Raw genomic sequence first — 124,342 nt, 5'->3', positions numbered from 1 at the left:
TGTATGTAAAGTTCTGCTGTGTCTATGGGAACGCTTAAACAACACTTATGTCACCCAACTTTTTCATTTTTGAGGATCATCTAGAGAGGAAGTCTGTCTGAAACCACATGTCGTTTCTTTTACTACATTTGACAGTTGACCTCATACGCTGACAAGTTCAGAGCAACTTCCTTGTCTCATTAATCACTCATGTGTTAACAGGCACACACTCCTCAATTCCTGCAGTGTTTCCATCCATGCGCTATGTTCTGCTCTCCCTCTTTAACGACCTCTGACCCCCTCATCCCGGTCAAAACGATTCGAACAATAAAAGTTAAAATGTACATTTCTGCTGTAACTTAAGTTTATTTTTCGTCAGGAAGAATGGTTTCCTGATCATTTGTTTCCCACATCCCAGAGTGTTTGCTGGTTTTATCTGCTTCTTGAAAAAGAACAGAAGAGAAAAGCTTCAACAGCCCGCAGCTGTTGGAGGACGGGTAATGTTCTACTGTAACCTGACATAAACTCCCAACGTTTCTTAATTGGAGACTTTGGATCTTCTAAGCTGAACTTCAGCCATCACAGATGTTCGGTTCCAACAAAATCAATTCAGTCATCTCAGTTACTCTTTTTTTTGAGATATGAATGTCGCCATGTTGGAACCAGAAATAGTCAGCAAGCAGTGATTTGTCCGAGTCAGCATTTGGCACATGGCAACCACTCTGGCCAACGAGGAGTGAGCTTGTTGGAAGTCCACACTCTTACCATTTCAAAGCGGACTCGGGTGAATCTGTCAATCAAACGCTTTGAACAATCGATGCAAGACCACATTCTTTTATTGAGGTATCTGATTGGTCAGTTCATAACTTGAACTACAGAATGAATATCATGAAAAAATTGAAGAACATGTTAAAAACAGACATCAGATAAGAAAAAAGGGTATTCTGACAAATAGAATGACGGAGTAATAGCTGTGTATTTCTCATTAGAAGTCTATGGGATTTTGGCTTTGTGGGATCAGTGGGTACTTCCTGTTTGGAACCCCAGGGAGGAGGGGGTCACTCAGTCCAGTTCTCATAGTCAATTATTCTATTCTGCAGATATATAGTTCACAAAATCAAAGAAACAGATGATTACAAGGAAAAAAGTCAGCCCTGAAATCTCTGAATGGAAGTTAGTAGTCAGTACTTTGAGGTGATGACAACGCGCAGTATGTCAACTTTTACGATACAGTAAAAACATGGAGGGGTGAGGAGGGGGGGAGGGGGGCCTCCATGGTGGTTTATTTTCTGCCTCTACCAGTTGGAGCCAACAGCAGTCAAAAGCCAGGTTTTGTGTGGGATGAGCTCTGATCTGTAACTGCATGTAAATCAGCCTACACAAACATAAACTTACAGACTTCTTTGTTTAAATACAGTTAGTCATTTCCAGCATGTCAAACACTCCAGTCCACTGAAACAACAAGCAACTTGCCGGGGCAGTTCGCATGCGTCAGACGATGAACGCGAGAACAATCGCTTGGTCATTACCTCCAACTTTGGGCATTTTGGTACAATACTGGTTGCCAACCATGCATGTGTGACCTGACTGTCCTATGTTGAAATAGGAGAGGGGGTTAAAATATCAACTGACTTGTAGGAATTGTTGCTGTCTGTTGCTCACAATCTGATGGCTTGTCTGCGTGTGTAGGCGTCAGACAATAAGTGGTTAGTTCACCGAGGTAAGCCAAGGTGTGCCCAAACTGGGTGTGTCTACATTTCCTCTCCCCCCACTGTTGAGAGGGGTGCTCCTGGGGGAGCTCCCACACTCTTGGCTTCAGCTTCTGTAGTTTTCCTTCATTTAGGTCCACTCACCCCCCCCTGTCCCAACACTATTTATGCCCACTTCCTTCTACATGTTCTAACCTGGACTTTCGTCTGCGTTTGAGTAAATTTTAGACTGCATCCCTCCTCGGTTGTGTGTTTTTCTGTGCCCCTGCTCTGAAGTTGTCCTTATTTGGCTTCTCTTTGAATGGGGGGCAGACTTAGAGTATAAATGTGACTGTGTGATTGCGTTTCCTCCTGACTGTGACTCACTGCTAGTCTGACTCACGAGTGCTAACAAAAACACAGTTGCCATGGGAACTTCTACCCCTCCTCCCCTCACCCAAACTACTCCATCTCCCTCCAATTTCCCTCCGCCCCCTCCACCCTTTGCCAGTCTCTGGTTTCCCTCTTTCTCCTTGCAGGCATCCCAGGCAGCCCTGGCACTGTTAAATTTGTGTCACTCCTGAAAGGAATAATGACAGTGAGGTTATCATAGGGCTGAAGATCTGGAAACACAAAAAAACAAAATAAAGCACCAAAATAAACCTACAAAAGCTGGTTAAGAATTAAAAAAAAAGTCTAAAACACCGCAAGAATAGAAAATGTAGCGTGCGAAGCAATCATCTATCATCAGTAAAAAGTAGAGGTTTGTGCATTGACTGAGTCAGGCTAAACAGAAAATGCCCACCTGTGGTTCTATTCTCTGTTTCTGTACTTTTGCTTTTACTGCTCTGAAATTGTAAACTCCTTTGAACTGCTTCTGTCTTTTGATGTGCTGGCGTCACAACTTGGCCCTCTCATAACCTCAGAGGAGCTTTGTAACACGGCAGCCACGTGTGGTGTTGCAGTATGACAAAAGCCCAGGTAGGGGAACTGAATGTATCCACTACTCTACTACACAAAAGGCTTGTCCCACTTCCTGTATGGCAAATGTTGCTCGTCCCCCTAGTGGACGAACAAAGGATCACCGTGCATTCACTTAAACATTAAAGTCTATTAATAAAGTTTTCCATTGTTACTTTAAATAACATTTTGAACATTATCACACTTATTCTCTCAATAAAAGAGGAATATGTTGACTGACGAATTTTGTGACGAAACAAAAGTTTATTATTGTCGTTCAGAAAATCACTAAAGTACAATTACGTATTTGTGTCCTTTTAGAAAAAAAACAAAACAAAAATCAAAGTAATACAAAAATGCCTTGAATTTTGTCCTATTTTCGTCACATTTTGTTTGAGCGGCCTCTGTGGTTTGATTACTGTCAAGATTCCTAACCACCGATAAATGTTCTGCACAGACTGAGAGTAAATTACGTTAAACAAGTGATCAGGAAGAAACAATATGAATGTAACTGATAAATCTATGTTTATTACTGCAAAAAAACAAGTAATTAAAACAAGTAATTGAAGACTACTCTTTAGTAATTAAAGACTACTTCTGAATTTGTATTTTTATCAACCTGTATTTTAAAAATATAAAAAAATATTAAAAAGTTTCATTACAAAATGATCTTACTTCAGAACTGTTCTGCAACATTTATGAAAAAGAAGCAGTGATTAGGTTTATGATAAAACATGCAGGAAATAGGCTGAGATAGACTAAATACTGTGGCCTTTGTTTGGACATTGAAGACCAACTTGAAATAAAAGGCCAAATCATGCACTCCTACATGCACACAACCCCACTTTTGACCCATGTTTAACCTTTGTGTGTCCAAAAAGCTCCCAGCAGCTGGCTGATGGGGAACGCTGAGAACAGGATGAAACTAAACGCCAACATAATCCTCGGCCAGAGGGGGACAGAGAGGGCACTGACAGGGAAAGAGGGGAAACAAGAGCAAAAAAGGGATACTGTAACAAAAAGTGGGCCCAGAGAAGTCCCAATAAAAAGTGCTGCATGTGTGAGGAAAAAAATGAGTGTGAGAACAGAGGAAGCATAAAAATGGTGCAAAAAAAAATTGCTATTGTCACACTTTATTGAAAAATTCAACTTGACATATACAGTTTCCTGTCAGCTTTAATGTACATCAAGCCATGTCAACAGAAGTAGCAGTGAGCCTGCTGCTAGCAGTCTGGGGTTCACATATAAATCAAGAGGCTGAATGGAAAACACAGGGTGTAAATGAGTACAAAAGAGAGCAGACTTCATTCCACTCTAATACGCTACATTAACATCGATGGGAATGTGACATGTATACCTTCTCTGCGCACAAACATGCGTAAGCATGTGTATGACAGCTGTTCTATATGTGAAATAATCCTCGGTAATCTCCATGGCTCCCACAGTCTCTTTCACAATATCCTCTCGAGCATCTTTGACCTCGCTGAGAGTGTCTCCAACCTGCCACACACGCTGCCCTCGCCGTAGATCATCCCATACCTTCACATCTGTGGTTTATCTTCACTTCCCTTACATCCGTTGATTGAAATGAATGGTTTCTTAAAGGACTCAGTCTGCATCTAACGCCAGAGCAGTTTCAGTTCCCTTTTTTTTTTTAAACATTCCACTAAAAGAGACCACACACTAACTGAACATGCGTCCTCTGAAAAATTCCCTTTAAATTCCTTCCAGTTATTTTGCAATGAGCAGCCAACTGCTGCTTTTACAATCTCTGATCTCATAAATCTGACACAAAAGAAAGACCAAACTTAATACTGACTTCTGAAAAGTACACTACAATTCAGTTTTCCTTCCTCTGTGGCTGCTGAAATTATAACATACCATCATATTTAATGAGTAGCTGTAAAATTGAAATCAAACTCCGACCACATAAATATGATTCAGCCTACTTTCAAATCAATGCCTCTTCGTTTTGTCTAAGTAACAGATGGGTGCACAGCATTTTCACTTGGGGGGGAAAATACAATACAGTAGGTTAAGCTAAACTGCTTCTACATTTGTGGGTCAAGCCTGCCACCTGCTGCTCACATCAATAATATTCTTATTTTTTTCTCATCTAGAAATGCTTAAAAATTCTTCTTTCTATGGTGGCCCTGAAGTGCACATCCCACAGACAAATCACTCAAGGCAAAAACATATTAACGATCACAACAAAAATTAAAAAAGATAAAACAAATGATAAAACATAACATTACATTTAAGAAATCAAAACTAGAAACTAGAAAAGGTATGTCTATGGGTCACCCCTAATTAAATGCTGACGTTTAATTGTTTTTTTTAAATGTGTCTTCAATGCCTGAATAAATACTAATAAAAGCTTTATGATTATATCCAGGATCGCTTAATACCAAATAACTTTTGGCTGAAATGATGGACACACTTCATCATCCAATCAGTGATGTCCCATAGTACCTGCATTTTCTGGTTTCTTTTTTTCCCCTGGAATTTAGTTTTACTTTCTATGTTAAGTTTTTATTATTTGTTTTGGCTTTTTGAAAAGTCTTTGGGATGCTTAATACATTTTTGCACCGAGTGATTTCTTGGTGGGATTTGCCCTTCAGGGCCACTGTATCTTTCACTATGCTGGTGTCTATTATTTCCTTTACAATTTCCTGTTTTTTATGCCATTTAGCAGTAAAGCTCCTTCCGTTTTTGGCTTAGTGATTTACTAATGAGTGTTAGTGAATAGCTAAATGAGTATAAAATTCTTTCTGATAAAGGCGTTAAAGTGTACACAGATGATATCTTTATGAGTCAATGCAAAATCAGATGTAGGACACAAAGTACACAAGGATACTTCTCCAAACAGGGGTGGATTGTCCTTGACTCTTTCACAGTGGACTGTCTGTCAGCTTCTGACTGGAGGAAAAAACTTTTTTGTAATCCAAAATCACTGATGTCACAGTGTCCAGGGAATTGATTGAAGGCAGTCCTCTGTTGTTTTTTTTTAAATTGTTTATACATTTTAAATATACAAAAAGCTGCTGAATAAGTCTTTTGGAAAAATGGCATCGATAGGAGCAGAGGAAAAGGCTTCAGTTCACCTTCGTTGGAAATCCTTTCTCCAAGCTCAAAACGTCTGAAGCAAGTTTTATAAAAGAGTTTCTGCAGTCGTTAAGCTTTTAAATTCATGGCGAGGGAAGAGTAGATGTTGAATTTTTTTTAAAGTTGCTTCAATTAAAGCCATTTGGTCACCTTCATCCTCTTAATACCATAAACTGGTGATCGTCTGTTTTAGGAATAAGTGGCAAACCCCCTTAGGAGCAGAGGTCGGTCTTTTGGTCTCTCAGCTTAAGTTGTGGATTCCATTGTTCTAGAAATTACTAAAGAGCTCATATTTCTTCATCCAGTCCATCTGTGGAGCCTTCCTCTTTTCCTTGGCATGAACCTTCATCTTTTCCTCCGCTGCTGTTGCGCTCAGGCTCAAGCCCATCTCAGCGAAAGGGTCCATGTGGAGGCTGCCATCATCATCTGCCAGCTGGATGCGTGACAAGAAAGTCGTGGGAAAAATGACATAACAGATTGCATTTTTATGTCAAAGACTTCAGAGACGATCACATCATTTCATGCTCACCTGTGTGCTGTTGCCCTGGCTGCTAAGGTCAGAGCGCGTGGACCTTATGGACTGTGTGGTGGAGCTGCCGTTAATTTGAGCGTTAGATGGTCCGTTGGGTATGGATGGACCATCGTAATCTGTAGAAGCAAAAGGTTCGGAGTGAAGCTCACATCAAGACGTATCGTCTCAACTTGATGTTGCAGTCTTTGGAACCAAATGATGGAATCAAGAACTAAAGGTCAGCAGGGGTGGTTGTCTCTGTAGCCAAAAAAACATAGCTTACTTTAATTTATAGCACACGTCCATGTTTAAATGTGTCCCACCTTTGACGTGACTTAGTGTTGGAACCACTCCCATCCTCTTAAAGTGTTCATCTGTGTCTGGATCCACCACCAACAACCAGGTTTGATCTCCTCCTTTCTTTATGAAAGCCACGACCTCCGCGTGACGCATGCCCTCGATGTTAACACCATTAACCTGATGAAGAAAAAACAACATTTTTTAAAATCTAAGTCAAAAAACAACCTCTCCAAAACACTGGATAGTTCTTTGTCAATGTTCCTCAAGTGAGTTATGTGGCTATAAAACTCATAAAAACAATCAGTTGGTCTTACGGCATAACAGGGGCATAAGAGTTGGAGAAATTTTGCTCATAAAATTGAACTCAATACTAATATTAATCAACAATTCTGATTCTCATTTGAAATAAATTTTGCGGTTGTTCCTGCATCCATCCTGCAGAGGGAGCCACAACACACAAATAATTTTGCAGTCGCCCACGTGTTTTTAGGTCATGTCATCACCTTAAGGGCTTTTCTCAAACTTGTTAAAATCCCTAAATTAAATTAATGGGAAACTTATAAAACCATAACAGAGAAAAAGCAAAACTTTAAAGTTTTTTTTTTAATATTAACAGATAAGAAAAACATTCTGCAGCAGCTACATTTGAGTTTTTTTTGGATATTTTCTGCCGCATTTATTGGAATCCTGCCGTAGTTTTAGTCTTGATCTGTGCTCAGACAAGGTTACACCTTTTGAATTCTTTTAGATGTTATTTTTCCACCAAGTCTAGACCTTGCTTGGTAGGACACAACACGCCAAGCCGGTGTTGAAACACATTTAATTATTGATAGCGCTCCTGGGCTCCAGCTATAGTACAGGTCTCAGGTGTCAATGTGCAGAGAGGGAATTTGTTTGAAAATTGTCTGTGTTGTATGTACAAATAGAAAAAGTGTATTTGGATAGTAAAATGAGACAAGCGGACTGAATGTATCTGGTATGAGACAGATTATGAGGGAAAGGAGAAATGAAGGGAAACGACAAAGAGAGAATGAAAGACAACATTGTGGCAAAAGCAATGGAATAATGAGAACTCCTACAGAACAGATGGAAAATGGGAAGTGCTTGAGTGCATCTGCTTTATCTCAGAAATCAAGACAGAACAGGGCAGAGGCTCAGACAGATTAATCCAGGCAGAGGAAACATCTTTTCATTGTACCAAGCAGCAGGTGTTGTGTCATATTTCACAGACTTCCTTAACAATTCAACCCAAACAAGCCAATACTGTTCTCTGTCTAATTAATACACGCTGTAGGAACTGTGCAGAAGCTCATTTCTCACGGGAGGGGTCCCCAGGGAACCTCTTTGTGTTGTGTGTGGAGTGCACGTCATGTAGATTTAAAGCATTTGAAGTTACTGTGTGATGTTTGATGCATGGATCAATCTTTTTCAACTTATTTCAACTCCATCTGTGAATATGACGCAGGAAACTTATCAGTATTTGGTGACAACCAGGCGTGAAAGTAGATTTTTGTATCTGCTAGTACTATAACAAATTACGTAAATCTTTTAAATAACAGTAAATGTATATTAGGGGTGTAAAGGTCAATTGATGAATTGATTTATCCAACCAGATTGATCTGTCTGATGCAAGTTGTTAATTAAGTCAAATCAAACTATACCATAATAAAATCACTTCAAAATTAAATAAGTGATTATAATTGATATTGGAAATACAGTTTGGATTGAGGCACTTTAGGTTTATTTTACTGTAACGTGAAAATGACCAAGTGCATCACAGCGGACAACACACATGTGATGACAGGAAAAAGGATCCAGTCCAATGTGTGGAAACACACAGTGTAGAAGAATGTTCTAATAATGTTCCATACCAAATTATTTTGATGTGAGAAAACAACAGTGGGCTGAACTTTATGGAACTAAAATGTGAATGGATTTGCTATTAATTCTTGTTTCTCTCACGTTGTTTAGGGAAGTGAGAGAATTAGTGGATAAAGTGAAAGTAAAGAGAGGGACATAAATTACAATTTGTAGCGATGATAAGATACTAAAAACCACAGAGATGCTAAAATGATGAGATAAAGTGCTGCCTGGTTCACCGTTTTGGCGGCATCAGCCTGCAGCTGCCTTTGTATGAGTGTTAAAGCAGCAAAGAGCGGCCACACAGATGATCTTCCAGCCGGTACGGCGCACCTCCACCTGATCTTATACCAACTGACATTCAGACCTGGTCACAACTTCCACCTGTGTTTTGGCAGGTTTGAGACTGTTTGGATGAAGTGGATCTCTATTTGAGGCAGTCACGAAGGTTTTCCTGACATTTCTCCTGCTCAGCAGGTCAGATTAGTGCATGTTTGTGTTCGTCGTGAAAGTTTAAATGGTTGCTCTGTTGAATGCAGCGACTGATGAAGCGTTCACTGCTGTCAGGGATTCTGCCAACCATCAGCAGAAAGCTGAGCTCTCATTATGGCCTTAACAACTCTTGCTGCTGATACACCTCAGGTGCAATAGGGCGTAGGAAGGGGAAAAGATGGTGGGACATAGAGCCATGTCATGGGTGTTTACCCTTTTCAAACAAGCTGCTGACAGAAACACAAGCGATGTCATGATGGATGCTTGATACATGCATGATGCATGATAGATGCAACTGTAATCATTGTTAAAAACATAAGAAAACAGCATGGTTTTGCCCATTGAGACAAAGCATCTTAACAATTTGGTGCAGAGCATGTATTGACCAAAACTAATGCTACGTTCACACCGTGCATGTGATGTGCATTCAAGAACACGCTAAGCAATAAACTTGAAAACATTCTGGTTTCTGAGGCTTTATGGAGTTTATTGCCTTATTCATTATTAATGACAATTATGGGTTATTTTTGTTAAAACACATTTTCTTATATTTAAGGACATGTATTTTTAGGGGTGTGTGTGTATGTGTGTGTGTGTGTGTGTGTGTGTGGGGGGGGGGGGGGGGGGGGTTACCAATAGGTGAGCCCAACCAAGTGACCTAGCTTTCAGAACACTGTTATTGCGAATAAGTCAAAATTAACGTTCCCACTCCAGGTATAAATAATGAACCACTGCAAAAGTATAGTTAGACTATTGGTTAAAAAATGTACATTAGTGCACACACTTATTAGCCAAAAAGCTCAAACATAGAAGATACAAAAGTACAGAGAGATTTCAGGCAGAATTCAGTGCTAGACATGCACGTTAAAAATTCTATTCTCTAAATAAAAACATTTATCCAAGGAGGCCCATATAAAACCCCAATAGACTGCATTTTACAGTAAAACTTGAGCTGAATGTATGTACAAGGAAGTTGTAACATTTTAGTGAAAGCACTGCAGCGATCTGTGTGCAACTATCATATACGTATTCATAAACTTTTCCAACTTTGCGAAGCTCCGACTCATGGTATGAATTACGGTATTTTGTGCCGTTTTGTGCTCTGGTGTAATTTTTCTGGAATGTTTAAGGCTGTGGTTCCAACCATGCTGACTAGAGCTGGATTGTAGGGCTACCAAACTCTAGGCCACTGATTGGCCAGAAAGTGAAATGTGTTAGAAATGTGTCTGCTGTTTATTGTCTGTGGAATGACAACCAAGGAAAAAAAAAAATCGAGACCCCTGGACTCTTCTTACATATAATGACTTTAAAATAGATTTTTTTAATTCACCGCTTTACTGCAAAGCTGAAAAAATGAGACCTGCTTATCTACCTCAGTTTCTTCTATTGTTGTGATGAGACGCATTGAAAAAATTAAAAGAAAAGTGTCATCATAATTTTCTGATACTTTTAAGATATTTTGACAGTAATCAACATTCATCTAAAACCAAACGTTGCTGTGGCTCTTAGAGTGAAACCATGTAATGGACAAGTGGCTCAACAGGTCTATTATTTAAAGCCAACTTTAGTTGTTGGCCAACACTAAAACAAGAAGATTGAGGGAATGACTGTCAAGTCCAGTTATAGCCATACTGAATACACACAGCATAAATCAAACCCAAATTGGGCTGGGCACATTGACTTGAGTTTACTCCACCCATCTCATTATGGTTCCATTAACGGCTGATTAGAAGACACACAATAAACTTAAAGTTTTGTTGAGTCAACTCGCCTGCCATCAATAAAGATATCTCCGCATGCATAAATCTGAGCTCTCAAATGATTTAACCTGCTTATTTAGTCCCTCCAAGAAGAAGGGTCTAGTTTAGTTTAAGAATCAGCCATTGTATTTTATGACTGATTTTGCGTTTTGAACAATTACCGGTGAGAAGCTCCTTATGACTACTGTGGTGTAATATTGGGCTATGTGAATAAAACTGAATTGAATTATATTTAACCACTGGCGGCCGTGGTGCAACGGTAGGGCGGTCGACCCATGATCATAATATTGCAAGTTCGATTCCCGCCTTGCACGCCCATGAGTCAAAGTGTCCTTGGGCAAGACACTGAACCCCACCTTGCCTATGGTGGGAGGCTGGCGCCAGTGTTCGGCAGCAGAGCCGCCATCAGTGTGTGAATGTGTGTGTGCATGGGTGAATGGGACTGTGACTGTAAAGCGCTTTGGGCCTTCAAAAGAGGGTAGAAAGCGCTATATAAGTATACGCCATTTACCACAACCATTTAATCTTCCCTCCTCTTTCAAAGTTGTCAAAAATAGAAGATAGAGTTCTAAATATTGATACAGTTCTATCACAGTACTGTACATTATTAAAGTTTGGTATGAAGTTGAACAGTTTAACCTGGGAGTCAATGGGAAATGAGTCTCATCTGAAACCAGCATTCAGTAGTCATTTGAGGAACTGCACCAGTCATTATTTTCAGGGGTTTATAGGTTTGGGTTCCTAAATCAAGCCTATAGTTTCTGTATCAGACATATTTAAAAATGCATAAAACTGGGTCTAGGTTAGTTCACTACAGATAGCCTTGTTTCCACTGAGTGGTCCGGTCCAGTTCGGAATGGTCCAAGCAATTCAGGTCAGCGATTCCACTCAAAGTTGGACCGTCACGTCGTATGCAGGGGGAAACTAACAACAACAACAACAATGAAGGTCATCTAGCAGCTCTTTTTTTTTGGCTTGGCTTTTGGTACTTCGCATATAAAAAGCATTTAATGTTGTTAGAGAGCAGATTGTGGGCGGCAAAGAGAAATACAACCACTTTCTTAACGCTTTCTTTTGTTTTAATGACCTTCAGAGAATCATTGGGTTTTAAAGGTAGCTTCTTCTTAACCATTCCGTTTCATTCTTCTATGGACCTACAACCAACAAGGGCCCAAAAATGGTACGGTTCAGTCTAGCTTAATGGGTGCATTTTACCATGCAAACGCTCCAAATACCATACTGGACTGGACTGGACCGTACTGCTCAGTGGAAACACGACATTAGTATCCACTATCCACTATATCCACCATCGACTATAACTTTAACCCAAAACAATTCTGAAAACCAGATTCAAGCCTTTTACCCAGGTATACCTGTTTTATCATTCCGCTTCAGTGTTTTTGCTTGTTCTAATGTTTCAGTAAAATCTCAAAGAACAACCATCAGTAACTCAGTCCTGTTCTAAAAATGGATTCAGTAGAGAGTACATTATTCTCTCTGGTCATTTTAATGTCATATGTCTCTGATAACATTTTGCTCATCAGTCTCCAGTTTTCTCAGCCCTGCTGAGTGGCCGGGACCCGGGTGCACAGCCGGCAATGTCAAAGGTCTTGGGAATGAAGGGTGACAAATGCGTGCATTTCCTCAAATGAAAACTGCTAGTAATAATTGTGAACGTAGGGTTTTATGTATTTGTTTATCAAGTGAAAAAGGTCACTGAACACTCAAGCTCAAATTTTCCACTTGAAGAAACATCAATTAGTATTTATAAAAGGCAGTTCAATCCAGTATAACTCATCGCGGATACAGTAGAGCTGAAACCACAGCAAAAACTTTTTAACATTTTCTAAACTTCCCAATCCTACTCAATCAAAAAGCTGTCAATGTCCAGTCTACTGACTTGTTGTAGAGTTAGGAATTGTTTTCATGTGTCAATAACTGAAGAAGAGTGTTTACCTCCACTTTTTTTGGGAGTAAAACCTATTTTTTTCAACTTACTTTTATTTGGATTTCAGAAAGAAAACCATAATGAGAAAAAAACTTCCTGAAAGCTGAATAAGTGAGTTAATTTTTTTTTGCATTTCACACAAAAATCTAACTTATGAATCTAAAACAGGTTAATTACTAGCAGTGTCGGGTCACATTAAACCAGATTAGATTCAAGAGACCACATTAGTCTTGGGGGTTAAAATCAAATAACTGTCTTACTGATCATTTAGGTTCCACATTCCTACCTCAATAAGCCTGTCTTGTGGTCGAAGCCCGGCACGATCGGCAGGCGATCCAGGATCCAAGGAGCGGATGTATTGGCCGGGCCGGGAGCGATCACTGTGGAGGTTGAAGCCATAACCGGTTTCAGATCGGACGAGGTGGCACAGACGCGGATTGAGCTTGGATGGGTCAGTGTGGGGAAGAGACTGGACCTGGGCCTCGGAGTGAGTGTCTGCCTCCTGCGTCAGGACCAGAAAGTGTTCTTGTTTAGTTTTTCCATAAAAATGACAAATAAACAAACAAATAATCTTTTCTACAAACTGTATTACCCAACTTGATTTTTTTTGCTTGTGCTTCATTTACATTTTTTGTTTTCTGGCAATAAAATATAAATTTAAGACTTTTATTTGTAATTGTATTAAGTTAAGTCACACTTTACTGAATAATTAACACTTTCGGCAAGAGCAATAACTCAAAATTAAATGTGAATGCAAAAAATAATGTTTTATTAAAACAAATGTACACTGCATCTATACAAACATTTATAACACAGAAATATTAAATTACAGGGTTTACACTGGGGCAAAATAGTATTTAGTCAGCCTCCAATTGTGCAAGTTCTCTCACTTAAAGAAGTGAGGGATAAAAAGACAAAAAAAATCCATAAAATTACATGCCGAAAGTCTGATTTTTAAAGAATCTATTTGTAGAAAGATTGTAGAAAATAAGTATTTGATCACCAACAAACAAGTAGATTTCTGGCTCTCACAGACCTGTAACTTCTTCTGTAAGAGGATCCTCCATATCTGTATTAATGGCACATGTTTGAACTCATTATCTATATAAAAGACACCTGTTCACAGCTTTAAACAGTCACACTCCAAACTCCACTATGGCCAAGAACAAAGAGCTGTCTAAGGACTCCAGAAACCAAATTGTTGACCTGCACCAGGCTGGGAGGACTGAATCTGCAATAGGTAAGCAGCTTGGTGTGAAGAAATCAACTGTGAGAGTAATTTTTAGGAAATGGAAGACACACAAGACCACTGATAATCTCCCTCCATCTAGGGGTTCCCACAAGATCTCACCCTGTGGGGTCAAAATGATCACAAAAATGGTGAACTTAAATCCCAGAACCTCACAGGGGGACTTAGTGAATGACCTGCAGAGAGCTGGGACCAAAGTAACAAAAAGACTACCATCAGTAACACTCTACAGACTCAAATCCTGCAGTGCCAGACGTGTCCCCTTGCTAAAGCCAGTACATGTGCAGGCCCGTCTAAAGTTTGCTAGAGAGCATTTGGATGATTAGGAGAATGTCCTGTGGTCAGATTAAGCCAAAATGGAACAAATTACTCATCGTGTTTGGAGCAGAAAGAATACAGAGTTGTATCCAAAGAATACCATACCTACTCTAAAGCACGGGGGTGGAAGCATCATGCTTTGAGGCTGATTTTCAGCAAAGGGAACAGGACGACTGATCCATGTAAAGGAAAGAATGAATGGGGCCGTGTATCGTACGATTTAGAGTGAAAAACCATTGAATACTTACAGAAAACATTTGAATGCTGTCATTGCCAACTAAAGGATATAACAGTATCGACTACAGCTGTGACGGTGTCGAATTTTTCATCACCGCGGTGATGAACCACCAGGGGGCGCGGTGTCGCGGTTAACCGCACCCCCCCCCCCCCCCCCCCCAAAAAAAAAAAAAAACACAAAATCCCCCGGCGGCCGCATCGGAAATAAATACAGTTACAACGTACTATTCTTTGTTAAAAATGACAACAACTAACAACTACATATCTAACTTGTGAACTAACTATAGGTGTTGTAGATTGACTGTGTGTGTGAGCGCGGAGCGTGACATAGGAGGAAGGTGCGCACACGTGTGTTAGGGGTGCGTGTTGATTCTTCTGCAGCGGACCGCTCTGGAGCTGCACGCAAGTTTCACCTGTGCTCTCTGGTACAGACATTTTCTCAGAATATTATTTATTGCCCAGTAATAAACAGACTGCAGACACTGTCACCTTTCCGGTAGCAGTGAAGCCTGACACCCATGAAGAACACGGGGCAGGAGGCTCCGCCTTTGTTTATACAGACACGTAACGTAACGTTACGCTGCAAAAAATAGTTCCCAAACAAAACATGTAGTGATTTTCATGGAAATCTAACAGCGCGCGTTCATGTTTGGTGTTACGGATTGAAGGAGGACAGTAAGACCCCCCCCCCCCCCTCCAACACAAAATCCTCCGGTGGGCGGCCGTGTCGCGCACTTAGGAACGCACGCAGCTTGTAATGGAAATGAATACAATGGAAATTAATAATTAGAAAGCAGTAAATTTGTCGTATTTTCTCACGAGACGGAAACTTCTGTTGTAGAATAAGGATGTGTGCTTCTGAAAGCGCGCGCCTGTTTGTGTAAAGGGAGCCGCGTGCCACGTGCAGCGCGAAGGCAGACACTGAGAGCATGCGCGGTGGGAGAAAAGGAGACAACAGTCTGAAAGAAAGTCCGAACACAGGACTAGCAGAAAAAGGAAATTATCAGCAAAGATGAATGTGTTTATTATAGTTCCAAACACGCACCATATGCAAAACGTAAAAAAAAAAAAAGTGCGTAAAAAAAGTGCGGTGATGCGGTGATGAGGTCATCACCGCGGTGATGCGGTTATCGTCACAGCCCTAGTATCGACTATTGAGTTAAACTTTTGTTATTGACCAAAAACTTATTTTCCACCATAATTTAAAAATAAATACTTTTAAAATCAGACAACGTGGTGTTCTGGATTTTTTTTTTCTCATTTTGTCTCTCATAGTCTAAGTATACCTATGATGAAAATTACAGGTCTCTCTCATCTTCTTTAGTAAGTGAACTTGCACATTGCTGGCTAACTAAATACTTTTTTTTACCCCACTCTATATAGTCGTAGAGTTAAAAAATCATTGAATACATGTCAAGATTAAAGCCAATAAGAAATATTTCACTCTAAACTTTAAGGTTGGAGATAGTTTCACAGCATTCATTCATCTTCTGTTTATTCCCTTTCGGGGTCACGGGGCTGCCGGAGCCCATCCCGGCCACTTGTGGGCGAAGTTGCAGGGTAGAGTGTCCACAATCACACACCCACGCACTCTCACATTCACAGCTAGGGACAATTTAGAGTAACCAATTAACCTATGAAGCATGTTTTTGGACGTTGGGATGAAGCCAGAGTCCCCAGAGAAAACCCACGCATGCATGGGGAGAACATGCAAACTCCACACAGAAAGGTCCCCCATTGATGTTCTAGTTCAGGTCCCCCAGCCGGGACTTGAAACGGGGGCCTTCTTGCTGTGAGGCAAGAGCGCTAACCACTGCCCCACCGTGCAGCTCACACATTTTCAGCATTTTTAACCCAATCTGGCAGCTGGATCTACAGGAGAGGAATAGGAGATTTATGTGGACCTCTTGTTTAAATGACAAAGGAAACAGACATCTGGAAGAAAAAAATGCTAGAATCTATGTTTCAACATCCCTTTTGGGTTGAAATGTTTCTAATATTTAAAAAACAAACAAAACTAAAGTCTGTTCTTGTGACATGTTCAATACACAAGATAAAAGGTTCTGAATGAATTTGACCCGACAGCTCATCGCAGTGGTGCTGTTGGCCAGTACAATGTGTTCCAGTATAATGAGGGTAAGTGAATCTCTGAGGTTTTATGACTTTAGATCAGCTTAAATCAAAAAGCATAAAAAAAGAAGTATGACTGTAACACATGTAGGAATATATTTAACAAGGAAATACTGTTATCTCTGATGTCAGATGTTACCCTAGCTAATTTTTTTCAAATTGTTGTGATGCGCCATGACTTTAGCTGTCTATAAACCGCAAAACTGAAACAACTCATTTAAAAAAAAAGAAGAAGAAAAAAAAAGATCTCAAAACAAGATTTGGTCCACAGCCGGTACTTCTTTTATCAGTGGTATTTTCATTAAATTGCTATTTCAATAGATTTTCCAGCCTGACAGACATTTATAAAACCTGCATAATTGAGCCTTGTGTGATAACAGTGACTCACCACCCACACAGCCCCAAAGAACTGTGCAGCAGCCTTGTCTGATATCATCACAGACAGGTAGAGAATGCATTAAGTGACATGCAACATGCCAAGCAAATAGGACGATGCGCCAATATCCAGTCATGTTATGTAAGAATAATTTCTGCAGCATATGTTGTGCTTAAAGCAGGGTCTGGCTTGTGCCTGCTGAAAATCCCACTGTCAAGGAGAGACAAAAAAGTAAAGACAAAGGCAATGTGATGGTTGATGACTATCATCAATTTGAACTTTTATCACAGCTCTTGCAATTGCACAGCCGAGTTTCAGTCCTGTGAATCCTCTTCTAACAATTCTTCATTTCAAAGAGGTTAAAAAGAAAGCACATTTTATTCAAGGTCCAACTCCAATCCTCTCCTGATGTATTGTAAAGATGTTTGTTTATTATTTTTTAGGACATAGTTTATGCAGAGCAGCAGGAGTTCATTACAAATTTGCCTCCAAGTTGTGGGCGGGACGTCTGGCGCAGAGTAAGCCCGTCATCCATCTGTTTACACGCTCTCCTGTTAGCTTCCAGCCCCTCAAAATCCCCACCTAACATTACCGGTGCAACAAAATGGCGAGCAATATTGCAGCTATCCAGCTGTACAGTTATGTTCCAGATGCCAGCTCAGACGTGGAAAATGAAGACGTACACTAATCTATTTGTCAGCAAGTGGATGGATCAGAATGGAGCAGAGGAGGGAGGTTGTGGCCCACCCACTTTAGCGTCTACATCACAAACCCAACCTTTTTCAAACAGCATTAATTGTCTGGTCCCGATTCACAAGAAATTGAATTAAAAAATGCTTAGAAATGTTATTTTAAGCTTAATCTTTTTTATATGTGTCCTCCATCACAAAAATGACACAAGAACATGTTACAAACACAAAAAACACATCTTTCATTAGAGTGGGTCTTAAAGGAATCAAACTTGTTCATTAAACAGTGATTTGAGCATATTCTTAACACATTGGAGACAAACAGCAAATAATCAGACTAATCATCCTCAAAACACTGCAGATCAGCCTTTCAATGCTGGAGAGAAGAAACTCCTGGTTTTGGCAGCAATGGTAGATCTTCCAGGGGGGCAGAAGAGATTTAAAATCTGTATTTTTGGCTCTGTGTCACTGTGGGAATAAGCAAAGGAGCGCAGAAACTGACAGGCAAGAACTGGGAGGGTGTGTGGAGGTGGATTAGAAAATTGGATCTGAAGAAAAAGATTTGGGTTTAAAAAAAAAGACCTTGTAACTGGTTGATCAATTGATAAATAAAGTTAGAGTACAAAGACAAATTGAGGTGACAAGCTTCCAGTAAGTGATGCTTGTGCAGAAAAGTCTGCAGTAGAAAAGCTTTAACATAAACACAGAGAGCAACACAGCTGGCAGTCATTATGCAGGGGAGACGCAAGTGTCTGCCAGCCTAACCTCCGAATGCCTTTCAATGCCTGTCTACTCTCTACTAATCACCCCCCAGGGCATAAACTCTGCCTGCTTGACTGAGAATGCGTTTAGTGCACATTTACTCTATTATGTTTTTGTTTTTTGTTTTTTTGGCACTAAAGCATCTGCTGTCGGTGACCATACAGACTCCACATCTGAAACTATGGTAGTGTCAATCAAACAGACTCTGAGGTCCTGAAGTTACCACACAAATGCTCAAAAACAGTATGGGCTGGAATGAAACCCAACCGCCTTGTTTGTTTGAACCATGTGTTGAAAACTCCATGGGGCTCCAGGGGAGAGTTTTGACAAGTGGGGGGACAAAAAAAAAAAAAATCAAGGGGGTTGCAATGTTTTCCCCTTCTGTCAGCAAAATGACTTGTCACCAGGAACATTTTCAGTTATCAGCAGAGGATGCTTTGTTTTTTGCTTTTTTTTATTTTTACAAAAACTGAGAGCCACATGTGGGGAGAAGTAGCAGGAACAGCTGGAAACCAATGAAAACAAAAACTTCATTTTTTGCTTGCTCATGTGGAAAATTCACCCACAAATCAGACTTAGAGGAGAAGAAACAAAACAAAACATATGGAATGTTTCTCCACCACAACAAAACATTTTATTTTCAGCTGTAAATCTATGCATGTTCTGACCACAGTGACCTTATTCCATAAGAAAGTGTTGCTTCTATTTTGTTCACTGTTAGTGTACATATGATGAAGAAAAATGTTCAAAATCAAACCAAAGCTCTTATTTTACTTTGTATTAACGTAAAACTTGTTTTTAAACAGAAATATCCATCCCAGATGGCCAGATACCTTCACTTTTGGAATAAAATGTTTAAAGTCCCACTCCAATCATCTTTTTATTTATTTTAAAAGTGTTCCCAGTGGTTTTTCAATTACGATTCTGCCATTTTTAGCCAATATCAACAAACCTGCGTGGTTTTCTTGGACATAGTTTCTGCAGAATGGCAGTGGTAAATTAGAGATTTGCCTCTGAATTGTGTGCGGGACTGTTGGAACAGAGCCTGTCTATAATCTAAATGAAGAAATGCTCAGAAAATAAATTTTAAGCGTAACTATCTTTACATCATCTCCATCATCAGAAAAATGGCAACACGAACACGTTAAAAACACCAAAATCATCACTTTCATTGGAGTGGATCTTTTAATGAATGCAGAGAATTTAGGATATTTGCAGAATAAACTGCTACCTTAAGGAGATTTGAAATTATTTACAAAAAACTGCAGTTTTGATTTTAAGTGTCATTACTGCTTTTTTTTTTGCTGTTGTTGGACATGTGGAACTGAACAGAATGAAGCAGGTGTAGAAACTAGACGAAACAATGAGGGCTCTTTGTTTAACATTTGGCTCTTAAATAAAAACTGTTGAGTGAAAAGTGAGCTGTGTAGAGGCAATGGGAGCTGTGCTTCCACATTAGGGAGAGGTCAGTTGATAATCTTTTTATCTTAAGAAGTTGTTTTTAAGGATGTTTCCTTTTGTCTGAAATGCAGCTGGAAAAAAACTCAGATCCTGGAGGCCGGTGTGTTCTCCATGGAGCATTTTTTGGAAGGAATCAAGTGGTTTCTGGAAAAGAGGGTTATTCATGGGGATCCTCAGTGGCTTTGGTACAAGACATATGGTGCAGCCTCTCCTATGTGCACACACGGGAAGCAGATGAGAACTTTTCTACTGTTTTAGCGCTACTAAAACTGGAATAAATGTTTTATTGGTCTTGTCATCGACGAACAGCTTGTTAGCCTTGATGGTTGTAAAAATCAGCTTCTTGTCCAGATAGACGGACTGATCCATTTACATCTATGTAATCAGTAAACATGACAAGGCTGAAACACAGGAGTATGAAGTGTTGAGGTGATGCTGAAAAGAGGACATCTTTGGCAAATAAAAACCAAATTGAAACGTCATGCAGCTGCAACAGCTGCTCGGTTGGGATTGAAAACAAGTAAAACAGCTTGAAGAAGAAAAACCAGTTAGTCCTGGTAGTCCTCTGACCATCATTTAATAAACATTTTCACCAAAACTGCCAGTTAGATATTTTCTGACTTTTTCTTATTTAATAGTTTATTGAATTCACATTGTGCACTGTTCTTTTCTTCCTAATCATGAATTTGAATCACCTCATCACCTTAGTTTGCTTTGCTTTATGAAGACCATTTCGTTTACTGAACTGAACCAGGCTTAGTTTTCTCAACAAGACCTTTGGTTCGGGAGGTCCGCAATCTGAATCGAACTGTGCCTGTTTGGCTTGTGTCACAGGTCGGATGAACTTTTAGACCAGTGTGAAAGCATATTATAGGTTTGTAAAGGGTTGTTTGTGACAAGTTGGAGATAAAAAAAAGGAGAATTTGACGCTTAGTCTTGCACAATAAGGTCAAATCTGAGAGTCAATGTAACATTTTTAACAAAACAAACTCAGCATATATAGTAATAAAGTTGTCTTTTCTAATTTATTGTAGGGATGCACAGTAGTGTAGTGGTTAGCCGTCTTGCTTCGCAGCCACAAAGGGTTGAATCCCAGCTGGGATATTTTTGTGTTTTTTTTCCTGGCACTCCAGCTTCCTCCCACAGTCCAAAAACATACTGCATAGGTTAACTAGTTATTCTAAATTGTCCCTGGATGTGAATGTGAGCATGTGGCCCTGCGACAGACTGGCTACCTATTCAGGGTGTACCCAACAGTAGCTGGAATAGGCTCCAGCAACCCTGTGACCCTGAAAGGGTTAGAGCCGGTTTGGAAAATGGATGGATGGGTAACGCAGTCAAGTGAGATACCAGCCTTAGAGAGGATGGTACTGACTGCAAAACTAAAGTCAACAAAGAGCAGCTCAGAAACCTCTATGTGTTCAGGTGGGTCAGAGTCTCTGCCTTCTTCTACAGACTTTCTGTAAACAGACTGATGTGTCTAAAGTCAAACAGTAATTTGCGTAACTGTAAATCTGTTTGCCTGCAAGAGAACAATGTGTAGTTTTAAAACTCCATCAGTAAAAAGTTTAATAAAAGGACAACAAAATAAAACAAAAAGCATTGAAGTTAGTTTGTGTGTCTGCACTCATGCAATGTTTTCATTTCCTCTCCTGAAAGCAGCTGCTGCCAGGAGCTTTGACAGGTGATGAAACCAGATCTCAGGTGGCTGAATAATTAAACGGTGGCCTACTGTGATGGATAGATCGTGACCGCTGTTAACCCTTTCACAGCCAAGGATCACTCACTCACTATTGGCTCACCATGCCATGAAGTTTGCTTGACCATGCATGAGAGCATGTGTGTTCCTCTGATGCCTACCCTTGATTTTCTAAGAAGACACAGGAAAAAGTCTGCTGAACCCCTTTGATTTTTACTTTATTACTTTATGAGGCAAATAAAAGATAAAATGTCAAAAATGTAAATAATAGCTAAAGAAAAGACTTATAATGTATCAAATATAAAAGATGAGTCGATCATTTGGCAAATTTGACTATAACTTCAATCAATTCATAATAAAGCAAAGTTGTTCTGCATGTAAAAACTTAGCTCTGAAAACTAACATAATCTTTTTTCTTTGCTACCGTCTTCCTGTACAGGCTCATGTGGGTGCTGGAGCCTATCCCAGCCGTAATCAGGACTGTGACAGGAAAACACCCTGGCTGGCTACAAAAACGACTTGTTTTCCAACTGAGTTTATGATGGAGAAACTGCAAAATATATAAAAAAAGTTGAAAAACAGCATTAATGTTAAAATTACGACCATTTTCCGATCTTCAGCAGTGTGATTACTAAATATATACCTAGGCCATAACTTAAAAAAAAAAAAAAACTTAAAATAAAGTTAATAATAAATAATTAATAAAATAGGCTTTCCCTTTTTATAGATGAACCTTTTACTTGAGAGAGGCGGTTTTCATAGTCTCAGCATTGGGATTCATATTTAGGGCTTCACTGTCGTTTTACATTGAGTCATAGTTATTAAATAAAATAATGTGTGTGTAAAGACTAATTTCTTTATTTTCAACCCTATTAGATACACTATCCGTCTTCAAAAAGTGCAGAACCCAAAAGCAGATGGTTCAAAACAGCTTTATCAAATTTAGAAAATTGATATCTTAAGATTTCTGACCTTGAACCTAAACGGTAAGTCTCGATCCTACATGCAGCTGCTTCATTATTTCTCAATCTGAAGGAGGGAAAAACTCAGATCTCACAGTGAGCGAGAAAGACACAGAGAGGAATTGACAAACAGCTGGACAGAGGCAGAAAAACAAATATAAGAAAAGTGAGATTTGAAAAAAAAAAGGGTTTAAAACTCTTTAGAGAGGAGAAGGGTGTACCAGGTACAAAAAAATATGGCAGAATTAATAGAACACCAAAGTCTGGGTACAGATCCCAAAAACCAGCACTTTTTCCCACGTGTGTTGTTCTGCATTGCATAACAGCTTTGTGATAAGACAAACAGCTGCTTGAGTACTGCTCTACCAGGACAGAGCTAAAGTGGGGATCTGTTAACAAAGTCCCATGCTCCTCTGCAGCATGTGTGCATCTACCTGCCGGGTCAGAGGAAGGAATGCTGAAGTAGAAAGAAAAAAAGCAGAGTAAATGGATGTACCAGAACAAAAGATGGAAAGACGAAGCAGGAGCCAAAACAGATGCACAACAGCTCTTATAAATGTTTGCTTAATGGTTTTTTGAGGTTATTACATGAACTCAAACCAAGAATTTGAGCATGATGGATCCAGAAAGTTATAGAATTAAGACTTGAACTTAAGTTTCAAATTTTGGACAGCTGTGTTTGCTCCATTGTCATACAATAAGAAGGCATAAAAAAAGGAATCCTGCAAAAACAATATCTTGACAAGTTCACAAAGTATCTTATAAATTCTTACAATACTTACAATTGTGCCTAAAAAAACATTTGTTTGAATTTTATCTCTGAAAGCTGACCAGATTTGCTGAAAAGTTCATTAAAAAAAGGCATACTTGTGTTTTTTTGTGAACAACACGTGATGCTTTTGAATATTTGAATAAATGAGGTAGTATTATGCTAGCTGTGCTGCATTTGAACACTCAGTTGCAATGTTTAGGTAAGGGTAAACATGCTCTGAGCTAAGATGACATATAGATCTTCTGCTAAAAGGAAGACTGCTCCAACATAACAGGTTTGCCTCTAAAAGCTGTTTGTGGTTTATCCCTGGATCTGTGGAGTCCAGATAAACGGCATTCAAAACCAGGCTGCATGTCTTTTGATTATTGATTGAATGCAGATATTTGGGTAACAAAAAAGCTTATCATTAACGAACAAAGTCTCTTGGTTTTGAGTTTGTGTTCAAACAAATGCTTCCTCGTTCTTGAGCTACAGAAACCTCAACAGAACTTCAAATATCGTAGTTTTTTGTTTGAATGTCTATTAGTAATTGTCTCATTTTCTAAAACGGATAAATGCATGCTAGTGGACAACAAATAGTCATGGTAAATTCAAATTAAAATGGATAACAAACAATTAAAACAAAAACACATGTCATCTTGCAAATAGGATAAAGAAAAAGTCACAGGCAGCTTGCATGACCTGAATGTGTGTTGGAGGAGTTGCTAAAGCAGATTTTGGTTGTCATTTCATGCACGGTTAAGATTCCTGCACCATTTCATTTCTAACGAGATCTGTGTAGTCTAGAGAGCAGTGGTCCCAAACCGTGGACCGGTAAAAAAGAGTGACATGTTTATTTTTTTATCTGCAGCCCAGTACCAAACGACCCAAGGACCTGCACAGGTCGGTGACCCAGGGGTTTGGGACCACTGATCTAGAGACCAAACCATCACTGAGTAAAGAAAATACATTTTTAATTAGCTACACAGATGATTGTGTCACTCTCTCTTTTACTAAAAATGCTGCTGTAACTAAGCCAAAAGTCAAATTAAAAGAGGTTCATATGCCACTTGAGAGTTTTAAAAGTGTGCTTAAGTTTTAAAATTTTTCCTTTTGTATGAACTCCAGATCTGGTGCTAACCAGGACATCAGTGCTCCATTCAGTCCTTCAAAGTTCAGATTGCCTAAAAAACAGCTTTTAGTGGACAGCTTTTTGTGCTGACACATCTGTCTGTCGACAGCAGCATTGTTTCCTCAGAGTGCATGATGGGTGTCACTTAGAAGCAGCCACATCAGTACGCTGCCGGTTTTCCGGTTTTAGTATTAGTGATATCATGCAAAAACAGAAAAAGAAAAGCAGACAGGTGATTTAAAGCCATACGGCCAACGTTCATCCGAGCCTTTACACTCCCCGCCCCTTATTTTTTCACTTCTTTTTAGTCTTTCAATGGCTCAAAAACACATTAGTTCATTTGCATTTGAAGGCCTGCTAACCTGTCTGCACTGATTACTTTCTGAGCAGGCTGTTGTGCAGCCTAACTACTCCCTAGAGAAAAGTATGTCTGTTTTTTTTTTTAATATGCTGCCTGTTTTTCATAAGGGATGGGAAACCTGGCAGATGACGGTGATACCATGTTCTGGGTGTGTGTGCGTCCACACCCGTGTTATCAGTGAGTGGCAGATATCCTCTGGTACACGTGGTGGAGAACTGGCAAAAGTTCTCATTTTGTTCAGGATGCAGAACGGCCTTTTGCATCTTTGCCCAGACGCATTGGAAACCAATTATTTTTCATTCATCAAATTATTTCACCAAAACAAGTTTTTTATAGTTTGACTGAAATGTAAAAAAGAAATGGTAGAAATGTTAGATATTTCAGCTCTCTCCTGCGTATCAATTGTGCTCAAAGATTTTAAATAAGATTTAGGTGTCTAAATATAGTTGCAATCCTCTGTAAAGTAGTCGGGAAAAAATCTAGACTATAATAATTAAAGGCAGCAAAAATATTTATTAAAATGAAAGAAAATAGGTATGTCTGAATTCCCAGTCTAACCTCTATATAGTGCACTTTATAGTGCTTTCGCCATTTTGTAGTGCTGTCCGAATCTACAATTCCAAAATCCAGTGCTCTGGAAATTTTCCAGAGGTGCATCGATGCTCACCAGATCGGCGAAATATAGACCACGATGCATTGCGTTGGAACAAACTTTGACCAAAAACATGTATTTAAATGTATTTTTTTTGATAAACTATCAACGTTTTTATCTTCAGAAGACAGTGGACTCATAAATAATCGTCGCAAAAGGCTCATTTTACTTTTATTTTAACTCTGTGAAATCGTTGACGTCATATCTGCCGTAAAAAAAAAAAAAAAGATGTAGTGAGAACGGTGTCCGAATTGATTCTAAAATTCACGGCACTACATAGTGCCGCACTATATCGTTTTTTAATAGTTAGGGGTTAGGGTGGGAATTCGGACACAACCAATGTCTTAAAAAATAGGAGCATGTCATGGTAACAAAACCCCCCCCCCACAAAAGGTCAGGCCCCATATGGAAACACAATTATAAAAAACAAACAAAAAAACTTATTTGGGGGATTTGGGAGGATTTACCAGAAAATAAAGAAAACTAACTGATTAAAAGCCCCTCCCATCACCTTCAGGGACAGATCTAATTCATGTAGGTTGACGTTTTTTTGGAAGAAAACGACTCGTTGAGTGTGAGAGTAGCAGGCACCAAAGGGGCTGAGTATGGTGAGTCTTGGAGGGGAACAAGTGACTGAGTGTAACTACGCATTTTCAAAAGCAAGCTGAAGTGGCGAGTGCTTCAGCACGCCACCCCATGATCACAACCCGCAGACTGCAGGGGTTTAGTTTACGCAGTTTTGCCTTGTTCTAATGCATTTTTGTACAACTTATGTTGTTGTTTATGTGTTTAGAGTTTCTCTTTTTCTTTCCCGGTTTTACAGATTCGCTGGCAGAGCTTCTGCGTGGGCAGCACATCGATCAATCCTCAGTTTGGCTGAAGCCGACCCACACTCCTCGGCTATTTCCATATCTAACAAGTGACATTCAGAAAACCAGACCAAGAAAATCAAAGAGAAAGATTCTATTTACAAGAATAAACCTCAAAGCTTTTTACCAAGGAACTGATAGACTTCTTGATGACTGAAAGGCAGAAGTTTTTCTGACCCAGTAAAGGCTCCACAAAAGTAGTGCAAACTATAAATATTGCTGTCATTTGGGTCAAGCATTTGAGATGTTAAAGATGCTTCTGCTGTCATCCAAATCCCACCTAACAAGCAGGATTATGACAGTTTAAAAAATATAAAAATAAAGTCAAATTAAAACGGAAAATAAATAATAGAAAGTGGTCAAAATTGTTCAGGAGAAATATTTATGTAAATATTTATCTCCTTTCAACTGATATAATTCTAGATTTTGTTCTTTATGCAAGTAGCAAAAGAGCAAAACCAAAGGTGAAGTTGTTTTTGGCAAAGCTGAAATTTAAGAAAGCACATAGTTGCTGTTGCAACCATAAAATGAGGCGATGTTAGTTTGGTGCATGAAGACTGAACAAGAGCAACATTTCAGAAGTCTACATTAAAAAGTGGGGCATAAACTCAAACGTTTCTCCTCAGAATGACCACATTAACACTCAGAATTATTGGTTATTCTGAATTTATATGATTGTTTTTTTACTAAAACATATTTTTTTATTTCTTCAAAAAAATGTATAACAATTTTGTTTAGATCTCCTTGATATTCCGTAATGATGCTCTTAAGCAACAACACGGATAAAAACGTCAGTATTTTTTCTGCATATGAGCTGTTTCGTTCTTCATTATCCTTTTAGAACATCTATAAACACCCAAACCTGTTAAAATGTCTCTAAATTAATTACAAAAAGGGCTCTTAATGAATGTTTCTCATCCAAAGAACATTATTACATAGTGATGACAACTTTAACAAGGAAATGTAAACTAGGAATTACATTTTGTGTCATACATCCACCAATTTTTGTCCTTTTATGCACTAAAAAGTTAAACCCAACTGTGACTTGGTTTTTGTTTGATAAAATAGTTTAATAATCAGTAACAGTTATTCTATTTACAAGGTCACTTGAATAATTTGATAACTTGAGAACCTTGATTATGATTGGATATGTGGCTTGCATGCAAATGAGCTGGACGTCAAACCTGCTTTTCTTCATATTTTTTCTTCCCTTCTGTTTTTCTATCTTTTTATGACTACATCTCCTGATTACCCAAGACAGCTAACTTATAAGTACTTCTGGAGTATTTCTGAATCATCATGAAATTGCAGCGTGCCAGTGACCACGACTGGAGCCCTCCTACAATAATATTTCTTCTGATTTAGTATTTTGAATGTCTGCAGAGAACCAGTGAGGTCAGCTTCCTCTGGGTTACCAAGGGTAACATTTAAATACATTCAAGCTCTGCACGGGGAGATAATACATAAATGTTCAGCTGTGCTCGCTCTCACATACCAACCCACACACCATTAGCACAATACATGCAGTTGTTCCTGTTTTTTGCATCGTATTATCTCCACCAAAGTCCACATACATTAATTTGTAGAACACACATTCTCCAAGATTTGACCCTTTCCACATCCTCCATGTTTTCCCATCAGGAATGTGGTTGACTCTTCCTGCCTCACACACAAACTGAATGAAAGCCCCCTGATGTCACAGCATTGGTATTCAAAGCTGGGGGGTGTAGAGTAAAAATTCTAGTACAACTCCAGATGTTTTTTAAAAGGAGTGTTTTCTCACCCCCATCAGTCATTACAGAGCTATACTCTCACATATTTTTTCCTTTCATTCAAATGTTTGAAAACTTTCTATATTAGAAGATATTTGTCCACAATAAACAATGAGCTTTTTACTCATTAGTCAAATTTCAAATGAGATCAAATGAATAAACAGACATAAGTCTGAAAAAACAAACAGGTAAAATGCTTTTATCTTTAACAAAAAGCCACCTCCTTTATGACCGATCAAGCTGACTGGAGTTCTGACTCTTTCCAGACACTTCCTGGGAAGTGTGTTCCGCATTTGAGCTGACAGTCAACATCTTTTCTCGATTATCCCAGGGAAAACAAGAAACTGAGCCGGGGAACAGGAAGAAAACAACACGGGACTCCCACAGAGTCAGAGTCCTGACATACCTTTTTTTTTACAATCACAAACCAATAAACAGAGAGGATCGTTTTTTTCTTCTTCTAGGAGACAGCATCAAAGCCGCATGCAAAAGGAGTACTAAATGAGACATAGGAAAGACTTTGTTAATAAATAGAGACTATAAACACTGTCACAAATATTTGTTTTTATGTCAGTTATAAAATAATCTGTAAAAAAATCGATTAGTTTGGGTTAAACTCAAAAACTTTTTTGCAGGCTTCTAGCTCCATCCCCTCTTCTGTAAGTACTTTTACACGTGTTCATAATCCATCAGGATTAGAACGCTTCTATCTCATGTGCATCCTCACAAAAAGACGTTTATGTAGACATATTACAACTCCAAAATATGCAGGTAACAGAATTATCCATCTGGAATTCAAGTACTAGAAATTTTTGTGGAGAAAAAAGATGCACTTAACCTCATTGTGAGGTTTTTTCAATCATTTTGTCAAGATTTTTTTTCCTAAAACACAAAGTGGTCACTCAGTCCCAATCCTTGCTGTAACCATAGTGATGACTTTCTGTGTTCCTCCTCACAGGCTCTGCGCTAAAGCAGCCAGAGCTTGTGAGGAGCAGCGCGGGAAAGAACAACAGCATAAAGAACAAAAAAAAAATCATCTCTGTCTGTTATGTGCGGACGAGTCAAAAACAAACAAAAAAATGAAATTTCTGATCAGGACCACAATGGAAGGAGAGAAACAAACAAACAAAAATTCCTGTTAAAAAACAACATTTTACATAAATTAAGGGAGAATATGGCAGTTTGTGCCTGAGAAGTGGAAAAGATTTGGCATATGCCTGACTCTAAACTTATTAGACAATCTTAAATGAAAGCCTCTGAGCTAATTCATGCATATTTATAATGTGCTTGTAAAGGTTAAAACACTTGCACCTCATTCCAAAAGAGAAACTGAGAAAGTTAAGCACACACAAGAAAATAACAAATAAAAAAGTTTGCCTAAATGTGTAAGGTTTGTCCCCATCTACAGATGATAGGCAGGGCAAACTGTCTTTAAACTAGGTAAAATTTGCAGACAAGATGGCACCTGACATTACTGTCCAGAAGCAGAACTTATACAATTTACCCTAATCCTAACCAAAAAGTCATGAGAATTGTACGAAAAAACGTTTATTGAAACGGAAAGCGGGAAAAACGGTACCTGTAAAGGTTGCCAGTTAAAATTATGTTTTTTAAGCGATATTGGGGACTTCTGGTTCTGGATTTTGATGTCTGTAGCCAGGTGGTCGTGAAAAGCTGAATTAACTCAGAATACCTCAGGTCATCATACTGTACTTTCCTCAATCAGGTTTCCAGGATAGGAAAATTATGAAAAACTGCAATTATGCTGCAGATATGTGATGCAGCCAGTGAAGCAAGTCGACCTTTTGCTGAGGGAGGTGTGTGTGTGTGTGTGGACATACACAGCTAAGTGTGTGTGCGCTTGTACCTGTGTGAGTTCAAAAAAGATTCTGGTGAGAAAGTGGCACCTGACACCTTATCTGAAGCGTGTTAATGATGCATTACTGTAATACGCTTTGGCATGGATGTGTGTGTGAACGAGGGGGAATAGCAGGGCTGGCACACTTTAGCTCAAACATCAGTCTTTTCCTTGGATGTCTTTTATCTGTTTGTCACTGGGCCTTGGGCTAAAAAAAACTGGTTTCTTAAAAAAATAGAGAAAGAATTTCAAATTAGATCTCACTTTGCTGACAAAAATGGGGGTTCGCCTCTATAATATGTTCCATATGTCTCTGTTAGGAGGTCCAAGTCCACATCTGGGGTTGGATCAAGAACACTGGTGTGGATAAATGTGCACATTCAGCCTCAAACAGGCAGTCATGAAGGGAATATAAATCCTTCCTAAACATGTGACAAACAAAACGGCTGTAAAACAGAAGAAAAAGTGTTGTGTCGCTTTGGGGAAACAGAAATTCATTCAATCTGAAATGTGAAGTTTTATTAGATTAGTGTGCAGGCGGTTGTGGCGGAACAAAAACCCGCCTGTGTGTAAAGTCTGTGGGTCCCATGAAAAGCCAAAATTAAAATTACAGCCGCAGTTATGCAGTTGTTTGATTGGAAAAATGAACAAAACTGTTAATGTTTAAGAGTAGGAAGATGATGACCTCACAGCAAGAGAAACTGTCAAAAAATGAATAGGGCTAAAATCTCATTGGACTCAAAAAAACCCCCCAAAAAACTAAAAATCAAGTAACGAAACTAAACCAAACATGTTGACAATATCCAAAGGATGTCAAAACTGATTACGGGATGGTCACAGGACCCATGGCTTGGCAGCCATTTTCCAGGAAATAGCTAAGTTTTTCTAATTTTCACATTTTAAACAAATGGGAAAAAAACTTGTTTGAGCAATCTTCGCAAAGTTATTACACACATACCACCCTCTTAAGTGTACAACAGAAAAAAATCCCCTGTAGTGCCAGTTACAAATTTAAACTTCTTCGATAGGGACTTTGATCATTTGGCTTCTCACTTCTCTAACATCATTTAGAAGCTACTTGAGAGAAACTGTCAGAAATAAAGTTTGTAGTTGGCATAACGAGCTCACAGAAGTGACGTTCCCCTTTTGCTCAGATATTTTTTACTGGAATGTTGGTACAAAGCAGTACCAAACAATATGACATATGATATGAACATATTTGGAATGTGGCTGTGGTTAACAGAAAACCATAGTTGCCAATGAAATCCAAAAACTTACTTTTGCAAATTCTTTGGAAAATTACATCAACCTGTTTGCCAATTGACTAAAGAAATAAAATGGTTGCTATGGAGATAAAACCATTGACTCCTGACAGAGTGATCCCTCCTCCCTTGTGTTCCAAACAGGAAGTACCGGTTGGCACCAAAAAGCCAAAAATCTGTAGACTTCCATTGTTTTTATTTTATTTTTATGAATTTGTTCCGCAACTCTGGCCAGGGTGGCTAGGGGAGAAAGAGAGAGAATAAGGGGCGTGTAGCAGCCACTCAGCCAATGGCTGTGTTAAGTGTCTGGAGACAACTTGCAGCTTTAATTTTTCACGTGAAGAATTAATGATCTCCAATAGGAGTCTGTGGGATATTGTGTTTCGCATAAGGAACAATTGTTCTCAGTATGCCAGGCAACACTGCAGTTGACATGAGTTTAGAAATATGGCTAAGCTGCTTTTATTTTCATTCTTTTACTTCATAAATGACATTTTAGGTCAGAATTTTTTATTTTTTGCAAGTGACTTTGTCCCTTCCTAATAGCATCAAATGAAAGTATTAATTCTTGTTTTTTTTCGAGGATGTCAGCTGTTTGTCTTCCAGCTAAAAGTATACATTCATTTTAGTTTTCCACTGGTTGCAAGGAAAGATTTAGACGGAAAAAAAATAACAAAAATTAACCCTTAAACAACCCAGCCAAGCCTTTTCTGATGCATATTGTCCATAGGGGAGTAATGCACACAATTAAAGTTTTTAATAATATATTATCTAAATGTGATCTAGTTGAACAGGGTTAAGGAGACTTTCTGATACAGTTTCCAGCAGCATCTCACTCATAGGTTGCAGAGTCAGACACTGCTTTTTTCCCTGCAACCATTGCTACCTTGATATACTTTTCTAGTCTAATATGACAACAGACACAACAAATGCTGCTCATTTGTGCTACTTGACAGCTGGATGATGGTGGGTTTCCACAGCCCTCCCTTACACTCTGCAGACCTCCACTTCTCCCACACCCCCACTGGTGGCCTACTTCCTGAAACCTCTAGCAAATCTGCTCCCACTTTCTGGTTCTCCAGCCTAAATTACATGGGCTATCTCTGCACCCCCCCACCCCCATACATCTTCTCTTATAAAAAAAAGGTACGACAGGAAATCTGCTGAACCCAGCATTTTGCAGAAGAAGTCAGGCATTTTTTTTCAGAGCAGACAAATTTTCTTTAGTTTAATTTTCATGGAAAATTGACTTGTGTGCTGTGTCACTGCTGACTAGGCACATTTATTTCACTAGTTCAAACTAAAGGCAGCTGGTGTTCAGTCACACTGTCTTTGCAGACAAAACAGACTGTTTTTTTTTTAATATGAGTGCATTCTAGCCTTTGTCAGGCAATCAGCTCATTTTAGGCAATGCTTTGGCTCTCCACAGGACCCAATCTAAGAGCTGCACAAGGACACACACATTTTCACTGCTGGTGGAGGAAAAGTCCCAGAGTGCTGTTTGCACACTGGCAGAATAAACCTAAGTGAAAACACGTGTCCTTTAAAAGCAGAAAGTGGAAGTTGAGCAGTCTCAACTTTGAGATTGAGGCCGCGTGAAACCGAATCCGATCACAGAGTGGATGGAAACACATCCTGTTTTCCATGTCATCATGGAATAACTGAATAAAACAAACAAACCACACAAAGATATGTGATTTGTTTAGACTTTATCAGTATAGGATATTGGTACCAGTCAATTTTTCCCTAATACTATTAGTGCACAAATATGATTCTTCTGAATTTCAAGTTCCTTTTTGCACCTTCAACACATTAAAAATGCTTCCAACTATAAGTTATCTGTTAGCACACACTTGTGAAATGCACAGCTCACATGCATTAAAACCTGCATGATTCCTAATCTGAAACAGGCACAGCAGCCTGATAACATGTCTCTGAGGAGAGAATGCGTGAAGGCAGGTGACCCACTGCCAGCCAGCGCTCCATCTGAATCCAATATCCAGCTTACCTTCTTTGCAGCCTTTGATGGCGACCTCCTGGTGGGCTTCTGCACCTGGCCGCTCTGCTTAGACACTGAGCCATTCTCTCGTTTTTTTGCGGGGGACGAAGGGGTTGATGATGGTGCTGGGGAGGGGGAGGCTTGAGGAGTGGAGGAGGTGGGAGCACTGCTCCCTAGAATGGCCATCTCCTCTGTGGCCGTGAGGCGCAAGCTGCGGAGATTTTCGTGTGTTTCGTTGTCGACCACCAGCAGCCTGGTCTCGTGGTCCACTGCTTTGATCCGCTGCACCACCTAGGAGAAAGCAATTAAAGCAGACACAAGTTTTAAACAATAAAATAAACTCTGATGGGTTTAGAAAACCCTGAAATTTGCCTTAAGGTCCCTTTCTGATCATCCTTTGATTGATTTAAAAAAACTTCCCAGTGGTCTTTTAATTTAGGTAAAATTGGGGGGAAAAAGAGTCGTTTTCAAGGACAGTTTCTGCAGAGCGGCAGTAGTTCATTAGCAATTCACCCCTGAGTTGTGGTCCGGACTGTTGGTGTGGAGTAAGTCCACCCCCACTTCCTGTCATCCATTTGTTTACATTCTCTGCTGCTAGCTTACAGACCCTCACAACCCCAACCTAACATTAGTGATGCAACAAAAAAAGCAAGATTGGAGCTATCCAGCTGTTCAGTTATGAACCAGATTCCAGCTCAGACAAGGAAAACAAAGACATACATGGATCTATTTGTCTGCAAGTGGATGCAGCAGAATGGAGCGGAGCAGAGAGCTTGTAGCACCTATGTCAGAAATACAATCTTTTTTCCGTCTGCTCCTGATTCACAGCAATCTGAATAAAGAAATTGTCAGAAATGTCATTTTAAGCTTATTCTTTTTTTTACATATGTCCCCATCATAAGAAAAAGGCCACAAGAACATGTTAAAAACAGCAAAAACACTATTTTTTATTAGTGTGGGCCTTTAAATAAGAGTAGAGTTATAAGTAAGACCTGATTGACTTTTTTAAACCGGTAAGACACATACTGCAATGATATCATAACAAAGCTGCTCTCTGCATTTTTGACTTATTTGTTGAATCGAATCTTGAGTTTTTCTTTACGTTGTCATCATTTTATAACGAACGGTTGTTTTTGCTCTGAGAAATGATCAAAATGAACATGAGGAATGGAAAGCAGCATGTGTTTATTGGTCCTTTTTATGTTTTTGAATGTAAATAAACATATATTTTTGTACTTTTCCACCCGTTTTGTAGCAATATTAGTCTAGACATAATCAGGCATCATTTTACCAGCTTTCATTTGATCCATAAAATGACAAGTTCTACCTGAGAGCCTGTAATGGTTCAGATTAGCTGTGGGGGAAAACTTCATGATGACAATGTCTGACAACTTGACAGTTTTTAAAATGAAACAACACAAAGCAGACAAAGCTGGAGAAACTTTTGTTGTTGTTCACAATGACAGCTTGCTGTCCAAACTGAAATGATGCCCTGGTACACACTAAAACTGACAACAAAAGATGTTTCTGAGTGAAGTTTTAATCATTTCTTTAAATCCCCTTTAAGTCATTTAATGGATCATGACACTTAAAGTCTCAGAAAAGACACAAAACAAAAGAAAAGGATTAAAAATGTTTTTGGTGTCTGAATAACGACTATCAATCCAAAAATCTACTAGTTCCACAGGAAGCGTTATGGCATGGGGGTTGCAGTTCACATCATACCCAGCCGGTGTGACCTGTTGATGCACCTTTGCGGGCAGCTTGTCCTGTAACATAAGTTCAAATCATAAATATATGAATGCACCTCTCCAACTTGCCTGGTGGTGCGTTTCTCTCTCCACGTTCACTCCATTCACGGCCACCACTCGGTCCCCAGCCCGCAGCCCCGACGCCTCTGCGGGGGAACCTGGCTCCACTTTTCGGATGTATTGCCCACTTTTGCCCTTCTCCCCGTGCAAGTGAAATCCGTAGCCGCCCTGGCTTTTTGCCATGACGCACAGCCGCGGCTTCAGCTCCTTGGCCATGTCTTCCTGCTGCACCAAAGCCCCTGTAATGTTCAGTTACTTGATGATGGGAGTTTAGAAGCGCAGCTGCGGGACCAAACTTCCAGTTTGAGAAACCATATCTGCAGAAAATGTAATCCCTTCAGAGCAGTGCGCAATGCATCCAGACAGTAGGTCCAAATGCACAGTTATAGAAGAAACCCAACAGAGACGCAGAAAAGATACTTCATGGCCAAAATAATGCAGCCAGTCCAGCAGATCGAGTGTCCAAACTGGGGCGCGCGGCTGGCAACTCCAAAACGGATCCGTGGCAGTGCGCAACCGCAACAGGGCGACTTTAAAGCTGCTCCATAAGTTTTCTTTCAAGTAAGGATAATCAGCATGCTCTTTGTCTCTGCACATTTATCCATTAAAAACTCCCCAAAGAGCGACGAATCAAAGAGCTGTCGCTGGTGCAGAGTCTGGAACGTGTGCGCAACAGCACCACCTTCCTTCCGACAGTCTACCTGTAGGAAAACTGAAAGTCCGATCAAGAAATTGGACGTGAAACAGCAGGCAATATCGCCACCTCGCGGCAGACATTGGTTCAAGAGCAATTTCGAAGCCAAGATGCAAGTGGACCGTGACGTTTATGTTTTCTGATAAATAAAATAACATCCAAAGCGCACACGTTTTCAGTAAGAGGATTGGTATGCGTTAAATAATCAATTAACTGTTAAAACTCATTAATTATTTGATAGATTAACGGTCCCTCCCTGATGTTTGGAGTTGGGATTTCAACAAAAACACTTCTATACATTTATTTAATGTCAAAAGTCAGCAATCAGCTAATTTAAACAATTTTACATTATCTAGAAATTCAGCACCTGGATCACATGGATCACCATGACCATACCTAAATGTGTATAAAAAAAGTCTGATTTTCTGCTGGAACATCCTGATCGTTTTATTTTCCATAACAAAAAAATGATGGACTCATCCATTTGCCTCTTTCCATTTGGTCTGAACCATGGAACACTTCAATGCTCCAAGATCTTAGAGGAATTTTCCAACACTGTTTTTCTATGCCTCATTGAATCAGGATGTCCTGAGGTCTACTTTATCCTTAGTATTAACGGACTATAGACTACAAAGATTTACTGGATATCTAAATCACCTCAGTCTTAACCTTAAGCAGCAGGTGATCGCACACCTGGACATCACATTTTGGGTTATATTTTCCTTAATTGGGGCAGTCAGAAGTCAGAGCTCGGTCTCCCCCTCTGATCACCAGCCGGAACCGTCTCCAGAGTTCTAGACACATTTCATCACCCAGCAACCCCAGCGAACATTTTCTGGATGCCACACAACTGACTTTCATTTGCAATCACTTACATCATACTTAAACACTGCATTGAACCTCACTCAATGCGACGTATTGTTTGTGCCACTCTGCCTGCATTACAGAGTGTTACATTCAGTCTTGATCTTCTGATTTCCATGCGGAAACAGCAAGACGGACTTATTTTTCAATTGAAAGCAAAGTGTAAGAACTGTCATTCAATTTATATGTATAAACCGCCCCCCCCCCGATATATGATTATAGTTATATATTTATCACTAATGTGAAATTTCAAAACAAGACCCAATTAAATTTTATGTTGACAAAGGTGTAGAAAAAAACCCTCCTAGTTTCCACAGCGTCATTTATTTCACTGATTAGGTCCCACTTGGTGATGTCACAAAATAAGTTTCAGACGGATATGATGTGGAATTTCAAAATAAAAACCAATTGAAATCTGGTGTGAATATGGCAATTACATATTTATACCAAATTTCTGTTGGGTTTTATTTTGAAATTACACATCAGATACATCTGAAACTTTTTTTGTGACATCACCATAAGGGACACTATAAGTGAGAAGTGAAATGACTCTGTGGAAACTAGGAGTTTTTTTTTCTACACAGTGCTCTGAATGTCAAAGTGAAGAAATTCAATGAAGCGCGGCTAAACAGCGGGAGTAACTCATTCTTTTAAGGTAGTCAAATGCCTCGTCATCTAATTAGTGACGCGCATGAATGGATGAACGAGATTCCCACTGTCCCTACCTCCTATCTAGCGAAACCACAGCCAAGGGAACGGGTTTGGCAGAATCAGCGGGGAAAAAAGACCCTGTTGAGCTTGTTGAGCTTTCCATCTGAAGCTTTTTTTTGTGACATCACATTATGGGAAATAAAAATAAAAATTATTTTTGGAAAAATATTATGTTTGACTCTGTTTGCCTGCCGCCTGCCCCGAATCTCTCCTGGATCATGACTATTCACGTCTCTTCTCTGATGCTCCCATGCTCATTATTGACCTCTGCCTGCCTGACCCTGATTTAGCTTTGTAGACCTTTAGCTGATCTAATAAACCTGCTGCAATTGGAACCGTCCGTCTGCCTGCTTTTGTGACAGGGGCCTTGTGACTACAGTTTTTAATGTGCCTGGTTAGATCAGATGAGCTCGGGTCTTAAGAGGTTAATGCCTGACAGTCTTCTATGAATTCGAGCAACTCCCAAATATCACGAAATACCAAAAAGCATACATTTTCTAAAAATTCAATTTTATGGCATACAAAAAATGCTTCAACACTAGTATGAAAGAGTTAGAAGTGGTTGTTATTAAGTGTTTAAAGGAATTACCAGAGTAAAAAAAATAAACGTTTCTTGTCTACGATTAAATAAATAAATAAATAATATGTACCAACTCTATGTTACGGTAAATTAATTTGTTGAAAGTTTCACTAATCCCTACGTTGTAGTTCTCATTTTCATACCACTGGAGGGCAGAAAACACCCTTATTTTATAATTTGCTTTTAAAGTAAAGCTACATAAATGATCAAATTGGACATAAATCAGGATATTTACATATATAAACATGTAAATATTTAACAAATAGGCGTATGTAAATACCCATTTAAAACCTTTTCATTTAATCTCTTTGTAGTTCACTTTATTTTGGATTAGGTAGTTATATTTTTTCCTATCATCTTTGATTGCCTTTCTATGATAGGTAATTTATTGCTTAAGATGTGTAAATGTGAAATAAATTGTACTGAGTGCAGTTTTTATCACTGTGAAGAGACCACGACTGTGGCTTTGTGAACTCCTGGTCCTTCTAGGAACTGTTTTAATTTGACAGCCCACATTTATTGTGAATGCATTCACAGGAACTGTTTGCGCACAATTATTTATACCCTGACTCTGGAGCAGGAACAGGTTTGACTGCTCACTAGAAAATCTTCAAATTCAAACAGATTTTTTAAATTAATGTTGTTTTAGTGAAAGTTGTTTTTTTGTCTGTTTTTGACCATCTGATGTTGGTTATTAGTATTTTTTTAAATCCTCATCTGTGTCAGACCATAAACATCAACATTCACCCAGTAAGATCTAGTTAGAGCGCCAAACCCCATGCATGGAAAAACAGATGGCCGTTTGCTGCTGCCATTTGTATAAATGTGTCTGAGTTGTTACACGGAGCCACACATCTTCCTGCTCTCCACGATGGTTCCAGTGACTCTGAACATCCTTTCCCCTTCCCAGCTCCCACAGGAGAACACACTAGAAGATCCAAACACACAAAATGATCCTCCGTTGTTCATTTCTGTTTCAACCGAACGCCTACTCATTCATGGATCATGTGAGCTCCATGACCGTTCTGTTTAATACACAGTTTTCCTGTCAATCAGGCCTGCTGGTGTAGTGGTTTTCAGGAGGCAATTCAATGGATTTAATTGCAGCAGAGGGAACACAGGGACAGACCTCTTGTTTTGCATTATTTGATTCTGAGACATTTACTGTTTTTTGAAACAGTTTGATTTATCCTTATAGGAAAAAAATAAAACCACAGTTTTGAGACTTTTCATTTTACTGAACCTTGTAGAAATTGACTGCAAACAAAAAAAAGAGGACAAAGATGCTTCCTTTTCTCAAATGTGCTGTTTTAAAACCACACAGCAACAACAAAATACTTTTTTTTTACAGAAAACATTGAATGACACTTGGTTTATAGCTAAGAAAAGACTTCTTATGATTAGCTGAACCTTAAAAAATATGTTTTGCAAAAGGCGTGTTTATCTTTTTCCTTGACATCATAGCACAAGTATTTGGCAGCAAAGGAAACCATTCACTAACAAAACAATAAAGATTACGTTTCAAAAATCTAAACTAAGTAGCCGTCCATTCACTACGTAACATAATTTTTGTACCTGGCTTCTAAGTGTTAAATTCAATAGCGTATGTCGAAAGTATGTGAAAAAATGAGCACAAATAAGCACAAACTTTGCTTTCATGACAACAGCACGAAGAAAACTAGAAATTTGTGAAAATAAGACGATTTTTTTAAAATTTGGTCATTATGATCAGGTAACAACAAAAATTGCACAAGGAATAGACAAACACAGTTGGAAACCACTCAACAAGGTTTAGAAACGTGTCGATTTTCTTGATTTACCATTGTACTGTGAATCACTTTCTTGAAGTAGCCCCCAAATGTAGTCCCCCATCATGTTTTCATTATACTGTCCTTGGTAACGACGTTCAAGGTCCAATATATCTTGATGAAAGCGCTCTCCTTGCTCGTCAGAGTAAGCTCCCATGTTCTCCTTGAATTTGTCGAGATGCGAATCAAGGATTTGGACTTTCAGAGACATTCTGCATCCCATTTTGGCGTAATTCTTTATGAGAGTCTGCACCAACTCCACATAGTTTTCAGCTTTGTGATTTCCTAGGAAGCCATGAACAACTGCAACGAAACTGCTCCAAGCCGCTCTCTCCGTCTTCTTCAACATCTTTGCGAAATCCTCACATTCTATGATCTTCTTGATCTGTGGTCCGACGAAGATACCAGCCCTGACCTTAGCCTCGGACAGTTTTGGAAAAAGATCTTGGAGGTATTTAAATGCTGCTGACTCCTTGTCAAGAGCAGTGACAAATTGGTTAAGGAGGCCTAACTTGATGTGCAGCGGTGGCATAAGCGCTTTATGAGGTTCTTCACATTGCTCTTCCCAACAGAAAACTCGGTGGCCAGTCCTTTTTGCAATAATGCGCCTTAGTGTCACGGCTGTCCCAGGGACAGAGGAAACAAGGAAATTTCGTGAAACCTCCTTGAAGACCCATGAGGAATGATACCATTTTGATGTCACCGATGACCTCCCATCCATAGTCGTCACACTTTAATGCATTCAGCAACATCTTGACACTGGTGTAGTCCTCTTTGAGATGCACAGAGTGGGCCATCGGGAGAGACGGATAGTTGTTTCCATTGTGAAGCATCAAGGCTATGAGGCTCTGGGATGAACTGTCTATGAATAGGCCCCATTCAATAGGATTACGTGTGATACCTATAGCCTGGAATAGGCTCCGTGCACGTAACTAAGGAGTTCTACTTCCACCGCCTTGAGTGTGAGGCCGACCATTTCCGGTTTGCGACTTCTATAGCAGCGACACGGCAGATTTTGTTTGCGAAAGATGGCATATTTCACCCGTTGTCTGCAAGGTCTCCCGAAAATCGACGTGAACGACATCTACAGGATTGTCGACCAGTGCGTGGTTACATGGGCAAAATATCGTGTCGAAAAAATATAGTGTCGAAAATACCGGAAGGGAAATGTGTCCCGTTGTAAACAAACCTTTGCTGTGACATATATTTATGCAGCAGCTCGGTAATATACGAGGCGATCTTCCAAACGTGCTTTTATTAATGTTATGAATATTGTGAAGTGCATGTTCGCTCATCATTTTATATTTAATCCTAGTGGTCAGTGCTTTTTTTGTGGAAGAAGTACGGAGCTGGAAGAAGAACCCAGTATTAGGATAGGCTAACAACATTAGCCTTTTGATGGACAAAAAATCCAGGACAAACCATGTGGGAAACGCTGCAATCTGCATCCTGGCTGCACGTAAATGTCTGGGAATAACATCAGCCTTTATTTTGTCGGGGCACAACTGGAAACACAGTTCCGTGTGATTTTTTGAACAGTTTCTAAGGACTGAGCGGCATTTCTGCCCGGAAAAGCTCACACACTGTATGCTCTGCTCTATCCTCGCGAGTCCGGCAGCCGCTAACCCAGAGCGGCGGTTCGGCTCGCAGTCCGAATTCTCACACATAACAAAACAACAAAACGCACACGTAACAAAGCACCCTCCCCTCAAACACATTAATAAATCCAGCTGCTCTGCTCAGAGAGGTTCACTCGGTCCACTGGCACCGGAGCCCGAATGCAGAGCTCGGTTGATGCCGGGTCCAGACGTCAGTGGGCACGGATCCCCCCCGCATCTCCCTCGTGAGGGGTGAAAGAGAGGGGAGAGCCAGCGGGGCGAGAACAGAGCGGCTGGTTGGTCCCGTATGCGCTCCAAAGCTTTCTCTCAGCGAAACACCGTCTATGCATGACGTAAACCAGAGCAGTAGTGACACACGATCGGAATGACCGTTTACATGAACAACGATCGGTATAACCCAGCTATCTCGATCGGAAAGAAATTTTGATCCGAACGAGTCTGACCGGGGCAGAGTATTCCGAACGGTGTGTTTACATGACGCATGTTCTTTCCGATTGCTGCAAATACGAAACACGACTCGTCTTGCTTGGGGCGGTCCTCCCGCCGTGTTCACCATCCATTCGGCTCTCACCGACACATATACTGGAAAGCTATGAAAGCTTTTAGTACTGTTGTACTTTGACAAATTCGCACACGGGTACACAACAATGTTGTGATGTCTTTGTCATGCGTTGAAACAGCAAACGCCTGTCTTTTACCCGAAATCCCCTCCTATTTACTCAAAACTAGCAACTCAACAAAACTCCCCACAACAATAACACGACCAACAGGAAGTTGTCGGCCTTACACTCGAAACAAGGAAGTTAACCGGAAGTTCTATCGTACATCGTTGCAGAAGCACAGCCCATCACGGTGACTGAAGAAGTTTGAGAATATTTGATGCCGCTTCCTCTGATCCGTGACATGTACACTATCATCAACCAAGTTCCACTGTTTGAGCCTGGATATCAGAAGCTCAGAATTCGATTTCGTAAGCCCGAGGTCTCTAATTAAATCGTTCACGTCTTTCTGGTTAGGGAAGCTTTCTCTCTCCAACTTCATCTGCGGAGTCGTAGTCCATCTCTCCAGTATCTGCCTCACTATCTGACTTGCTGCTGTCTCCTGAAGATGGCCGATGCTGCCCAGGAGGAGTCTGAACAGGCAGATCGGGGCTGTGTGGTACTGTCTCTTGTCTTTAGGAATTGTCCGCACACATAGCAGAATGAATCAGCTGGATGCAAACAACCTCTTGATGCCATATCAAATAAATAACTTCTCTTCAACTAAGAATCGTTATCCTTTCAGTCAGCAATAACACGAATTGGAATCTTGGTTCGAGACACCTGTGCTTTTATACTTGTATAGCTACTTTTGGAACGTTCGAGAACGTTCTAGAAATTTCTGAGAGTTTTTCGAAAGTTCTGGAAGTTTCTTGAACGTTCTAGAGTGTTCAGGAGAATTGCAGAAACATATGTACAACTAGCAGTTAAGGGATATTCTAGGAGGAAGCTCGGGATTGAAAGCAAATCGAGAATTTTCTCGAAGACACGCGATTTTCAAAATGTCACTGTCCCCGTCAGAGAAGCAAAGTTTTTCTGGAATAACAGCGATTTCCTTTCTGTTCTAGACATAGAGGTTTAGGAAAACACACTTTCAACCCAGGAACAGAACAAAAGTGAAAATTTGTTACATAGTGTTATTAATATGAGACTAATCAACTTGAGGCAGCCTGTGACTGCAGCCTGAGGAGTAAGCTGCATGTGATTTAAAGAGTGACAGCTGGAAAATGTCAGCTGTGGCGATGCTGCAGCCATTTGGATGTCAGTCACTTGTTGGCGTGTTATTCTTAGAGATGCGCAGGGATGGGATTTATTCAAGTGCACTGATGGAGGAAGGAATTAAACACTTTTCTTTGTAAGAGGACCCGGGATAAGAGAATGTCTAAAGTTAAAAGTAACCGACAGCCTAACTCGACAAAGAACTCAAATGATATCCAAAACAGCCCAAACTCTGGGGTTGGATGTTCATTTTGCAGTAGACCATCGCAAAAGCTTAGTAATGCATCTTAAATTCAACAATAATAATTTCAATAATCCTGAATATACTCCAAATTTTAGACTTAAAAAAAACGTTTGAGCCATTTACCAACGAGTTACAATAAAAACAACATATTTTTACACAGCAATCATGAGTTTTCATTTTGGAAATCACACCAGCATGTGGTCCTGGCTAAATTTATTAAGCTGCCATGTCTCTGATGTGTTCCAAATCAAAATTGTGACATTTTTTGAAGTCTTGAGCTTTTAGTTGGAATTAGAAACGTCTGGCTTTGACACACATATTGATGAATTTCTTGGAATGAAAGAATAATAACTGGTGCTCTTCATATTCGGCTAACTTTACGCTCCTTTCTGACTTCCATTTTTACTTTAGGGAAAATAAAAATTTCGTTTAAAAAAAACCTCATAATACATGAGTAAAAAAAAGGTGGAATGAGATAAAAGGCTGTTTTTTGTTTGTAATCCCCCTCTATCAGTGTTTTTGTTTTTTTATTTTTTTATCTTTCCAGACATTGCTTTTGTATTCCTGCTTAAAACATTTTATAAAAAAGGGTACAGTTCACCCAGTAGGGAGGGGACGTTGTTAGTCAAGCAAGGTAATCTCCATTAACTCCCATGTTTAGCAGTCCAACATTCTAACAGAAATAAGCATATATCAGTCAGACAACTCATGCAGTAAATATATTTATTTTCACATTCTTTTAGTTTGGCATTTACATCTTTTAGCTTGGCATTCACTTTCATTAGCTTGGCATTCCCATACTTTAACTTGGCATTCCTACTCTTTAGCTTTGCATTCCCATTCTTTTATTTCACATTCTTTTAGTTTGGCATAAGGCTCCGTACAATTCCTTGGAAATTTTTTTCCATAAATCTTTAGGGTAATAACTACCCCTAATGGAGCTCACAGGTGGAGGAGGGTGGGGTGATGAACGCAGCGCTGCGGTAAAGAAAGAGAATGAACAACTTACACACCTGGACTTAAATAGGACGCCGAACAGGTGAGTTGATTAACTGGACCGCCCTAGGGGAGTAACTGCATAAAACACTGCTGAGTAATCTGCCTGAAAAGCGACCAAGGTCGCCCATTTCCATTATAGTGGAGAAACCTTTTTTTTTACTGCATGCATAGCAATTGAACTGAAGGTGAACTTTTACAATCCTCATCATATATTTTTTTGTATTAGATATTTAATTTGCAAATAAACAGGGTTGTTGTCTTCTCATTTTAAGTTAACCATCAAGTCATTAATAATCAGATATTTTTGAGCTCTGTCTTCTGTATTTTAGTAGTAGAAGGGACAATATAAGCCCTTACTACCAGTTGACATCTCTGAGAACTTTAATTGTCCAACCAATGAGAACTTGAACATCTCAAAAACATCATGTTTACTGTCTGCTAAGATGTCTGCCATATTTTCCCACATTTTTCATTTTCACATGATGGACAGAGAAAGGGTGAATACTGTAAACAGTCTCCCTGCTACATACCTGTATGACAGCAGTGTCAGCAGGTCAGGGTGCTGACTGTGATTTTTGGCTAAAACAGCACTTCTATTCCAAAGTTAACAGGGCTGAACGTGCACACGTGCGACTCCAAGGTTTTTGATCTGTCACTTGGTTGTTCTTTTAGGCTAAATTAATGGACTGTTTTTTTCTATAAATTATCTAAACTCAACATATTCAGTTTTTTAGGCGTGGGGAGATGTTGACCCGGACACACTAACAGAGACTTAGAGAGCGACGCAATCACTCAGTAGCAACTTGGGACTGCCAGTCAACTTAGCCCTGTGTTTCTGTGAGAGAAAGTTACTGGAGAACAGCCAAAAATGCACAAAATTTTTGAAAAGGAGACACACAAAAAGCCCCTGTTAGTTATTCAAACAAGTTTTCTTGCTTTTAGACTAAAACATCCTAATGTGGTCATGTTTTCGTCCCCTCACTGTACATTTTTGGCACATAAAACAAATCTTTTTCCCCTTTCAGTTGTTTGAGACTGTTACTTTGACCTTGAGTTGTACTTTCTGTCTGAGACCTGACTTGTAAAAATGACTTCTGAGGGGTGTCAGGTTAACCACGCACAAAAAGCATGAGAACATTTAAAATAGCTGATTTTTAATATCATATCAACTAGTCACAAGCATGTTTACAATCAGATCCATCTATGATAAACCTGGAAAAATGTCCTGACTAACCTCACAGCCGCAGCAGCCTTTAATAGATGCATGACCTTTATAATAATTAACCCAACTGTTGCTGTTGTTTGGCCATGGAACACAATTCTCTGACGATACGAGCATGAGACAAGGAGGAAAGAATGTCACATTTAATATTAAGAAACTTATCATTATTGGAATTTCAGATGTGGGAGAGGAAACAAATGAGTTTTGAGTGTGGAGAGTAAAATAGTCCTTTTTAGGGGAAAAAAACATAGATTGTCGATGATTTGTTGTGGGTATATAACAATTTAGGGTCCATAGAGCGTGTGTCATCAAAACTGAAGAACAGGGACCCTGGACCAGGTTTGCAGAAAAAGTTAAACATTAGAAGCTGTGTGTTTAGTACTATGTATAAGGATTCTACTGAAATGCATCAGCCTGTGTAATCATGTTGAAGCCTACCAAAAAATTAAATAAAAAAATAGCAAAAATGATCAGGATGAAGGCAAAATTCAGAGCTACACCCTGTACCATTTTTATTTTTTTTCCTTTGGAATGGACTTGTCATTGGATTTTGGAAAACACTTTACAGTTTGGGAATAAAAAAAAAGGAACTGACTTTCTTTGGAAAGCCCTCAGGGCCGGACTGAAACCCCTAATCCACTTGTGACAGGTTAATTAACAAGCTTTTACTGCATATCTCTCTTTGCTTTGGAGACTTTTATTATTTTCTAGGAACAGGTGTGTTGTGTACTTTTGCATCTGCTCAACCTTCTCTCTAACTCAAACATCAAAGCTCACAAGGTCACCAGAAGCTGACCCAGACAGAGTTTCCCATAATACCTTTATGGCTGGAAGCAGTTTGTCTCCAGCTACACTTTCAGATGAAAGAAGAAGTTTGTGTGACACAAATGAGATTCTGTGAAGCGCAAAACAGTTCCTAAATTTTGACTAATTTATGATTTATGTACTTAGTTATATCATTTTTTTCTCTCTAAGCAGGTAAATGCCAGAACAGCCGCATCTGTGCACACACCGTTTTATTCCAAAAGCAACCAAAGTGTTTTTATTTCCTCTTAAACAAATACTTTGAAAACCCTACATTTGCCACATGACTGATCTTCCTAGAACCATCCGTTCTGAGAACGGAGCCTAAACTCTGGTCTAACTTGATCTGTCTTCTGTTCTGTACTGTTTTCTCTTTCCTTTTGACATTGAGGTTGATGGAACAACAGTGGCATGACCACAAACAAAACAAGGCAAGGAGACCCTGTAGAATGCGCAGTGTGTGTTTTCACCTATACAAGCCAACGCAAAAAACAGGTTTTCAGTAAACATGTTCGCAATAAGGGCTGAACAAGGGAGAATAATACACAACTGTTGAGAAATGCCTGAAGAAGGCATGACAGGAGCCTGGTGAAAAAGAAACACAAGTGTGTTGTTATTATTTTCACATATCGCACAAATCTGTTGAAATAAAGTGAAGAAAACAATGATGGCATTCAAATATTTCAGATTTTTACTATGTTTTTATTTTACACTCTGAGGTAAAATTTCCCAATAAGGGGAAAATCAAAACACAAATACATTAACAACTAAAAATGAATTAAATTTGAGTTGAACTACAGACTAGAAAAAATAATTCTACATTTTGAAATCTGTTGTTGAAACGTTTTTGGTAGCTACATCCTGGGAACACTGTTCTTCAACCCGTCTTTGAAATGCAAACTCATATAGGCGAAAAATGGGCAAACCTTTTATGGGGCACGCAGGCAGCCAACACAAAACATCAAGGTCGTAGACCACTCAAAGAGCTCATGAGGCAAAAATGAGCCTCAAAGGAACTGGAAGGTATGCCTCCACTTATGATGAGCCCCTCCTCTATACAACCCTCTATGGGACGGGACAACCCAAAAAGCCTTTGCACCTTTACGGGTCAACCCTTGTAGGGGTGCATGTGACATGAAGGTTTAATCAAGAGGACTTGATCCAACATGCTTTCTTTGTTTTGCAACACGCATGAACAAGGCACTTAAGATTTAAAAAAAAAAAGATGTAAATGTTTCTGGAGCAGTAAAGAAGATGAAGGAAGGGCGTGTCACTTTTAAAATCTCTTCAAAAAAGTATTTGGTACAGTTTGGTTTTTATCTTAGAGGCAGAAATAAGAAAGTTCAAATATATTCAGGGATTTCCAGATTTTTCAAATGGTTCAATGTAGTTATAATGTTAATTCCTCACTATAAACAAGCCCAAGGAGGTATTTTGATCCATTCATGCATTTCTGAGTATTCCTCTCAAAACCTGTGCTCTGAGCAGCAGCCCCTCCCAACCCATGAAAACGAGCGGTCCTCACATTGTGACGTAGATAAGTGAGAAACAGCCCCTTCCAGGAAGAGTCTGAGTTGTGAGCTCTGCCCCCAGGCTAACACACACACCCACTTTCTCCATGGAGCTAGAGGTGATCGATTGTAACCCTTGTGCTATCCTATAGGGTCAAGATGACCATTGACAAGTCCTGCCATGACAAAGGTGGAGAGCATTTCATGTAATCCATGGAAACCAGTCAAAATCATAAATCATGAAGCAAAAAGTTCAGCGCACTGTCTAGTGGGTCTAGATGACCTCACTCGCAATGTCAAAGTGCCTAAGATAGCATAAGGGTTAAAAACACTTTTGTAAGGCTCCAAAATATTCTCATCTGTCTTTGCAAAAGTTTGGATGTTGTTTGCTTTCGTGGGCGAAACATAGACATGCTGCTTCACCCGACTCTAGGGTAAAGACATTAAAATGTGCCAGTGTCTAAGAGATCCAGTCGTCTCACTTCCACGTTGAAAAAGGGCTGCGTTAACAATTTATACAGGGTATTTCATTTAAATGACTGTTCTTTAGTGTACCAAAGGTAATATATTATCATACACATGGATATAGTTTACTCTGAAAACCTTAAGAAAAGCATGATATAGGCCTTTTAATTGATTTTACTCTTTATTCACTGGTGTTATTAATGGTTCCATTGTTTCTTCTTGAGTTTGTCAAAAACCAGTAAAAATATTTTCTGTTCCATCCTTTTCTGGACAAAGGTTGATGAAAATGAATAAAAAAACAAAATCCACAGCACTGTTGCTCAATTCCCCACTGAGAAAGTAAAAATCCACTTAAAAAACGTTTTTCCATCACTTTTTTTCCCAATAAGCTGTCTTATGTTTCTAATAAATGTGCAGAAAGAGGTTTGGGAAAATCTAAAGAAAGCCAGCTGGAACAAAAACTCCATCGGAAAAGTGCAAAGGATGTGTGGTCAAAGGGGATGAACATTGGAGCCTCCAGCCGTTGGAGCCAGCAGGACTCCCTTCGGGCCTCATTTTGCATCTTGGTCAAGGATTTTAAAAATACCTTTAATTGTCTGCTCCCCTTTCAAAGCTGTAAAAATAGACCCCTCTCCAGCTTGTCCACATTGAAGTGAAAAGGCTGCTGGAGAAACTGAACAGGAACGAGGCTGCAGGCCTCTAAATGTTGAGAACGCTGGCGCTCCATAGCCACTAATGGGCCCCAAACTCTTATCTTCAGCCCTTATGTAGAGGAATTAAAATTACTTGTCTTTATCTGTGGGCTGCAGCTGTCTCATGTGTTTGCTAAATTCCCAAGACAATTAAAAATAAACACGGTCAAGCTGACAGAAGCAGCAATGATAAGCTGTGCTTTGTATTTGTCAAAATTGCTTGACCGTTCTGTCCCACAGGAAGTGAAATTAATGGAAAGATTTGACACTATCCATCAACCACAATGATTGTTGTGGGCCAGAAAAATGGAAATACATGAAGGGAACGAAACAAGAAAATGGTCAAAAATGACATTAAGGACATTATTCCTACTCTTGAGCTAATTGAGGATTACTCTGGGGATTACTCTTTTCAAATCCAACTGTGAGTTACATCGTCATGTTTTGTTAGCTCATGAACCCAACTTTAGTGTTTGGGGGCTGGCAGAGTGAAGTGAGTAACACCAGACCCGCTTTGTCAGATTACAGCAAGGGGGGGGGTTAGTGTTGTGCAGATGTCAGCTACGCCATTGTCCAGATGAAGTTGTCTTTTAAACACGTGACACTTAACATTACTTTAAGATTGCCAACAAAACTGATTTAGGTTTGGAATGTGGGTCATACACTCAAGCATAATAATTTTTTAAAATAAAAGAACGATGAATACTTCCAGTCAATATTTAATTCATTAAGTTACGCTATTAATTTTCTGTTTTTGTGTGGGTCCTAACATATTGTTACTATATTTTTTTAATTTATTTTTTTAATAAAACTGTTTCTGCATATTATTCAGTTGATCTTTGGCCTATTCACATCCTCTTAGGTTGAAGATGTTTCTCCTTCAGTGACAACCTCAGTTATGTTTTTTTCAGTAGTTGGGGCACTGAAATTCAAATTCAAATTCAGATTCCTTTGAAATTGAAAATAAAATTTACATGCAATTTCAAATTTCTATGCTGATTCCCACTCAAAAATTTAAAATCAAATTTAAATTTCAACTTCCAATGAAATTGAAAATAACGTTCAAATTCAAATATAAGTTTCAATTCCATTTGCCATTAAAATTGATGATACAAATTTAAATTCAGATGTTCTCAGTCACATTCATAGACAAATGCAGTGTGACGTGCAGTGAAATGTTTTACCCAAAATCGCAGAGGTTTGATGTACTGATGAAGCCACTTGGATGATTGGAAGAAAGAAGACATAAAGTCCAGATGCTATGATTCCACTGGAATCTCTCTATCACAGTTTGTCAAAGATAGCGTCACCTCACATCACTTTTAATAGGGCTGACACAATTAGAAATAGTCTTGTCAGGTACCTTTTGTCCTCTATTTTTTCTTAAGAATTTATAAGTTTTACAGTTTAGAAAGGATGATTTGAGCTGTATTTTAAAATAAAAATCACTCAATCACATATGCATCCCATATCATAAAGGTCCTGGAGGAACTTAGAGAGTTTACACATGGGAGAAAGTAAAACCCCTCTGGACGGGGTTTAATTTAGCTGCTGCTTAAAGTTTTAAGTAAAGCCTCATTTAATTTGAACAAACGTCCAGAACTTTGAGGCTCACCTTTCCATTCGTTGTCTTAAGTCGCTGTCTCTTGTGAGGGATCATGGGGATCACTAAAGCCTATCCCAACTATTTTGTGTCAATATTTTTGGTAAGTCCTTTAAACATGATCCAGCACTAACATACCAGAGGCAAACATTATAAATGCTTCTACTGAATGTATTAATTGACACCTGTCAAACTGCAGTTTTTCTGAAGACTGAAAGACTTAACCCTTGTGCTATCCTAGGCACTTTAACATTGGGAGTTGGGTCATCTAGACCCATTAGACAGTGCGCTGTATCTTTTTTCTTCAATGATTTGTGATCTTCACTGGTGTCCATGAATTACATGAAATCTTTCCACCTTTATCCACCTTTGTCATGGTAGGGAGAACACGTCAATGTAAGGGTGGGGTCATCTAAGATAGCACAAGGGTTAATGGTCGGGATCAGAAGAAAATGTATTTCACCTGAAGAACAACAACTGGATCCGATGTTTTTCTTCAGCAGAAATATGAAGGTTAGTCTGCATTTGTTGCATCAGAGTTGGATGGGATGCTGAGCACAGAACTGGTGAACAAGACAATAACAGATTTAAGAGCATCTATTACACTCATCTTCCTTCCTGGGGGAAGACGTGGAGGAAGACAATAAATACCTGGTCGCTCGGCTAGACGGAACACTAAACCCACGACCCTACAGCTGTTTCCTAAAAAGGACAGAGCAGAGCGCTCTTGTTGAGAAAAGCTAATTGCTTGAAGTGAGATGTTTGCTTTTCTTCTACAGACCCGTGGTGAGTGCAGTTTTATATGCAGGCGGTCTGTCAAAGAAAATTAACAAGCTGATAAGGACGGAAGACAGACACCTGGACACCTTCCGCACAATAAAATACTAAAGTAAATAAATCAGTCACAGGTCTTCAAGGGGTTCTGCACCATGTCATGTTGCATCACTGTTTATTTTTAAGCACTTTTTACTCTATTAAAAAGCTGTTTTTTATCTTTAAAAAAGCACAATTAAAGGAATACAGGGTTGTGTCAGGAAGGGCATCTAGAGTAAAAATATCTGCCAAACCACTGATTCGCCATGGCGACCCCAGATGGGGTGTGCCGAAAAACAATAAGAATAAGTGAACAGCTTTATACTGTGACATTCAAATGTGAAATATATTTTTGTTAAAATAAAAATAGAATTAGTACTTGTCACTGTGCTCAAGTTAAAAAAAAAACCACTAAAAAAAAAAATCTTTTTATGTGAAAAGGGTAAGAGTTGTTTTTTTGGACAGTTCATTTTTGTTGCAGCTTTCTTCCTAATATGGTTCAGTGGCCTGCCCTGTCAGGGAATCAAACTTTAATTTGCATGTGCAAAAATTAGGTTCAGGAAGGTTCCAACTGTAAAGGATAATCAGGATTTGTTTTTAAAAAGCCTCCAGTGCTCAATCTGTTTTAAAAATGTTAAAATCCTCCAGCTGCAGAGATGAGTTCATGTGAGTCGCACCTACAGCAAATACTTTATTTACATTCACAACAATACATTTATGTTTGGTTTAATGTCGCTTATTTGATGCATAAAACTTAGAATGACCTATTATTTCACATTTCACAGTGTTGCAAAAAAAGAAAAAAAAAAGAAAAGTGGTTTTAAATGCCCACTTTGTTTTTTAGACATGTTCAAGGTCAGTACAATGTTCGTGAGAAAATGTCTTGGAGGGCTCAAGTAAAAAAAAACAAAACACGTAATTCATCCACTAAAAAATGAGAAATAAAAAGTTATAACTGATATAAGAAAACATTTTGCTTCAGCTGCTTGACAACATTTTTACATTACAAATCAAAAGCTCTTTCACAATAACCAGAACCAGAAACAGTATTTTGAAATATTAATAGCTAACAGTCAAACTCTGATATAAAAAATATCATGTGGGGGAATAAACATTGTTCCAAATGAAATATTTTAATCTTCCTTTCCCCTCATGGCAAATAGACATGACGAAGCCTGAGTGTTTCATGACAGGGTCAATAACACTGTAACAGTTGCACATTAACATAAAAAAATGACAGTGTTGATTCAGTTTTTGGGTGGGAAACTCTCTTTTTTTCTCCTTAAAGAGGAAATGGCATTTTGTTAAACAGAAATTTTAATTAGGAGAGAAAACAAACATTCTTTCCTCCCTATGATCGGTGTGGTGAAAAAAAAAAGAAGCAGAAAATACAGAAAGTTCCAGCTCCTTTTCAGTCATCTCTCTCTGGTCCTCCCAAATTACACAGGAGAAGTGGGAGTAAAATCCGCAGAAAACAGAAAATACTAAGAACAATGGGGCATGCAGGTGAATTGCATGTTGGGTTGTTGGGTGCAGACGAGTACGTTTCTGATCAGCTGGCCTCACTGGCCGTTCATAGCGGGTTTGGAGGTGATGGGCTGTCGGTCAGAGCTCCTGCAGACCTTCATCTGGACTAACTGCTGAAACAATTCCAGACAAACAACCTGGTTAAAAACAATAAACACAGAAACATAAGGAAATATTTAGGGCAAGCTACTGCTTTTCTTTACAGTTCAGCAACACTGGAGACATCATATTCATTTGGTATGTTCATGTTTTAATTGTGAATCAAAGTAGTTTATCAGGACTAAAACAGCTTGAGAAGAAGGATGCTAACAGGCGGAGCAGCACTTAAGCTGAATAAAAGTCAACAATATCTATCAAAAATAAAATGACAGTGATTCATTTAGCAACAGGTCATTAATTTTTCCTCCTGCTGCTATTTTCCCTATTTAAGTTAATGTGTCTGAGTCTCGCCTCTTTCCTTTTTTGCTATGACCGATATAATATAGGATGTAATGAACTCAATCTAGAGGGTTAATCTGATTTCAGCATTAGGTCACCTGACCCTCATTAATCCTAAAATGACAAAGGTAACTTTTGAAAACAATCTGAAGCTACGAACACACGCGGTTTGTAACGTGAGTTCTTGAATGCGCTGAACACGTTCTTGAATGCGCATTTACCTCATGGTGTTAACACTACACAAGCAGGGAGGGGCTTCTTCTTCTTGTTCTTTTTCTACTGTTTACAAGCACATGTCGGCCACCTTCAGATGGAAGAGGCTTAGTACAAAATGTCAAAGCGTTGCAAATCTTGCTCCAGGCTTTTCCTTTCACAGGTTTATTCCAATATATGAAAGAGCTAGTGTCATATAATTCTGACTGGGCACAAACTGCAATGTATAATTTCTCCTCCGTGATATTTTTTTTTCATGGTTGGCACTTGGGATGTCATCAAAACATCACTACCAAATCCGAGTCCCTGTTTCGTCAAAGTTCAACTGGTTTAACTTTTGACTGCCACGCGATTTTGTCATAGAGCCCGAAAATGGTTGTAGAAACCCGCGTATAGCAACATGTGAATGACAGCGTTTTGAACATGGAAGCCTGATATGTGCATTTACATAGACTTGTCATTGGGTGCTTGAGCGCACGTTGCCCAGGATGGTATGCTTGTAGCTTGACACTGGAAGCATGTTCACTCTGCAGCCATAAGACCTTTTGCATGACAATGTCTTTGTTGGTGCAAAAATATATATTAAAAAAATAAAAGCTAGATTTATGGGGAACTTCATAAAATAAAAAAGCAATAAATGTCAGATTTCACTGGAATGTATTAATAAATTTCCGCTCTTGCATACATTCAATCTTTTCTATTTTGAAAATCAAGAATTTGTTTGGAATATAAAAGGATGAGCAGTGTCCAGTTTAGGGTTTTCAACTACAGACCTACAGGCACCAAGTGTTCAATAACTTTGTGCACAGGCTGTTTTGCCTGTGCACGGCCTCAACAGCACTATCTCCTTTTTGTTGTTTTGGGAAACATATCCAGCTGGGAGTTACCAATGAAATGCAACTTTAAGCTCTTCCATCTGTGGGTGCTGTTCTGCATTAGGCGTGCACACATCAAGTACTTCCTGCAGTAGATTTATGTATTTTCAGTGCATTCCAGTCTGACAGTCTAAGAGTTAAAATATTCACACTATAGTATTTTTATTACAACTTCAATATATAACATGTAATATACTTTTGTAGTAAAAACATCTGCCCTGACATAAATCAGAGTATGTCATGTTTGGGGTTATATTCAGAGCTGATACTATTTCTGACGCAATTTTACATTGATTTTGGCTAAGATGTTAAAATACCTTCCCAGCAACGTCGTTACTTTTTGACAGATCTTTTTTTTATAATTTCACACACTTTGCCCTTTTTATAGAAACAAGTCGGACTATTTTCTTTACTCCCATGCATGTCAGATTTGTGAGTAACAGCATAAACGTCATGGTTTACCTTGGCAGCATTCTGTCGACCACTTTTTGGGCTCGCAGCATTATTCAGCTTCCCGCATTTCAGTGCTTCCTTCATGTTCTTCTCAAAGTTCTCAGAGAGGAACCCATAGAGAAAGGGGTTGGCGCAGGAGTTGACGTACGTGAGGATGACCAGGGAGAAGTAGATGGCTGCTGTTGTTTCATTCTCCGGGATCACGTAAAATAGGTTGACAATGTTGGCGGTGAAGAAGGGCAGCCAGCACAGTACGAAGACAAAGACGATGATCACCACCATGCGGGTCACTTTACGCTCTGACCGTCTGCGCTTAGTCAGTCCCGCACGCACACTGGCAGACTTCACCTGTAAATGAAAAGGCTAATGAGATTTCAATCTGAAAAAATATCACAAATAAAAACAAAAAGTTAATCTCTATGGTATTTTACCTTAATAACAATGAGCAGGTAGCAAAGAGAGATAATAATAAGAGGGGAAAAGAAACCCAGAATAGAGGTGTAAAGGATGAAGACCATGGACCATGATCCATGTGGTTCAGGCCAGCTCAAATTGCAAGTCTTGATGTTGTCCTGCACATGCGAGTAGATGGTGACTGGCAACACCGTCAGAAAGGACATAATCCATACTATGCCACTGAAGATCTTAGCCTTCGGAGGCGTCCGCCACTTAGCACTTCGCATTGGATAAACCACAGCCATGAAGCGGTCGATGCTCATCAAAGTCAGGCAAAAAGTGGAGGCAAACTGGCACATGGCGTCAGTAGTCATAAACATCTTACAAAAAAAATCTCCAAATGGCCAATACGAAAAAACGTTGTTGGTCAGAATGAAGGGGATTCCCAGGACATAGAGTTCGTCTGCGATGGCTAAATTGATGATGTAGATGTTGGTTACGTTGTTTAACTTGCCGTAGCGTCCCACTACATAGATGGCAAGTGTGTTACCCAAGAAACCCACAATGAACACGATAGGGTAGGTGATTGCAGCTGTCTTGTTGATGGGCATGGGATCGGTTTCATTTGTGAAATTGGTTATTGTGTCCACAGGGCCACTTGAGGAAAATAATGTCTCATTCCAGTTGTGGTGATTCATCCTGAGGCTGGGCGGGCAGAGTTCAAATGATCTAAAAGTCAGAAAAGACACGTGGTTAATATTCATTAGCATCCCATACCAAGAAGCAGAAGAGTTCATCATGTTCTGGATGTTCTTTGAATTTCTGCTTCAGAGAATCCTTGCTATGCCGGGGCTGTGAGGCACTTACAGCCACCAAGAAATAGGTGCTCTTTTTGCAAATGGCCCTTATTTACTAGGAGACAAGACACTTTCCTCTGAATTGTCCGGGCATGTGGCCAACATGTCATTTCTTTTGATGGGGTGGTGCACTTTCCAACAGGCGATCATCATTTCACACTGGTGTATTGTCACAGCCGTGGAGCCGGTGACAAGAATGCATTGAGGGGGATGTTCTGAGTAACCTGCTGAAGTGCTGCAGTCAATCATTTGAATGTGGCAGAGCACTGATTCATAATTCATGATTTATTGCACAGCTGTAATGTGGAATCAAAATGTTGTGACATCAGTCACGAGGATGCAGGATCTCGAATTTTAGGATATTAACCTATAATTACCCCAAATTACCTTAATTTCTTTTTAAGAAACTTGTTTTATTTAGGTCTTATTTGAGAAACGGCATTAGTCAAAAAGGTAAAACCTTCAACTCTGTGTTGTGGTTTGAACAGGACCCTGGTGTTTATATGCATCCTGAGAGCCTGGAATAACTGAAATTCATTTAATTAATTCATGCTGTTGTTGCTGATACAAACCCGCACCTGGTAACTGTAGAGTGACCTTAAATCTTAATAAACATCAAATGTCAGCTCATGAACTCACGTCCTTGGCAGGCTGTTGCCTCTCGCTTGACTGGACTCAGTTTGGATGTGACCCTTTTGGTGTAAAGCAGGTGCAGATAATGGCGGATGGACGTGTAACTGTCACCTGTCGGACGCTGCAACCTGAGGCCGCGGAAACGTGTTGCACAAATAAGTAGTTTGACGTGAAGAGTCACTGAAGCGCGCTCCAAAACAAGGGAGTGACGTGAAACCCACAGCTTGTTGTTGAGAAAGCAAACAGTCGAAGCCCCTGTCCCCTTGAGGCTGCAAGGGGCTTGACATTTTTACCCACTAAACTATAACAGCTGTAATCTGCCGCTATGAGGACCACTCTTCATATGTTCTGCTTGATTTATTATTGTGTGTGTGTCTGAAAACCGATACTCTATTATTTCAAACCCTCTCCGGGGACCACAGAAGATGGGACATTGAGGGGTCCCACTGGTTACATTTTTGATTTAAAAAAAGCCAAAACTCAGTCCTGCTGTGTGGGAATGAAAGCATCATTGCATTTAAGGGCTTATAATGTAAACTATGACTAAATTTATTAGACTGAATGGACAGAAATCTGAAACGATAAACCACAAAACTCAAATATTTGAACAAAAAGCTGTCTTTAAAGGTTTCGTTTGTTATCCTTTTAAAATTTCGTGTTCTAATTCTTAATTATAAATCTTTGGGTCTGCATTACTCAATTACATCAATTGTATTAATTAAAGTTAATTATAAAAAAACAAACAAACAATTTCGTCTCACATGTTTAAGAAAATGCAAATGGCAGTTTTTATCTTCAGCTTCTCTTTATTTCAAGCTTCAAATGTAGATAACCTCACTGACAGCTATTTTGCTCATTCAATAAAGATTTTTTTTAAAGATTTGCTTAAAAATCTTAAAGAAATGTGGTTTTATTTAAAGCTAGATTTCTTTGGCATCCTGTTTCTTTCCTGGATGCATCTAAGTCATTTTTGTTACAGCATAAAAACAAATTGATTCCAGGCTGCTTCTTTTGGATAATCACTCTCTTGTTGTATCAAAATTGAATTAAAATAAATGTGTAATATAATTAACATTACATAGACTGCAGGCAAGTGGAGAACATTTTTCCATATGACTCTGTAAAAATACGGATAAAATAGCACAAAATTTGTTTTAAGTAATACAATGTAAGACGTTGCATTTTTGTAATATTTTCCCAACTCATTTTATGCATCAGCAAGAAATTCTTTTTTTTTTTGTTTGGATTGTATCATTTTGTTTCTTTTCACTCTGAACTGCTGGGATGTAACTCACAGGGTTGCTTCTGTGTGTCTCTGCGCTCTCCACGGACGTGATGCGCGTCTTTCCTGCTATTGGTCCAATTCTGCAAAAGTCCTCCTTCCCGGTTCCGATCGGTTCTGGTCCCCAGTTCTTCCAAAAATACACCACTTAGCGCTTAGTCTTTCATTTTGGGTTATTTTTCTCAAATCAGCGCGCTGAAATTTCCATTCAGACATGATCAACAGGTGGCCATCTCATCAAAGTTCAGCCTCGTGGTGCGCCTGGAGGAACCTGTGCGCGCTCGGGACAAGTACCCAGGAATGAAGCAGAAGCGCCGCAAAACCGGAGCATATATCTGCAGGAAGACGTCATCCAGCCGTCAAATGTGAAAGTCCCACCCATGATGGTATCAACTCACAGCTCAGACTAGTGTTGGTGTGAAGGTATTGTTTCCCTTTTATAGACCCCCCCTGTAATCATATAACTTTTAGGACACACACTAGTGGAGGCTTTTCCTAAATCAGCCTTGATGATTTCTATGGTTCTATGGTTTGGAAGTGCGCATACAAGCTTTGGTCATTACTTTTATAATGCCCTCATCCAAGTCAATGCTTAATTAACAACAGACTTTTGCGCACAAATATCATAGTGTCACTTTTCACCAGTTTGAAGGAGGATACAAAAAAGAAGACAGTCAGTTAAACAAATCCAATAAAAAGGGTTTTCTTTAGGAGATCACCTCCTCTTTGTGGTGATGATCAGTCAGTTTATCAAACCTTTCCTTCTAAAGCAAAACTATCATATTTCTTTAAAAATCTGAGGTTTAAAAGTTTTGGAAACACAATAATTTTTCATAAATGCTGTTTTTTTAGTGTAAACATTACAACCTGCACTTATATAACAAAATGCAATTAATTACATGTATAGGTTAAATAAAAAAAATCGTATTGTCTTTCTTGTAAAGAAGCTGAATTTTCTGAATATCTTTAAAAAAGATTTATTTGTCATTCTCTTTTTGTCCACAAGTGGGCGCTGTACGCTAAAGGCTAATTTGGCTCTCATGTATTTACTTTCATTTTGCTTGCTAATTAGATTTAATGAATTTCCCAACTATATGATATGATATGAGGAATTACTACGTAATTTTAGACAAAAGTTATTGGGGTGATTTAAATGCTCACAGACAGTTTGATTTGTATGTGAGAAACTTTTGGGCTTTACAGATTTTATATTAAAAATATACTTTTTTGTCTCTTAAACTGTCAGACTGTCCTTTGCACAGATGTGGCACTGTGGCTTAAAGCGGTCCATATTCTGACTATGTGATGTCAGTCTAATACATGACAACAACAAGCTGTCAGGATTCATTTTCTGTGTTCAGGTGCAAAAGAAAAAAAATAGAAAACCAAAAAATGTATAGAAATAAGTTTCTTTGAAGTTTACAATGTAGTAAGAACGTAAAAAAACAAAACAAAGACGTGCAAAAGTGTTTAACATTTAACTCCTCACAGATTCGGCGAGAAAAAAAATGTCTAGAATCATTTAGTTAAGGAACATGGAAATTTAAAATGACCCATCTTTTGTTTTCTTCCTAAAACAGCTAAATACTAAGTAGCTAAATTTGAACACCAGAAAGGTCATACAGATTTTTGCTTGTGGCTCTTGTGCCTGAAGCTGCAGGGGTCGCCATGTTTCCTGGCAGATGCTGCTGCTTGTGACAAGGAAACAGCATTTGGGCAAACACTTGCTCCAGCGTACATCATATAAAAAATATACAGCAAGCTGACAGGAGAAGTTTTTTTCTTCTTCTTAGTGTTTTACGGATAAATAACCTTCCATTCTTTAAAGTTTAAAAAGAACATTTCAGAAACCATAGTATCAAGTAATAATGTTTGTTTTGCTACCTTAAGGCAATTATGATGTTTTTGGGGAAATATCAATCATATTTCTGACAGAAGGTTGTTTCCTTTTGGCCTCCTACAATATTATTTCAGTTAATCATTCCTATTTGTTCACTTTTCTTAAGAAAACATTATCAACATGCAGAATCTACTATTCTGCTCCAATGTTTGCATTGATATCTGTAACTACTAAGGTAAAGAAAAAAAAAATTTCTGCATTTTTAAATTGTGACCAGAAAAAAATCAAGAAGGACGGAATTTTGTGGCAGGTGGGCAGTGAATCTTGGACAATGTTGATTTAGATCTTGTGGAACTATGAATGTTCCACACACTTGTGTTTTTAAAAATAAAACTGGAATACACACTTGTGTCAAAATAAATATCTGTGACACAGTAAAATGTTGTCAAAACCAGCGCAACAAAAGTTGCACAGTTGCATCATTGTCCTCTGGGTGGCTCTAGAGGCTACAGGATGATGCATTTCACAGGATACGTGCCAAGTTCAGAGATTGTTTGTCTGAGGAAAAATATTACTAGAGTTTTAAGTAAATTTGATTGCAAACTTGCAAATATATATGTCAACTAGTTATTTTTATATGAGATTTTGTTGTAAAGGTTTTTCTTTAAAAGAAAATGGTACATCTCCCATTTAATGTCAATTGCAGTTCAAATGAGCACAAATTAGTGAGTCAAAATAATAAAAATAACAAAAACAGATACGATTATAGATTAAAGAACCTACCACAATAAAAAACTCAGATTTCGAAAAAAAAATTAAGTTCTAAAATATAAGCTTTGCTTTATTACACAAAATTTGTACTGACAACACAACAGGAAAAACAATAATAATTAAAACTCTATTTAATAGATTATATTTAAATAACAAAAATAAACATGAAATAAAAAAACTGAAAATAATAACTAAATTCTTTCTGGCTTATTGTCTAGGGACTGTTTAAGAACATTAAGATGTACAACTTTTTGGAAACATTGTCTTTCAAAAATATAGAAGAAAATTGCACTGTTTTTTGAAATTTATTTTTTGGGGATCTATAATTGTAAATAGAAGAGATGAATCCAGAGGAATGCAAAGTGTCTCCTGAGTAATCAAAGTCAGGCCTGTCCTTGTGTCTTCACTCCTTTGCCCTACTGTTTTATGTGGTCTATTTACTTAATGTACCGAAAAGAAAACAAGAGCAACTTTTCTATGCTTCAGTTACTCCATTAGACCTGAGCTCACTCACACTGATTGGTGACGGCTCACACAATGGCTGCAGGACTGCCCGTGAGAACCCAATGACGTCATTTTCTGATTCTGATGCGTAAAAAACGACAAGAAGTAATTGTGATCATACTTTGCGTCTACTAGACCTTGACAAGAAACAAGTGGAGGTCAAAAGGAGGCTGAGAGTTGTAGAAAAAAGGAGAGATTACACCTTTCAGGCAACCAATCTCCACTTGCTGCAGCTGCTTCTTTATTGAGGGATTTGCTTTTTGACTTTTCCCACACATGCTTCCAAAGTCTGTGTCCCCTCATCTCCTCTTTCTCCCTGGGTGTCTGCTTCTCTTCTTTATCAGCTGCTCTCTTTGCCTGAAGTTCTTTATGCCTCGCTTTTGGTTGCATAGTTGTGTACAAGACAGAAGCAGATGCCATATTTAGCTTGAGGCAATCCAAAAACATGAATAAGCCATAAAAATTCTTTATGCTTCTTTTTTATAACAGCAATTTTCTGAAAATCCTTTTTTGAAAATCACAAATTATAGGTGAGCAGATAACATTTGTTTGCAAGACACAAAGAAATAAAATGCTATATTTTTACGAGTTGGACATAGTTTAATTTAACATTTTTATTCATAAACTTGTTCTGTTTCTACAAATAAAAAATTAACCAAAAACTTTCAAGTTATGAACATGAGCTATACTTAACTTGCTCTAAAGGAAAAAGTAGCTTTTTCAAAATAAAAGCGGATCCTCATTTCTGTAAAATACATAATACAAGTGGTAAAACAAATAGCATATAAAGTTCTGCAGAAAGGTGACATGTTGACACAATATTGCATGTTTGCACAAAGCGGTGAGAGCAAAGTAACTTCCCAAAATATTATTGTAAAACTACAGAAGAGAAATTATTCATTCGTTTGATTGAAAATTAGCTAGAAAATGTCAGAAAGGTTCTGTTTTGTTTAAGTTCAGTCACAAAAAAGCTGGCATACTAAAACATCTGTGAGTCTTGTGTATTTACTCATGTTTTTTTGATTATCCAGAGTTCACACAGGTTATGTTTCTCCTTTTATAGCCATCCCTCTGTAAAGTTTGAATCATTAACTGTCTATTGATACGTCACCCTTCATCAGGCGTATATGACGGCGGTGGCATTACATAATACCACTTTGAGTCAACACTTTCATAATATCATAAGAAAAAAATCTTAAAAATAAAATATGACCAATATTTAGAAGTTTCCAGACAGAGCGGGGCAATTGTTCTAAACAGAACTCACTTTCTGGCAGACATGTACATCATTTTAAATAACCGCAGTTCACTCGTTACTGATGCAAAATACGAGACGGATGGCGTACATGGTGTCCAGAGTGTAAACGATGAAGTTAAAGACAGCCATGACTGTGACGACCACCAGTTTATCGTGGTTACGAACCAGCTGGCTGTTATTCTGTCTGATGCTGAAGCTATACAGCGGCCATAGCACCATGGCCGTCATGTACATCACCGTCGCCAGGATGTTATAGACAATCGTTAACTTGTCAAAGGAGAAAGGGATGAAAGAGGTCAGCTGTGCGAGACTCAGGAGGACCAAGATGATGGCAAAGACAAAGCATAGGGAGAACACGGCCACACACCACTGCATTGGTGGGGAGCCTGAGTACTGCGGCGTCTCCATGGACATGAAGATAATGCAGGCGATGAAGGTCTCCAGGATCTTCATTATGCCGGGCAATGTGGAGAGAAAGCCGTTAGTCTGCCCCGTTGAGCGGAGACGAAGACGTGTTAGGACCACCTCTCCGACATACAAGGCCAAGCAAACCCAGGAAACCACGGTTGCTCCAATCTGCCGATTACACGTGCCGCAGGTGAAGAAGGCGGGGTAAATGATGGACGTAGAGAGGCACAGCAGACTTGCCAGGATTGCATGGGCAGCGGTGAAGTCTTCCCAGGCGAAAGGCATCTTGGTGTTGACAGTGGTGAACTCCAGGATGACAATAAGGAGCGTAAAGAAGCAGCAGAAGCACCAGCTGAACATGCACCATGCCCAGTATGAGGAAGCTACGTGTCCTGCTGATGCAACCAGGCTGAAACAAATGCAAGCCAGGATTGTAGCTATCATTCGAATAATCCCCACAGGCTGGGTGACGGATTTTAAATCCACAGAAGCCATGGCTGAAGAACAGCCTCTTTAGCATAAAAGAAAAAAATCAGTTAATCCTGATTGGAGTTCCTTTCCGGTCAACAAGGCCTTGATTTTTTAAGCAAGTCATGAAGAATAAATCCATGTAAGTTGCCAAACAAACAAGTATGTGCTCTGTAAAACAGAAACTCAGGTGTGGTTTGTATTCTGGAAAAATATCCTGGGCTTGTCTGAGGCGTTTATGGCCCTTGTCCTGAATCCTGATTGGACACGGGTCAGCCTTTATCTCGTTCCTGTTCGGAAGCTTCCTGGACTGTGGTCCTCAACACACCCTGACTCAGGGTGAGACAGCCAGTCATGGAGAAAACAGGTTTCACTCTGCATTCATTTTGTTCACAGATTTTAAATAGTACAAATGACCTGGGACACACTTTGCATATTGTATAACTTCATAAAAGTGGCACCAACGCTCAGTGGAACATGAAAAAACAGGATCACAATGACTTATTTACAAATAAAGGAATTTATTTAACCATTTTTTCTTGTTTCACATAGTTCCATCATTCTGACATCACAGATCTTTGCCGTCGACACAAATGGGGTCAATTAAATGAATACTGTGGTAAAACTGAAACAGAACCAATAGCTATCACCGCCACATCTGTTAAATTTTAACTGCAGGATGTCCATTCCCTTATTTGCTGATCATTTGGTCTATAAAGAAGAGCTCAAACAGGACCTGCATTGACGATGGGATTTTTAAATGACATTGCCCTGGAGACGATGGTGCACAAGACACCGAACAACGACAAAGATGTAACCTAAGAGAAAGAACTGTCATCCTTGATTTTTATTTTAGCTGGAGGAACAACCAATACATTAAGCCTTCCCTCTGTTCATATAGAGTGCTGTCATTTTATTAAAAGACCACTGGGAACAATGTTAAAATAGATCCAAACATGGTAAAAGTGGGACTTTAAATCCACTCAGCAGTTTCCAGTGATAAACTGGATTAACTTGTCTTAATAACAGTTTATTGGGTTTATCCAATTTTAAATAACAGCCTGAAATGTTCTCACAGCCTGTTTGCAGCACAATGGTCAACAGATCTGTCATATGCATCCAAAAGTTTAGACTTGTTGACTCCGCCTTGTTTTTAATTACCGATAGTTGACGTTTTTGGGACAATTTTTTAGATTATAAAACTTCACTAATGTGACTTCCACTGGCAACATTCTATAGCCATGATGCGTTAAACAGTTATACTGTTGTTCTTCCTGGAACTTTCTTCACATGTAAGAAATTTGCATTGCAAAATAAAAAAAAACACATATTTGGATTTTGAAGACTGCGTCATCATTTGAGCATTAATTTTTTTTCTGTCCAACCCTCATTGGATTCTGTGTGAGAACGTCTTTCCTGTCTGGTTTTAGAAGAAATTGTTGGTGTTCAATTTCCTGGAACTTTCTGCTTTATTTTTGGTGTTTTTGACACTTTCAGGTCTTTGGTTTGAATGAAGCAGCAGTTTATCAATGAAAAAAAAGGGCATTGGTATATATTGTTGCCATTAAAAACAGAAATGAAGACTTCAGAAATGTTGGACATCAAATATTAAAGTGTCCAAGTCTCTAGTGCAGAACTTGAATAGGTAAATTTGGAAAAATGCTGTATACTTTGAGGACTCTAATCAGTAAAAAAGCAAAAAAAAGAGCTTAAAAAAAAGGAAGTAGGAATTAAAAAAAATATACGTCTATGTTTGAGTGACGAACTGCAATCGAAAAGAGTAAACTGTGTCCACAATGTAGGCAACGAGGTTCAAACATGTCATGAAACTGATAACAACTAACATGTTCCATGGACAGTAGGGTAAATGGGAGCAACTTGAGCCGTAGTTGTTCCTGAAGCTGTACACTGGCCAGATGACCACAGCTGTCATGTACATCAGAACTGCCAGCACATTACAGACGATCAGCACTTTATTAAAAGGTGCTGGAAAGCGGGTCAGCAGTTTGCCGATAGTTGCGATGATGACGATAATGGCAAAGATAAAGCAGATGGAGTAAACGGCCACACACCACTGCAGTCCTGGAAAATATGAGTAGGGACTGTAGTCCAAGCAGATGAAGATGATGCATGCGGCGAAGGCCTCAATGACTTTTAGAAGACCTGGAATTGTGGAGAGAAATCCACTGATCTCTTCCGATTTGAACCGAATCAATCCAACTTCAACGGCATACAGGATGAAAGCCAGAAAGGAGGTCGCACTGGCGCCGATGAATCTGTCCAAACCAGAATCAGCGAAGAACACGGAGAAGATAATGGATGCTGTGAAAACCTGTATCAAAAAATGCCAAAATGGTTTAATGTACAGTGAGATTGATATTTGCAAATAGAATTCACAAAGAAAAATCCACAGTTTAGATATATTTGCGCACAGATTAAAGGCTTTTTCAGAGTACGGACTCAGTTTTGCTGAATTTTTAAGCCAAATGTCATCTGTTTACTTGCTAAACTAAACCAAATGAGAAGTACAGAATTTCAGTCTTTCGTTAGACTGTAAAAGGGAAACTTTCTAGCTACGTACAGACTGTGCAATTAAGGTATGTTCAAGAACGCACTAAACGCGTGTTCTTGAACGCACGTTTAGCCTGTAGTGTTCACATTAGACAAGCAGGGAGGGACGTCTTCTTTTTATGCCATTTACTAGAGCATGTTCGCCGCCTACAGTTGGAAGAGGCTTGATGGAAAAATGTGAAATGGTGCAAATATTGTGAATCTTGATCCGGGGTTTTTTTCTCTCATACACGAAAGATTTGGTGTCACATATTTCTGGCCGGGCACAAACCGCAGTTATTAATTTCCCCTCCATGATCAATTTTCAAACAGTAAGTACTTTTGTGAATTAAATGGAATGTCATCCATTCAAAACCACCAAATCCAAGTTTCAATCTGCTTCAACCTCCAACGTGTGTTCAATGGCCACGCGTTTTGTACGTAGAACTCAAAAATGGTTGTAAAAACCTGTGTAGCTACGCATTAATACAAGAACGCAGAAGCCTTTATGTTTATGGATGTTTGGAGGTCGGTGTGAATGTACCTTCAGGCTAATTTTCAATCACTACAATGTTCAATTTGAACATCACTGCATAATCTAAAACCGCCAGTGTTGTAATAAACATTGATGGTTTAGTCCACAGAAAAAAGAAATGGAATCTAAAAAGAACAAAACTGAAACCCACCATCAGAGTAGCCAACATGGAAAAGGCTGCCGTGAAGTCACTCCAGGAAATGGGTATCTTTGTGTTGAGGCCAAAGAGTTCCAGGATGAGTATGAGGAATGTGAAGGTGAAACAGAAGCACCAGCTGAACATGCACCAGACCCAGAAGGACGCAGTGGTGGTCCCCACTGAGGCTACCAAGCTAAAGGTGATGCAAGTCACGATGACCTCAAGGATCCGCACGATGCCAATAGGCACAGTCAGGGTCTTCAGGTCTAATTTAACCATGATGAAAGTGTTCTCCTCTGATCCTGCCTCTGTAGCTGCTCTGTGTAGCAAAGACTGCCTGACTGTGACAGACACTGAAACAAATTGTACCTTTGGGCCGCGCCCTCCCTAATCCTTATCATGCCTTCTCCCATAAATTTCAGAGATGCACATATGAAGGGAAGTCATAATCATACCTGTGCTCATCGATTACCTCATAAACTCAGCTTGGTCTGAAACTAAATCCTGAAATGCAAACGCTCTCCTTTCTAGTCAACAGTAACAGATAATTGTCACAGTTAAATACAGTGTTTAGGCACACATTTGTGAAAAGAAAAGGTGAACCTTTGCTCTCAACAGATAAAAGAGAGGTAAGTCAGCGGGAGGGAAAAGATGATAACTTCAAGGGAAAATAGATTTTTTAAACTACTTTTTCTCTTCAGTCCAATCAAATACAATCTTAAAAAATTCCAACTTGACAATATGCTATCAAACCCTAGTGATGAAGAATGTTAGAACTGCATCCATGTGCACCATGTTTTGCCTATATTGGTTGGAGTTTTGATCATCCAGCTGCCAAAACCAGAATTCACGAGGAGTTCAAAAACTGAAGGTAATAAAAGGTGTTGAGTCACGTTCTTTGTTCAGCAGCTCCTAGAACCAAATCCAGCTCTCTGGTAAAAGGCTGTGGGACTCTTTTTTTGTAAACTCATCACAATTTACAGCTTTGTTGTTCAAAAATCTATTTACTCAGCTAATACATTGTCCTAATTTAGACCTAGTATTAGTGATTTTAAATGATAAAAACATAAAATTGGAGACCACATTTTTCTATGTACCACTAAAATTACACCACTTGTGAGATTTCCTGGAAAGAAACAAAAATCTACATGCAGAAAACATGTTACTTTGTCAAAACTGACCGAAAGGGTGCAAAAGTTACTACATCTCATGTTTTTTGTGTAATTGTGTTCTTTCTGGACCAAGAAAACACAAAAAAGTTGTTTTAAAAAAGCCTTGGACGGAGAGCTTAAAGTCTTAAAACACATGGACAACCCATGGTGGGTCTGAAAGCCGAGCAGCTCCACACACCTTTTTTCCAATCAGACAGTGATAAGCTGGTGTAGATAAAAGCGATTCTTTGATCAACCACATCTTAACAAACATAGAAGGTTTCTGGACGTTTTTAAACTTTAGACTCATCATCATCGTCAATTGATAAAACACATTCTGCAGTAAGAAAGGTTTCGATATGAAGCCTCTATTTTCCCTAAACTTTGTATTCGGCAGCTGTTTTAATCATATTATTTATACTTCTTAAAAAACTTTACATATTATATATACTTTTTACTTTTGACACAGGTTAAATGTGTGAGCCCTTTCTCAATACAGCATACAGTTGTATAGATTTAAAGTAAAAATGTCTTTTCTGGAAATGACAACTTCACGTTTTTCTTTTTAACTGCTAGACATTATACTTAAAATGGGTGGAATTTTCTATAATTTGCTTTGTTTTATCATCCAGGATGGAGTTTGACTAAAGGCACTAACGATATTTACTTTGACAAAGCACACCCAGAGTCAGAGTTACTCGTACAATAAAAAAAGGAGATGTTTGCTCAAAGTTCATTTGACCATAGACAACATGAAAAATGTATGTCATAAAATGCCTTTAAAAAAACTGCATTTAAACAGACGTTAAAAACAAATTAAATATTACATCAAAAGTTTTAAAATGAAATTTCCAAGGCTAATATAATAATAATAATAATAATAATAATAATAATAATAATAATGATAATAATAACAACAATAATAATAACAACAATAATAATAACAACAACAATAATAAATATACCTTATCTTTTAACTAGATTTTTCCTAATATCAAAACTTTAATGATTCTCAAAGATCAAAAAGTTGAGTGTGTAAAATCCAAAGGACAATGTGTTGTTTCTTGTTCTCTAGCGCCCTCTTCTGGTTGGCTTGTTTGAACACATTCCTCAAGTGCAGAACCCTTGAACCCCCACCCCCCCATTCCCAAATCCTTCATATTTTATCTTCCATGATCTGTCTGGAATGCAACAATTGTAATATTTTCTGAAAATTATCCCGTAGTTTTGTAATTTTTTTTACAACAAATCCAACATAACAGGTAGAAAAATTCATTAAAGAATATGTGTAATAATTTAAAACTGCTATTTTTTTGTTCACGGAAATGCCTCTTTTGATTCTTATTTCAAATGTAATTAATGGCGGGTGAATGCAGTTTGGGTTGTAACTTTACATTTTTAAATATATTATATATGTATTAAAAAAAAAAAAAATATATATATATATATATATATATATATATATATATATAATATTTTTTGGTTGTAATTTTAGTTTTAATTATAGCTTCTTAAGTTTCTTCTTAAAGTTAATTATTTTTTTAATCAAACTTAAAGGGAATATTTAAATCATATATTCAAACTCGAAGTTATCAAAAGTCTCTGGAAAAGTTTTTGGTTCTATGTTGATCATAAAAATGCATAAGTCTTTATGTACTTGGAACAAAAACAGTCTGTTTTAGAGAGTTGTTTGCTCCTTTTGCGTAAACACAAGCGTGGTTTTCGGTCTTCCAAAGTCAGTAGAACCAGTCGTTAAGTCAGAGTTGAGCGTCTTTATTTGAAAATGTGTATGTGTGGAGAGCATGTTATAAAATATAGAAAATAAAGGCATCTTCAAGACAGTGGTTTTGGTCTTAACAAATTTAGACTCAACAAAGTTGATTTTTTTCATTGATTTTCTCCCCAAGTGCAAGTACAGCCATGTGGCCATGAAAAAAGATAATCATTCACAATATTGTTAGTTAATTTTTGTCACTATTCTCTGCTTGTTGTACACTGTTAAAACATTTTTAAAACAATTTAAGGAGGGAACCAAATTCACCCCAGAGCAATGATTTTCACAATCAAGCAAATCACAAATGTCCTCATTTATTGGCATATTTAAGATTGACTGAAGAAATGTTGTCGCAAAGAATAAACTAAGTCCACAACATAGGCGACAAAATTGAAACACGTCATGAAAGTTATGACAATAATCAATTTCCGCGGACAGAAAGCTACAGTGGGGCAGTCTGAGCTGCTAATGTTTCTGAAGCTGTACACCGGCCAGATGATCACAGCTGTCATGTACATCACAACAGCCAGAACATTGCAAACCAGCATTACTTTATCAATGGGTACAGGGAGCCAAGACTGCAGTCTGCCAATGGTTGTAATGATGAAAAACATGGCAAAAATAAAGCAGATGGAGTAAACGGCCACACACCATTGCAGTCCTGGATAAAAAGGGTAGGGACTGAAGTCCAGACAGATGAAGATGACGCAGGCGACGAAGGCTTCTATGATTTTTAGAAGTCCTGGAATTGAGGATAGAAATCCACTGATCTCGTCCGATTGTTTCCATATATAAGTAATCTCATTGCAATGCAAGCCGAAAGAGAAAAATGAAATAGCAGTGGCGGCGATGAATTTGGCATAGCCAAACTTAGCGAAGAACACAGACATGATAACAGACGTTGCAAATACCTGCATGAAAAAGAAAAAAAATTTAGCATTAGATATTGATTATAATACAGAAGAAGGAATGGCTCAGAAAGCAACAAAGTCCTCAGAAAAACCTCTTCAAGAAAAAAAAACATTTTGTTGTTGGTACAATTGTTTGAAACATTCACATTTTAGGAGCCTACTATATAAAAAAAGAAAGACATACCATTAGGGTAGCCACAATGGAGAAGGCAGCGGTGAAATCATTCCAGGAAATGGGTAGCCGCTGGTTGAGACTAAAGAGTTCCAGAATGAGTATCAGTAAAGTGGTGCAGAAGCTGAAGCTCCAGGTAAACAAGCACCAAGTCCAAAAGGAAAAGTTATAGACACCCACTGATGCCATCAAACTAAAACAGATACAGTTGGAGATGATCCCCAGTATCCGTGTGATGCCCAGGCGGGTCATCAGTGTATTGAGGTCCGGTGTAACCATCCTGAACGGTTCTATTCAACTCTTGGAAGAAAAGTCACCTCAGCACTCACTTTACTCTGTAGCGGCTTATTTATACTTCTCTCTACTACTGATGAGTGTAATAAAAAGTGTGTCAGACGCTTATCTGATTGCACCATCTCTGGCTGCTGCATACTCATTAACGTATACTATTTTACATGTTTTTCTTAAATGATCTGTAAGGTAGTAATGATGCGCCTGCAGAAATGTAGGACAGAGTCTAAGACCTCCTATCCATTATGTTTAGTTAACAACAGATAAAGCCTTTGAAGAGATCTGCAAAAAAATTATAGAAGTTCTTTCTGAACTCAAACATACTGACTTAGAAACTAAATTCAAATGTCACCTTCAAATAACACTAACAGAAAAATCCATGTGAGAAATCTGGGTATCTGGGTAACCTAATCCTAAATCCAACATGTGATAATAGGATTTTTTTTTTATACTTGTCCTGTTCAACAGCTGAGCAAACAGAAAAGAGCTGAAGGCCTCTTGGTTTGGACATTTTTACTGTTAAAACAGGGGGTGATGAATCTTCTGACTCACAAGGTGTTTATTTGTATAAAGCCCTGTTGTAATTTAGGCTAAACTTTATTTATATTTATATTGATTGTATTCTGGCGAGGGCCAGAACCCACACCTCAGGAACACTGTTTCAGGAACTGGTGGTGGAGGACCCAAAATGCAGGTGACCAGGTTTGCTGATAGGAAATAAAACATTTAATAAACAAACTGAAACATTTCAAAACTATGGGGAGAAACAAACCGGTGACACAACAGAGCAGATGACCTGACAAGGATAAACAGAAACCAAGACACTTAAATAGGCTGAGGGTAATTAACTGAACTGAATACAGCTGTTCATCATGAACCTGAAACTGGAGTGACTGACAAAAAGAAAACCAAAAAGATGAACAAGAACAACAAAACCACAGAATCTTTACACACTGACACCCCCAGGCTGAGATGTGATGTGATCCCCGACTCATGGTGTTGCCAGAGAAGTCTGGGATCTCTCTCCCTGCGTGGAGAGAGGGCCGCCATGTTCACGAAGCCAGCACCCAAGGGGCACGGTGGGGGCGGTTGCCCTCAGCAACCGTCATTGCTAAGGGCCTGATTAGGGGACAGAAGATCAGAGGTCCTGCCTTATTGTTTAACGCATGTGTTCACCATAAATAGTGTCCACCCCACACAAAGAAAGAGGGACCAAGAAAGAGCCGGTCCCAGGGGGAAGCCCAGGCCCCTGCCCCCCAAGCGGCACCCCTGGGAGAGCTCTGGTAGGACACCAACGGGACCGAAGCAGCCCCACCAATTAGGGCAGCCACTGATTGCCTCAGTGGACACCCCAACCTGCCAAACCTCCTAGGTCTCTTCCACAGAAAGCCCAACTCTTTCCCTGCAGCCACTACAGGTGGTGCAGTTTAAGGAACAACTTAAAAAAATGGTTCTTCTATATTCTTAATTTTCCTATTTAATTTAGGCCAATATTGTTTCATTAATGACAAATTATATCTTTTTACTATGGCTTTATATAACATGTTAAAGGTAATGAAGTACTATGGATTGCATTGTCCTCAATGTAATCTGTTGGTACATTTCTTAAGACTATGTTCAGCTGTTTGCGTAAGATGATAGATGGCTCAGTTGGCTGTGTGCAGCACTGGCGCATGGAAAAACAGGGTTTGTTTCCCAGGGGATGTTTCCAGTGTTGGTCTTAGGCCAGACACTTTGCGTTACTGCCCAACAGTGGGCACAAGATGGCCCAAGTCTGGATCTCCCTGTGCCAGTCCCCAGCCTGGATGAAATACAGGGTTGTGTCAGGAAGGGCATTCGATGATAAAATCTCTGCCAAACCACCTTTGTATATCAGGTGAGTTCATATGCTGAAAGGTGAACATGTTTAGCTGTCTGTGTCCATGTGACAGTCCCGTGACCCATAACTACCTTTGTAATTCCTTACTCTCACCAGTCTGCAGTGTGTCAAAGTCCTAGAGTCATTTAAAGAGGGAAAGTTTAAACACATTTTATGAGGAATTTTCTAAAAGTCCTTATCTGTGTTACACTGCATGTGCGTGTGAGTATAGGGGGAAGGTGTAAAACTTGTGTTTTTTTTTCCAAAATGGAACTCAAGAGACATGGTTAACTGGCTCATCCTGGCTGTATTTACGACAGGTTTTGCCTTGGGACCATGTGATGGGCCCCAGGCAGACTGCTCTGTAGCTGGCCTGGGGGGCCCCCAGTGGCCCCGGTCTGGGTGGCTGACGTCGGGCCACCAAGGAAGCAGTATCCTTTAAACTGCTTCTCTAGAGAGAAGACCTCTGCACCACAGAGGTAGAGCGGTCAACCTCTGATTGTAAGATTGCAGGCTCGGTCCCCACCTTTCCCATCTGTGTGTTGAACTGTCCTCAGGCAAGACACTGAACCCAACATTGCACCTGGTTGTTATAGGTTGGCGCCAGTGTTCAGCATCAGAGCCTCCATCGTATTCGCCATTTACCATTCTCCATTTTGGCGTCTGGGGGGCCCTGGCTGCCACGCCTTGCTTCGGGGGTGACCGGGCGCTGTCTCACTATATCACCTCACTGTCCACATTGGAAAACAGGCACTCACAGTTGCCCCCTCACCTTTGCACAGATTGTTTGTGTGCAGGAATGATACATGTGCTTGACGTGTTTATTTTAATGGATGTCATTTCGATTGAAGGAGTTAAATTGTTCTTTTAAGACTTTTAGGCGATGAGATTATCATATTGCCTCTCTGGATTGAATTGCGCCCTCAAGGGTGGTTAGTTTACGGTCCTTTTCCTTTTTTGTAATTGTGTAATTGTAGTTCTTGTTTTATCTATGAATTTTTAAGAGAGTAGCCGTCCAATCGTCAACGGCAAGAAAACAAACCCATAAGAAACCATATTCTTCTGATGTATGTGTAAATTTGATATTAAAGGCAATATTTGTGCAAACGGAGGTTGCTCACTAAAAGACAGTGGAGCAACAAGAAAAAACAATGTTTTTTGTCTTCACAGCTTTGTCAGCTAGAGTGGATCTAATTAAAACACAGTTTTTTGTTGCCCACGGACTGACTTGTGTCACTTCCCCTCATGAGTATTTTTTTTTTTTTTTTTTTTTTTTTTTTTTAAATTTTTTATTGAACAATTGCAACATACAAAACAAGAAAATACAACAATTATACACATATAATGTACAATAGAATTCTGAATACAGAACACACATGTTGCATTCTTTAAAAAATACTAATTATTAATAATAAACACAAAAGGGAATAAGAAATAAAAAGAAACAAAAAAATAAAGAGAAAAGAGAAAATGCGAGAGTAAATCTATGTCAGCAGTCCAAAAGATTTACAGATGCTAATTGTTTTTTGAGCTTTTGTATTTTTTGAAGCAGAAATTAAGTTTAAATAACGCTGCAGTTCCAGTTTGAACACAAAGAAATCCGGTTTTTTATTGGAAAATTTTCTTTTGTGTATATGAAATTTAGCGATAAATAATACCATGTTTACACAAAAGAAAGCATCACGGTCTTTGACATCAAAGCTATGAAAACCAAAAAGTATGTTTTTATAATAAAGTTGTATGTCAGCAAAAATAGAATCGGTGATAAATTTGTGAATGTTTTTCCAAAATCTGTATGTAAATTCACAAGACCAGAATAAGTGAGAGCAGGTTTCAGATCCCCTCATGAGTATGTGGGAGGAGAAAGAAAAGAGATAGTAAAGTTTGTGCCTGACTGATATCCATTAGTGTCTTTCATTTAGTGTTCCTAAAACTCTTTCCTGTTTTGGATTTGTGATTCTTCAGCTCTTAAGAAAAGAAAAACATTTTTTTTAACAAAAGGTAAGTATATCTTATACATTTGCTAAATAATGTGTTTATATAAGCTTGTGTGCTTGGGTGGACTTAAAGTAGTGACAGAAGATGTTTACCTCTTGTACAAGTGGCTTTCTCAATTGAGAATGTTTGACTTGAATGTGGTGAATTAGGTTTTTATGATGTAGCTGCAATAATATGGATGCAACACAGTCTGGTGAAAGAGATTAATTTATGAGTGCCGGCTTTGCTTCTTGTTTTTGCAACTGATTCATATTAGATTTGCAGAAACAGGCTCTGTCATGCTTGTACGGGTTAAGTTAAACGTCTTAAAATGTAATCACAGTGTCATTAAAGATGTTCACTCATTCTACATGACAAAATCAGAAAAATCAGACTCCACCTCTAAATAAATAATATGCACTATACATCCAATTACTGTGAACAAACTTTATGCGTTTATACTAATGTGAGTTTCTTATTATTATAAACCAACAACTCTTCCAGAAATCTATGATTATTTGAATAAAAATGTGTTTTTTTCTAAACTACAGGACTTTGTTCTGTTAAAATGTATCATCAGCTAACAAAGCAGGAACAGTCAGACATTCATTTAAAGTTCTACTTGATTGTAAAATATACTATTTACATTGTTTATATAGATATTAATGATTCATTTTAATGGACCGGGATAAAAACAGAAAAGAAATTGATAATAATTTGAAGTTTATTTAAAAAAACTACTAAAGTTTTAGTTGTAGTTGACCTTCCCTTAAAGTGTCTAATGTCTACGTTTATTTGAACAACAGAAAAAAAAATCAAGTTTATTTCGATACCACACTTTCAGTCTTGAAAAGCTGGTAAGTTACACCAATTTGAATTTTTAAGCAGTCTATTGTGATAAATGGCCGACATATTTTTCCTTCGGGAAAAAGCACTGAAACACTAGGTTAACTTGATTATTATTAAAATAGTGGTTGAACCTGCACTGAGTCACACCATTTCCCGTGCTTAACACTGGTTTTGGAGAACAAGTGCAGCCTTTTTAACACCTCACTGTCTGCCATTAAATCTCTCAGGAAGTAAAAGTCTCACTCCTTCATATCATAGTTCATTTCCTTTAAACAATGTTGCTAGATAACAATGAGTCTGTTCTTATATGCACGTATTTACATGCGACCTAGAACAAAAACTGATGGAAATTCATGTTGTCCACACACGCAGCCAAAATGCCTGCCTGCACATATTTTAACCATAGACTCAATGATTTTAACCCCAACCCTGTATCACTGACTTAAAACCAATTTATTACATCTATAGTGCCTTTTCTGTATTCAGCCAGGAAATTTGAAGATGTACAACCAAAACCCTCCGCCCTACTCTGACGCAGATCCTGGGATGATTGCACCATTTTACCCCCCAGGATTCCAGAACGGTGTGTAGGCTCTTTCTTCTGCTCCTTCTCCTGTCACAAATCTCTTTCTGTTCTGTAAAAAAGGAAAATAGTTGTTTTAGAAACAAAGTTTTTGGATGTGCCAAATGCTTTTTCTCCTTGCATTTTTCCAAAAACTTTATAAGAGATTGTTGAAAATGATTCTTGTGATTTTTTTCTGCCGTCAGCTGTTGTTACTGGACCCCCGGCTGTTGTCATATCAACAGGTGAGGAAATTCCCTCGTAATTGCTTCATGATAATTTACCATGAAAATGCACACATTAGACAGGGAAAACACCAAATGCGACACACCTTTAAACACTTGCTTGTCTGCAGCAGTGGGTTTGGTTCCATCCCAGAGGGTAGAAATCTTTGGATTCTTAACAAACTGCTTAAAGGAATGCAGTTGGATTGTTGGTTCTGTGTTTTTACAAAAGATCATTGTCTGCTATTATCTGATTTTGCATTTTTATGCATGCTGGGCTCATATGGTTTACCATTGCGTACATTTTTTTATTGAAAAACATGACCACACACAAGAACCATAGGGATTTCGCTTAATTTTACTAAAATACCTATTATGTGCATTCAAAGCTCAAAGTTGGTAAATTAAAAAAATAAAGTGTAAAATTATGATTGTTTATTAATAACGTGGCACCCTGTTCAAAAGGTGTGCTACTGCAAGCTAAGCACATAATGATAGTTTATATTAGGGGTGGGCATATTGATCTGTGTATCGATAGTATCGATACCAAGGTAATGATAAAAGCGTAATGAGATTGATTTATTTAACCTTTGTGCTATCATAGGCACTTTGACATTGGGAGTGGGGTAATCTAGACCCCACTAGACAGTGCCCTGAACCTTTTGTCTTCAATGATTTGTGATCCTCGTGGATTACATGAAACCTTTGTTATGGTATGAATAACACGTCAATGGTCATCTTGACCCCATAGGATAGCACAAGTGTTAAAATGTACAGGAAAGTGCGCGAATTTATTCACAGAGTTGTGTGATAGTCTGCAGTGTTGCCAGATTGGACAAAAAGTCACCCAATTTGAGCAAACCCCCACCCGTTTTGAGTGGAAACTGCCCAATCTGGCAACACTGTGTCTGCATAAACAGCGCACCTTCACTTCACTACAGCTCAGTCCTTGCTCCTCCCCTCTATGCTTCATCGGAGAGCAGAAAAAGTTATTAAAGATCAACGTATCTGCAGCAATGGCAGGATTTGTTTTTGTGTTTTTTTATTTATTTAAACCACCAAAGGTTTGTGAGCAGTTGTGTCTGCAGCTCACCGCTCCCCCAGGGGAGGGGTCAAATGCGGAGGACAAATCTCACACACCTATGTGCATGACTACAACAGGGTTTTACAGCCAGTTGACAAACCACTTTAAAGTCGTCAATTTACAAGAAAACAGTCGTAAATTTACAACTTTAAAAATATCACAATATTACTTTTTTTTTGGGTGCTCCTAAAACTTCATCATACATGACAACTAATGGAACCTTACTTAACTTTATTAGTGTTGCTTTTGTTTACTTTTTTTTGTTACTCGGGACTTTGTTATTTTAATACTGTCTTTATTTTTAAAATGTATGTTTGTTGTGCTGTTTTTAAAATTTCTTTTACATTGTAGCTTTTTGTCAGACATTTGCATCAGTTACTGTTTTATTCTTCTTACTGTTATTGTATCATGTCAGCGATAATACATACATGTTCAATATTTGATTTATGTTCAATTCAGATTGTTGTAATTAATTAACAATTGTATTTGCTGTAAGTCTCTGTCCTGTGTTTTATTATACACTTGGTTACCAAAATATTGCGTATTTCTAAAATTAATCTATGATCCCAACATTTTAAGGAAAACATCTGTTTCGATATCGGCGATACCATCCCTGTAATTACTTGGTATCAGATCGATACCCAAATACCCACTATCACACTATCGCCTACCACTAATTTATATAAGTCTTAAAATTAAACTCTTTAACAGTATTGAAATACATTTTTTAATGCTTTGCTGCTGATTTTTCCTTTTATAGTGACACAAGTGACAGCTCCTCTAAGAGATACTCCTGGAGTAACTTTTTGTGTCTACTGCCAGAAGAACGTACTTACCAGGACATCATTTGAGATAGGAGCCATGGCTTGGGTATTTTGTGGCGGTATCACTCTGCTTGGGTAATATGTTTTAAAAGGAAACTCAGCAATTAAGCGTCTGAATAAAATATGTGCTAAATCAATTGTGTTAAAAAAACATGTTTTCTCCCATGTACAGGTGCTGGCCTTGCATGCTCCTCCCGTTTTGCCTCGATTCCTGCAAAGACGTGAAGCATTACTGTCCTTCCTGTAACAACTTGCTTCACTTTTACAGAAAAATGTAAAGCAGATTCTGCTTTTCTTTGTAAAAAAGAAATGTATTAAAAAACTCTATTTTGTTCATTTGTGTCCAATTGAATTTAAACTATAGTGAAATATATCACAAATATTTTTATTTTGTTACATTTCAGAGTCAGTTTACGGCACCTTCTTAAGTTAAAGGTTTTGTCATGTTTGACCTATGTCACATTCAGGATCAGATTTTTAACTCATTATGATGTTTAATAAAATATTTGTAAAAAGTTCACCACCAGATTCCGATGTTATTCTCCTTTGCATCACTTTTATAGCACAGTTGATTAATTCAGAACTAAAACCCAAAATAAAGTCCATACAAAAGACATCAGTGTTCAGTGATGTAAATTTATTTTAAAAATCTGATAATTTTTGGACATCTACGATGAGGCATTAGGCTAAATGTATACAATATTGTTCATATTTGCCATTTCTGAGAGAAAAATAGATATTTAATATCTTCTGAATATTATTAACCCTTGTGCTATCTTAGATGACCCCACCCTTACATTGACGTGTTCTCCCTACCATGACAAAGGTGGATAAAGGTGGAAAGATTTCATGTAATCCATGGAAACCAGTGAAGATCACAAATCATTGAAGAAAAAAGGTTCAGCGCACTGTCTAGTGGGTCTAGATGACCCAACTCCCAAAGGTAAAGTGCCTAGGATAGCACAAGGGTTACGCTAATGCCTTCAATCATGAATCATGAAAGCCATAAACGCTCCTACTACAAAATGGGATAATAAACTTTCAGGGCCAACATTATTTATCACACACTGCATATTATCAAGAATCGCTATTTAGCTCAGATCCACATCTACACAGAAGCATCAGAAACAGGTGTGTGAAATGAATCCTTATCCAACATGCTCTATATTATTTATGAGAGGGCAAAGATCCTGTGGGACTTCCAGATCCAGACTGATAGGATGGTAATGGCGAACCAACCAGACATTGTAGTGGATAAAGAACAGAGGAAAGCCGTTGTGGTGGATGTGGGAGTGCCAAGCGAAGGAAACATCAGGAAGCAGGAACATGAGAAACTGGAGAAATACCAGGGACTCAGAGAAGAACTGGAGAAAGCCTGGAAAGTGAAGGTGACAGTGGTGCCTGTGGTAATTGGAGCACTCGGGGCAGTAACCCCCAAGCTGGAGGAGTGGCTCCAACAGATACCTGAAAAGACCTCAGACCTCTCAGTCCAGAAAAGTGCAGTGCTAGGAACAGCTAAGATACTGCGCAGGACCCTCAAGCTCCCAGGCCTCTGGTAGAGGACCCGAGCTTGGAGGAGAAAGAACCCACAGAGGGTGAGAGGGGCGTTTATATATATATATAAATTAAACTGAACAGAATGTAACTTAATATACATGTAAATGTAATGACATGACAACACTAACTTGCAAAATCAAAAAAGCTTACACTGTTGCTTTCAGTGGATAACTTAACCTCCACTTTTTTTAAACATATGAGGAAGTTGTGAATCTACTATATTTATTGTTTTGCTTATTGCAGAAATACTCGAATGCCGTGTCTGTTTCCAGATTTAGGACCAACAAAAGCATAAAGAAATAAAGTAACAACATTTTTTTACAGCTCTTTTTAAAAGATGTCACATGCCTGTGATGTTTGCCATAAAAGCCCTTATGAGAGTAAAAAAAAAAGAAAATATTTTGCATTCTTGGAAAAATCTAGAGCTTACAGGACAAATACATGCATGCAAAAAAAATCCACATAAAATTATAATAACTGGTAAACAATAAAAAGGCCGGATGAACACAATGCTTTGGTTTGACCATTAACAAAGCCTAGTGTAAGGTCATTGTGACCTTTTCATTGGATATAAAACATCAAGCAAATTAAATTCTTTCAAATCTCAAACTTTGATACAGCTTCATAAACCCAAACACCCTTCTGGCTGGATGCCTCTTCTTTTGTGTTGGACATGTTTAGATTTTCAGAGAAGCAGTATATTTCTATATAATATTAAAAGAAGGATAGATACATTTATGAAGAGTATATATATATATATATATATATATATATATATATATATATATATATATTGTATTCAACATTTGTTGAATTTTTGTATTTTTGTTTAACATTATTTTTACTAATCATTCATTTATAGAGCATGGCACATCGGTTTTGTCTGTAACAGGTTATTGAGGTTTGAGCCACCAGGAAAGGGGTCTAGTGGAAAGACCAATGAGGGGTTTCATGAATGCAGTAAAGGGGGGCATGAGGGTGGTTGGTGTGAGTGATCAGAATGCAGAGAAGGTGAGCTGAAGGCAGATGCTTTGCTGTAGCTTCCTCCAAAGGGAGTAGTCAAGACAAAGAAGTATTTCTTGATATTTCCAAAATACCACATTCTTGTTCCCTAAACTGTGTAATAAAACCTTTCCTAGACCAGTTAGTTTTCAAACAAACCTTTTATTTTACCTAGTCTATTTTTTTGTATGCAGTTAATGTATAACAGCATTGCCGGAGCCTGATAGTCAGACAGTCAGACTATTTGTGGGTGCTTTCTTGTTTCAGTCTCTTTATTTGGTCTGGGTGTATCACTTTTTTTGATTTTTTGTCAAATATTCTGTTTAGCTTATTTTTCAGTGATGAATTTAATGATAAATAATGATAAACATGATGATTGGAGGGATGATAGAGACATTCAGAGACAGTTCTGTAAACTCTATGCTCGGGCAAACATGCTGATGAGAAAATTCAGTACGTGTTCTCTTCAAGTGAAGTGTTCGCTTTTCAGAGCTTACTGCACTCCTCTGTATACGGCCCCTCTTTGGTGGAACTATGGACGTGGGACATTCCGCAAATTCTTAGTGGCCTATAATGATGCTTTTAGGCTTCTGCTACAGGTGACCAGGTGGTACAAAGCCAGTCAGCTGTTTGTGGATGCTCACATCCCCACCTGTGAAGCACTACTGTGTAAGCTTACATGCAGCCTCATGGAACGCCTGGACAAATCTAAGAACTCAATTGTCATGTCTCTGACTGATCTCAAAAGAAGCTCATGCCGCTACACTTCTGCCCTGAGGAAACACTGGATACAGCGATTATACTCTTTTTAATTTTTATTATACTCTTTTTAATTTTTATTCTTTACTTTTTATTATGTATGCTGTATTTATTTATATCTTTTTCTATGAACCGCATCTGAGTCTCAAATAAAAGTGTTGTTGTTATAAACAAACATCTTCTACTAACACATTTTTAAAAATATATAAATATAGATTAAATGACATCCAATTTAACCAAACAACTCATTTTAATCATCAAATTTGGAAGAAAGATTAAAAGTATGTCATTCCGGCTCTCTGTGCGTTTGTAGCACGATGTGACGTCATCACGCGATCAGGTCAACAACTCAGCTGTTACATGATGCGTTTTAGAGCCCTCGGAGAGACGGTGGCAAGGCCATTTAAACACAAATTAAAAGCCGACAATTTATTTAAAAAGTTTCTTTGTTTTTTGATTTACTAATCTGTGTTTCATTTGTCATTTAGCTGAGCCTTGTTGATGTAAGTCTTAGTTATACGTGCAAGGAAAGAACATTGCGCTTGCTCAGTCTCACATTAATCTTACAACAGTGATATCGTAAACTAATGGATATTTAGTGAATTATAGGAAGTAACATTTTGCTTTATTTTTTTTACAAAGGCAATTAATTTGAATGTTTGTTTTGAGGGAAACATCTTGACTTCAAATGGAATGGTGAGAAATGCCAGCTTTGAACGAGTATTTGAACGCATCATGGGACAAGTAAGGAATAAATAGGAAGACATCCACGTAGTCTGTCTTGCATCACAATTGTGCATCTGCGCTCAGTTCTCAATGTATTCGTTTGGCTGGTAGGACTTCGTGTTTATTTGAGGACCTAAGAGTTGTCGTATTGGCGGACGAAGGCGCCAAAGCCAACGCCGGTGCTGTTTATTGAAAGGGAGCGGACTAAAATGGAGCTGGAAGACGGAGTTGTGTACCAGGACGACCCGGGGACATCAGCGATGATGTCTGAGCGGGTGTCGGGCCTGGCCAGCTCCATCTACCGCGAGTTCGAGCGGCTCATCGGGAAATACGACGAGGACGTGGTGAAGGAGCTGATGCCGCTGGTCGTGGCCGTGCTGGAGAACCTGGACTCGGTGTTCGCGGAGAACCAGGAGCACGAAGTGGAGCTGGAGCTTTTGAAAGAGGACAACGAGCAGCTCATCACCCAGTACGAGCGCGAGAAAGCGCTGAGGAAGCACGCGGAGGAGGTGAGGGGAACGGAATTGTGGGAGCGACTTATATAAACAGACGGACGGCGAGAGTCCTCCGCTGCTCCCTGCCTCCGCTCCGGCATCCCTGAGCGGGGAATTAACCTGCACATGTGGCCTGGCAGCATCCAGGTGTGGGGGGTCTCTGGATGTAAACAAGCCTCTAGGGCTAGCATGACGGCCTTTTAGCTGTGTTTTCTGCAACTATGGCCAGTGAAAACACTGACTTCCACTCAGACACACCCTGAAAACTTGATTTCGAATTGAAGTTTCAATCTATGGGAGCCCCAAAGCACCAAAAAGAGAAGTCACGTTTATTTTTATTTCTCATAAGAAGCTGCAGTTTTAGTGACTCAGCATTTTGGACCTAGCAGATCAAGAAAATGTGGAAGTAAGAGAGCAAATGTGCCTGATGAATGTGTTATCCCAATGATCTGAGCACAGCTTTGTTCAAATGTTAGTAGTTACAGTGGAATAAATAGAAAATAAACACATTGACCCCCAATCTTTGCTTGACCCCCTCCATCATGCAAAATTTTATGCAGCTTTAGCTGCCTGCTGATGCCTTTTCTAAGTGTTAAGGTAATGCAAGTTCACACATGTATGCAGAGGCGGTTTTTGATATGGGCGATGTGGGCGGTCGCCCAGGGCGGCACTTCATACGGGGCGGCATTTGCGTTACACCTAATGTGCTACATACTATATTCAAAGAGGAAGCTTGGAGCTTTTAAATTGAAATTGCTTCAGCAGCCGACACTTAATGCTTTTAATTGACACATCAGACTCTTAAGAATGTCTTCCTCCTATTTGCTCTTCACACTTATGGTGCAAAAAAAAAAAAAACAAAAAAAAAAAGAATAGCTCAGAGTGAAACAACGTAAAACAGGCACATGAAAAGGAATTAGGCAGAACAAACACCCGTGCTCAACCCAATTTCGAAAAAAGCAGGCAATAGAGCTTATTTCCCACAATTCTTTGCTCCGACACAGCAGACCCGATGCGCACGTGACCACTGCCCTCTGCTGCAAGACGCTTGCGGCCACACCTCTTTGCGGTAGTCTTTGGAACATAAGTCAAAAAACTCGAGAGGGGAGCGCAACTCGCCGGTGGCTGGCTGAATCACACTAACAGGTGATTGGGAGTCTTTTTCTGTCTGACAATCAACTCTGAGCCGCAGCTGCGCCTCCCGTCATAGAGACGGAGCCGCGTGTGTCAGAGGGAAGGGGAGGGGGAGGGGGAGGGGGGATGAGATCAGACCATTTTTTTAGGCTTGAGGTTTTTTGGAGGATTTCTACTGTTGGTGTTGCACAAATTTAGGGAAATGCCAAATATTTTTGGAGTAATCCCACTGATGAGTTCTAAGATTTAGTCTTTAATGTTTTATAAGACCTAAACATATTAATCACAATAAGTTTTATTTTTTAGATCTAATCCCTCTGATATGTTTCACAAAGACACACACAGGACGTCACACATTAAGAAATTATTAATAAAAATGAAGCAGGAGTCCAGCTCTATGATGATGAAAGAGCAAAAAAAATGGAATTATTTGATATAATTTCGTATTAATATTTCCAGGCTTTCTTTGCTTTTTGTCCTGCAGCATGTTCATATTTGTATAATTTTGACAGAATATATTTATATGGAGAACAAAATATTACAACTTATTTAAGGTTTAACTTGTGTTCCTGTTTTTATTCATATTTATGTTCAAAAAGTTCAGTTTAAAAGGTTTAAAAGTTTAGCTTTAGTGTGTTCAGTAAACATTTATCTTCTTCGGCCCAAAACCTTAAGCGTGTTTTTAACTTAGGCCCCTGTGTGACTGAGTTTGACCCCCCTGTAATACGAGTCTAGAAAACTCATGCATTTTTTGTGTAAAATGGCTGTTGTCAAATTTTGTGTGTGTGTGTGTGTGGGGGGGGGGGGGGGGGGGGGGCGCTGGTGGGGTTACTCGCCCAGGGAGTAAGTTAGTGTAGAACCGCCACTGCATGTATGTCCTGATTAACATAATATTTTATTAATGCACCTAAACTTAAAGCAGGTGAGGGTAAAGCAATGCAGTTTGAAACATTTGCTTCTTTTTCAACTTTATAGATACCTTTTTGTATTTTTCAAATTCATTTTTTTACTTATTTATAGTAGTTTTTGAACTTATACATATATTATCGATTTAAAAGTGTTGGAACATTATCCATTAATGCATCAATAATGAGACAATTCTACAAATATGTCACAATAAATGAACTTTTCTGCTTTTTTTATGAAATTATCTCAAAACATTTCCAGTTAAGATCTTCTCCTTTTGTAGCATTTTCATATGTTGCATATACTTCCATAAATTATTGGTGACTAGTTTAAAGACAGACTTAAAGGTTGATCCTTTTTTTAAATCTTTCAGGTCCTTAAAGTGCTCATTTGCCTTTCTCTTTGATGATTAGTAGTTTCAGTTGCGATCTGAAGCTTTTGAAACTTTTTTTCTCAGTGGTTATAGTCAGAAACAAAACCATACATTCTGAAGAATAGAAAAAAAAAACCTGTACATTATGACCAAACTTCTAAATATTATGTGTGGTGAAGGATAGAGTTGACTGTGGTGTGCCAGTAAGGATGAGTGGATGGATAGATGGTTAATGTGACTTAAACCACCAGGCCTAAGGGTTTGTAACAGCATAGTGGTTTTTCTGGACTTCTTTAGATCCTCTCCTCTCTCAGAGATGCTGAAGCGCTGGGATTCTAATTGAAAATGCCGTCACGCCTTCATAGCATGTGTTGTTCAGCTGAGATCAAACTGAAGTAGATGAATAATAAAGGGGAGCTTGTTTGATTGTTGCTCTTTTCCCTGTTGCCCAGGGCACGGTTGGGTTTGGGAGAGCTAAACGTTAGCACAAGTTTTTGATTTGATTTTACGTTTATTTTCTTGGGTTTGCAAATGTTGACTGACTAAAAAATGAAAAATAACTTTTGGTTTCCATTAGGAAGCCGTCCAATGGGCTGTTTTAATAGTATCAGCTATCTAAGTTGGAGGGAAAAAATGGCCATTCAAGGCCAGTCTGTTGCTAAATATAACTTTTGTTCTTGAAAGAGATGATTTTTTGATGTCTTTGATGTAAAACAAAAAAAAACCTCAACGTCAGTGTTTCTCCTGAGAAGCTGCTGCAGCTTTTTGTCTACGAATTATTCTGAAATTCATCTGCAGCAAAGTTAGCAACTGCATGACAATTCATTGTCTTTTAAACGATTTAATATCTGGATGAATAGAAATCCCACACACTGCTGGCATATTTTGCTTTAAAAGTGGATGAGAGGGATGAAAGGGAACCTTAAGAACCGAATGGATTTTTACCTCGATGTCATATTAACAAAGACACACAACAAAGCGCAGAAAACATGTGCCCAGAGGAGGATGAGTGACCACATAATGGCCTTGGCTTACTCGGCTGGACAGGATGTGAAGCCAGGGAAGAAAAATGTAAGAGGAAGGAAGTGGAGTTTAATTCAACCGCAAAGACGCATTTTAAAGTCCAAAAATACTTTTTTGACCTAAGCTTATTGACGTTTACAGCTCAAAAACCATCCAAAAATGTCAAGTTATTATTATTTTTGTTTGCACTTGCTTAGATCTTATAGAATTCCATGATTCAAGAAGCTGCTGTACAGAATAGGCATGAATAACAACTACAGGATCTCTAGGCAACATATGTGAAAGGGATGATCCAAGTATAAAAATGTTTCAAAGTTTGATTCCAAAATAAAAGTCTTTAGCCTGTGGAATAGTGGTTCATCTGATGATGGTTTGCAGCGCCTAACTAGTTGGATTTTGTCCTTTTGTCCAAGCAGAGGTTCATGGAGTTTGAAGACACTCACGAGCAGGAAAAGAAGGACCTGCAGAACCACGTGGACAGAATGGAGTCTCACTCCAGGCAGCTGGAGCTGAAGATCAAGAACTACTCAGACCAGAGTGAGTAGGAACTACACACACTGCAGCTCTCCACATACATTTATGCTTTTCCCTTTTTCCACGTCATGTTGGTGCTAATGCTAATGGGATTATCGGATTCTATTAGCAGCCCGCCTGCTGCAATAACACCCATTCACACTCAGTGGATTAATCTGCAGAGGCAAAAGGTTTTTTTTTTTTAATATACTGTGACTTGTTGGAGAAGAGCGGATTTACATCCTGACAAAGTAGCAACACAGCCAACAAAACAACAGCGCTGGTTACAATGAGTCACTCACATAGATTTGTGAGGAGGATGCATTTTCCCTTAAGTCCCAACCTTCAGCCGAACACTGAAACTAAAATAGCTCAGTGTTGGTTTTATTCTGGAGCATAAACAGTAATGTGTTTGATATGTTGCGGTCATTAATTCTCACAGTTGTGTTACATTTTTGACCAGAAAAGTTCACAGGAACAGCTCGACTCCAGGCAGTGAATGGGAAAAAGTGATTGGCACTCCCAGAGGATATTGAATCATGCATTCCATCATTCATTCACCGGAGGACGTGGAATCAGCTGATCTGTCCACTGTGTCTGATAAGGACTCAGTTGGTAATAGATCAGCTTTTAGCAGTGGAGACTTTTCATCAGCTGTCTGGTTTTCTGCGACTCGTCACGTCGTATTGTTGGTTTTGATGGTTTTAGATTTGATTGCAGGTGCTTTTTTTTTTAAAATTTCTCAGTATAAAGTGGTTTCAGTTCAGACAAAAAAGGAAGAGAAACTGTTAAAAAGATGAAGTGATGGGTTGGGTGTGAAAGGATTAAAGCAGGGGTCGGCAACCTTTTTTACTCAAAGAGCCATTTGGGACAGCCCCTAATAAAAAAGAAAGCTCCCGGAGCCACAACCCGTTTTGACATCATTATATATATTATGCATGTATATATTATTCAAAGGTGCTCATTACGTCGATCGCGATCTACCGGTCGATCTTCAATGACATGAGTGTAGATCGCGGGCCAGAAAAGATTTAAAAAAAAAGTACTTCTTTAAAATCCACCAGCCAATCAAAATCCTCACTGAGAAGAACGGGACTTGATTGACATGGAGATTGGCCAATCGGAGATCATCTGAAGCATACACCGCTGCAAATGCACATTATGTTCTTTAAAGGATGATACCGCGGCCACTTGTGGGAGGAGCTACTGGTTCTGGTCTGATCGCTGCATGGAGCGATGTGTTTATCAATGCATGGTAGACACTGAGAATGTGGAGAGATCAGGATTATTATTTTGAAGAGTTCTACTTGGTAATCATGTTTCCATGTTTGAGTTCATAAAATCATCCCAAGGAAAGTCTCTGCTTCAACTCCCGCAGGGTCCAGCTGCGTCTGAATCTGACGCCCGTGTTTCCATCTCTCTGACAGAGTTTGAAGCCAAAGCCCCTCCTCCGCCTCTGTACTTGCTTTTCCTCTCTACCTGTTCACCTGTTCACATCCTCTGTAGCTGAGAGTTGGTTTCCCCTGCGCTCCTCAGTGTGTCCTACACAGAGAGCGCAAAATACGATAGTCAGGGCGCTCCAGCGCAGCACAAGGATGAAAGAGCCGGACGCAGGTTATAGCGGGGATAGAGCGGGTTAAGAAAATGAATGGAAGAAGGCGGCCCGCTGAAGAAATATTCAATATTGTAAACATTTTATTTTTAGTCTGAACTATCTTTTATTTAGAAAAATATTTTATTTTATCAGTCCAGTATGAAAAAAAACATCAACAAAAGCTGTGTTGGGCGGTTTTTGGCTGGGTCTGGCAGTTTTCAGATGAGTTTTCAGCTGGAAACCTGTGACTCTATCTGGCAACGCTAGCGCGAACTCTGAGGCTGTCATCAGTCTCTGCCCCGCGGTACGTCAAGTTCCCGGCAGAAGATCGGAGTGTTTATTGAAGCCGCCCCGCGTGCCTCTCATTACGAAGCTGTTCTTTTACGTGGCTCGTGCGGAGCTAGCAGCGCCTTTGAAATGCCATGAAAAATGAAAAAACTAAAATAAAATTTAATTATTATAAAATACTCATTATTTTCCAAAGTCACAGGGAGCCACAACAGATGGATGAAAGAGCCACATGTGGCTCCGGAGCCATGGGTTGCCGACCCCTGGGTTAAAGGATCTAAAAAAAACACAATGCTGATTTATTTGATTAGGAACAGACAGAACTGATCTGGCTCCATTTGGTTTTCCAACCAACCTTAGTCAACAAATTTAAGTTTTTCCAACTAAAGAAAGTAAACAAAAAAGTCACAGGGAGCCTATTTTGTCCCAGTCTGTTGTTTGGATACTCCTGTTAGATTTTCTCATAGAATATTCTCAAAAAATCACGTTTTCATGCTTTTCGATAGTGAATTTAATAGGATTTAAGAGGAAAATAAAGACGTACATGGATCCAGTCGCCTACAAGTGGATGCATTAGAATGGAGCGGAGCAGGGCGCTTTGGACCCGCCCAGCATGTTTTTTTCGTAACAACTACGTTTTTTTCAATCAACTTTTTTCGTCTCGTCTTGATTCACAACAATTTGAATAAAGAAATATTCAGAAATGCGATTTTAACCTCTAGAGCTTTTTTAAGGCCCCAGAGCTAATATTTGAGCTAGTTCTCTACACACATAGTCACAGTGCCACAATGTATATGAGAAAATGCTACAAGAGCCAAAAACAGAGTTGGTCGTTCAACACCTGCTGCATTTTGTTATAATAAAGGTTTATGCTTTAAAGGGTATCATGCTTTTCTGAAGCTTTTCCAGACTCAACTATATCCATATATATATGATAATATGTTACATTTGGTACACTAAAGAAAGCCTTTTTAAATGAAATTCATGCAGCTCATTTTCCTACCTGGAAGTAAGACGACTCCATCTATGAGGCTCCGCCCTTCTCTCCTTGTGGGTACCGCCCATTTCATGACGTCAACCTAGAGCCGGCCTCAGCAGCGTTTCTGCGTTTCGCCCGCGAACACAAACACATGAACCTTTGCAAACATGGATGTGCATATTGTGCATAAAAAAGGACAGAGTTTTGCTGATCACCATAGCGCTGTGGAGAAAGTGGGCGTGGTTTTTAGCCAGTGGGCGGAGCTGGCAGCGCAGACTCTTCCTGGAAGGCGATGTTCTTACTTATTTATGTCACAGTGTGAGGACCCACTCGTCTGCGTGGGTCGGGAGGGGCTGGTGCTCAAAGGTTTATAGTAAGGCATGAATATTATAATACACTTAAAAGCTCAAAAAGTTGATTTTGCATATTATTAGCCCTTTAATACAAAAGATCTATAAATCCTTTTTCACGTGTATTGGTTATTTTAGTGGATTTTTTTTGCTCTTCAATTTATCAAGTGTGGAGATTTTAGTTGAATAATTGTTTAGAGATACATTTCTACATATATTCTGCATTAACATTAGGCCGCGTGATGTTAAAACACTAGCCAGAAATATATGTAGGTCCTGAGAAATTAGTGTACATTTTCAGATCAATATTTATTTAAGGCAATATTAAATTGTGTTAAACTTCTAGAATTAATTTTCATTACAACTTTCCAATTACCATACATTGGCATCATTTATTTATAAAAGGATATTTGGCACAAACACTTTAAAAAAATTTTTTTGACAAGTTAAATTTGGCAAAAATAATTAAAATAAAATATAAAATACATAAAAATAAAAAACAAATTAAGAGCGGGAGTTTTTCTGGTGACACATGAAGCTGTAGTAATTGATGCCATCCAGGCTTTGCGTCGTGTATCCCATAATGCAGCAGCTTACAGCATGGCTCCACCTGAACCTGATATGCTAACAGAGGATTAGATGTTTTCTGTCACTCCTCCTCAGCACGATTAGTAACAGGATTCCCCCCCTGATTTTTGTGTTTCTGTGTGGTTACCACTGCAAAGCTTCCAATGTTGCTCCGATGTGTTCCAGTCAGCAGGTTAGAAGAACGAGAGCTGGAGCTCAAGAAGGACTTCAACACCCTGCATCAGAGACACTCAGAGGTAAGGAGGAGGAGAGGCCGACCCCGGACTCAACTTGTCGGAGGTGGTTGTTTATAGACTTCTTTAACATTCGTTCTACAGATGATTCATAATTACATGGAGCACGTTGAGAGGATCAAAATGCAGCAGGTCAGTGAGACTTCAGAGTCCAGCGCTGTCGGCCGGGTCAGGTAGGATCACGAGTTTGATTCTTCCTTAAAACAAAAAAAAAGGAGGTTTGAAAACTTCTGTTATGGAACAAAATTCGAAACGTTGTTTTTTCTTAATCCACCAGGAGGGAGCGTCCTCTTTCTTTGGGGATTTTTCCTTCATCTGGTCGGACATCGCTGATTATCCCGGACCTCCAGAACAAAGCAGAAACTTCAGCCACAGAGGGCTGGAGGCTCACAGACTCATCGCAGCCTCGGTCCAACACCAGCCTAAAGGTGGGTGTGTGCGGGTGACACACCCGCCATCGTTTCAGACATCAGAGGGGCATTTTCTGTCTGCCGCTGCATACGGATGCTTTTAGTCCCAAAGCTCACGTGGGCATTTGTAAACAAAGGTCACGACCGCAGCACAGTGAAAAGTAAATACCACCACTCACTTCTGTTTTTGATCTTCTGATGCATCAATCTGCAGTTTTTAAAGCTTTGGCTCTTAAACTGTCACTCTTTCCTTAATACCTGGTCCTTCATTCTATCAAAAATACATTTTTTTGGTAAATTGAGCGGTCTTAATACACCAAAAGTAACATTTGCATCAGAGCGGATGACAGGAGAGATTTTGGGTTAAATCCATGTTTAAAAAAATTCCCTTTGATGTGGTTTGGGTTTTTCAGTGGACAAGGACACCTCTGTCCTCACTCTCATCTTTAGCTCCTCATGAATATGCATACTTCCTCTGTCTGGCAGGAACAGGAGGCAAATTCAAAGCATCAACTGAATATTCAGACCTGCTGCACTTAATATGTCGATGTTGGGCTGCAAAGCACTTTTTATGTCAAGATAAAAAAAAAAAAATCTCATAACATTTGATTTCATGCCTAAAAGCACGACGCTTTAATTTTGTTCTATTCCAGTACGATTCAAATATAGATCCAGGATGTCAGCTGTTTCATGTCGCCTTTTTCTAAAACTGGGACATGAGCTCTGCAAGCGCAGTGCATGATGGGAGTGATGCCACTGTGTGGCTTGAGGCCAGTCACTAAGAGAAAAACGTTGCTGCACTCAGATTGGGTGTTATGTAACCACGGCAACAGAGCGCCATTGTCGGGGCCAGTGACTTTGATATGCAGAGATGTCATATTTCTGTGAAACGCTTAAATTATCTGCATGTTGCCTCATGCCAGACCTGATCTAATGTAAACATTGTTATACACGATTCTATGGAACCCATCTGATCACTCAAAGCCTTTCAAACCAGTGCTTTTGTTTTATTTTGAAAATCAGCCTTAAAAAACCGAGTACAAGTTTTAGGAAGTATGATAAGTGCCAAGTAAAAAAAAAAAAAAGAAATATTGAGAGCTTGGTTTACAAATAAAACAATTCAATTCATACTTTGAAAAGGAAATATTTCAAATTCATCTATTTACCTTATTTGATGTACTTTCTTTGAGGAAAAAAGCTTTTCTGATCAATTGTAATTTAAGTTCATGACCATTCGAAAAAGCAACTTGACATATGAATTGTTAATTGATATTTTTGGCAAAATCAGATTGGTGGTTAAGATGTTTCAATGAACAACATCTATGAAGTAAAATATCTATTTAAATATATAATTTCTACTTGGAAAATTTAAGAGTTTGTGTTTGCAGTGAAAGTACTAAAAGTTAAATAATTTCTCTAAATTTGATTCTTCGTGCGATAAAAAATTAATCCTGTCTGTAGAGAAAATATAAACAGTTTTTACATGAACCTCCATGTGTGTTTTTGTCTAAACTTGCTGAACTTGGGACAGTCGATGCTCCCAGCGGCTCGTCAGATCAATAACCATGAAACAGGCTATTGGTCTGATTGGAAAATGTTACTTTTAGCACAAAAATTCTGTCTTTGAAAAGTTCTTTTGAATCGTGACGCAGCAGCTGCTGTTATGCTGCGTTCACACTGAACACATTCGCGTGGCAGAGGCGGTCAGTCTCAATGTTAAGTCAATGGTACAGTTGGGATCAGAGGTTCTGTGCGTGACGTTTACAGCGACTCGATCAGCGGGTAGAATGCACTCGGTGAATGGATCCGACAGTTCTCCCCCTCAACGGGTCTGCCGGAACCTGTCCTGGCTACTGTTGGGCGACGGCGGGATAAACTCTGGAAAGTATGCCGCCGGGCCCACGGGGCTGGAGCGATTGCGATCGCGCTCGCCACGCCGGCCACTGCGACAGAGAGCTGCTGCGGCTTTGGGTAGGCACCCTGCTTGGGCTTCCTGAACTTTGTGATATTTTTCTTATTTTCATCAAAACAATAACTAAAAAGGTCCCCTAAATGTATTCTTGTTTTGATTTTTCTTCTTTTGGGTTAATGCGGAACAACAAGCCTTCAAACTCGGTCACAGAGAGAGACATAGGCTGTCACAGCGGGAGGGGTCTCTGAATGATCTTATGAACCCAGACACGGAGACGTGATTACCGGCGCTTTTGTAGAGCTCTGCATAATGAATAAACCTGATCTCTAAACATCATCTGTCTCCTCCATGCAGTGTGAATGAGATATTCACAGACACCGCTCCATGGAGCAATCAGGCTCAAAACATTTGGCAGTAGCTCGTCCCACACGCGTCTGGGGCGTCAAGCTACGAATACCGTTTTGGACAGGCGGCCGACGCAAGTTTGATTTGATTGGCATTCAGTGTGAACGCAGCATTAGCTTAGTCCACATTCTTCATACATTTTCAAACACACAAGCCTCTTTCACGTCATTTCACAGACATGCTCGCCTGTGAGACTTTGCATTTCTGCTGAACTGCTTTTGCACATATGAGCTTCATTCCTACTCTCCCCCCCGCCCCAAGCAGTTGGACTTTGACGACCCCCCAAAGGAAAGGGAGGGTAAGGGTGCGCAGGACCCTCCTTGGGGGAATTCACTGGCAGACGCCTGCAAGGTAGTTGGATGAGTGTCAGCACCGGCGCTCCTGCGCTCGCCGTGGCCCCCACACTTTGTGTTTGCTGCATCGTCCTTTCATGATGCTTCAGTCATTTATGCATCGCTTCACAGACTCACCCCCCCCCCATGCTGAGCCGTGCCAAATGCAGCCAAGTTCTGTTTGAAAACACGACTAGGATTGATTGAAGTCCAAACTGAACATATGGAGCTGGTTACATATTGATGTGTTTAGGTCAATAACAGCTTGGTTGCATCTGGTCCTTTTTTTAGTTTTTGTTTTTAACAAAAAAGCTGGAGTCTTATAGTTTGCTCCGCATTGTATTCTGCTTCATTCATCAAGATTTTGTTACTAATAAAGTCACTGATCCGTTGAACCTTTGCAGCTGTAATGTGGTTCATTAGTTTCCAGTCTTAGTTGCTTTTTAGCTATTTGTAGTCTTCTTTGTGTAGTTACACATCACTTGTGTTGTTAGTTGTTCCGCTCTCTGTTGTGTGTGGTTGTGTTTTTGCGCCACGTCTGCGTTGTTTCATCATTCAGTACTAAAGCCATCATTTAAATGCAGCTAATATTTTTGTAAGTTTGTGTTGCTCGCAAGTAATTAAAGGAAAGTATGCATTTATTTTGGCTCATTTAAAAATTAAATAGCAGATTTCAAGTGGAGGTGAGTGTGAAGGTTTATGATAAACCTGTTTATCATAAACTTTCTTTGGTGTTTAATGTTGACCCTTTTTTCATTAGTGTCCGATACACAGTCTTTGGCTTCTGTATTTAATTTAATTTTTTTCAAGCATGTTTTCCATCTAACCCTAACCTCTCAATAATAATCATTTCAGGATGAGTTGTTGGACTTTAGTGGCTCCAAGTTAGCTTCAGCTTCGGCGTCCAGCCAGTCAGACGTGAAAAGGGAAGACGGGAGTAAAAAGAGCGCAGAGGTGCAGGCTGTTACAGGGACCAGATCCACTTCCGTGGGTGGGTGGAAAAAAAGCACAAAAATGTTAATAATTATTAGTTTGAACTGATGTCATATTTTATAACTTGCTGTGTTCTCTCGTTTGCTCAGGCTTGCCTGAAAACGAAGACAGCTCAGACGTTCAGGACATCATCGAGTCCACGCCTGAGCTGGACTTGGATCTCATCGGGTACAAACCTTGCAGGTAGTAAAACGATTTTTTAGAAATTGCTCCAATCAGCAAATGTTTGTCTGGTAAAATCTTTTTGTATTTTTTTTGTTTTAAATATCAGCACTCCCACTAAAGGCATCGAGAACATGGCATTTGACCGCAACACAAACTCCCTGTTTGAGGAGCTCTCATCTGCAGGCACTGACCTTATAGGAGATGTGGATGAAGGAGCTGATCTACTAGGTGAGCATCAAATCATTAATTCAGCCTCTAGAAAAACATTGAGAATTGTTATTCCTGACATTTTCCGATTGAAACTGTTTCTCCCGAGGCTTTGAAATAAAACTCTGTCAATGTCAAAGACAACTTTTTGGATAAAAGATACAATTTCATCAAAACATAAAAAATATCCAGTTTTTGTTCTGGCTTTAATGACTTCACATCTGACTTCTCATTTCCTTTTTTTTTTCATGTTTGTTTGCATTTTTTTGTTCTTTTCTCACCCGATTTCCCTTGAAATTAGTCACTTTTTTGTGTTCAGTTTTCCTTTTATGTTGACAAGCACCAAATGAAAGGAGTCAATGTTTAACTAGTAACAAGCCTAGTTTGGATTCTGAAATCCTAAAACTCAACTGTCTAGTAAATTTAAATGTAAACTTAAATTATTTTACTGTTTATTTGTCTTTTGTGTTGCAAAAGTCTAACACTTGGATTCAGGGCCAACATAAAAAGTGATGTCCTACAAAGAACATTTGTCCCGATAAGTTTATTAAACCTGTCTAGATGGTTGGTTATGATCATTCAACTTTTTATTTAAAGCTTGGAGATGGATTTGGGGATTTATTTTACCTTAAAAATGACAATAAAATCAAGGAAACTTTGGAAATAAATTTATAAACATACAATAAAATTAGGTTTTTGCATTCTAAAAATCATGAGATGGTGGCTTAAGTATCGGTACATCTGTGTACCGATGCGTATGTCGGAGAGCAGAAATAAAAAGACGCGTTTTAGCTTCAAAAGGCCATAAACAGGAGGAAAAGAACAAATTCTGGCAGGATAATGGGAGAAGCACGTGGACGGCTTAAGCTGTCTGAGCCGAGTTGAACAGGATTAAGACAAAACTCACCACATGTTCAGAAAATTCAAGCAAAACAAAACATAATTAATATAAATTAAAGTGAAACACATATAATTTTTGAATTATAGTATCAGACATGGGAAAAAGAAATCCAAAATAGTGTAGCATCTTTAAATTTGTTGGTAATATTTTAGTTTGCACTAATATAGTTGATCTCATTTCCTTTAATGTTCCTACTATTGTTCTTAAAGCTGAGAGGCGCTTCGTTGCATTAAAGCTCGTAGTTTTATCTGTGCGTAGCAGAAACAGACTTGTTCTTGACAGTTAAAGCGTTGGGGCTCCATGCTTCATTCCCTGACTCTGCTGTAACTTTCACTGTTAGCCATCCCTCCATGGTAACACCACCTTTCTCTCTCCCCCGTGTCTCACCCCCTGGCTTTTACCCATAACCCCAGTGGAGTACTCTGGTGTGTATAAACTCAGACTTCTCCTCAGTTGAACATTTTCTTCCCCTTTTTTGTCTTTTTACCCATAATTCACCTCCAGTCACAATCACCTTTACTTTTGAGAGTAATGCACAGCTTTTTTTTTTCTTTCTTGAATCGAGATGATTGATGAGGTGTGGCGCTGCTGCTTAGTTTCCTTGCACACGTTTTTTTTTTTTTTTCTCCTGTTGTTGCCCCTTCTCCTGCAGTGAATGTTACCACCCTTAGAGGTTTTGGCAGCAGCTCCTCAGTTGGCCTCGTGGAGCCAAACGCTAAACAGTTAGCCTTTTTTGTCATTTGGATCATTCCACTGTCTCAAACTGCATTTCTCTTTCTCTCTCTTCCCTCCTCCTTGCTCTGTCCGCCTGACTCGGATTGCATGGTTTTGTCAGACCTTAGTTTGATTGGTAAGACTCCACCTGCTCCCTCCATTCTCCTCCTATCAGTCATGTGATGTGGATTTGCTGTCCTTAGTCTGTAGAAAGAATCATCTCATTAGATGCTGCTACACGTCATGAAGTCGTGCTGTTTAGACGTTGTTCTTAGCATGTAGTCTGTCGTATGAAGCTAGATTTGTTGCAAAGTTATTGTCAGTCCGTGAAATGGTATCGCACTTGGAATAAGAAATTTGTGCGTCTGTATTTCATAATTCTTAGTTTGTAATGATCATGTTCATTACAGTAACAAAACCCGGGTTATAAGTAGAATTATTTTGCTTCTCAATAAATCAACCATTCAGTAGTCTTTCACTGTCACCCAATCGGTGCGCTGCTTAGACCAGCCAATCAGATGCATGATATCCATACCAGCAACAAAACCAAACCAAAAAATGTTTCTTCATTCTACACGAAGGAGACAAGATGAAATGGTGAAAGATACCAGAAATATGGTAAGTGATGTATTTCATAACAAAAAAAAACGTGTTAATCGTTATTAGTTTTAGGAAATTCTGGTAATATCTTCCAACATTTTATTAAGAGCCCTTAATAAACTACTTATAAGACATTAACGAGCACTAGTAATGTTTTAGTAAGCTGCTTATAAGTACATTAATGAGCATTTGTAAATGTCTTACAACTGACTTACAAGTGTAAATAAGCTGTTTATAAATACATTAACATATTCCTTAATAAACTACTTATAAGACATTAACAAGCATTGATAGCACATTACTCATGCTTGTTAATGTCTTATGAGTAGTTTATTAAGGAATATGTTAATGTATTTATAAACAGCTTATTTACACTTGTAAGTCAGTTGTAAGACATTAACAAATGCTCATTAATGTACTTATAAGCAGCTTACTAAAACATTACTAGTGCTTGTTAATGTCTTAAATAGTTTACTATGGACTCTTATTATAAAGCGCTACCGTACATCTCTTATTACAAGTGTGGAACCTTTTTACGGACGGGCAATACTTCTGCAACAAATCTAACTCCATACAGTAGTTAAAGCTGAAGTTTTTTGTGGTCGTTTTATGTCGTTTCTCCTGCCGCCTCCTATCAGGAATGGGCCGGGAGGTTGAGAATCTCATTCAAGAGAATTCACAGCTGCTGGAGACAAAGTGAGTCCACTCCCAGATCCGTTGTCCCTTTGAGTCTTGGCTGCAAATGTTGCACATGAACGACACTCGTTCCCTGCAGGAATGCCTTAAACGTGGTGAACAAAGACCTGATACTGAAGGTGGATGAGCTGACCTGTGAGAAGGAGATGCTGCAGGGGGAGCTAGAGTCCGTGCTGCAGGCCAAGATCAAGTTGGAGGAGAGGAACAAGGAGATGGAGGAAGAACTCAAGAAGTAAGAGGCAATGCACAGCAACCTACAACTTCTAGTGTTTTCGTTCTGTTCATGTTATCAACTATTTTTCAGAGTACGGCTGGAGATGGAGGATGTGAAACAAAAAAGCAAAGATGAAGAGGATGTAAGCCTCCTTTTTTTTCCCACAATCATGTCTGCAGTATTTAAAGTTTCCCTCCGATCATCTTTTGATCTATTTAAGCTTAAATTTCTTGATATATATCAGAAAATTGCCACAAGAACATGTTAAAAAACCCCACTTTGATCCGAGTGGGTCTTTAACGGGTTTTTATCCCTTAAACAACAAACATTTGCCTGTGTGGCTGGAATTGTGTGCTGCCACAGGGCGACGTACCCACAGCTCAGAGGAAGCGCTTCACCAGAGTGGAGATGGCAAGAGTGTTGATGGAGAGGAACCAGTACAAAGAGCGGCTGATGGAGCTGCAGGAGGCTGTGCGGTGGACGGAGATGATCAGGTAGAAAAGATGCAAATATTTAGAAGAAGTGTGGAAAATAGTTCAGTTTCACTCATATTTTATTGTAATCGTAACTTTTTTCTAAAGGGCTTCAAGGGAGAATCCAGCTCTGACAGAAAAGAAGAAATCAAGCATCTGGCAGTTGTGAGTTCTTTAAAATTCCCCTGTTTTGCCTGTAACCTTTCAAAGTCACCCCCACAGTTGACCTCAGAAGGCCTTTTTTAATCTATTCTGGGGGTGCAGGAACTTGATCTTTTCCAAAGCCCTCTGGTCCTTCACTGACCCATCATTGCCCCTTTGTCCTAAAAAAAATCCAACTTACAGATGTGTCTAAACTAATAACCTCATTTTTCTGGAATGCATCACTTGTCCATCACTAACTTCTAACACTCAACTGTCCTTCTCCTCCTGGACTTCTGTGTCTGCTGCCTGCTGGTGTTTCTCTTATTCTGTCTGCTTTAGACGCACCTCAAGACAGGTTTTACCTGCTTCTATCTTTCTACAGCAAACAGCTGCATTTCAGACACTAGATGCGTTTTCTTACATCTGTTTTCTTTAAGCTTAGTTTGAATATTTTCATGTTATTTGATCTGGGTGAGTTCAGGGAAATTAGTTAATGATGTACAATGATGCAGTTTTACTATAACATGTTTGTGGGAGACATTTTAAAAGTTAACAACACAAGAAACATTCAATTAGTAACAGAATAAAATAAATTTGTTCTAATTGAAAGTTTTTAAAGGAAATTTCACTGAAACATGGCATCACTATGTAAAACTACATTTATCTATACAGCGGTCCCTTGCTTAATCGTGGTTGACCTTTCACCGTCTTGCTTTGAGTTGTTGATCTTGTCCGTCAATCTCTGGGCCGTGTCTCCTGTTCAGGAAGCGTCCAGTTTGCCGAATCTACATCAATCGTCGATTGCAATCAGATCTATGTTTTCATTCTATAAAACTGGATTTATATTTCTGAACTTTGAGAGAGAAAAGTGAAAACGTTTGTGTTTGTCTGAGATTTATGTATAAAGTGTGTAGTGAGGCCTTCAACCATCTGTAATTGTACTTCATAGGTTATTTTTAGAATATCACCCCTGCGATAAATGGGGGATCACTGTATTTCACATTTGAACTATGAGCAAACTGTGGCTTGTTAACGGGTGTACGTGTCATTACAAAGGTCCAGAGTTATCGTTCTGTTTCCAGCATGCTTGTTCGTTGTTTACATGTTGGTGGTTGTCTGGTTGACTCCCTGCCTTGCTTTTTCCCCGCCCTCCTCTCGGCTGGTTCCCTCTTGGCTTTTCTGTCACGTCACCTGCAGCTTCAGCCGACTGTTTAGCTCCTCCTCCAGTGCCCCCACCATGAAGAAAGTCGACTTCCAGTCGAACATGAAGTACAACTCGCCGGGCAGCTTGGTGAAGAGGAGCAGCACCTTCTCCCAGTTCCCAACGGAGAAGTCGAAGATTTTTGATTTCGTCAATGAAGGGTGAGTGAGCTAACAAACGGACGATTCGAGCTTTCGCCTGAGTCTCTCTGATCTGCTTATGTCCCCTGCTCCCACAGGGCAGAGCAGTGCAGCTCCCCCTCGCGTAAGGAGCAAAAGAAAGCCCAGTACCAGCAGGTCAAAGCCCACATGCAGAAGGAGGACGGGCGCGTCACCGTACACGGCTGGAGCCTTCCTGGCAAACACAAGGTGGAATCCCACTTCCCAGTTTTCCCTCCTCCAGACACCCACATTTGCTGAAACTTTCCTGTTTGGTAACTCAGGCGGCAAACGGTGGTCAGCTGGGAAACAAGATGAACTTACCCGTCCCAGTTTACCTACGCCCTCTGGATCACAAAGATGCTTCCATGAAGGTGCATAAATAAACGAACAAAAGCATGAAATTGTGGTGCTTTGCGATACATTTTATGGCTAAAAAGTAGATCTTTGTAATCTGCTTTTCAGCTGTGGTGTGCAGCAGGGGTCAACATGTCAGGGGGGAGGACGTTCCCTCCAGAGAGTAAGCAAATAAAAGGCTCTCAGAGCAGCCTGGACCAGCTGGAGCAGGACAGCAAGGTAAAGCTGTTGAAACCAAAAGGTTGAGGATGTTCGGATGTTGTTGACGAAACTGTTTGCTGTGGTTCATTTAAGGACCAGGAGAAAGAAGAGAAGGATGTGGAGGAGGTCTCCAATAGGGTGTGGGTATGCATGAGCACCCACTCCTCCACCAAGGTGTTGGTGCTGGATGCCACCCAACCCTCAGACCTGCTGGACAGCTTCTATGCTTGTAACACACATGTTGTTTGCATCGCTAGTGTTCCGGGTAGGTCTACTGATCGTCCTGAATTTGTGTCTTTGTTTTTTGGGGGGATTTTAACTGAGTTTTGTGGCCTTTAGGCGTGTTAGAAACAGATTATCCAGCAGGCGAGTCAATACCCCAAGACCCAGAGTTTTTCCAAAGTGACTCGGTGTCGTTAGCTGGGAGTTTGGCTAGCGTTGGCTCAACGGGAAGTGACGGAACCGGGGCGGTGGAGGGCGTCACCGCTGTCCCACAGACAGCCAGCTCGGGTGCCAGTGAGCAGCCCACAGAGTACGGCGCCACATCAGAGTCGGGTAATTTCTGTTTTTTAAATCCATAAAATTATCTAATCTAAACCCAATTTTCTTTTCCTAGTCCTGAGTAACCTCGACTTTTGTCATTTACAGTTCAGCTCTCCTCAGAGACCAGTCCTGCAAAGGATGGTGTTCCCACGGCGGAAGAGGCCACAGAGGCCACAGAGGCAAACGCTGGTGTGGGGGAAGATGGAGAGGAGGACCAAGGGACAGATCCAAACCAGGCAGGAATCTACACTGAACACGTTTTCACTGACCCTCTGGGGGTGGGACCCACTGAGTGCTTTGCAGATGAAACCCAGAGGTGGGAGCAGTCCCAAGAACTCACACATTTACACTTGAGGACACTTATGAGATCTGATAGACTCCCCTGAATTTCAGGGGCTCTGGGGAGGGCGGTTTGACGTCCCAGTCCGAAGATTTGGACTCGTCTGAGGCTGAAACGCTGAGGATGAGCAGCGCGCTTCCCACCATGTGGCTGGGAGCTCAGAATGGATGGTAAGCAAGTCAGCAGCCACTAGAGGGAGCTCTCAGCTTAGAAAATGTGATGGATACATTTAACACATTTCTTTTGTTTATAAAATTAGCCTTTGGAAGTTTCAGCAAAGCAGCTAACATTCTAACAGTGACATCACCTCTATGTTTTAAGCCTTTACGTGCACTCATCTGTGGCTCGATGGAGGAAGTGTCTCCACGCCATCAAGCTGAAAGATTCCATCCTCAGCATTGTGTGAGTAAACAGTCATTTCTGCTTTTCTGCACTGAAACTTCTTTCATATTATGATGATGAAAACACTTTCCTCTTTGCTTGTTACAGGCATGTTAAAGGAAGGGTTCTGGTAGCCTTGGCTGATGGGACTTTGGCAATTTTCCACAGAGGCATTGGTAGGTCTGCTACCTTTCAAGCATGAAAATACATTTGACAGATGTGCCATTTTTTCAGTTCATTATATCATTTCTGAGTTGTTTTTGCCAGAATTCTTGTGTAAATTTGATGCAACAGCATCTTCTGTATGATTTTCTCCGACCAGATGATCAGTGGGATCTGACCAACTACCACCTGCTGGACCTGGGTCGGCCACACCACTCAATCCGCTGCATGACGGTGGTGCACGACAAGGTGTGGTGCGGCTACAGAAACAAGATCTATGTCATTCAGCCCAAGGCTATGAGGATAGAGGTATGTTTCAGCACAATCTGTCATGCAAATAGTTTTTGGGATGTAACACGAACACAAACCGGACGTTTTTTTTGTTTTTTTTTCCTGAGCAGAAGTCTTTCGATGCTCATCCCCGCAAAGAAAGCCAAGTGCGACAGCTGGCTTGGGTTGGAGACGGGATCTGGGTGTCCATTCGTCTGGATTCAACTTTACGTCTATTTCACGCCCACACCTACCAGCACCTACAAGACGTGGACATCGAGCCATACGTCAGCAAAATGCTGGGTAGACGTTCGGATTTTTCCATCCATATTTCTACCTGAACACCTGAAGAGAAAGGGCTGCTTTACTCGTTGAAGTTTAGTATTTTGTCCTGAGTATCTATGAATGCAAGCTGTCCTCTCCGTCTTGTCCTCAGGTACTGGTAAACTGGGCTTTTCATTTGTAAGGATCACAGCTCTCGTCATGTCTTGTAGCCGTTTGTGGGTGGGAACGGGAAATGGAGTCATCATCTCCATTCCTCTGTCTGAAGGTATGGCGCCCTCACAAACACTCTTTTTTTAAAATGTTGCTGCAGATGCGGCTCTGGTGTGACCTGCCGTCTTTTCCCTCCCTCTCACCCTCTTTGTATCTTTTCAATTATTTTTCCTGCCTTAGGTTTTATTAAAGCATGGTGCAAGAATAAAAACATCTCAGACGGAGCTCGTTGAATAAAAGATAGATAGGTTACCATGGTTACTGGCATCTCTTAATGTCAGAATGTCTCAGACTCATCGTTCTGATTTTTTTTACCATAAAACTAAATCCCAGGCTTTACATGTTAGAAGCTTTTATAAAATTTCATTCTTTACAACTGTTGTCAGTTTTTTTGTTGCAGAGTCAAAGGTTAAAATGTTTGGTTTTTTTTCTTGTCAGCTAACAAGACAACAGGAATAGTGCCAAACCGGCCCGGCGCCGCAGTGCGGGTCTACGGGGACGAGAGCTCGGACTGCGCCGCTCCAGGCGGCTTTGTGCCGTACTGCTCCATGGCCCACGCCCAGCTGTGTTTCCACGGACACCGAGAGGCCGTCAAGTTTTTTGTGACCGTCCCAGGTGAGAAGACAAGCGCAGAGGTGCTGCAGGAAAAATGGACCATTTAGGCAAAAAGTTTATTTCGTCTATAAGTTTATTATACCCTGACCTACGATGTTGCTTTATATTGTTTTATTTAAAAATCTCATTCAAAGCTAATAATCTGAGAAAACCCTTATTGTTTTGTATATTTTTGTGAAAAAAAACGAGTTTGCACAATCATTTATCCAAAACTGGACTCGTGGGAAATAGCTGTAAATACAGCACAACAATAGGAGACCTCAGACAAAATGTGTTTAAAGATATCCAAAAGTATGCTGGGACTTTTCCATTCTAGGTTTCCTTCTATTGCTTTTGTCACAGGTCAGGCAATGCCACCTCCAGGCTGTGCAGATTCAGGCTCCGATGACCCTGCGTCAGAATCCTCAGAAATAACATCTTCTGAGCCCAAAACGTACCTGGTCATGAGTGGAGGAGAAGGCTACATAGACTTCAGAATTGGTGGGTGCATTTTTGCTTTTTTTATTTTATTTAGAGAGGCTGCCCTTAAACCTTTTGCTAAAAATGTTTTAGATTTTTAGGTAAGAAAAACAAACAAAAATAAAGGTTGAATTGGAGCGTCCTCACTAAGAGCTTTGTTTTTTTCAGGCGATGAAGGCGGTGAGTTGGACGGTTTGTCCGAGTCGACGGGCAGCCAACAGTTGGCGCCCACCAAGGCGGAGCAGAGCCACCTGATCGTTTGGCAGGTCACCACTTCTCATGACTGAAGGACCAGACGGCAGTGCCAACACGGGGGGCGACTAACCCTGCATGCCCTCCTCAAAGCTCTGACTTTTATTTAACTAGTTGTTCCTTATGCCCAAGTAAACAGCTTTGTAAAAAAAACCTGTAATTATTTTTAGTCCATGATTTTGTACCATTTATTTTTAACACCAGCTCTGATGTTTCTGTCAAATCCGTCCGGACGTTCCATCTGTAGGAATCTGAAAGTGGAAAGAAAAGTATTTCTCAAATATTTGTCGTAATGGATAAAGCGCTTATTTATTTTGTCTGATAGAGAAACTGGTGAAAATTACCCAGAATGCCAGGTTTGCACTGAGTCACATGCAGTGTTTTTTGTTTGTTGCAGGTTTTCATGTTTTAGAAGCGCCCTCCTCTCTTCCTCGGCTCTGTTAAAGCAGAACCTTTGTGAATCGATGCTGCCAGTCTCACCAGCTCAGTGCTTCCTGTTCGCTTCAGCTAGTTGGCACTTTAAGACGTTAGTCGTTAGAAATGTGAAGGAACAAACGCTTGTAAACTACACTGCTGTGTCCTAATGGTGCGAAGGGAACGCATGTACATTTCAGTTTAGAAAAGGAGGTCAAAGTAACCAAAGGATGGAAGAAGACGATTCACCACGTAACTGTTAAGAGTTGTGCGTTTGGAAATGACGTGTACATTTTCAGGGCATTGTTGGAAATATGCTTGAAGAAAGGGAAATCATTCAAATGAATTTCCTTTGTAGTGGACATAGCAAAGCATGGAAGAGTGTCTCTCCTGGCTGCTTCATTTTTTCATGTATTTTTCTTTTATTTTCTGAGACATTTCATTCAGTAATAAGCAGTATGATTACTCACTGTAACCTAACCACATCATGTCATTACTAGAAATATCTTTTTATTTGTTTTTATACAAAGAAATTGGGCCATGTTTGGTCTAAAGTCCATTTCTATGATCTGTTTGCCATTCCAGTATTTATTTTCATTGTTATGGAGCTCTTCTGGGCTCAGAATGTAACTTTCTACTCAATTAAATATCATAGGAGGGTATTCTGAACAAAATAGTCAGATGAGTTTACATCATTGTTAATAGTAAAATAAAAGAAGTTCATGACATAATTTTGGAAACTTGATGGTTTTCTTGAAAAAAAGAATCATTTATGAAACTATGCATGTTTATTTTTTTAAGGGATCACAGCTCTGTTGTCTGCTAAATCTGTTTTTGCCACTAATTCGACAGGATTGGATGAAGTGGGTGTGTGCATTTGAAAACATGTGTTTCTGATTTTCCAAGTGAGACAGTTGTGTGTGTGTTTGTGTGTGTGCTGTATGTGTGTTTTCAGTGCTACATCTGTAAAAACTCCCAGACTGTTCGGATGAAGCCTTTGTACTCAGCTTCTCCGGAGACAGTGACAGTGATTCTTCATAGTCAATGTTTGCTAAAACATGATCATAGCCTTATTTTTTAACAATCAAATAAACCCGGTTTCATGGAGATCAACACGTTCTTGTGTCTCATTAATGTTAAATGTGTCCTGGAAGAGCTTTTTAATTTTTTTCCTCATGTTAGTACAACATTTTGAAAAAGCAGACACATTTTTAATAAATAAAATACAATTTTAACAAAAAAATATAGCAACTTTTATAATACTTCAATAAAATGTATAACATTTGATTTGATTTATTGGTTTATACAAAGCATAACAAATAGTGGACGTATATGACAAAAAAAGACAAAATACAGAAGCATCAAACCCATTTCAGATATTGGTCATACATTAATTTGAAAATGTAGAAAAAATAAACAGAGATGATAGAAGATGATGCCCCTTTTCTTATGTTATGCATACATGTCATATTAGATTCATTAAATATGTAATTATTATAAAATATAATTTAATTTTTTGCTTGAAAGGAAGTGGAAAGAAATTTTTATGCTCCCACTCCTTTTGTGTTGCTTCTTTTTAGTGGCCACGCCGACACCAGATGGTGCTGTGGGTTTATTTTTTCCATTTTCAATCAGCTGAGGAGCTCTTTCAAATGTACTTTAGTGGTAAAGAACATCTTGTATCAAAAGAGAAAAAACAAAAGAAGCATGTTGGCCTTGTGAAATTGAGGTTTTCAGGTTGAAATGCCTAAAAAACATTTAATCTCTACGCTTTAAAGTGTAATCCACATGCACCTGGTTCATTTAAAGTTTTATAATTTATTGTGATGAACTTTGTGATGAACTTCTCATTAACTATCTAAATTCTTTATACTCTTGGTGCAAATGTATTAGGTGGAAGCTTGAAATAAGCCCTACGATTTTTTTATCCATGCACTGTACCGGTATTAACTTTTTTTTCCTTTTAATTGTGCAATTTAATAAAACTCAAACATTAAATGATATCAGCCTTTTTAAGGAGCCTTCCAAATTTGTTCAGAAGGCAGACGACAGGGCTAAGCATAGCTAGTTGGCCATATCAAGGTCTAATGTGTAATTGGGAAGTTTCCTCCACTATGGTTACTGCTAAAGCAGCTTTTGCAGAAATGCATTTTAATAACAACAAGCTGTGAGGTCATGCCATCTTCCTTTCTACCAGGAGGAGGCTGCAGGGGCTTGTGTTGGATGCACACGTAACTCACTCTCATGACATCACAGCTTAAGCCCACCTCACTTCCTCCTCTGATCCCCTCTCCTCCTCTTCTTCAGCCACGCATGAGCTGACAGTGGTGAAGCACGCACGAACAAAAGAGCTCCCTGACGTCGCCGAGTGCGTGGAAGCCCAGACAGGCGAGCCAGAGACTGTCATGTCAGAGCTGCTCTCAGATACAGACCTGATGTGGTCACTTGTGTGTTTCAGTTATCACCCTATCGTGCATTTGCAATTGCTAAGCTTTATTCTCATGTTCCTGCGGGTCCTTTTGTGTTGCATGCGTCCCTCCGTGCTTCCTAAACAGTCTCTCTTGTAGGTCCGAATCGAGGATTTAAGTTTATGTTTCCTTGTGTTGGTTCTGTATCACATTCATAATGTGTTCCTGCTTTTGGCCTGGCTTGTAATGTGACATTGAAATGCATCAGGCTAAGCTGTGCGAGGATGCAGTTAGGCTAAGGAGATGAGAAAAGCTAAAGGGACTGGAAAAACACCGGAGTCGAGTGGGAGGATGCCAGCAGAAAGAAGAAAGACGGGAAGCCTGCTTAACAACATTGGAATGAAAATCACATGTGTTGAGGAGAGCGCTGTGGATGTGTTTAGCTAAGTCATGATTCGTTTCTTTTTTAAATGTTATTTTTTTCAACCTGTTTTCCAAATGAAAGCATAGAGAAGTGTAGGCTTGTGCATTCACGTCACCGATGGGTTTGTGTGGCCTGTTTGCAGAGGAGCACATCATGTTCTGCTGTGATTTAATATCCTCACATGGTCACGGTGAGAGCGTCCTTGGCCTCCCGTTTAAGTGCGCAGTATTTTCCTTTGATGGACTGGCCTAAGCATTTTCACATTCCACGCGGCAAAACATCCCCGGGCTCTTGCATCACTCTGCGCACATTGTGAAAGAATTTCAGGTAAAAAAATGTTTTAAAAAAAAAACACGAGGAAGTGAGATGGTACAGGCTTGCCTGTGGGGTTTGTGTTTAAGCCTATTTATAGCAAATGGGATACTGAAGTGAAGCATGAAACAGGGACAGCCAGAGGTGATCCTGAGTCTGCGTTGGATCCTAATCTGTCTTTCCCAATCTGAAGGAAAAGTACAAAACAGATTATTTACGTTGGTGGAGTCCAACAACAGCTGAGTGGAGGAGGCTGCAGCCAGATATTCATTTCTGGTCACCTGCATTTCCCTTTGCCCCATGAATTATTGAGAGCATCCCTTTGTCGATTATTTACTGTGTTTACGGTGCACACTGCAAATAAATTTGCCGTATGTCTAATAAATAGGAATCCGCAGAGCGTAGGGGCAGATTTTCATGGACTGTACCAAGTGTGTGTATCTGAGTCTGCCCAGAAGAAAACAGGCAGCCGTGTATAATATTACCCACCCACTCCTTTATTAATCCCACTCAGCTCAAAGGGTCTGGTTTCTCTCTCAGCAGTGACGTAGACATAAAGTCGTTTTTCACTCTTTCCTACTGTTGTCTTTTACATTTTAAGCAGCAAATGGATGATTGTATTTATGAGTCTTTTTTTTTTCTATTTTCTTTTTGCTTAGACTATTATGATTCATGGATGCTGGCAGCGGTTGTCTCCCTTAAGAGGCGCTTTATGCTTCAGGGGAATGTTGATTTCTTCTGAAAGCCTTTCTAGTTTTTATTCATTTTATGGACACACACTCGAGTAAACAAGGAGGCTGGTGAAATTCCTTGGGATCCGTCTCTATTTGCATTATTTATTAGTAGCTGTGAGAGTGTTTGATATAAAGTTTATATTAAATCCTTTTGGACATGAAAATAGAAGAAAATGCATTTATTCCCTGTTGAAAAATAAAGTTGACAAGCTTTTGCTTTAACAAAAATAATGTTTTTTAACAAAATGTAGACATTATTAAGATAAACCTCTACTTTATTGAATGTGTTACTTTTTTTTTTATTGTAGAGCTGTTCTCAAAGAAGAACGAATGCAATCATTCAAGTAACGCCGACGTGCCAAACTAATAAAAACAGGGTCTATGCTTTACTGGTTAACCCTTGTGCTATCTTAGATGACCCCACCCTTACATTGACGTGTTCTCCCTACCATGACAAAGGTGGAGAAAGGTGGAAAGATTTCATGTAATCCATGGACACCAGTGAGGTTCACAAATCATTGAAGAAAAAAGGTTCAGCGCACAGTCTAGTGGGTCTAGATGACCCATCTCCCAATGTTAAAGTGCCTAGAATAGCACAAGGGTTTAGAACAAAAAAGGCCAAAGTCAACTTCTAACATGAAACAAAGGGTCTAGATGCAATTACCACCTCCTTTTTGTCCAAAAATGGTCACTTTTTTGCAGCAAAAAGATCCTACCCTGGACCACAGAAAGACTTTATATTAGTGGTTCACAAACATTGTCTGTATATAGAACTGGACAGAGTGGCTGTGACATCACCCATAGAAAATGCCTTGCTTCCGGCTCCAGCGAAATGAAGTCAATTCAGTTGCCATTTTTCTGTGATGTTGATGTCGCCATTTGGACCCAGTTGACAGTTGAGCCAGTTGACAGTGATCTGTCTGAGTCACTCTCAGTCAATATTTCTATGGCAACTACTGTTGCCAACCTTAAGAAGGCTTATTCGAAGTTCCACTGAAAGCGATTCGGGAGCATCTGGCAATCAAATGTTCAAGGTGAGGGCCAGTAGGTACCACATGTTTTTACTGAGGCATCTGATTGGTCAGTTTATAACATGAATAACTTGTGATAAAAAAAATATAATGGAAAAAATTTTGGATTATCAAGAAGATGTTAAGAAAGAGCTATCAGAGTAAGAATGAATATTCTGACAAATAGAATGAGAGCAATTTGGATTCAGCCAAAATGACTTATTTCTGGCTCCAATAAAGTTGATTCAGTCGCCACTTTTTCGCGATACAGACACCGGCATTTGGAGCCAAACAACGTCAACATTTACTTTCTATATTTCTTTCTATATTTATTTTTATAGCTCTGCTCAATTTCTAATAGAAAAGAGACATCCTTCCAGGCCTGGAAACAGCTTATGTGAGGATTGAGGCACATGAGCTCAAACTGCTCATGACTCAAAAATTAAAATATTTAAAAATAACCACGTTGTCTTGAAGACATATTAGCCTTCCAGCTGCTCAGTGATGATGTGATCAACTTTTTCAATAACAGGTTTCACTATGAATCTCACACTTCTCCTCCTCTGGAGTCCCAAAACCCCACTACTCTTAATTCTGGCTGTTCTGCCTGTGAATGAAGTTGGCACTCACAGTGTGGTGTATATGTGTGAAAAAGCAAGCAAGAAAGAAGCTATTATTTTGCCATCATGCTTTATATTTTTTAAAGTGGCAGGTTTGGGATTACCCACTGTCCTCAACAGATGAAAATCAAAGCTTGACAGCAGCCTGTGTCTGGCTGCCATGTCCTGATCTTTATCATGTACCAGCTTTCTTATCTTTCATCCCTGTTCTAGTTGCAACAGATCAGCAGAGAATTTCCCTTTTCAAATGAGCAAAAACCAGCTCAGTGGCCTTGTGGTAGACTGTCCACCCTGAGACTGGATGGGCGTGAGTTAAAATCCAGGCTCAGTCGAACCAAAAACTAATGCATTATGGGGTTGGATTGGGGGGGAGGGTTAAACTACCAAATGGTTCCCAAGCAGAGTTGTGTCTCCGGCTCCCCGCTCCCCTCGGAGAACAAGTTTTACACACCTAGTTGCATGACAGCTAACAAGACTTTGACTGAAAGCATCGTTTCTTGATAATAAGCAGTAGATGATTGTGGTAATGCAGCTGGAAACAAAATACAGTGGTGGATCTCAAGAAAGAGTAATGAGGTGCCCATAGATAGAAAAAAAATGGTCGATCATGTATTAACTAGTGAATCCCACATCCTTGGGATGGGCTTTGTTTTTTTAGCCAAAAACTGACAGGGTTCGGAATCAGGGAAAAATGCATGTTTTCTAAATCAGGAAAGTGTTTTATACATTTTTTCCTCATTCATATTGTGAAACAACCCCTTAGATTGGGACTTTGCCAGTGAAATATATCTGACACATGAATCTGTAAAATGTTCCAGCAGCCGGTGGAGGTTTATCAGCAGAATAACATGTTGCTTCCCATCCACCGAATCTATTCATGAGTCCACCACTGCATGTGAAAAGGAGGCAGTCCCCTTTCCCTTCATAAATTGCCTTTCTTTTTTCCTCCTCCTGTGTGAGCTTTTGTGTGTTTGCTGTGAGCTAAGAAAACTGTCCAAGACGTGTTCCCATGACAACCTTCATCCAGCACTCGAAACATGGAGTGTCAAGGGAAATCCGCGTTTTCAGGGGTGGGGGGAGCAGCAGACCCTCAATGTGAGTTTAGCAACATCACAAGCGGCAGGGAGAAACTTTGACATGAATGCAAAGTTTGTGTGTTTGGACATGTGTGTGTATGTGTGTGTGAGCATGCACTGACACCGTCACATACATTTTAATGCCTTCATGTGTGTTTGCCTCATGAGAACAAGCTGTTCCCAGAACTTACACCATTTTCCCCCCCCTAATCTTTCTTAACTCCCCCAAGAGGGCACCTTTGTTCCACTTTACCACATGAATGGGAAACACATATTATCACAAGAGATTAAGACTTTGGTATGATTTACAGTGCTTTTGGCATTCTCTCCTTAACAACAGTGACAATAATATTTAGTAAATATATAGTTTGGTGACAGTACATTGTAAACGGTGCTAATTAAAGCTTATTTGAGAGGTCTAAGACAGCTTCTTTGACCGTTTTCATAAAAAAAGACATGCACAAAAAGGAGGAAATAAGCTCTTGTATTACAAACGTTTGCGTTTTTTGTTTGCTTTTGACATACTGTGAGTATTATGCTGACATCAAAGTGTTTTGAGAACATTTGCCGTAAAGATTGTGCTCTTGGCAGTTTCTCCTCTTGTGTGAAAAGTCTTGTTCTAACTTGTTATAACTGAAACCGCCACATAAATTTCTCACATCCTAACCGTTTTCATAATTTTCCTTGAATGTGTCAAAATGTGTTTTTGTTCTTCTTATTTATATGTTGCCTGCTTTTACATTTATGTAATTTTAATTCGTTAGGTAACTTTTTTAACCAAAAATACTAAACAATAAAAACTTTTTCACATATTTTTATAGTAAGTAACTCCTTTAAGTTAAAGTATCCAAGTACAATCTATATAGTAATACTTTCAAGATAAACCTTTTGGGTAAAATTTGAATTTATAAACCTTCCCTTCAGGGAGGTGAACCCACATTTCATACGTGCTACGTTTGATTAATCCCTGCTCTCTGTCTTCCTCTTTGGCCGGCTCAGCCTCACTCATTCATCTGAGATATAATGTGAGAAACAATGCTTCCATGGCTTTTACTGGACACGAGACAAGATGTGCAGTCCATCAGCGCAGAGATGAATGAAATTTACAGCGTATGCCAGGGTGGAGCTGCAGCAGCCGAGCACGGCCGTCTGACCTCTGGGGCGCCTCAGAGGAACATCAGTCTCTTTCATGAGAGCTTGAGGTGTGCAGCTAATTCATCTCAGCTATAGCAGGAGAGCAAGACTGGCTTTTTTCTAAGACATATGGTGCCTTGGCACTCAGAGCGTAAGGGGTGCAATTAATAGGACTGGGAGAAAAGAATAGATAATTATTAAAGGACAAGAAAGAGCATTTTATTTGCAAATCTAAAATATATTCAACTATTCATTGTAATCTTTAACTCTAAAAGAGCTGCAAAGTCCCGAAATACACTTTATTTATGTTTTTGAGACCATATAGCTTTCAGATATTTACAAAAATTGAATTATTACAGTGTTAGATTTTTATTATATTATTTTTGACAGCAGTATACACGTTCCTTTCAAAATCAAACACATCTTGTGTCAAATGAAATCCTCCTGTTGCAGCAGATTTACTTGCAAATATTTTTAAAGAACTTAGTCTCTGAACAACAGCTATAAGATTAAAATTAGACAATAGATCAAACCTTAAATCATCATTGTGCTAGGTTATCTTATATGTGTGCATTTTGGAGGAATGGAATGCCTCTTGATTTAGTATAATGTCAGCAGTGGTTAAAAAAAAGAAGACAGCAAATTCATCATCTCATTTTCAAAATAAATGATACAATTTAACTAACCTAATATTGTCAAAGAGCCATGCTCTTTGACTTTGGTTAGAGTGGTTAGTTAGACTGGTTTGTTAAAAACTGTTAACTAGTTGTTTAACAGCTGGTTGGAGGAACCAGTTGTGTGCAAAACTGAAGCTGATTTTTTTTATTTGCATCTCAATGAAAGAAGAAGCTTTGTCACGTAAAACGTTTTCATACAGAAGGAAAAATAAACAATGATCACACACACAAAAAACATCAGTGTATTGAGCGTTTTCATAAATACCTAAAGGAGATGTTCTAAAAAGTTAGGTTTTTATTTCATCAACTATCAAATGTGGTGGTAACCATGGTAACCATGTGCCTATTTAATTTACACATAACCTGACAGTCTGGCAAACTTTTCTGGTGTCATTTGGGAGGTAAACGGTCTGACCGGTAAAGTTTGTTTCAAACTTTGTCGTGAAAACTGAACTGGGTCAGGCACACAAAAGTGTTGTAATGGTCTTATCAAAGTCCAGACTCAAAAATCATCAAAACACAAACATCTATAATCTTGCACTGGATCAATTAAAGGATGCAACAACAAATATGTTCTTTTAAAAAGGGGAAAATCATAGAAACCAAACAAATCTAGTTCTTGCTGATTCAAATAGATTTGGTGAGCATGGGATTTACCTTATCTGCCAGAGTTTTAGTAAAATAAAACAACATGGATCAATTTATCCTTTTCTGAGGCTGCCTAGTTTTAAAAGGAGATTAGACCACACAATGTCTTACATTGTTTGAAAAAGAAAAAAGCTTTAATTAAAAATGGAAAACATGAAAGGAGGGAAAAAGAGGAGCTATAATTCTTTCTGACAGACATCTCCCTTCAAATAACTGGGTGAGTCATATTTCTGTGCTCACAGCTATAAAATCTGAGGTGTTCCCAGGCTGACAATTCCTATTTTTATTACTCTGATACAACATTTACATGTTTGCTATTGGGGGAGATGTCCTTCACATGAGATTTTGATTCACCACATTGGCATCTCAGTGTTTTCTCCTCCACCTGTCCCTGTAGAGGTTTGAATGCTGGCTAATTCCTTGAGCGTCGTACAGTCCTCACTATGAAGGAGACATTGTTTAAGCACAAAAATGCTACTTCTTGTAAAAACATTTGTGCTGGAGAACTCTGAAGGCCGTTCTGTGATTTCTTTAGGAATGTGTTTCATTCATGGTCGTCATCCTACATGTACTGTATCAGAAACTTGTTTTTTTCACTTCAAGTCACCTTGGGTGATTGTATATTAATCTTGAAATCAAACGCTCAACTGGAAAAGGGGTGGGGTCTATTATCCAAGCAGGAATCCAAGCAGGCTTTGGTCTGTTTCTTGGCAGTTACTGTAAGTAATGTCAGAGTGCTTATCCTTTCACAACAGCAAGCCTTTTCAGGCTGGGTTTGTGCAAATGGGCATGGTTAGAAAGACAAAACCTTCCTGTTATCCCAGCTATACGATTAGGAAGCTCTGTTTAATTTTCCAAACTAATTTCTCAATTTGCAAAATCATTGTACCCAACAGCAAAGCTAGCTTTTTAACGATTTACTGCATGAGTAAAACCACATTATTGCTGAGGTAAGATCACAGAATATACATTCTTAGATTCATACACGTGTAGGCTACATGTTTTAGTTTTTAAAGACCCACTCCAATCAGAGTTTAATATACTGTGAAAGTGGCCCCAGTGGTCTTTTAAGAATGATTATGATGTTCTTTAGCCAAAATAAAAAACACTGTGTCGTTTTCTAGGACATAGTTTCTGCAGAGCAGCCGGACTTCATTAGAAGTTTGTTGTGGGCGGGACTGTTAGCATGGAGTTAGCTCGCCCCTATTTCCCATCATCCTTGTGTTTACATCCTCTCCTGCAATACCTTACAAACTCTCATAAACCCAACCTAAAATTACTGGTGCAACAAAAATGGCAAGCAAATTTGGACCTATCCAGCTGTACAGTTTTGAGTCAGACGCCAGCTCAAACACGGAAAACAAAGACGTTCATATATCTATTTGTCTGCAAGTGGGATGCATTGGAATGGAGAGGAGTAGGGAGCTTGTGGCCCACCAGTTGTAGCACTACGTCGAATTTTTCAACAGTGGTTTTTTCGTCTGCTCCTGATTCATAATTATTTGAAGAAAGACATTTTCAGAAATTAAAATTTTGAGCTTTTTTTAGAATGTATAAAAAAACACATATATAAAAATTTATATAAAAACACAGAAAAGATGATTTTCATTGAAGTGGATCTTTAAAACTTAGGGAAAATAACACAAAATGCACAAGAAACTATTTGTTTTCCTGTGACAAAAAAGAATATTTAAACACAAAAAGTCATGGTTCTCTTCTTTTATCTCTTCTTCAAGCAACATGTCAAAAACAAATTAACTGGGAACAGTGTGACAGGGAGCCTACATTGAAGCATTAAAGATACCATACAACAAAGATCCCCATCTAGAAAAAGAGGTCCTCTTTTATAGGTGTTTGGCTCCACCCCTTGACCAAACCAACCCAATCACTAATCTAATTCAAAGCTAAACAATTTATCCAAAAGAAACAAAACATTTCTTTGAATTTTTTATCTGTAACAAGATAACCAAAAAAAACCAAACATCCATCAGTAGACAACATTAGATAACAATTTTTAACTAAAATAGTCTGTCAAAGTACAGTAAACCAAATCAATGGGTGGGTCCACTGGTGGATCCATGAAGTAGGGGTGGGCAATACTGGGGATTTGGGTATCGAGTAAGTATACCAATACTTTTTTCTTGAAGTGTTTGAACATAGAGAATCTTTTGGAAACATACAATTTTTTGTTCACTAAAGAGACTTTTGACTAATAAGAATGCGACAAAAGTCAAAAGTATCGATCTCATCACTCGATGGCAATACTACCTTGGTATTGATACTATCGATACTCAGATGGATTCGCCCAACCCTTTCAGGAAGTGCTCCCAAGAAACCAAGAAGTAAACAAACCATCACTCAGAACAAGCAAAATGAATTGACTACAAAGACAGAAGAAAGTGAATTGCAATGGATAGTAGAACTTTACAGCTGAATGGTGTGTGCACCCTTTGACACTGTCAAAAAGAAAATCTACTTTATTAGACAACAGTGACGGTCTGTGCTCTGTCACAATGCTGGCCAACACACACAAAATTTCATGGTAAATTGTTAGAAACTGCTGATATTAGAGGCTTTCTGTGTCAAAGCACAAGAACAAATTCAGAATATTTTTACATTTTTAAATACCTTTGTTAATGTTCGGTCATATGCAGTATCACAATTTAAAAAAAGATGATACAAATTATAAAACTTATTAAATGAGTTTTGAGTTGCAAACCAGGCGAGCTGGGTTAATGTCTACTGTTTTCTCAGCCCGCATTTTAAATCTTTCTTCCTCCCTGATGGACTTTGTACCCCACAGGAGTTAACTGATTAGCATGTTTAATCCTTTGGATCCTTGTTGTCAGCTAAAGAACACACAGCACCTTAGAAAGTGAGAGATCTAAATATATTTGAAAAAGGAGCATTAAAAAGGATTATATTCTCCGATGAATGGTTTAAATGTCTCTTCTCCTTATACTCCTTTGCTTTAAATAACTGTGACTCTGCTTACTTCCTTTTTTCATGGGTCATCTTCGCTTCTCTTTTTGTTTAGAAAGACTTGGTTTTTACACGTATTCAAACAGAGAAGTGACTTTTTATTTATTTAAAAGAGGAAGCAAGAAATTTGTATTTTTGTAATTTGTGCTTTGCTGAACCTGCAGGAAATGCATTCCCCCATCATTGATGCTGATGTGTTCAACAGGTGGTTACTGATTCAGCTTTACCGTCAGATCTCCAACATTGTGCAGTTACTGCTTTTTGTTTCCTTCTTTCTTTTTTATCCTAGACTTCAAAGATGACATGGTTATTATTAGCAGCAGAAAGATCATTCAGGTCCAGGTTGTCTGCAATCATTTGTGAGTCAAGCTAATGCACACATCTTAATTCATGATTCATAATTCATTGTCTCAGAGTGATAATTAGTCAGGCGCAGACAGTCAAGAGACAAACAATTCCATCGCCTTATGGCTTTCTCTATAAATGTGAAAAGTAAAGCATGAATGAGCAGCACAAAAGTGCTCTAAATACATCGACTATCATGTATGAACAGTCATTTGGATTTCTTGTTGATCTACATTAAACCAGAACTGATATTTTTGGCAGGACCACAGGCCTTATGATTTAACCACAATATTTGGTAACAGAAAACATTACAACTGTGTGTATTGTTGATATTTTCTTGCATTTTCAGAGACTGAGATAAAACGTGTTTGGTCTTAACTCATCACAACAAGCAGCGACTGCTGTTTCCTGCCCCTCCTACATCCCACAGGACACAAAAACATTTACAGGAACCGACCTTTGCAGCAGCTTGTCACATTCAAACTCCCTTCATTCTGATTTGGACAAATACCCATCCATCCATGCTTTTTCCAAACCCGCTTTATCCCTTCGGTGTCTAGAGCCTCCAAGCCACGGTTGATTGGAGGCGGTGTAGACCCTGGATTGTTTGCCAGTCCATCGTGGAGCAACACAACCACACGCACACACACATTCACCAATTGACCTATGATGCATGGTTTTGGAGTGTGGGTGGAAGCTGCAGTGCCTGAAAGATTTTGTACAAATATTTTGTGCCACTTTGGATCTGTGCTATGACTGTCACATGACACCCGTGACACTATAACTACACTTGAGGCAGTGCATCTGTGTCTAATGGATAAAATACAGCACTATTATAATCAACCTCTGATACTATGCACTACCAGATGGATGCAATGGCATTATTACTCCCAAATTACAACATTTGTGAACAGGGAAAAAACAGAAAATCATGTCAAAATGAGTCTCAATCTATAAACTCCAATATACATAACTGTATGCTGCACATGGCACAGCATGGCTTCACAGGTAATGAAAATGTACTCGTCCACAAGCTTTCCTTCAACAAGTAGTCTAAGCTGATTTGAAGTCCAGAGTATGTGACCACTCGCGTCTTTGCTGAAGAAGCAGGGAGCTGGACTAGGATATGAATAGCAGGGCTAATCACAATGGGCCATGGGAAACAGCTAGCTGGAAAGCTAAGTACATGCTAAACTGTTGCTATGTGTGACAGCCTCTGTGGTGATGGGCTCATGACCCACAGTGGGATGAGATTGAGGTCATCTAAAGGCTTCTGCTACTAAAGCTAGCTCAAGCTTATACAAGAAGAGAGCTTTAGAGGTTATTTTAGTATGAGCACAAGTTAACTGTGTAGAGTACGAAAGGGCTACTTCCCCTTTTAGACTGCATTTACAACTCGAAAACTCACAGATTTCCTTAAAAGTTTGGAAATTTTAGAGGAAATATTGACTAAAATATTATTAAATATTACACATGTGCAAGCATTGTGCTTTATTAATATTGTAATTTTTAGAATGATTAATTTTTTACTAATTGAGGTTTCTTTTTTTGTTTAATGTTTGCTGTTTTTGTTTTTTACCTCAATTTCAATTTGAATGTCATAATTTAAAGCATGTCACTACTGTTTTGTGGCTCATATTTATTTGGACTTTTTGTAAAAATATATATATTTTTGTAAAAATATTTTTGTAAAAATATATACTGTATTTTCCGCACTATAGGGCACACCGGATTATACAACGCATGGTCTAGTTTTGAATCTGTCATATATAAGGTGCATTAAACGAGACAAAAGGGTGAGAGATAAGTCTGTCAGTCAGTCAGATTTTATTAACTGCTTTCACAATAATTATATAATTTTTATTTACAACACGCTGAACGTTAGTCATGTTAGAAGTTGTCAGAGGTCAGAGCTCTGTTTCCTTCTCTGGTCACCGGCTGGAACTGTTTTCCAGAGTACTGAATTCACTACATCTCCCAGCAACCCCAGCGCACACTCCTGGATGTTTCACACCTGACTCTTATTTGCAAATCACTCACAGTCTACTTAACCCTTGTGCTATCTTAGATGACCCCACCCTTGCATCGATGTGTTCTCCATACCGTAACAAAGGTGTAAAGATTTAATTTAATTCATGGAGACCAGTGAGGTACACAAATCATTGAAGAAAAAAGGTTCAGCGCACTGTCTAGTGGGTCTAGATGACCCAACTCCCAATGTTAAAGTGCCTAGGATAGCACAAGGGTTGCGCACTGCATTAAGGGAAGCTCAGTGTGATGTACTGTTTGTTCCACTCTGCCTTCAGTATTGAGTGTTGTGTCTGTATCTCATCTTTTTCTACCCTGTTTCTGACTCCATTTGCCTGCCGTCTTCCCTGACTCTCGCCTGGATCGACTTCCCTGTCTCTTCTCTGATGCTCTCATGCCTGCTGTTGACCCCTGTCTACCTGACCCTGATTTAGCTTTGTGGACTTTTAGCTGAGCTTATAAATCTGCAATTGGATCCAGCCGTCTGCCTGTTCTTGTGACAGAAGTGTTAGCTTATTAGCAAAGTCTCTGTAAACGGACATTATCCTGAAATTGGGGGGCTTCCGCGTTGAGGATGCTTGTATTCAAGTTTTTAAAACTGGTTGTGGGCTCTACATACAGAACGGGTGTTCATTGATTGAGTGCTCGAAGTTCAACCGGGTCAGCATTGCTGAAACACGGCAATGCTGAACTGTGACCATGACGGACTCAGATTTGGTAGTGGTGTGTAAGTGGCGTCCTATTCAAAACACAAATGGCCACCCATTGTAAAAATAATCACAAAGGAGAAATGAATAATTCCTCTTTTTCTGCCTGACCGGCATTATATGACACCAAGTCTTATCGAAACAGAACTGTGAAAGAAAAAGCCAGGAGAAAGGTTTGAGCAATTTGCACCGCTTTGACTTTGTGCACCAAGCCTTTACCAATTGTAGTTGGTGGACATGCACTTGTAAACGGTAAAAAAACAAAAGAAGACACCTCTCCCTGCCGCTCCTTGCTTGTCTGGTATGTTGACACCACCGACTGAATGTGCGTTTATGAAACGGCGTATAGCGCGTTGTTGAACGTGCCAAATGCGGCCGGTGTGAACGTTATATGAAAAAAACAGACATTTTGACCAAGCGCTGTGTACCTCTCAAAATCACTTCAACGTCAGTAAGCACAACCAGAACTTACCCATAGAAAAAAAATCATTATAAGGTGCACTGTTATTTTTTGAAAGATATTTAAGGCTTTCATGTGCACCGCATAATTTTGAAACTATGGTCATTTTAATTTCATTTTTTGACCAATTTCTCAGCCTGAGTTTGGTGAGTTAGCACTAGCTCAGCTTTTTAAAGACTTAATCTCATGAAGAATTGAAAGTGAACCATCTCTGCTAATATACTCCTCCTAAATATGATTAATCTATGCAATAAAATCGTTACCCAGAAAGAAGAACCTCAAATGACAGGCATTGGTTCCAATATCAGCTCTGGAAGTTTCCTGTTTTTAAAGAGCACCTGCTATATTTATTTTTCTAAGAATAAAAAAGAAGCGCACACAGTGGGAGGTTTTACACTTTAAAATCAGTATTGTAATTCACTTGAGAAATATTGACAGCAGAGGGAAAATTGGCTTTGTCTTGGAAGGCTGGATCATTTTTATTTATAATAAATGTATTTCCTACTCCTCCAGTCTTTTGACACTTACCCACACCAACTGTTTTCTTCTTTTTTGATCCTTCTATCCATTTCCTTGTTTTCTTTGCTTATTTGTTGTCATTTCTTTTTAAAAACCATTGCCCTTTCTGTCTTATTTAAACATGCCATAAAACATGCATTTGTTCTTGCCATTTTGTAAACATTTTAAAGCTCATAATCTGAAGGGAATATTTCAATTTAGTCAGGTGTAAAAAAAGCAACAATAAAAGCAAAAACAATATTATTTGGGGGCTAGTAGGAAACCAGTTTTACCTGCTGTGTGTTTCTCAGGGCTTATCGGAGGTTCACATTTTCTATTTTTGTAATAAACTAATCTATAAAATGTCTTTAATCCCTAAACAATGACAGCTGCAAAGTCATGCCCAGTCTTTGAGAAATACTGATGATTAATCACAATAAGAAGCACTTCCCTTTGCTGCTGCTGTGTTTGCTCATTTTTGTGCCTGCAGACGGTCTGCAGGTGTGTTGTGTTGTTCTTCCCACAATTTCAACATTTTGAGTACAATTTTCCAAATGCACTCTTGCATTTCTCTGCATTATGTAATGATGTTGCTACTTATGAAAACAATACTTTAAGTAAATCTATTTCTGTGTGTATGATTTTAAAGCAGTAGTCAATGAGACTAAGCATTTTGACTGAATAACCACATTTTGAAGTTCTTTAGGTAAAAAAAATGTAAAAACTCATCAGCTGAGACCTCCAAGAACACATAAGTCTCAGGTGTTTTTCAGCTTTGTTCCTGCTGACCTGAGCTGCAATGCATTGTGGTACAGTAATGAAGCTGAAGAAGCTGCGTAGAAATTAGTCACAACTCTTCAATTTAAGACTGAGACTTGTTTTTTCTTTGTCACTTCAAACTCATTGGAGACTTTGAACTTCCACTCATTGTATCTGTCAAGTACTGACCTGTGTTACCTGCCAACACCACAGGTGATGTCAGCCCAGCTGTTGCCGGGTTACAAGCACAACACTAATGTAGTTATGGTTTTCCCTGGCGTTTTAAAAACCACACCTCTTACTCTTTTTCTGTCCTGCTCCCTTGACCTTTCCACCCCTTTTCAACTGGTTTGTTTTTTTGAAATTCTATTGCTTTATCACAAACATACTCTTCTATGTGGATCCAATATTTTATCTGTTTTTTTAAAATGACATTTACTTTAACGCAGTTCTTTTTGAGGGGGTGTTGAAGGCTAGCAAATATAAACCCTCCCTCAATCTCTTTCAATTTATCATAGAAGGATTTCTTCACTTTCGGGATTTCATACCGCCTTCATTTTGACCCCCCGGTTCTTAGGTTCATGCCCCTACAGAGTTTAACAGGATTACATCTAGTTACAAAATACAACTCGTACGTCTAAAAATTTCATCACAGGTTGTGTCTATATTTGGTTAAAAAATCCTATTTGTGTAAGAAGTCTCTGTAAGGTTAAAGACTCACTCCAATAATTGTGTTTTTGGTGTTTCTCATGATGGAAGACCTGTGTGAAGAAAATTAAGCTCCGAATTGTATGTAAAAAATGCTGTTTGAAAAAGATTGTAGCACTGACGCAGATGTGACAATTGGCAAGCCTCAAGTTCTCTGCTCTACTCCATTTTAATTCATTCACTAGCAGACAAATAGATCCATGAACGTCTTTGTTTTCCTCGCCTGAGCTAGCATCTGGATCAAAGCTGAATGGCTGGATAGCTCCAACGTTGCTCACCATTTTTGTTGCACTAGTAATGTTAGGTCGGGGGTGTGAGGGGCTGTAAGTTAAAGGGAAAATGTATGAATAGATGGGCAATGGGATGTGGGTGCAGGGTTGCTCTGGCAAAAAAAATAAAATAGATAACTGGTGAACTTCTAACGAGCGTTTGCCACTCTGCAGAAACTATGTCCTAGAAAACAACAGGCTTTTGTATGTTGGCTAAAAACTGCAGGTCATAGTTGAAAGACCACTGGGAACACTTCAAAAATGGATCAAAAGATGATCAGAGTGGGACTTTTAAGTAATTTCATGATGAGAATTGCGCAGAGATAAGCTTATTGTACAAAAAAATGTTAAAGGAGAGAAAAGTATTTAATTCTTTTCTGCAAAGGCTTCCTGATTGTCATTGCAGGACTGTGAGTAAACCTTCCTGTAAACAAAAAGGGGAACTGTGCTGATAATAAAGGACACTCTTCTTAAAAGCTAAAGAGCTGGAGTTGTGTATTCTGACTGTGCAGACTTGATTAAACTCAATTATAGTTTGACTGACTTCTTTACAATAGCAATTGTATAGAAGAAATCATATCCAAACTGACTTTAAACAGCATAAGTTAAGGATGTTACATAAAACTATGGGAACTGGAGATTCACAGGGAATCTTGTAGATTTTGAGCAATGTGAGAAACATAAATATATTACTCCTTCTTGATGTACAGTCATACTTAGTTCATTCAATTTTTTTTTTTTACAGCATGTCATAACTTCGGGCCTTCCATCTCAAACCCTGAAGTGTCACTGGCATTTGTTTTATGACAGCCCCAGAGGGGACTCAGACCTGGTGTGCCTTGGTAACTTGAAGGTCACAGTGTTGGCTGATTTTTTTGCGTGACACAAGCACCAAACTCTACTTTTCTTAAACAAAACCCACAATTTATTAAACACTGTGACATTTTTTGGTCTTCAGTAACCATAAAGAGAAAATGGGACACAGAAATGGAGTGTTTATGGCTGAGCAGAGTTCATGTTCATCAGTGAGATTTATGTTACCCTTGTCCAAAAGTGCCCTCAGTGTGTGTTTTATGGTACTAATATGAATTGCAGTTAAAGTGCACACAGAGCAGAGTATAATATATGTCCACCGGTTCCCCTCTGGAGACAGCACAGTTATTTTGCCTTTTACAAGTTTCTGTTGTGCTCCAGAAACAATGTACTAAACAAAAATGCTGTACAGCCAGTGGTGGAGCTAGAACACCTTAAATGGGGGGTGGGTGGGAGGGGGACAGAAGACTCTGGAAGAGGGGCAAATGAAACCGTTGCTCTTCTCAGCTCAAAGTGTTGTGCAGCAAACAGCTCAAACATACCAACTGGCCAAAACTCCGAATTTTTTGGATCCATTTTAACCGTCAACACTCAGGATCCGTGACACTTGGATTTGTTTTCCTATAACATGAGGTTTTTTTTAAAATAAGAATTTCCTTTTGCCATAACGTGGAAACCTTCTGGCTAAGACCGGGTTGCTGACGGCCTACATGTAGATGGGCAGGCATACACAATACAGGAGCGTAGCAAATCATTTGAGGGACTCAAGATTTCCTTTATATAATATTGCTTTAGTTATTTTTGCAATGCTGAAAGCAGCTTGTATCGATGATTTCTTCATCTTTGTCATTATTGATAGCAGTGTTCACTCAAAAATCGAGAAGCAAAGCTTTTTGCTGGGGGGCAAGCTGCCCCACTTGCCCCCTGCAGCCCCTCCTCTGCTGTACACTTGTGTTCTACACTAGAAACTCAGACAAAGTTTAATCTTTTAGCCACAAATTCCTACAATGACATCAACACTTATTGCAAGTGAG

The 124,342-nt window shown here is 39.2% G+C and overlaps 5 protein-coding genes and 2 long non-coding RNA genes across 13 annotated transcripts; 2 read left to right on the top strand and 5 right to left on the bottom strand.

Moving 5' to 3' along the window:
* Positions 1–3,744: 3,744 nt before the first annotated feature.
* On the bottom strand, positions 3,745–35,627 carry LOC101167292 (Na(+)/H(+) exchange regulatory cofactor NHE-RF2). The gene is made up of 6 exons (XM_011478281.4): positions 34,963–35,627; positions 33,152–33,433; positions 12,890–13,105; positions 6,567–6,720; positions 6,262–6,380; positions 3,745–6,165 (listed from the first exon to the last, which is right to left on the bottom strand). Exons 1-6 carry the CDS (start codon positions 35,167–35,169, stop codon positions 6,001–6,003), a joined length of 1,143 nt encoding a protein of 380 aa, XP_011476583.1. The 5' UTR covers positions 35,170–35,627; the 3' UTR covers positions 3,745–6,000.
* Positions 35,628–52,017: 16,390 nt separating this feature from the next.
* Positions 52,018–58,320, bottom strand: LOC101171493 (somatostatin receptor type 5). 3 transcript variants are annotated; one of them, XM_004071495.5, is made up of 4 exons: positions 58,027–58,320; positions 55,277–55,970; positions 54,855–55,193; positions 52,018–53,003 (listed from the first exon to the last, which is right to left on the bottom strand). In XM_004071495.5, the coding sequence occupies exons 2-4, from the start codon at positions 55,937–55,939 to the stop codon at positions 52,902–52,904; spliced, it is 1,104 nt and encodes a 367-aa protein (XP_004071543.1). In that variant the 5' UTR covers positions 55,940–55,970; positions 58,027–58,320; the 3' UTR covers positions 52,018–52,901. The 3 variants fall into 3 exon arrangements, with proteins under 3 accessions (XP_004071543.1, XP_011476586.1, XP_011476585.1); XM_011478284.4 differs by having other exon boundaries at positions 52,018–52,976; XM_011478283.4 differs by having other exon boundaries at positions 52,018–52,979; positions 58,027–58,315.
* A 3,258-nt stretch (positions 58,321–61,578) lies between these two features.
* LOC101167541 (myeloid-associated differentiation marker homolog) lies at positions 61,579–63,469 on the bottom strand. The gene has a single exon (XM_004071711.5). It carries the CDS (start codon positions 63,287–63,289, stop codon positions 62,435–62,437), a length of 855 nt encoding a protein of 284 aa, XP_004071759.1. The 5' UTR covers positions 63,290–63,469; the 3' UTR covers positions 61,579–62,434.
* Positions 63,470–63,763: 294 nt separating this feature from the next.
* On the bottom strand, positions 63,764–66,884 carry LOC101167793 (myeloid-associated differentiation marker). The gene is made up of 2 exons (XM_004071712.4): positions 66,499–66,884; positions 63,764–65,594 (listed from the first exon to the last, which is right to left on the bottom strand). The coding sequence occupies exons 1-2, from the start codon at positions 66,763–66,765 to the stop codon at positions 65,010–65,012; spliced, it is 852 nt and encodes a 283-aa protein (XP_004071760.1). The 5' UTR covers positions 66,766–66,884; the 3' UTR covers positions 63,764–65,009.
* A 2,829-nt stretch (positions 66,885–69,713) lies between these two features.
* LOC101168044 (uncharacterized) lies at positions 69,714–70,832 on the bottom strand. The gene is made up of 2 exons (XR_013657752.1): positions 70,507–70,832; positions 69,714–70,322 (listed from the first exon to the last, which is right to left on the bottom strand). It is a non-coding gene; the product is annotated as an uncharacterized LOC101168044 (long non-coding RNA).
* Positions 70,833–74,549: 3,717 nt separating this feature from the next.
* LOC101171746 (uncharacterized) lies at positions 74,550–78,682 on the top strand. Its single transcript, XR_002873693.2, has 5 exons — positions 74,550–74,644; positions 75,956–76,052; positions 76,238–76,276; positions 78,100–78,238; positions 78,336–78,682. It is a non-coding gene; the product is annotated as an uncharacterized LOC101171746 (long non-coding RNA).
* A 3,532-nt stretch (positions 78,683–82,214) lies between these two features.
* On the top strand, positions 82,215–105,809 carry spag9a (sperm associated antigen 9a). Of its 5 annotated transcripts, none has more exons than XM_078951516.1 (31): positions 82,215–82,716; positions 86,554–86,674; positions 90,615–90,685; positions 90,767–90,855; positions 90,960–91,110; positions 93,674–93,760; positions 94,597–94,732; positions 94,824–94,917; positions 95,006–95,127; positions 96,843–96,857; positions 97,960–98,017; positions 98,097–98,249; positions 98,322–98,373; positions 98,595–98,725; positions 98,813–98,869; positions 100,046–100,210; positions 100,288–100,417; positions 100,492–100,581; positions 100,673–100,783; positions 100,859–101,030; positions 101,105–101,320; positions 101,414–101,624; positions 101,702–101,818; positions 101,970–102,050; positions 102,138–102,205; positions 102,352–102,500; positions 102,593–102,764; positions 102,898–103,011; positions 103,395–103,571; positions 103,914–104,051; positions 104,199–105,809. In XM_078951516.1, the coding sequence occupies exons 1-31, from the start codon at positions 82,417–82,419 to the stop codon at positions 104,315–104,317; spliced, it is 3,867 nt and encodes a 1,288-aa protein (XP_078807642.1). In that variant the 5' UTR covers positions 82,215–82,416; the 3' UTR covers positions 104,318–105,809. The 5 variants fall into 5 exon arrangements, with proteins under 5 accessions (XP_078807642.1, XP_078807643.1, XP_078807645.1 ...); XM_078951517.1 differs by lacking the exon at positions 96,843–96,857 and adding an exon at positions 96,421–96,432; XM_078951519.1 differs by lacking the exon at positions 93,674–93,760.
* The last annotated feature ends 18,533 nt before the right edge of the window (positions 105,810–124,342 follow it).

This window comes from Oryzias latipes, chromosome 8, assembly GCF_053564925.1.
Source record: "Oryzias latipes strain Hd-rR chromosome 8, Olatipes_Hd-rR_3.1".
Lineage (NCBI taxonomy): Eukaryota > Metazoa > Chordata > Actinopteri > Beloniformes > Adrianichthyidae > Oryzias > Oryzias latipes.
The sequence above is the reverse complement of the archived record's forward strand: the minus strand, read 5'-3'. Positions and strand labels throughout refer to the sequence as shown.

Excerpts from the sequence above, each read along its gene's own strand:
- LOC101167292 (XM_011478281.4), bottom strand. The coding sequence starts at position 35,169 with ATGGCCAAGGAGCTGAAGCCGCGGCTGTGCGTCATGGCAAAAAGCCAG. Across the intron at positions 13,106-33,151 it reads CATCAAAGGCTGCAAAGAAG|GAGGCAGACACTCACTCCGA; the intron begins GTAAGCTGGATA and ends GTCCTGACGCAG. Across the intron at positions 6,721-12,889 it reads CACAAGACAGGCTTATTGAG|GTTAATGGTGTTAACATCGA; the intron begins GTAGGAATGTGG and ends TTTCTTCATCAG.
- LOC101171493 (XM_004071495.5), bottom strand. The coding sequence starts at position 55,939 with ATGAATCACCACAACTGGAATGAGACATTATTTTCCTCAAGTGGCCCT. Across the intron at positions 55,194-55,276 it reads ACCTGCTCATTGTTATTAAG|GTGAAGTCTGCCAGTGTGCG; the intron begins GTAAAATACCAT and ends TTTCATTTACAG. Across the intron at positions 53,004-54,854 it reads GTCGACAGAATGCTGCCAAG|GTTGTTTGTCTGGAATTGTT; the intron begins GTAAACCATGAC and ends GTTTTTAACCAG.
- LOC101167541 (XM_004071711.5), bottom strand. The coding sequence starts at position 63,289 with ATGGCTTCTGTGGATTTAAAATCCGTCACCCAGCCTGTGGGGATTATT.
- LOC101167793 (XM_004071712.4), bottom strand. The coding sequence starts at position 66,765 with ATGGTTAAATTAGACCTGAAGACCCTGACTGTGCCTATTGGCATCGTG. Across the intron at positions 65,595-66,498 it reads CCATGTTGGCTACTCTGATG|GTTTTCACAGCATCCATTAT; the intron begins GTGGGTTTCAGT and ends TTTTTGATACAG.
- spag9a (XM_078951516.1), top strand. The coding sequence starts at position 82,417 with ATGGAGCTGGAAGACGGAGTTGTGTACCAGGACGACCCGGGGACATCA. Across the intron at positions 100,784-100,858 it reads AGCTGGAGCAGGACAGCAAG|GACCAGGAGAAAGAAGAGAA; the intron begins GTAAAGCTGTTG and ends GGTTCATTTAAG. Across the intron at positions 102,051-102,137 it reads GATTCCATCCTCAGCATTGT|GCATGTTAAAGGAAGGGTTC; the intron begins GTGAGTAAACAG and ends TGCTTGTTACAG.